Source organism: Columba livia, chromosome 2, assembly GCF_036013475.1.
Source record: "Columba livia isolate bColLiv1 breed racing homer chromosome 2, bColLiv1.pat.W.v2, whole genome shotgun sequence".
Classification (NCBI taxonomy): domain Eukaryota; kingdom Metazoa; phylum Chordata; class Aves; order Columbiformes; family Columbidae; genus Columba; species Columba livia.
Genome location: NC_088603.1, coordinates 51,223,840 through 51,368,018, shown reverse-complemented (window position 1 = coordinate 51,368,018; position 144,179 = coordinate 51,223,840). Strand labels below are relative to the sequence as shown.

The 144,179-nt window shown below is 41.4% G+C and overlaps 3 protein-coding genes across 3 annotated transcripts; 1 reads left to right on the top strand and 2 right to left on the bottom strand.

Moving 5' to 3' along the window:
• Positions 1–60,930: 60,930 nt before the first annotated feature.
• On the bottom strand, positions 60,931–93,599 carry EPDR1 (ependymin related 1). The gene is made up of 3 exons (XM_065051848.1): positions 93,231–93,599; positions 66,233–66,441; positions 60,931–63,367 (listed from the first exon to the last, which is right to left on the bottom strand). Exons 1-3 carry the CDS (start codon positions 93,524–93,526, stop codon positions 63,177–63,179), a joined length of 696 nt encoding a protein of 231 aa, XP_064907920.1. The 5' UTR covers positions 93,527–93,599; the 3' UTR covers positions 60,931–63,176.
• A 1,530-nt stretch (positions 93,600–95,129) lies between these two features.
• On the top strand, positions 95,130–105,437 carry SFRP4 (secreted frizzled related protein 4). Its single transcript, XM_065051847.1, has 6 exons — positions 95,130–95,729; positions 95,885–95,965; positions 96,053–96,118; positions 98,716–98,914; positions 101,985–102,048; positions 104,534–105,437. Exons 1-6 carry the CDS (start codon positions 95,288–95,290, stop codon positions 104,720–104,722), a joined length of 1,041 nt encoding a protein of 346 aa, XP_064907919.1. The 5' UTR covers positions 95,130–95,287; the 3' UTR covers positions 104,723–105,437.
• An 87-nt stretch (positions 105,438–105,524) lies between these two features.
• On the bottom strand, positions 105,525–139,589 carry NME8 (NME/NM23 family member 8). The gene is made up of 17 exons (XM_021284229.2): positions 139,292–139,589; positions 137,633–137,673; positions 136,468–136,504; positions 136,313–136,370; positions 135,291–135,397; positions 134,191–134,262; positions 133,071–133,187; positions 132,396–132,462; positions 129,359–129,438; positions 127,620–127,712; positions 125,013–125,158; positions 123,498–123,676; positions 122,281–122,425; positions 119,272–119,376; positions 118,211–118,362; positions 117,038–117,182; positions 105,525–116,434 (listed from the first exon to the last, which is right to left on the bottom strand). Exons 3-17 carry the CDS (start codon positions 136,498–136,500, stop codon positions 116,212–116,214), a joined length of 1,722 nt encoding a protein of 573 aa, XP_021139904.1. The 5' UTR covers positions 136,501–136,504; positions 137,633–137,673; positions 139,292–139,589; the 3' UTR covers positions 105,525–116,211.
• Between the last annotated feature and the right edge of the window lie 4,590 nt (positions 139,590–144,179).

Here is a 144,179-nt window from a genome sequence, read left to right as displayed (position 1 = left end):
TAATGCTGTAGCATTAAGCAGCCAAAGCATGTTTGAACAGCTGGTGGGTTTTTTTTGGCTCGAGGCTGATTATATATTTGCTAAAGGGCTTAGAAAAAAATCCTTTTTGCAATAGCCCTCTCATGAATTCATGACCAAATCTGGGGAAAAAAAAAAAAATTAAAAAGAGCTCATAAAACAGCTGTGACATGCTGCACATCAACCCCCTCCACCCGCCACTCCACACAACAAGAAGACCGATTTAAGGTTGGGGTGGCACATGGGGGCCACCGGGCTGTTCGCAACAGTTGTACCGGTGGCAGCTCCAGGAGGCTGCCCGGCTGGAGAAGAAGGGGCGGGGGGTGGGAAGAGTTTTTCCCTTAACTCTCTATTGTTACCCAGCCAACACGGACAACTCCTGCGACACCCATTTGTTGCGACTCCCGCTCGTTCCCGCGCTTCGCGGAACACGGGGAGGGGCCGAGGAGCGACGGCTCTGCCATCCGCTCGTCGGGGCTGCTGGGTTGGTCTCTGCGGGAGGCGGTAGCGATTGGTCGGGTCTGGGTCCAGCTCCTGCTCGGCCGGCGGGACTTTGCGGAGTGAGTGTAAAGCACGGGTTGTGACAGAGATTTTCAGCGGGATCTTTACCCCAAGTGTCCGAGTTCTTGTGAGCTGGGCTGCCCCACCACTCGGGCAATTGAGTAACTCTCTGCACCTGCTCAGCTCCGGCAGTGATCTGCTTTCAGGTGTGTCCCTGTCTGTGATTTACAGGGACTCGTGGAGCAGAGAAAAGCCTGAGAGGTGAGAATTGCAGAATGTGTCAAGAGGTCAGAACAGAGGTGATGGAGGATGACAGCAAGAGGGAAAGGAATGTGAGAAGCTAGAGCATGTAAGAAAATGAGATCCTTGAATCTCACCTAATAAGAGAAGTAATAGAACAGTTCCAAAAGAGCAGGCTGAATAAAAAGCATACCTCATACAGCTTTGTCTCCAAGTCTCTAATATGTTCCCCTTGTGGTTTAACCCCAGTAGGCAACTAAGCACCAAGCAGCTGGTCGCTCACTCTTGCCCTGTGGGATGGGGTAGAGAACCAGCAGAGTAAAACTGAGAAAAACTCATGGATTGAGATAAAGACACTTTAAAGCAAAAGCCGCACGTGCAAGCAAAGCAAAACAAGGGATTAATTCACTACTTCCCAGGCACAGGCTGGTGCTCAGCCATCCCCAGGAAAGCCAGGCTCCATCACGTGTCACCGTTACTTGGAAAGACAAACGCCGTAACTGCGAACATCCACCCCTTCCTTTCTCTTCCCTCACCTTTTATTGTGGAGCATGGAATATCCCTTTGGTCAGTTGGGGTCAGCTCTCCTGGCTATGCCTTCTCCCAGCTTCTTGTGCACCCTTAGCCTGCTTGATGGTGGGTACTGTGGGAAGCCGAAAATGCCTTGACTCTGTGTAGGCACTGCTCAGTAATGAGAACATCCCTGTATTATCAACTCTGTTTTCAGCACAAATCCAAAACACAGCCCCAAACTAGTAGCTACTGTGAAGAAAATTAATTCAGTCTCAGCCCAAACCAGCACAGGTCCCTTTTCTGTCAGCTGTGCAAAAGCCGCCAAGGAAAGCCCTTCCACGTGCAGGGAGTCTCTGCAGTGCAGAGCACACGTGAACCCCGTAGCAAAGGTAGAGGTTCTTGCAGCAGCTCCTGCCTTCTCGAACACCCTCTGATTGTCCCAAGCTCCATAACTGGGAACTGTTGAAGAGAAGGATGAGGGAAACCCATGGTTGCATGTGACCGGGCCCAATCAAATGCCAACACTGTTTTTGTTGCCACAAGTACTTCACATAGGCTATACGAAACCACCATAAAAATTGGCAGAATATCACTCATGGAAATACTTGTTTCTGTGGTGTCCTGTGGTCTACAGTGGCTCCGAGGGACTTCTCCTGGTGCACTGGAACTACCGGTGAGAAGATGGCAGCCCCTCTCCTCACCTCTTCCTCAGGGCAGAGGAGATGACCCCTTCATGAAGGGTGCGGATGCAGGGTGGGAAGACAGGCTCATCTGTGGCTTGACAGCGGCTGATCTTCCTGCCTGGCCTGCCCGAGGTTGATGCAGATGCCCAGCTCTGACTAGTGTTGGCTGTGGGGGCAGCACTGCTTGAAGGCTGCTGCTCTTTGGAGGGTTCCTGAGAGCCCCTGGCCCTCCTGTGGTGCCAGTATCCCAGTACCAGTGAGGCATCAGCGTGCAGCTTGGTGATCCCTATTGGGGTATTTATTAAAAAGCGAGAAAAGCAAAAGCCACTTCTTTGTGCTAGAACCAACACAGTAAATGTGTAAAATGTGTAGCTAAACAACAGAAGCAAGTGTCACTCGTGGCTTGGTGCTACATGGCTGGATGTGCCTGCCCTCTGATGTCGGAGCCTGCAGGAGCAGCTGTAAGGGCCACATGTGTTCTGTAAAGGGCAAGTAGTTCCTCAAGAAACTACAACATTTGTGGAATGATTTACCTATCAAATGTGCTGGCAGTAGGTATCATATACAGAATGAAGGACAGAGATGGATCATATCACACTCTGAAACTGCCTCATTTTTTCTACACCCAAGTGGAGATCAGTCACAACCGTGCATAACTTCAAACAGAGGTGCCTGCCCTGAGCATAATCCAGCCCTTATGAGACTAATATTCAGCGATTTATTTTGTTGTGGACAATTTGATGAGCACAGGCTCTATAGATAACATTTCTCTCCTTTGCCTGTTAGCTACAGTTACATAGGGAGAAAAGAGACATCAGGCAGCCCAGACTTTCTGTCCTGGAACAGGTTAAACTGCAGATTCTGGAGGCCACTATGTACATTGGGAAAAGATTATGAATGCTAACTGTTGCACATCATCCTAATGTTACTTAAGCACATTAAGTCACTACTTACATTTATACTAAGCAAACTGCAAGCAATGGTACATGGTGGCCACAAATTTCTCAACAATAAAGCCTCCTATAATGGGTGTCAGATGACTCTCACACTCCACTTTGCATGCAAGGACTTCAATAGAATCATCTAGAAGGAGGAAAACAATACCACAGTATATGTATAGTGCGCAGTGAATTGTTAAAACCTCTCCTATTAGCTACCCATTAAAATTGGGGCTTATAATGCTCTCTTGAGTCCTGCACATCTGGATCTTGCTTCTGAAAAGTGCTGAGCAGCTACAGCTCCATCTGAAGTACGTGTCAAGTACCAGTACTCAGCCCTTCTGTAAACATCTGTGCAGTCTGTACATGAAAAGCATAAAATGCAAAAAACCGAAGCAGTTATGTTCGACTGACACCTACAGGCAGTCTGCGGTGGTGCGTTTTATAGAGAGTGTTACACAGTATCTCATTTTAATTTTTGAGAACTTTGCAATTTAATTAAATTCTAGCATAAATAAGGCCCAAGTGCTGCTGAGTACAACCGTGTCACAGAGAAATACAGCAGGTAATTGCAAAATAAACCTCCAGAGATGGCTGCATTTTGTGCCTGCAATTTGGATGTTCTAAAAGAGAAAACAGACACAAATACACTGCTCACTACAGAACAACTTTCAGCCAGAAGTGTTTAAGCTCACAAGCTCACCCAGCATACAAAAGCTTGCTAGAGTGGGATATGACTACAGGTAGTCTTATCTTCAAGAAAATACATTTCAAGAAAACCTTATGTTGAAGAACTATAAGCATTTTTAGGATACATAACATTAAATAACGACACCAAACAGAAATATTTCAAAACCTTAGTTTCCCTGTTAGCCACATTTGTAGTTGAAAGTAAGTTATCTAAGCTTGTGCAGCAAGTCTCTGACTAAAGTAAAAGAGCAGCAAAGGCCTGTTCTCCTGTTTTCCTCTCTGATGGCACCTAACATGAAGAACTCTGAAGCTAACTAAACAACTGGCCAAATGAAATTACCAGACCTATCTTCTACAAGAGCAGCAGAGTCTCCAGACACAGGAGTGTTCAATTCCAGTCAGCACTGAAAGCCAGAGAGACAAGTTCCTCAGTGAAGTGGCCCCATGCAATAAGGACAGCTGGCTTCCAAACAGAACTCACTGCTCAGGGATAAATACATCTCTAGTGCAATCACCAAATGGCCATCATGAAATCATGTGGTGCTCCTACCATTCCTTCTCAGCACTGTTGCTGGAATTGTCGTTTCCTTCTGAGGAGGAAGATGAAGGATGACAGCAAATGCCCATCACAGCTGAGCATGGACACTGTCCTCTTCACAGTGGTTGGGGTTTATCCTGATGTGGACTGTGACCCACTGGAAGGAAAGCCTCCTAATTTTTGAAGATGACTTATGATACTTTTAGGGCTAATTAGAGAAACATTTTAGTATCTTGAATTACTGGTGATGTGTGAACTAGTTCATTTGCATTTTGGATTATGTTAGTTAATTCTGAAAGTCAGTAAGAACAACTCATGGCATGAACACAGTAATGCTGTTGATTTTTGAAGGGAGATTGGACTGCATGAGGCATGTGGCAACACACTTGGAAGAGGAGAACCACAGAATCATAGAATGCTTTGGACTGGAAGGGGCCTTCAAAGCTCACCTAGTCCAACCCCCTGCAATGAGCAGGGACATCTTCAACTAGATCAGGTTGCTCAGAGCCCCATCCAGCCTGGGCCTGCTAAAAGGTCTGTCTCCATCTTTCTCATAGGCCGCTTTTAATTACTGAAAGGCCACAATAAGGTCCCTCTGGAGCCTTCTCTTCTCCAGCCTGAACAACTCCAACTCTCTCAGCCTGTCCTTATAACAGAGGTGTTCCAGCCTTCTCATCATTTTTGTGGCCTTCTCTGGACCCTCTCCAACAGGGCCATGTCTTTCCTGTGCTGAGGACTCCAGAGCTGGACGCAGGACTCCAGGTGGGGTCTCACCAGAGCAGAGCAGAGGGGCAGAAACACCTCCCTCGACCTGCTGGCCATGCTCCTTTTGATGCAGCCCAAGATACGATTCGCCTTCTGAGCTACGAGTGCACATTGCTGGCTCATGTCCAATCTTTCATCCACCAGTACCCGAAAGTCCTTCTCGTCAGGCCTGCTCTCAATCCTTTCATGCCCCAGCCTGTACTGATAACGGGTTGCTCTGACCTGGGTGCAGGACCTTGCACTTGGCCTTGTTGAACCTCATGAGGTTCGCATGGGCCCACATCTTGAGCTTGTCCATTTCCCTCTGGATGGTATCCCATCACTCAGGTGTGTCAACTGCACTGCTCAGCTTGGCCTTACCGGCAAACTTGCTGAGGGTGCACTCAATTTCACTGTCTATGTAATTGATGAAGATGTTAAATTGAATGGCAACTACAGAAGTGCAGGTGAGGTACAAAGTACAGAAAACAAGATGAGCCTCCAAGAACTGCCGCTACTGCAAGACCAAGATACTAAACCAATGCCTCAAAATCAGTTCATAACTGACTTTTGACCTGAATGCAGATCTGCCAGAGATTATTGTTGGGATCATTCTGGTAACAAAAATAAAAACATTACAGCAACTTTGTTATCTGTGCCCTAAATTCACAAGGTTAACAAGTACAGCTGATGGACTGTTTAAGGATGCCAAAAGTACAGATAACAAAGAAGCAAAACAGTGGAGAAAAATTAACAGTGTGGATGAGTGGAAATGTTCAAGAAAATTTTCTATTTAATAGGTACCTTAGTAAAGAGGAATTCAGCCAAGCATGTTTCATCAGGCAGATGCCCTACAAAAAGACGATCAGGACAGGAAGCTTTAAAAGGGATGACCAACTCAGAAAAGCATGTTCTACTGATGTATGAGTTGTATCTCCTAAAACAAGGAGACAAACCTAAGCAAGCCATGTGTTACTAGAATTATGGGAGTGTTTTTATAGACTGTTTGGCTTGCAACCTGAAAAAAAAAGAGCAATAAGGACTTTAAAATATTTGTTTTTACTGATCAAGATCCTGTGTATTGGGCACTAGCACAGAGTTACCGTAAGCCTGAACTTTTTACATCTCATTCACAAGGGATGGGATGGGATGGGATAGAAAGCTGATGTTTCAGTTGTGGCTTGGTTCTACTCTATTGTATTTTATTATAATTACACTGGTTTGAGAGTGAAATTACTGATGAAGTGGCGCATGATTCCCATGTCAACATAAAACCTCTACAAACAAGGATTTGGTCTCTAAAATACACATATCACAACATACTATCCTATCATTTACATCTGACAAGACATAACCAGTGTTTTGGTTGGCCATCAAATACAAGGGAAGAGCCAAGTTTCCAATAGCTTCACTTTCCAAACTTTAAATGAGACTTCAAAAGCTGTAGAAATGCAATACAGGACTATGAAGTCCTATACGTATAGTATCAAATCTTTCGAGAAGGAAGAACTGTGGGTGCAATTATTGTTATGCTAACTGACATAGTTTCTGGAAATTGCTTGGGATTTGTTATGAAGGCTTTAGAAATCTTTTCCATCTGGTCTTCCTCTGGGTTATTTTAGGATGTAGTTATAGAAATACATCCACAGTATATCATGACCACAACACATAGATATAGCATTTGAAATATGCATTTCTACTATAAAGCTATGTTTAAAGTAATGTGAACACTGATTTCCCTAAAGAGGCATTGAAATAATGCTAGTACTTAGCATGAATGAAGACTCGGACAGATAGTTTTGGCTAAATAATTGGCTGAGGAAAGAAAATTTCACTTGGTCGTTAGTCGCAGAAGAGTGACCGTTGTCTTCGTGCTCAATGTAGATCTCAAGCGTGGGAAAGGCGTGACTTTTTCTTCACACAGTCATACTTCAGCAAAATAGGATCCAATCCACGGAAATACTCATCCTGCGAAAACTGATCATCTATCCCACAAAATCTAGGAGGCTGCACATCCTGTGGTAAGAACAGGATAGTTATTACAGGTTAATTATTAGCTAGCCAAGATGCTGACACTATGCAAAACACTCTCACTGCAGTAAGTCTTCAACTGCAAAGCAATTAAGTACGTGCTTTCCTTATGTTGCCTTGGTTGTCTAAGAAATCAGGCACATCAGACATTTTTCTTCATCTGCTTTTCAGGATAGAAGTGCTTATAATACTAACATGTAAGTGAAATGCAATGGTTCAAGTTGTGGATGAAAAAAACCCCAGAGGACCAGGCTCCACATCATAGTTTAGGCAGTAGGAGTGTGAGACAGCTGAGCTTCAACCAAATATGTCTTCTTTAAGAGGAATCAGCTATTGCATGTTAGGAACTGAATTTTGCAAGTATTGATAACTCTATTGACAAAACCTGTACAGCAGGCTGAGGACTGAGAGTCTCTGAAGTGCTAAAGCCCCACCAGCAGGAAATCAACCTTGTGAGCAATTTGTGAAGGAGTCAGAAGTAGAGACACTCAACTGACAGCCCTGGAGAAATGTTTTGTTTGTTTGGATGCTATCCATAAGCTACTGCTAATTTTCCATCACAGGAGAAGGGAAAGCAGAGGGTCTTGTACCTCTTTGGTTTTTTTTTACGATTAAGGGCATTTGCGTGCTTCTGAAGAGAGAGATGATTTTTTCCTCCTGGGTATGCCTAAAGTCTTAAAGAACCATTATGTTCCCATGCGCTGCTGAAGCTCCTGAAGAACTGTGGTGCCAAGAGACTATCTCCATGACCTCAAGAACTTTTCAGAGGAGGAGAGGCAAGTTGGCACAAATCTTCCTTAGTCTATGGAGGATGAACATTGCTCCACCTGCCTGGAGGACTTCTACAAACGAAGCAATCATAGAATATAATTACAAGCTGGCAGGTTCTTGAAAAAAAACACATTCTAGTCTATCACAGTTTGCTTTTATAAAGATGTGTATACAAGGAAAAAGTTGTATTCCCTGGCCCCTGTTTGTAGGCCCGGGACTAACATCTTCCAACTCTCGGTAGGATGTTTGCGGCTGCTCAGTTCTGTGACAATGGCTTTCTCAGACTCGGCTTCTTCTTGTCCTCTGTCATCTACAAATACAGTGTTGAAGCAAATTGTTATTTTTCTTTTTAAGACACCAGATGCAAATCTAGGCATGCGGCCAACTTCACGTATCCTTGAAGAAAAATAATAAGACAGACCTTCTGGGAAGAGCAAATAAGGAGTTCAAAAGGCTGATGTGCTTCCAGCTGCAGTTATGTTGTGCTTATACAAGCCTCAGCACCCACAGCAAAACTAAAAAAAAACCGTCAGAAAGTAAAGTTAAGCCCAACTGCAGGTAGTTAGACTATCATCACAGAGGAGGAAGCTGTTATCAGTGTATTAGTTAACAAAGAAATGTCAGCAGCCATCATCTTTTGCCAATCATGCTAATCACAGCATTAAGTGCATCATCATATAGAGTAAAGGGTGACAGGTCACCCCCAGAGAACATGGGAGGACCATCCAGGCCCAGCAAATGGCCCTTGGGCTGCTGGGTTCACTCCACCCTGTTGAACTGTGAATAAACATCATATGTGGAGGAAATGGAATGAGGAGGAGAGCTTTATTTGCTCATGCGTGGGCTGAGAAGAAAAGCAGACACCTCCTCTCTCCATTTGTAAGAGAAGCCCCATGGGACAGAAGAGGACTAGAGACTGCTGCCAGTCTGTCTGAAGAAATGAAGTGCACAGAGTGTTGCTAATAAATTGCTGGTAAATTGCTGTTGCAAATCTGGGGTTTTTTTGCTTCTTTTTTTTTTTTTTTTTAATTTTATTTTTTAGACAGATACTGAAGAGCCTCAAACCTTTCATTCACAATAATGTCATGCAGAAATTTGTGTAAACATATGATAAAGTCAGGGACTATAAATGTGGGAAACGTTGCAGTGAGAGCAACAAGTTTTTCCTTTAGGTTTTCAAATAAGATTTTGGGGTTATGTATCTAGACTATATGCTCATAACTTCCATGAAGTCTTATTAACCAGCCACTGGTAACCTTTAAAATTTTTAGATTAAATGTACTTGATCCCATCATTTGCTGTGGAGGAAACCAGAGCAAATTTTCACATTGTGGACACAGGGTGTAGTTACAATGATTAGGCATGAAATGAAATAAATGTGTTTGTTTTCCAGTATTCAAAGCGGGGTTTGAAACTTGTGACCAAAAAATATCTCTGAGAGGACTTCTGGTACTCACATGGTTGATGTGGCCTGTATATGCAATAGAGTATGTAATATAAACTTTTCCTTAGCTTATTAAAAGCTCTCATGCAAATAAATGCATTAATATTTTTTTAGTTTCATAAAATCTAAAAAAATAAATGTAACTAAGCATTATATAACCATTTTATTGTTAAATGGCATATAATGAATTTTTAAGTACCTTTTTTTTCTATGAAAATGGATGCCAGCAATGAAATACAATAATATAGATTAACATAAAAGGGTTGTTTAACATTACAAAATCAAAGAGAATCATTCTGATATTACTTTGAACCTTGTACAACAAAATTTTTTTGTATAATTAAGTGCAGAAACAACAAAGATCTCTAACAAGTTTATAGGTGATACCTGTGCAACTGACCCACTACAATATGTGCTGTGTTTGTTTGATAGACAGCAGTAGCCCAGGCCGCTTCTCCCTTAGTTAGACAAAAATCAGTACACTGAATAATTGCAGGGGAATTTTCTGAAATGACTCACTGGGACGGCAGGGTGTTGAAGGTTGAGGTGGGAAGACAGACAGCAGAGTCATCATTGCATTTTAAGGAAAACACAGATAAAATCAGTGAAATTGCTGGTCTTCAGAAATAATTGTTGACCCAGACCATAGAATAATTTGTGTTAATTAAAATAGGCATCTCCATTTTCCCTGAAGTCAGCAACATGAATTGTCAGGACAGGCTTTTAGACCAAATTTTGGCATTAACTGAAGGGAGACTTGAAACTCACTGAAGTAAAATTCTGTAGATAAGCACAGCTAAAATGAAAATCCTGAAAAACAAACAAACAAACAAACTGATTAGTTATGAGTAACTTGAAAAAAAAATCTGTAATATGGTATTCATGTGGTATGTCCATTGGACTGCCTATTGAGCTTTGCCATCCTTGACCATCTTTCAGAAAGGAAGTAATTGCTCAGATTCCATGAAATTAGACTTCAATGTTCTGACAAAACAGCTTCACTAACAAGGAATTTTACAAGGATGTTGAAGAACTTACATAGGTAGTTTTGTAATCAGTGGCATGTTATATGGTGTTTATGTCATGCAGTGAATTTGCCATCTTTAATTTGCTGCCAGAAGACACTTCATTTAAAGTGTTCTCATAATAACTAAAATCCTGTAATTTGAAAAAATAAGTACTGCCACTGCAAAGCGTCAGGGATGCCAAGTATGAGATTCTGATTTGAAACATGCTACCACTGCTAAGGAAAGGAACTGGCAACCAAGAAGGAGGAAGAATAGAAAAATTAGGAGGATTCACAGCGTGTGACCACCAGAGGCTAAAAGACCAAACAGCACAATGTATAGATGGACATGGATTTAAACTTGGGTTTCTTTCTGATGATCACAGGAACAAACCATATCAAGTTCTTGATGTAGAAAATGGAAATTATATATATTCCCCCCACCTTGCTGAGATGCATCAGCTGAGCCTGCAAGGCTTATCCAGCCTACAGGGAGGGAGATGGCTGAAGATGATGGACTGTGTCAGGCAGTGTTTCTCTGCTAGTGGTGGGGAATCAGAGGGGCTGCCACCAGGGAGGGCAGTGCTTGCTTTTCCTCGGTGCCAAGATAGAGCTGGAGGAGCAGAGGCTGCTGAGCCAAGCCCTGCCATGATGATGTGTGTTAATGGCGAGCAACATGGAAACACAAAAAGGAACATGAGAAGCAAAACACAAGGCCTTCCAAAGTGACCAGAGAAGCACCAATGAATGATCCAACAGTAATGCCTGGTTTCACGCATTTCCCCTCAATAAAGCTCTTGGTGACAACTGACCCACCCCATGACTGTCCTCCAGCAGGATACATCCTGCCCTATCTGTAATCCCACACAGTGAAGACTGGTTGTAGAGGACACATGGCTGTAAAATATTAATTTTTTAACTCTAGCGTACTGTGGTAGGGAAGAAAGCAGCCACAGGCCATGGAGACCTGCTGCTGCTAAGCTTTCCTATGGCAAGGTTCTCCACCATCTACTGCTTTTGGCCATGAATGCTCATTTTGCCTGTTGAGCACCTTTACAGCTGTCTGGCTTGCTTGCCCTGCCCTCATCGAGTCATCTCCTCTAGCCATGCTGGCTGGGTGCATTTCATAGAAGCCTGTTTCAGTAACTGATGTATTTAAAAAGGATGCAGTGGCATGCAGGATCCACACAGAGTCCTTGCCACATAAAAAATGATGTCTTCATGAAAGGAGTCTTTTCCTTTCTTAAAAAACTCTTTGCCCAACGTTTTGCTAGTCTATGGTTTTAACCTCTAATTAGAGTGGCAATTCACTCCAGGCATGCCATGCACAGTGGAATTGCCTATGGTTTTCCCCACAGGGTAGTGAACATCTGAGTTTCCACACCTTTAGCAACCCAATGGTTTTTAACTGGAATATCCCAAAATATGGTATCAAGGGACATGAATTAGGTCTACGTAGGGTTGCTCACCGGTCCCTTTGCATCAGCTGTCTGAAGGCTACCCTATGAGTCAGCCAGCAAAGCAAGGGGAGATTGCTTAAACTAGCTGTTCTGAAAATTACATTAGATGCAAAGACTTAAAAAATGTGTATTTATACATTTAATTTTGCAAAATTTACAATGATCATTATCAAACTTAATTTCAGGTAAAAAAAAAAGTAACAGCTCATGTCACTACATGTTAATTAAGCGGAAAAGCAATTTCATCTTTTTGCTATAAAAGGGAAAATTTCTGAAGAACAGCAACACACAGTGTCTAAGTCCCACTCTTTTTTCTTTTGTTGTTTTTGGGATTCAGATAAAAAACTTCTGTAAAGTCTTCCACAAGTTAAGTTTCCTTAATGAGTATCATCGTGGCACCTTTACTGGATATTTTCGCTGTCCAAACTTGCAGAGTGCTTTGCTACAACCCCCAAAACCACAGGTCTGCTTTTAAGAATATTCATAGGTTATGAAAAAATGTTCTTCTAGTTCCCTTTTCTTACATTTTGGCCCTGCCGTCCATACATAGAACCATTAGATACACATATGCAAACACATACACATGAATCAATGTATTTATGCACATCTATATGCAGACACACAAAGACACATCCATTACCTTGTTTCCCAAGAAAATAAAGCATATCCAGGATATGTTTGGTTTTATTATTCCCTACTTTTTTTTCTTGCATGATATTTTTCACCAAAAATCTCAAGGCAGAACCACTTCATGGTGAATGCAGAGGAAAGGGGAGAGCACTGCACACCTTGGGCAACTGAGCTACCAGACTCGCTCTTGTGAAGCCAAGAACAAGGTGCAGACACTGTAGAAGAATTAATATCCCAATTTACTGTGTTTGATGAAAAAAACATGGGGACAGGGAAATCAGAGGAATATGCAGTCATAGAAAATGGCCTTACAGATCATTTTATTTGGTGTAAAGAAGAGCAAAATGCTCCTTTTGCACAGCAGAATGTGAAGTAAAATCTTCAGCGTTTAATCTAAGTCATTGTTTTATGGGCTTTAGTCATAAACACAGGCACCCTAATGTTTTCTATGATTTTCCTGTTGGGAGGTGTGGGGGGGGTGCATGTATTTAGAGAATTTCAAGACTAATCATAGAAATGCTTATTGTCTTAGTGACCCGTGTGGCTGCTTTTTTTGCTGTGTTTTTTGTTTTTGTAGAAGCTAAAAATAATGTAATTGGTTTGTGTTAGCAAGAAATGCTTGGTTTTTCTTCTGTGCTGCCATGTGGCATAGTCTGGGATGTGGGTTTTTAATGGCTTAAGTAGTTTGTGCTTTGTCCCCGCAGTATCATCAACACCACATGCTCCAATGTACCCTTATGTTTGTACAAGAAAATGAAACCTCCAGGCACAGCAGCCTTTCTTTTAATAACTTTTCCACCTGCCAGACCCAAGTCAAAGTTAGACTATACAGCTTTCTAGTGCTGTATAATGCTTTGGCAGAAAGCAGGGTTTAAAAACAACGGGGGCTGCTCACAGGTGCGTTTGGTAATTGCAATACCCTTTTGTGATTCTGTTTTTTATCAATATTTCAATACTACTCATACTGGACCTCTGAGGTACCACCTTCACTTATTAAAAAAAAAAAGACAAGACATTCAGGTGGAGGACAAGGCTTTCAATGTCTCAGTTTAAGGAGATTTATGGACAGAAGAAGCTGTGTGACCCTGGTGCTGAGTTATTGTTCAAATAATGAGCCTGAGAAATTGAACAAGAGCTGCCGGCTTACACCGCCATCTGTAAATCTTTTCACTTCTTGTAGTTGCAGTTGAAATGATATACTTGATGCTACAGGTCTCTAATCAGCTAACCTCTTGGACCTGGGAGGGAAGAGAGGCAGGGACAGGGAGGAGGGAGGAAAGATCACTCACCTGGCAGTCATATATTTCCTGGCATTTTTACTCTAGCTGATATGAATCATCCTGTAGCACTATGTCAGAGTTTGGAGGATGAGGCAGGATGTGTCTTATCTTAGAACACGTGAAGACTCTTATGCTATGCCACTGGTTTGGTTTTCTCTTGATCAAGTGCTTTCATATTTTAGTCTTAAAATTCTGGCTTCCAGTCTTGTTCAAGGAGCAGATTTCAGTTCAGGAAGGAAACTGGTTGGTGTGGCAGGGCCAGTTGTGTTATTCAGCTCACTATTGTGATATTCTCTAGTATCAGGGCACTGCATGAAGCACAGCTAATGATTTATTGCAAGAAGTCCTCCTTCAGCTGTGTTATCTATAGATATTATGGACAATTTGATTCCATACAGCTTCTGTGCAGAGACTGGTTATGAAGGTGAAAGTGTAACCTTCTCCTTTCTGTTGCTATACCTTTCTTCCCTCTCCAGCTCACAGTGAAACTTCCCTTGCAGAAAAGGGTTTGCATCTGTCTGGGACTCTTAAAAGAACCTCTACCTGATGTAGTTAAAGTTTTATGTCAAGATTCCTGCTGCTTATATGTTTTCATCGTGCTCCAAATGAATCGACAACAAGGCTTTTATTATGGTCAGTCCAACCATGTGAAGTTTATTTCCTCTGATATAAAATCCTTTCATGTTTTTCGCTTACAACTGAAAGAGTTCTAGCCATGTCTTTTCAAGGGGCATTTTAAATCATGTTCAACTGATTTTATTTGCTACATGCATTTAATTTGTCTATGGGTTGGTGAATGACTTAAAATTTTTCCTTAGCATGGTATTGTCCATTGACCAAAACTTGTGTCCCCATAAAAATGTTTCAATTTATTGTTCCTTAAATGAAAATGGCAATTATGTAAAATAAGTGATGCAAAAAGTAACCCAAACTCTATCTCCTCTGAATGTAGTAACGCACAAATTTATGTGTGGATTCTCAAAAGCACAAGGAAGATTTTACCTTGCCTGTCTCCACTGAGGAGGCACAGCTATGGAACTCCACTGCTACCTCCATGACCAGACCACCTCTGCTAAGAAATAAATGTGTAGATATTCAACAAACCACCCCACTGACCTCCTGTGATTTCCCCGAAAAATGGTTATTTTGTTGTACTCTGTCCAACACCTTAAAAGCTCATCTAATAACATGCTCAATGAAAGCAGATATTTCTTTCAAATCAGTCATTTACCAGTATCCCTGCTGAGTTTTCTCTGTGTTTATCCTAAGTTTTGCTTAAGTTTTTTTTGGGTATGTATACAGTAACTGTGAGCATGCACAGACTTGGCAAAGTACAGAACAGCTAGAGGAAACATTAATCTGCCATGATAAGACATGAAATGTGGATCTGACTCAGGGACCAAATTTATGAGTGAATGTTAGAATGTGGCTAGGAACCGGGGTAAAAAAGCCACCATAACCAGCCAGTTAATGCCACTGAATGATGAAAACCATGATAATTACATGGTTTATTTGCCTTTACAGCCATAGGAAATTTGTGGCAACGCACAAACTGAAAAGCCAGCACAAAAACACTATCAGTATCTCCAAACGGGTGTGAGATTTTGACAAGAACTCTAACAACTCATTTTTCAAACCTTTTAATCTACTTTGCTGTCATAAAGAATAGGAAGGCCAAAAACTGTAGTTGGTAAGTTTGTGAGCAGCCCCTAAGATGCAATCCATTTTGTCCTTCCCTGAGAGGAGATGGGGAACTGCTGTCTGAGCTGCCAATAGGGACCAAGTAGTCCTTGAAGGTGCCATCCAGGGGCCTCAATGGGAGTCCTGCTGAGACCTGAAGCGCATCAGTGCCAGCAGGAGAAGAAGGAGAGGGCAGCAGCCACATGTCCTATAGGTAGCCCTGGAAGCAGGAGTTTGCCTGCTTGGCCTGTCAAGGCAGGGTGCTAAGGCACAGCATGATCTCTGAGTTGTCCTAAAACCTTGACTTATCCTCCAAAGTTTCTGAAGCCAGACCATTTTGCAGGTTTAGGTAGGAAGAAGAGGGGTTACGTAGTGCTTCTTGAATTCTTCATAACCTTCCAGCTATATTGTCAGCTACATCATGGTTTCTAGGGAAGAAAGGGAAGAATGATGCATAGAGATTTTGATAAATAACCTGGGCTTTGTCTACAGAGTGTTTGGAGGGTGGTCTTCGGCCATTTGCCTAAGGCTCAGTCTTTTTTAATAGATAAGCAAATGCTTGGGATGTATTTCTGACTCCTTTTTTAGGATCCTTGACTTAATGCAAGCCCTGTTGTTTCAGAAGGTGCACCTTGGGAAGAAGGTGCAGCTATAGTGGGAGGTGGCGAAGGGTGACCAGCAGTTATTCTGATCCCTGTCAGCCCTGGCTGTGTAGATTCAAATGGAGCTGTTGTAGTGAGCAGGAAAACTCCCTAAAATACCAGTGGTTTTTGCAGACAGACTGTTACCTTCACAGCAGGGTGAGATCCTTCCCATAACATATTAGGATCCTTTTATAGAACCTGTCTCCTTTCAACTGTATGAGCTGGAAGTTGATGTCTCATGAAGCTCCTCAGTGTTTTGTTTTGTTACTGGGAGTCTGAAGCTTGGGGCGTGAAGACCGTGACCAGCAGCCCAAGGGATTCCCCGGGCAGCAGCTGCAGCAGGAACCATTTGTTTTGTTTTGACAGCCTGCGGGGGCCCTGAGGGCAGCTCAAATCCACCAGTTGACTACAAGTTACAAACCACAACCCTTTTCCACTGTTTTAGAGCATGTACCTGATGGGAATATAAGCCTTGTGGGCCCTAGCTGTGCTTTCCCAACTATTCTCTTGTGTTTCATAGTTTTGATTGTTTGTTTGTTTGTTTGCTTGTTTTCTTTTTAACCCAGGATTTGCCTGAAGGAGCTTGTTTTTATTTTGGCTTCCCTAGAGGTGATGATAGCAGCTCCAGCTGCAGCTTTCCTCTCTGGGGCTACCTACAGGGAGAAGTTTTCAGAGGAGTGGGACATCTTTTGTACTCCTTTAAAGTAACTTCAGTACCAGAATATGTTGGCAGAAAATATGTCATCCCACGCTACAAGTGTCAAGAAAGAGTGTGTGAATCAGGTTAGGAAATTATAGAAAAGATGTTTCATCCCTGAAACTGTCTGTGAGATTGCTGTTTTCATGTCCGAGAGCACATCCTAAAAAGCATGGCTAGAAGGAATTGTAGCTAAATTTGAGCTGTAAGAAGAAACTTTCTTCAGCAAAAAATACTATTAATAGACCCTAATGGCCTATTCTGTCATCCTAATAGTATTGTAGAATCATTGAATCATTTAAGTTGGAAAGGACCTTTAAGTACCTCTAGTCCAATCATTAACCTAAGACTGCCAAGTCCACCTCTAAACCAAGTTCCTAAGCACCATATCTGCATATCTTTTAAAATCCTTCCAGGGATGATTACCACTTCTCTGGGCAGCCTGTTCCAATGCCTGACAAACATTTTGATTAATAATTTTTTCCTAATATCCAATCTAAACCTCCCCTGGCACAACTTGAAGCTGTTTTCTCTTGTCCTATCACTTATTACTTGGGAAAAGAGACCAACGCCATCTGTGCTACAACCTCCTTTCAGGTAGCTGTAGAGAGCGATAAGGTCTCCTCTGAACTTCCTTTTCTCCAGGCTAAACAGCCCCATTTCCCTCAGCCGCTTCTCATAAGACTTGTGCTCCAGACCCCTCACCAGCTTCATTGCCCTTCTCTGCACTCTCTCCAGCACCTCAATGTCTTTCTTGTAGGGAGGGGCCCAAAACTGAACACAGTGTTTGAGGTGGGGCTTTGTTAGTGCCAAGTACAGTGGCATGATCTCTTCCCTAGTCTTGCTGACCACACTGTTTCTGATAGAAGCCAGGATGCTGTTGGCTTTTTTGGCCACCTGGGCACACTGCTGACTCATGTTCAGCTGGCTGTCAACCAACATCCCCATGCCCTTTACCATCAGGCAGCTTTCCAGTAGGTTCAAGCAGAGCAAGGCTGAGCAGGTTGCTAGCACAGAGCCCATCACCATGCTACTGCTGAAATCTTCGTCTATCCAAAACATGCAGGAAAAGTCTTGAAGCTCCTACAAGAGGCAGATAATTATTATGGAGATGTGTTCTTGCATTGATAGTGGATAGATGCTCTAAATGAAAGACCACCTCTCCTCCACTCCCCAGTTTTGTGTAGATTCAACCTCGTTGAAGAGCACAAAGAAATAATAATAAAACCACCTCCAACCATATGCACCACATATTAAGATGGTTTGTAAAGCGTAGCAGTTATTTATGGATATGGCCAGACACCATGGATCCTGCCACATCTGATGTCTGGCCTTTCAATCTCTGTGGAAGATTGTGAGTTTTCTGTAGGCTGACTGGTAGACAGTAATCTCCAAAATCAGCAGACCAAGACTTGGGTCAGCAACTGTTTGGCTGCTCTACCAAAGGCTCTACTTAGCATACACAACCAGGCTGGAAGGATAGTTATTATTGCACTTTGGTGGCTAGTAGGATATCTTCTCAATCTGCTCCATGATAAATTTACACAGGGAATGGATGATCCCCACCTCAACTGTGGTTCATGATGCCTTCTACTCCAAAACTCTTACAAAACTACTGAAGAGATATAAACACAGCTGAACATCTCGAATGGTGGGTGTCCCACACTCAGTCTGCTGGGTGTTACAGTTAAGCCCTGCTGAGGCCAGTAGAATATATATCCTGCAAGGGGACAGAGGGGCAAAATGTGACATAGTCCTTACTGAGCCATTAAGCATGCCGATTTCAGCAGTAGAGGAGAAAGACAGTTGCTATTGCTTAGAGCTTTATCATAAACAGGTAGGTCTGAAAGCCATTTTCTAGCAGTCCACAGCTACAAACACAATATTATTTCTAGAAACCACCCATGGCCTCAGTGTTGAAAGATGCAGAGGGGCCTCAGCATGAGGAATGTCAAGTTCTCGTGTTCCAGACTGCGGTTTCCTTGCACCTTTCCATTTTGGCATAAGTTTGCAAAGCCACTCTCCATTTTTAATATTTAAAGGTTAGCTGACGCACCAAGCATATTCTTGGGAAATGGCGTAGTTGCAATTCCAATAGGCATGGCTGAAAGCGGGGAAAGTAACGCGGTTGTATATCTCACAACAAATGGGGCGACAAGCTGCATGAGCCAGGAAATCCATTTTTGCCTTGCCTAGGGAGTAAGTCTTACTTTTTGGTTCAAACTATAAAGATGCTGGTTAAAATTAGATGATTCATGTTGATTCACTACAGGTTTAAAAACAAAAAGCCTCTCTGACCAAATTCTTTAGTGGGCAGGAGAGCCTTCTTTGTAAAAAACAACAAAACCTAAAAACAAAAAGCACAACACACATACACATTCACACACGCTTAAAAGTTACTGTTTTTCCCTGGAAAATGTGGTTTCTCTAATTGAGGGTTGTAAAAAAGAAAAAAACCTTTTCAAGCATCCCACTCGATTAGTCATTCCAGGGTGGGTCAGTCTTATCATATCACGTGATGTCCAGTAATGGTGATGCAATAGAACATATGCTGTCCGAATTTCGTGCCACCAGACAGCAGCAAAACTATGTAAATCAAACCACCGTCCTTTTCCAGAAATTCCAAAACATCCCATCTCTTCCAGACCCTGTGCTTAATAGTCTCTGCCTTCCCAGAAAACCCAAATATATGATTGTTTCTTCTTCAGCAGCACATGAAAAGAATGAGGTTCGGACTACTGGGAATACAGCTGGGTTGAAATCCTCCTAGTCCACAGAGGGGTACTCCACCTTCTTGGAAGAAGAGGTGGGAAAAAATAAGATTTCCATAAATTGATTACAGTCTGGCAATCTATACTGTCTGGCAATGAGTACTGTACGTAAAATTTCCTACTGAGGCAAGATCAACCCACTTAGTCCTTCCAAGACACTATATTATCCCTGAAAGTTTTTACCCAAGGAAAGAAGGATGATGACAAAGTAGTATTAATTGTGTTTCTATTTTATGTATTTCTTATCTAACCGATATGTGGATACATACAAACGATAGGTAATGTCCTGTACCGTCTAAGTTAATATCTCATTTGTTTAAGCGTATTTCTATTAAATAGCCCTCCATGATAGAGAGTGTGACTTTGAGTGACTAGTTATAATCAGCTCTTACCCAATAAAAGTGTTGCACCCCAAGATTTTATTGCCACAAAGTGAGATAGTGTTAGCAACATATGAAAAAGTACAAGGATGCAATCAGGATGACTAGCACTGAGCACATCAGTGCCTATAAATCAGACTGTCTGAATAAGTGATAAGATATGATTTTTATGTTGAATCTGGTTTTACTTGAAAAAGTGGCAATATTTCTGCTGGCACATGAAGCCTGGGATTTATTTATGACTGAAACTTTTCTTCATTCTCCAGCAACCAACAGCAAATCTACAGCAACACTATAAGCTCCCTTTAAATACTTCCGTGAGATACATGTCCTGCCAAGTTGTGGATGAACTTTCTACCTTAAGAGTAAAGTTCTCTAAAAACTTCTGAAACTACTTGGGGTACATAAGTACACTGTTACAGGATTTTCCCAAGTGAGAAAATATGTTCCATCTCCACTTGCACTTCTAAAATTTGCAGACATGTTTTTCACAGCCAAATCAGAGAGTAATTTGATTGTGTAATTAATGCCTGAATAATGAAAAGCAAGGTTTTCAAAATATGAACTCAGCTGTAGGGAAAAGACAGGATGCAATGGCAGTGGCCACATGGCAAGCACAATTAGGAAAAGAGCCTATTTCCATCGGCTTGCTGCTGATTGGAACTGGCCAATGTACCCAGAGAAGAGACAGCCAGGGTCAACAGCTGCCTTCCTAAATAAAGCTCCAGAAAGGTAGGTCGCTATTAATACCAGAGGTTTGCTCAGCTACCACAGCATGTACACTGCAGAGAAGTCAACTGAGCTAAACACACAGCTGTGGCAGAGCTGAATCATCCCAGGACTTGCCCTCTGTGCTTGAGTAGCTTCAAAGTTGCTTTGCTGTGGGCAGCGATGGTGACTTTGTGAGTCTGAGGCGTCAGAAGCTTATTGCAAGACTGTTATGTGCCCTCCAGCATCCAATGAAGGCAGTATGTGGTTTGTGGGAAACAATTATGGAATAAAAGACAGTTTGAAGGGTCCCCAAGTGCTGGCCCGGGAGCAGGGCTTGGGACTTAGACTGGAAAAGGCCTGGGGTAAAATCCAGCAGTGACTGGTGGAGTTAACTACTTGGAGAAGTTGAGATTGGGGCAATATAGTGTTTGGCCTGAGTAAGCAAAATAGGGAAACAGGCTTCTGGCAGGTTTTCAGTGGAGGAATAGTTGGGGAAGCCTAATTTGGAGCAGACTGACAGTGAAGTGTGTTTAAGGACCAAGGGCTGGCGAAAGAAGCCATAACCAAACTACCACTCTTCACAGGACAGCACCTTTCCAAGGCGTACAAGTTTTCCCAGCATCAAGTATTCAAAAAAGCTTCAGCAAGGCTTGCAGAAGACTTACAATGCCACCGTTTGTACCCTTGGCCTGCTGCTGGGTTTCATGCTCAGTTCTTTCTCCACCAGCACAGCTTAGAGCATGTGTGAAGTCTGAGTTTGACCTAGCTACAGCCTTGAGGTGCTTTCAGAGGCATCCCCAGACTGGGTACCTGAGGAATGGCTGCCAATATTGGGCCTCCTTGGCCCACACCTCAAAACAGAAAATATCCTTCAGTGTCTACAATTGTGTGCTCCCAGATCCCCCTTAAAAGAGTCTCCATCCCCTGAGTGATGCTGTAGCATGACCATTTGGAGCAGCTGAGCAGAAAACAGCAGTTTTCTGAGCTAGGATGGAGGGGTGCAAGTGACATTTGGCAGAGGAAGAGCAGGAACTGAGACCTGTCAAATGAAGACTGAGAGAGAACGGAAATATAATTTGCCTCTGAACAAGAACTTTGAACCAAATATTTCAATATGCTTTCTACAAGAAATTGAGGTAACTTATTGCATCCAAAAATGAATGTGCAATCTTTATGCATTCGCAAGAATCTGAGAGGCTTAAAAGCTCCATCTTATTATATTCTACAGCCTATAGTGGAGACAGAAGAGAAATGTAATTGTTTTGGTTAGAATAGACCTTTAAGATTATCAAGTCCAACCCTTAACCTAATACTGTCAAGTCCACCTCTAAATTGTGTCACTAAGAACCTAATCTACACATCTTTTAAATACTTCCAGGGATGATGACTCCACCACTTCCCTGGGCAGCCTGTTCCAATGCCTGACAACTCTTTCAGTGAAGAATTTTTTCCTACTATCCAATCTAAACCTCCCCTGGTGCAACTTGCGGCCATGTCTTCTCATCCTATCAATTGCTACGTGGGAAAAGAGACTGACATCGTCCATGCTACAACCTCCTTTCAGGTAGTTGTAGAGAGGGATAAGGTCTCCCCTCAGCCTCCTTCTGTGACAAGGGAACACATTTTCTGGATCTTTTTAATTTTTTATTTGCATTTTGTTTGAGAGAAATAGTCCAGTCTCATTAAACATTTATGCCTTGTGAATTTACCCAGGTGAATGATATGAAACCAATACAAAACAAGAGATCACCCATTCTGCTTGGAAGAAGCATTAGTATGAGAGTTATGGAACAAACTGAAGGAGTGTTGCTAATGCACTGTGTTGTAGTGATGTGCATTGTTTTTTACTACTATGCTGCGTGTTTAAGCAAGGGCCTGTATACACGCACCCTATTAGGTTTAGCTTTCTGATTGCAAGACAGAGCGCAACGAAGGAATAGTTCTGGGGTAATTTATTTTAAATTATTAAATAGATTATCAGCTTAGAACTGACCACATAGCATGTGAGGTCAGCAATGGCAACGCTAGTTTTCTTTGTTTTTTTGTGATATATATTAATTTTGAGGTTTCCTGCCTGCAACATTATGAGTGCAAAGAACTTTATGGAGAAGTCCTGGAATTTAGAAGCGTTATATTGGGTAATTTGTCAGAGAACAATAGTACTGAGAGGTAAAACAATGCTTTTATTGGCTTAAAAATAGCCAGTGTTAATAGGTCTCTAATCTTGCATAGATCTGTCACTCAGGCAAGGTAGTCATAAAACTGAGTACTGAATACTTGCATGTTGATGTTTCCATTTCTTAATAATTCAAAGTGCTTGCCAAACATAAGGAGACTTAAATTCCAAAGATGCTCTGATGCTGTGTCAAAGAGGAATCAATCATTTTCCAATAGATCATGTCCAGGAACGATGCTTGCCAGAATCTCAGTGGGAGGCTCTGAAGGCATATTTTCTACAACTGAAGGCAGAGGCCAACTTATTTCACACAGCTCTTCAGCATGATTAAGTTTCTCAACACCTGGTACCTACTTTGAAGTAATCACGGTTGTTTCATCTTGCTTTCTGTATTTCCAGTGTTGGATTATTTACTTTCCTTCATCTCCAGCTCTCAGCTGCAGGGCTTATTAGTGTCTGACACTTGGCAATTCGTATGTATGAAGGATGTTAGCCAGTGAGTTGATCATGGATTAGATCACTCATCTGTGTATTCTGTGTGCATGGGCTCACGGAGTTTCTCAGGCAGGAAGTGACCTCAGGAGGTCTGTGGTCCAAGAAGGGTCAGAGTTGAGTGCAGACTATGTTGCACAATGCTACATCCACTTGGGTCTTGAGAGCCTCCAAGGTGATGACCTCTTCTTTGTAACTTCCTCCTGCACCCCAAGAGGCCGCACTGAGTTCCCATACCTGGTGACTCTGCCAGGTTAGTTTGACTTGAGAAATCAAGCTAGATGGTGGTGTGCAACTGAACTCTTGGGCAGCATTAGAGCACAAACATTCAAAGACTTCCCCTTTGGGTCATGACTTCACCTGGTCTCATATCATTGTTACTGTTCACTGCCCTGGGGAAAGGTGTCTTGTGGAGGTCTCATGGAGACTACAGATTTTCCCTGTTGACCTAAGGACTTGTATTTAAGGTATAAAAGGCATAGGAGGGTGCCAGTACACCATGGTCATGATGGTTGAACAGCACATGTGAACCGTGTGTGGGAGAAGAAAAGATTTCACAGAACCAGAAAGAAACACAACTTCTGTTATCCATCTGCTAAAAGTAACTTGTCCTGATGTTTTCCACTCTTAGAGCTGTGGACTTGGACAGGCAACGGAGGAAACCTTTGCTTCCCAGAAATTTTAACCAAGCTGGATGAATTTCTGGGAGAGAGCTTAAGTGGCTGACACTGATGGGAAAGATAATCGGTGTGAGGGTGAATTCTTTGCTTTACTGACTCAGACATTGCTCAGTTAATGTTACATCCAGTACTTGCAAGATCCCAGCACAACCCTTGTGGCTTTCCCCATTGGTTTACTTCACCGTATATCAGTTCCTGGTAGGGCAAAAGTGGAAGCAGAAGAGAGGCATGCACAGCAAAGGAGTATGAAGTAGGCATGAATAAATTAAAGCTGGAAAGTAGGAGGTTTCTAATTATTAGAGTGGGGAGATCTTGCAACACAGTATTAATAGGAGCGGCTGGAGACAAAACAACGTGATTATTTTTAAGATGGAGCAATCCTGTGCTTGTGAAAGGGAAGTGTGGTAACAGAAGGACCTGGCCTTGGTGCTCCGAGAGGTCCTAGTGCTTCCTTGATCATAGGAAGTGTGAGTTTAAGAAAGTTGCTTATATATATATATAGGGCATAAAAATTCATTTCCTGTATTCTGGAGATACATTGTAGGGGACTCCTGCAATGTGAATGAGTGAGGAAACACTCATAGCTTCAAGTGCAGAGTACTTCATAAAAAAAAAAAAATGCAGCCTCTCTATTTTTTAATTTAATTTGTGGTTAATGAAGCCCTGGGAACATTTTCCTTGCCCAATTAAGCATCAGTTATAACCAAATGTTTGAAGAGAAGTGTCATGCTTCTGGATTCTTTGTTTTTTACAAAAAATACCAACAACAAAACCTTTCAAAACCAGATGTGTTGCCCCTATCTACTATTGGGTAAACAAGTCTTGGATGTTGGGGTTTCATGACCTTTGTGCCACAACAGCTACCAGCATTTAAGGCACATCAGATGGTTTCATTTTTCCCTAATGAACATGTATAAAATCCACAAATGTTAAAAATGCGGCTGCCAGAGCACTTACCCTCTCCTCCTTGTATTTCTGTGTGAGTGTTCAACAAAACCTCCTTTACATCTGGCTGACGTCCCGCCAAAACTGGTCTTCTGCAGCCGCTGAGCTAAAAATTGGTGATACGCTGTTTACTGTCAGGGTACACTGTTGGGAATTAAATTCATTTCCAATCTGAAATACTGGTCCAAATAGTCCTTCTAGAGAAGGTCTACCTGGTTACTGTTCACCACAGCTGTTAGGTACCTTTCTCTGCTCTTATTTGTTTGTCAAGCCCACTTAATTTCCTTCTGTCATAGAATTTGTGAGCAAAGCAAAAGCATTAGGTGTCATGTATCTTAAACATGTTTCATATAACACCCATAAATAATCTAGGGAAGCGTGGTCAAAAATAAATCAATATTTGGGGGGGAAAGCGGTAAAGATTCTAGAAAACTATATCATCTGTGAAGCCAGAGGGATGCCGTGAGTAGGATTTTGCAGGTGCTTAATCCAAGTCTGACACTATGCAACATTTTCATGAACGACCTGATGGTAGAATAAAGTACTGTATTAAATTTGCAAATGACACCAAGCTGGGAAAGAGGACAAGGTTAGAACTCAAATAAACCTTGCCAGGTTGGAATTATATTATGGAAACAAAATGAAAGAAAACACTTTGCAAGAGGGACAGTTGTGGGGTGTGCAGATACTGAGGAGTAAAAACCGGCTAGGCAGCACGTCAGTAGGAAAGGGACTACAAGCTGAACATGAGTCAACAAAGTTGTAGAGCTACAAGAAAAGTAAGAACTGGGCTGCATAAACAAGAGGATGACCTAAAAGATGCATGGATGGAAAAACTCAGCCATTGTGTTACAGCATAGCCACAGGTGAATGGGACTGCACATAAAGAAGGGTATAACTACTTGGAAAGAGTCCAGAGTAGAGTAATGACAAAGAGCAGAAGCCTAGAAAACAGTCTTTGAAGAAAGATTGAATTTGCTTGTGTTTCCCCTGAGGAAGGGATGACTAAGCAAGTACATCACAGGTTTCTAAATCATGAAAGGCTGCTGCAATGGTGAAGGGAACAATAATTTTTCAATACCCATAGGGTAAGACAAATGACTGTGGGCTAAACATCAGCTAGAACACTCCTAGGAGCCTGGGAAGTAAAGCATGGGATAGATGACCAGAGGAGGCAGTGAGGTCTTTAGTTTTGGAGGCTGCTAGGAACAGAATGGTTAAACATGGATCCAGAATGAAGCAGATAGAGCTGACCAAGCCATGGGACAGCAGGAGTGGGTTAAACAGCCTGCTGAGGTACCATCCAGCCCTGCGAGCTGGAAATCACTGACCTGGTAAAACAACACTGGGAAATATGGACGGGGGCTCAGGGATATTTTTTAAAATGAGCCTGTACCACTTCAAAGAAACAACAGCTTCACAGTTCTTTTTCGTGCCCACCTGGAAACGCTGGGCAGTTGTGCTGTGGGGAGATGGGTCTCTATGATACCACTTGAAAGCAATTGCCAGAAAACAAAGGTTCAGTGCTTACCATCCAACAGCAGCAATAAAAAGTTTCTGCGCTATTGGTTTAGTCTCTGTCTTCTCACCATTGCAACATAATCAAGAAAACATTTATCGCACATGTCTTAGGTTGCAGCATTTGACCTTAAAAGAAAAACAATAAAAAAGAGATATGGAGTTTGTTTTGGGTTGCTTTATGTCTCAGAGTAAGTGCAAAATAAGGTATCTATGCCCAAATGTCCCTGAACTACCCAGAAATCCCCTCCTTCGGTAACCTCAGAGGCTGTCATCAAGCATTACCACCACATCAGATAAGTTCAATGTGCCTTTCAGGTACCATTCTGGCCTCTCCTAACAACTGCATCAGTCTGAGGGTTATGGGAAAAATAAAAGCAGGATCAAAATCAGACCTGTGGATCCTGTAATCCAGGCATTCATTGTTAGAGCTGGTCCTGGTACCACTTTCAGAACTGGAGAGCTGCTATTCCCAAAGGTTTTGTTAGATAGGGCTCTCTCATGGTGTGGAAGGACTGGAAGGGGGAGTAAGCCTCACTAATACATGTTCTGGGCCATGTTTATGTAGTACGTGATACATGACGTATTGAAACACTGTGTCCCCAAAAAAACAGGTGTGCTCAAGCACATAACAGTGCCAGTGCTTATGGTGAAACAGCTTTTGATAATGCCTTAGGGTAAAAGGCAGCATCTAAAAACTGTGGGGAATTAATGTGAAGAATAATATGTCTAATAGATTTTGATTAAAACTACTCTGGTGCTACAAATACCTGTTATTTTTATACTATTTTGATGGTTCGATACACATGAAATGTTTCACTGAGGACTGGAATTGTGCCTTTGTTTAAAATTCTATGAAGACACCACGAACATTTACTTATCAAGGTTTTACAATGAGTGGCTCTGAAGTTTAACCTCCATAATGCCTGTGAAAAGTCCCAGAATGACAGAAGCTACTCAGAGTATCATCAAAAGTTGCACAAAGATAGAGCAACATGAAGGGGTAGAGGTTAATCAGAGAATTATATTGCCTGGGGATCTTCCTCATTCATTGTACCACAGCAGGCTGCTATAACATGGATGAAAGAGATTTCCTACCCGGTACTAGTTTCAGTCTCAGCAAAAACAATTCGGCAGGAGAAGGTATTGCTGAAGTGGTCAAGACACAAAAGATCTAATAGATTTACAGAGCTGCGTAAGCAGGTTTTCACATAAGATTTCCAGGCTAAGGCAGTGTGCAAACCCCTGGAATGCTTTCATTGCAACCAGATGGTACACAAGACAGGGGAAATGTGAAGTGGGAAACCATTAAGAGAAAGAGGTCAAATATCAGCCACTGAGGTGGTAACATCTGGATGTTTAGTAAGCCCATGTAGGAAGAAATTCAGAGGTCTCTTAGAGGGAGTGATTGATTTTCAAGTTTAAGAAGTACATAGTTGGTGGAAAAAATCCACTTCTTACACTAGTAAAATCAAGCAAGTTTTTGTTGTCTGAATAACGCTTCTTGTAATGATTAGCACCTTCTGCATTTGGGTGTTGGAATTTTCCATCTGTTTGATGATTAACAGAGTGAGGCTGACAAGTCTGTCTTTCAGCTCCATAACACACTGTATCTCCTAGATCTTAGTGTGATGATCTTTTCTTTTTCCTGTTTCCTTTCAGAGGAGTGAAAGCAGAAAACAGTGTCCACGGTAGTGCCAGAATGGAATTTAATGAATTTACAACTGCAAATGGGCAGAAAATTTATTTCACAGGTTTCTGTGACCAGAAATACAAAGTGTGCAAATAATTCTGGTTGCCCATTTGCCCCAGCTTACATGACTGCTGTCAGTAATAACACCTTGACAGCACTCATTCAACTCGTGAAACTTGAGAACATTTTCAGGTATTACATGACAATTACCGTCGACTTTATTCTCATAACATCAAGGCATAATGGAAATTACTTTATCAGCTTGAAGTTTGACAGTGGTTAGTCTGAGTATCAGACCAAAAAAACTGGAAACGTGATGATCAGAAATGTGTAGTCTTCCAGGCACATCTGGCACACTTCTGTTTCATGTAACTTTTTGAACTTTCTGCAATGCAGTTCCTCTGGGGAGCTCTGTATATATGAAAGACATATATATATATATATATATATGTATTGCTTTTATCTTGAAATAAAAAAAAAACAACTTTTCAAATATTTTATTATTATTATTTTATTTTTTTTACAAATGGGATGCTAAACCAGACATCACTCACCTCATCTGTCATGGTAGATAAGGGAAGCCAAGAGGTGCTTGAGTCAGCCAGGTCTCTGAGGTCCCAAATTGTATTTAGCTTCCCAACTTTGTGCTGAGCTCAATAAGAAATTAGTTACCTAAGTAATTGTTCTTTCTTTTTTTTATTTGGGTGAAATCTCCAGATTTTTTAACAACCACATTCTAGATAATGAAAGAATTACAAAAACATCCTTTAATATTAACAAATAAAATCATCTGCAGAGAGCCTGCTACTAATTATTTGAGTAGCAGTAACACTATAAGACAGCAAATCTTTTGTTGCAAACTCAGTCAAAATAACCTCCCTCTCCCAACCAAGGTAAACGTACTGCTCAAAAGAAATAAATATATCTCTGAGGAATATTTTTAATGCTTCATTTGTATACGCTACATTCCTCAATAGGTATCTGAAGGTGAAATCCTTAATGTAATAGAAACAGATAGAAAGGGACGGAACGATGGAGACAAGTTTCTTTAAGCAACTGAGAAGAGAAGGGTCAAGGGAGGAAACATTTTGTTGTCTTGAAGTTGGTTTGAAGCAGTTTTTGAAATGTTTTATGCTTTAATAATATGGCTGGGGGAGTGGGGAGTTTTCGCCTAGAATAAAACTGGAGAATGATTCACCACTTGTCTGCAACTGTTCCTTGATCCCAGTTAAGTTTGACACCACTAACACCTATGAGTCAGCGGAGGCTCCTTGGGATGGGCTTTGCCTGTCCTGTTTTGAGCCTGTTACAGTAGGATCTTTACCCAAGGCTGGAAACTGGCTTCCAGCATTGCCTGTGTCAGTTTTTCCTACCCACTACCAAATACCACCAGCCTCTACTAAGACCAGGGATCTATCACTACATCCCATGATCTCTGTAATACAGCTGAGATAGTCTATACTTTACCGTTTATGTCCAGGACCTAGATACTGTTTATCATCTCTCTGTAGTCAAGATAACAGATGTTCCCATAGGGACTTTGTGACACTGTGTTGAAGATGAACATCTGGACTGGTCAACATAGCCTAAAAAAGGACGGCTGTCATCAACAGCAGCCAAGCCATGGGAAGGACTTACGTGTCATGCTTGAGGATCCCTCACTCTCCTTGAATTTTCATGTGCTCTGTGCCTAGGTTTAGAAAACAATTCTTCCTCTGAAAAGATATGATGTAATTCTGGGATTTGACAAAGTAGAAAACAAGGGAGCTCTTCCATATATGATGCCATGTTTCTCACATCTCACAATACATCTTTGTCTTGTTCAGTTCCAAGATTGCTCAGCCTCTGAGCTGCTTCAGCTTTCTATCTTGACTTGGCCTACAACTCCCTAGACAACTGTTACAACATTCCATCTTCTGGAGCCATTTTCCAAAAAATATGATGAGCAAATACGAATGGGAATATTGGAAACACATTTGATTAATGTTACAGTAGTTCTCATTATTTCTTTTAGTTCTATACCTAAACCTAGTTGTTTATTGTTTTGGTTTTGTGGGTTTTGGTTGGTTGGTTTTTTGGTTGTTGTATTTTTTTGGGGGGGGGGGGACGGGGGGCAGGGGTGGTTAGTGTTGTTATTGTTGGGATAGTGTTGTTGTTGAATGTCTTACTAAATAGTCTTCTCTGTACTACAGTAGGGTGTACTGCTGCGTGTTCTGCAAATGAATTAATTACCAAGAGCCATTTTTCTCGAGATTGAAGTATCAGCCACCACCTTCCATCAAAAATATTTTACATATGCAGCAAGTGGGACCCTTCTTAAAAGATAAACATTAGTAAACAGTATTAACAAGTAACTCAATAAATGTAAAAGCAAGATTGGTTTAAGCTATTTGCCAACAGTTGCAGCAAGTCAGCTACAGGTCTGGAACAGAAGACAGATTTTTTATTTGAAAGCAAGGGTGGCTGCATCTTCCAAATTTCACTTCAAAATATTTATTGCAATGTGAACTGTTGGACAGTGTTAATCGATAGTCCAGATAAGAAAAACAACAAGTTTTCAAATAAGTCTCCATGTCTGTAGTGCTTACTCTGCATGTATTGGTTGTAACAAATTGACACCTAAATTAAGACCATCTTTAGGAATACAGAATAAGGTGTTTGGAAACCATTTGGCAGATGCTTAAACAACTCTGCAATGCTCATCAGAGGGAAGATTATCTGCTAAATTTTTTGCTTTGCAAAAGGTGATGAGTAGTTTTCCATGTCAGTCAGTCTGAGGAAGCGATCTCCACAGTGATATCACCTGGAAAAGCAATGATTAAGGGGTTAGCTAACATCCATGTCAATATAAAGTCATCATTGCTGTTGGTGATCACAAGTTTCTGTTGTAGAGCAATGTTTTATTCCTCACCTGTCAGCTTTGGACTGAATTACTGCGACAAGCCTTGCTTACACCTGATGCTTTTCCCAAAGTGGAAGGCAGAGCACGATTCAGGTCGCAGCTTGGTACCAAAGGCTGTGCCTTTCCATAGTGCATCACACCCACATACTGGGAACTGAAACGCTAGTCTGTTGAATGCTGAGTAGAGTTTTGTCATATTGGGTTTTGTTCAGAAAGCCTTTAACGTGGTTGTAATTATTTATCTTGGTCTCTGTCTCTTCCTGTGCCATGCGGTTTGCAGTCATGGTCAGAGCTGGATTCCTGTTCACTGATAGACGATACAGTTTTCTTTCAGCAACAGGGAAAATATTCGCTGGCATTTGGCTTTCCGGCTTTCCTGAAGGTACAGAGTAACTCTGTTGCATCTGACTTTGGGCTACACACTAATTTTTTAGCTGCTTTTTCTTTGATTTATTATTGACTAGATGAAAACAGTGTTTCTAGAATGGTTATTTATTAAAAAAAAAAAAAAAAGCAGGAAAAAACCCCATGTTTTTTAAAAGCTTATATAAAAAATTTGTGTTTGTTGCTTCTAATTGGCTTCAAAATTAGCAATCTTGAAGCCTGACATTGAGCACATCCTGCCTGAGCTTACTCTGCCCTTGAACTTCCATCATGGACTTACAAGAAAACCTGGGGTGAAATTCAGAAAAGCAGTTCCTATACTGCAGTCTGGGATTTTCAGACTTCTTCAAATCTGGCCACCCACCTCTCTACTTCTCTGGATCTTCTAGAGGAAATGATTGGAGCACACTGAACTATTACCTTATGATAAGGTCTTTTAACCTTTAAGGTAAATTTGCCAGTGCTGTAATTACTGTTCTTTAAGGTTGCACTATATGATAATTCATTTGCAGGAAGTTTGGGATGTCTCATTGTTAAAATATTGTTTTTGTTACAACTGAAGACTTCATATGATTGTTCAATTTGCAGGAAAAAAAAGATTCAACAAACTGGTTTGTTTTCAAAGAATATGTAAAAATAAAGTTAAAATATTATCAAAGGGTTATTTGGGAGGAATTTAGAAATACTTCTGCCAATAAAAATACTTTTGGAAGCTGATGGCAAGGTCAATATTTGAAGTTTTTATTCTCTAACTTTCTTAACAAATTCTTTTCAGTAAAAACAAAGATACCCTATCATTAGCCTGGGACGGTCTTGCTGGATTTTCTCTCTCACAATTCTGAAGAATGGTCACAAGTCTTCGTGAAGGAAGGCAAAATTTTAATATGTCAAAAATTATATAAGTGAGCTGGAGGTGAAACATTTATTCCATTAGAGGGTCCTGTATTTTAAAATAAATGGCCTTTTAAATGACGCACAAGAATTTCCCTCCAGACCAGTCTTGTGAAATGTAGTGGCTTTGTCTCTGTCGTGGTTTGGATTGGAGGCATTTTGGTAAATAATAGGTTTTTTTAGTTCTCATCCAATTATTCCTTCAGATGCAGTCTAATATCTGTCTAGAGTTCCTTCTGGAGCAATGATAATTTTACAGTAAATGCTCTATCTTCAGTGCAGAAGAAACAGATTTTAGGAAAGGACATTCAGCTACACCTAATTTTTGCTGTCAGCTGACCTGCTACTATTTTTCCCTCCAGAGCAGGTCAGCAAAAGGACTTGTATTTTATCAGTCAGCAAATCTCCTTTCGATACTGTTGACAGGTACAGTCCTTGAAGGCATCTCCAGAGGGCTGAGGGCACACACGTCACTGCCAGCCCTTTGTGGCCAGGGCACAGGCCAGCAGAGGATAGGAGAAAGCAATCCTTCACAGGGTCATTAGAAAATGCATGTCATCAGGGCTGCTCAACACCTCCCTTTTCTTTCAAAATGGTGTGTTAATGAAATAGCAGCGGTACTGGTGGGGTAGGCACTTTCTGCAAGGACCAGCATCATTCTTCCCCTCCGGTGCGGATTTTCTCCATCGAGGTCTTTTAAAAGGATGCTCAAAACCCAAAGGTTTTATGGCAAATCTGTAAATATCTATCTGCTGCATAAATACTGCCATTGTACTGAAGGGTTTAAGTGCTGGTTAGAAAAAAATGCCATTTATTTTATACACAAGGACAAAGATTCAGAGAAAGTCTAAGCGGGAGCCTTAAAGTGCCGATGAGTAGCTCTTGGTTTCTTGCCTGCCTGGGGATGGCTGAGCTACCCTGGCCTGGAAGATTAGGGCTAAAATTTATTGCCTTGAATTGTACAGTATGGCAATTTGCGTCTGGAAACTTCATGGGTCGCTGGAGGAAGTGGATAAATTTGAGGAGAATGCTTGGTCTCTCTAATTATATACCCAGGTGCTTTACTTAGTTCAGAGGTGGGTGAATGCTCCACTTCAGCTAGAGCAAAATACTCCCATATTAAATTATTGGTTATGAATTCAGAATGTGAATTTACATCAGCCACTGAGGTTATGTTTAGAGAAACTGCTTAGGTTCAAAACTAAAATTTGCCTGACTTTTCCAAGTCTCTGTTCTCTATACTCCTGAGATTAACATCTCGGTCTCTCTCTTTTATTTTTTTTTTCAGTTACCCATCAATTTTGAATGTTTGAATAGTAAGCTAATAGTAACTTTTACAGCTTTGATCTGGACAATGCTCTCACTTGACTGAGAAAAATCTAGAGAGGCACTGTGAAGTAGAGCAGTTCATGACTGTGTATCAACCTAAGTATTATTTTTTCTATAACTGCTATTGTCATTAGAGAAATAAATTGCTTGCTCCAGTCCAAGCCATAAACTTTTGTGCCTCACTGCATCAGAAATTGGAGTATTTGCCACAGAAAGTTGAAATTTCAATTCCAGAGGATGTTGCTTATTCTAAATGACAGTGAAAACATGTCAAGTAAATTGAAGTTATTTTCCTCTGTGATCTGAAGGTGATCAATTCTTATGACTACGTTTGTGTTTTGTGATATTTTGAAAATGTAATTTGAATTTAGAAGACCTGGATTTTTAGCGAATTTTCTAAAATTCTATCTGGTGCTATTGAAAGTTGTTTACAGTGTAGTATTATTAATAATGATACTCTAATAGGAGACCATAAATTACTCTTCATTTTACAAAATAAGTCTGTCCACATATGTGGCTTACCATGCCATATCTTGGGATTTCATCTATTGCAGATGCCTCTTCATTCTTTTATGTGTCGAAATACGAGTTGCCTTTGGTAACAGATTAGTATTTCATTCCTAAATTCACTTGAAAATTAGAAAGCTTGATTTCAAAGGAAAAATAGAAAATGTTGTAAAATACTGCTGAAAATATAAAACAAATCTTCAACTCTGCAGTTTTTCTGGAGTTAATTTGTCATCTCCTCTGTTCTTCCTTAGGGGAAGAACAGTGAAGGGAGCTTAGGTGAAACAGTGAACGGGACCAAGGTGTAGGATTTGATCGTCCAGACTTTGTAAACCCCTGCAGATCACACAGCAAGGGTGGCAGAGACCAACATTTTGGTACCCAAATGCCCTTGGAATCACAAAGGGGAAGGTGCTTCCCAGGATCTGGAGGCCTGGGAGTTGTTGGTGTGTACCAGAACCAGAGGGCTTCCTGGGGTGCCTGAGATGGGGAGTGACCTGGGGATGCAATTGGTACCCCAGACCCACCAAAGTGGTGACATCACATCTGAGCTGGGCACACAGAGCAGGCAAAGGGGGAGGGTAGTTTCTGTCCTTCACCCCCCTGAGGTATGGCTAGAGAGTGAATGGAACCAGGTTCTCTGAGGTGCCCAGGGAAAGGCCAGGAGGCAACAGCTGAGGTTTGCAGCAAAGGAAATGCTGGTTGGACATAAGGAGAAACAAAATCTACTGGGGGAATGGTGCAGCCCTGGGAGAGGGAAAAGTCCATACTTGGAGATGCATTCTTTGGGGAAGCTCAAGACAGAGGTGGGCATGGTCCTGAGCAACCTGACTTCTCTTTGGAGATAGCCCTGCAATGAGCAAGGTTGGACTTAGGGACCACCAGCTGTCACTTCCAGACTCAGCTATCCCATGTGTCAATGACTGTCATGTGAGATATCCAGATAGGATAGATGTGTAAAGACTGAATAAAACATTTTCGTACCCTTCAGGGGGATGAGGTGAAAGAAGATAAATTAGTTTGGAAGAAAGGTTTAGAACAGAAATCTTGTTCAGATTCTCAGATTATAGAAAATACTCCATAAAGTTCTGTCATGGATGCACTTTTTGCAATATACAGTGAGAAATTAATTGTCTTCTGAAAGTATTTAGTTCAAATCCTTAAGTTAGCAGCAAGCCTGACACTAGTCAGTGCTAAGCAGCTGAAAGCTGTTGCTATCTGGACAATACGTATTTAGGAATCTAACTCTTCTTCTAGTTCCTTATGGTATTGCAGGTTTCATTTTCATTTGAGAGAAAGCTCTTACTAGAAAACATTCACCATGTCTGTAACAATGATATTATAATTAAATGAGTGCAATTTTCTAAAATCCTCAAAGATGTCCTACCATATTTTTTCTCCACAAACTTTTTCCAAAAGTACCTCTGCCTTTACTGCCTCTGCACGTTGTCTCGCCGAGAAAAAAGTAATTGTAGTGAGACAGAAGGAAATACATCCATTCATAAATCAAGTGACAAACTTCTTAAAGCTGAAAATGCTCTAAAAAGAAGTCAGGTAAATCCCTTCGTAAACTATCGTATAAACAAAATTACCACAGTCTTTAAATCTCATGTTAACATAAGGCTTTATGAACATCAGTTGAGGCTTTCTGGTCCTCTGCTAGATATGCAAACATAAATTACCATTTTTCTGAATTTGAAGTCTCACCTAGAAAGGAAGATCATGCATGGTAAAATGACGGTTTAAATACAAATTTAATACCTGACTTTAAGGAGTTCAAGAGTAATGACCTTTTATAGTGCTTAGGTTTAAAATTCCTCAGTAACAGTAGTTGAAATGTTTGAAGTTCTAAATTACAAGTTAGCTTCCCAAACTAATTCAAGTGGATGGTACAGTAGATTGCAAACTAAAGTTTGCATCTTTTCCTTGAGAGAGTGGTACAAAGCCAGATGAAGCTAAGTGGAACCTTTCCAGTGAATTCAGTTCAGACTTTGGAAGAAAAACAATGTGCAAGTGCTTATGTCTTTTTAATCCCTTTCTGTTCCCAAGAGGGATATTCAAAGAAAGGGGAAACCAACGAGTGTTTGGTCTGAGGTGCAGCAGTGACACATGCTATTAATAAATATCCCATTTCAGTGCTGTGGCAAATAGACCACAAAATCTGCAGGCAAGCATTGACAGTCACCTCTGTTACTGGGTGCACAGGCCACCATTTCAGGTCACAGATCTTGCAGGAGCATTGGGTCACCCTCCATAAGAGCAAAGTCCTTCCTTGGATCTGCCCCAAGGCTCCTGCAGCCCCTCCAACCCCCTGATTAACGCACCTGCAGGAGACATCTGCGATGCACCCAGGATTTAGCTCTAGGTGTCCATGTACTGAGTTTGAGCTCTTTGCTTGGCACAATCACACTGCTATGCCTGATCTCAATATTTCCAAGTGCATAAAATACAGTATTATGTCTTACCATGGAGCATGAGATTCTTTGCTCCATCTCATTCAGCTACCTTCCATGTACCTTGAAGTCAAAACAGTACCTGAAATAAAAGATATTTCTGATGCTCACTTGTCTCATAGGTGCTGGCATCATACGGCAATCAGTTTCTTTTGTGTTTCTATTGTCTTTGCATCAACACAAGTAGATCTTGCACAGCTAAAATCCCAAGGCTTAAAGGGAACCAGGACAGAGGCTCTGGAGAAGCCAGAGTATTCATCCTACTGCTGCTGGGAGCAGGGAGAAGAGACAGAATTGGGGTCTGTCACTATCAGGAGGCATCATCCCCATCCACAGCCCAGGCACTGTAAGCCTCGCCTCCCATTCAGTCCTTTGTACTTACACAACTTTTTACATCTGCATGGAGCACGGCTGTGTGTGCTTTAGGTGGCAGGGGCTGAACTTGGTGAAGCGAAGAATTTGCATTGTCTCTTGCCAAAACTGCTGCGTCTGCTAATCATTACAGCCCCAGTGTTTAAAAAGGCATTACATTTTAAATGGTTTTTGTGGGCTAGAGGCTACCAGATCACAAGCATTTCAGAAGAAAAAAAAAAGTCTGAAATGCTGGATGTCTGCAGCTTATAATGGCAAAAATGCAATTTTAAAGCTGTGCTCCTGTCTACTCCAGCTCCAAGTAATGATGCACAGGCCTATAACAATGGGAGTGTTTCCCAACAGATTTCTGGAGATTTAGATGAAGTTCAGTGGCAACCTTGGCAATAGATGCTCTGACATAGTTGAATAATTGATGAAAACATCTGCTGTGAAATGATTAGCTGGGCACCAAAACACACTGCCTGATCGTGCTTCTTTCATTAGGAACACTTGCACAGCCAAAGTCTGAGCCCTTCCTGCTGCCTGGTGCTGAGCAAATTAAAACAAACTATTCCCTCTTTTTTTAATGGAAAACTGCTGATTTGGCTTCTTTTCCCCACTTCATCCTTATGTTTACACCAAGAGCTGGATGCAAGCCTTTCAAGATTGCCAGTGTGCATGCTCGCTCTGATTAAGATTTTGGTGATTTGTATGCATAATCTCTAAATATTAATGAGTCCTATCTCATTCTGAGGTCTTTCATTACAGTTTCATTGTAGCAAGCCTAAGCCTAGTACTTCAGCTACAGTACCATGAATATTTATGGTAAACTTCCTTTCTCCTGTCCCCCAAATTACCCCCTCCCTAAACAGCCTAGACCTTTACAGACTAATGCTTGTGGGCAGACCTGGACAAAAACCATTTGTGAATGTAAAGCAATATATACAATGAAAAATATGTTGCTTACAGGGTGAAACAATAATTATGTTGTTTCAAATGATTCTTTTCTATCTTAACTGCTGGAGAGGTGGAGGTGCTAAAACTAGCTGCAGCCTGGTTTTGCCTAGTATAAGGGGTTAAGGTGTGCGACAGACATGAAACTGATGTGGAAAAGGGGGGCTGTAGCTTTACTGAGACTGGAAAGCTGGCCATAACCAAGATACCCTTTGGGCAAATACTTTTTATGAATTTCCTGTCCTTGGGTAAAACACCAAATCTAGTAAAAAGGCTCCTCCCTGCTTCAGGAAGCCTACTTATTTGCCTGCAGAGGTTAGGCTGGATGTCAGGACATGCTCTTGGCTGCCCACCCTGCTCGAGGGAGCCACGTGGCAAATGTCCTTCTGCTTCAGGGCAGGATCCAGACCTCACTGTGCAGAGGTTGGCCCTTCACAGTGCTTCCTTGCTTCAGTATCAGCTACCTGTCAGCCACAGTCTTTAGAGCAGGCTTTCCAGGAAGACAAAGGCATTCTATGCACCAAAGAAAAATCTACGGTCATCGGCACTGGGCACACAGACAGAGGAATGCTGTCTGGGCAAAATACAAAAGGCAGCAATAAAACATCCTGCTGCTGCAAAGCATTCCCATCCAGCCTCATGGAAACCAGCCTAGAGCCAGAGAAGCCTGTCTGCAAAGGAGGTGGAAAATTTCACAAAATGAGAAAAGCTTGAATCTATGCGAAGAATCTGGGTTTGCCCTCCCGAGCACCACAATAGATGATAGCCCTACCCACAGCACAGGGCCTCATCTTGTCCCACTGGCAGGGACCTTGGGGTTTCTTGCAGCATCTTCTCCACTCCACTGCACCAGACAAGCCTAAGAAAAAACAAGTCCCTTCAAGAAACTTTGTCGCCGTTGGCATGCTGGAGTGTCCAACCATGAGTCGCAAAGAAACAATTGCACATCTGCTGGCGAGCTCATATGTTTTAATTTTAGGGGGTTTAAGCCACTCTCATTATATCTGTGAACATTTTTCTTGACTTTTGAATGCTTGGGGCTGGCAAAACAGCCTCAGTGGATGATATTTGGCATTTCATATATTTTCCATGCAAGGTGAGCCAACAAGCGCAAGGCGGCTGGGGCTGGCCGTGTTCTCTTCCCTGTCGTGCAGACTCATGGTGTTCCAAGGAAGCCCCATGAGTGGCTGCACAAAGGTAGCGGGGGTGGAAGAAACTTTGGCTGTGTTTCACTGCCCTTCAAATGGCTCCTAACATTCAGGAGGAGAAACTACAGAGAACGCCTATCCCTGAATCCACAGCCTGGCTAACAGGAGATCTTTCTACTCCAGCACAGCACGTGGTGGTCCTTTATTTGGATGCAGCTTCTCTCCCACCCCCTCACTGTCGGTGATGAAAACCCCCAAATCTGTCCCAGAAGCAATGTACCTGACTGTGTGGAAAAGGACAACTGTCTGCTGCGGAAAGAGCAGCAGATTGGGCTGTGGTTACTGACCCTGTCTGCGGCTGAGGGCTCTGCCGATGGAGAAGCCTACGTTCAGCCCTCAGTGATGCTCTCGCCTTCCAGAGGTGGCTGGCAGATGTGTCTGATGTCTTTGGCTGCCCTGACCGTCCCCCATTCAAGGCCCTGCACAGAATTGTCTCCTCTGCCAAGAGGTTCAAATTAAAAAATAAAATAAAATAGAATAAAATAAAATAAAATAATTAAAGTTACATTTTAAAAAGCAGTTTGGAAAATATGTTGCTTAAAATCAACCCTCATTTAAAAAAATTAGTTCAAGATGTTGTCACTTCCCAAGCCAGGAGACACTGGGAGCATAATGCAGGAAGCCTGTCCAGCCCTACACTCCCCTTGGACAGAGACAAGTTATTGTAGTGTGTGTGAGATAAAAAAGGTTTTAAGAACCCAGGCAAAATTTTCCTTTGGCTCTGCGCTGTATATGTGTAAGCCAATCTGTGCCCTGCACTGACCAGAGCGATGGAAAAGAGATTCATGGTCCTTTTTGTGTTATACATCTATGAACCCACCTGTTTTGAACAATTACATACAGCAGCATATCACAAGAGACACAGAAGTAATTAAATCTCTTAAGTGAATAAGAATACTGTGTAAGTCTTTGTTAGGTTGTGATATGTGCTAAGAACACTGAGAAATAGGATGAACACCAAGACATAAAAATGCCTGTTTGTTATCTGTTATTATGTTACCATGATTTGTCTTCCAGCATGACAATGCGATCACATTCAAGATTTATTTTAGAAGAGGGAGAGGAGGAATAGCTTTTTTTTCTTTACCACTTTACATCAGGACCAGATCCAAATGTCTTTAAAGTCAATAGGCATCTTTCCAGTGCATTCGTTACATTTCAGTACATATTCTGGTTGCAGTAGAATAAACTGGCATTATTACATAGGCAGATAAGTCTTCCATCACCTTTAGTAAGCAGTAAGTTTCAGTGCAAGAGAGACATAATTCATATTTGGGAGTTGATATGTTGTTTAACAACTTTCTGGCAACACTGGGAGGTGTGTGATTTTGGATGGCTCCCTAGAACCACACATCCCAAAGAGTGAAGAAATGTAAAGTGGTATCTGCTGTGCACAAGGTGCTGCTTCCAAAAGCCCCTTCTTTTTCTTCTTTCTTTTCTTGTTCTTCATTTCCTTAGCCCGCCCATCCTCTCCTTTCTCTCTTTTATCCTAAGGTTTTTATCTCAGTAAGCCAATGCTCAGTGTGTAGAACATGGACTCCGAGGTGAATTTCTCAGTAACACAGTTTCACTAAAAAGACATATGCTGCAGAGATTAGCAAACACATGATATTTGCCCCCTCATGTTTTGGTAAAAAAGAAAATAGCTGTTTCCTCATTGAAGTAAAAGAGGTCCCATCTTCAGTTGTATGAATATTTGCTCCACATTTAAGTAAATGAAAAGCCTGGCTACAGACTAAAAAGTTTTAATTTCAGTTCAGATAGCAATGATAACAATAACCTGAGAAAGTAGTTATGTGATAAAGAAGGATGAAAAAATATCTAGGAAATTAATCACAGTGCAAGATCTGTATCACTACCCAAAGGGAAAATCATAACAACTTTTGTTAAAATATGCAATATGAGGCAATAATACTTGCACACACAAAAAAATATTCAAGGTTGGGTGTCTAAATCTGGGGTCTTTGGGCAATTTCCTTTAACAACAATGGAAAACAGAGACAAGCTGCACCAGGTCCACGGCAGGTGTCACCAAAGTTACTTGTGTTGTAGCTGGATTAAAGAGATTAATTTTTTAGCCAATGAAGGTTATAAACCAGCATTTTGAGAGACTGATTTGTCTCCTCCTAAAGCAGACTTCTCACTCAGGTAACACAGGTCACTCCATAAAGTACTTCTTTTTATTTTTTGCCTCTTTCAGAAACCAAGATTGCTCAGCCACACACAGAGCTTCCCATACTGATAACTAAGGCTGGGTAAAATGAGTCCTACCAAAAATGGTCTAGATTGCACAAGTAGCTTTGAAAGTATCAGAGTGATTTTTAACTGAGAAAACTAAATCTATGACTTTTTTTTTTTTTTCCCCCAGATGCTAAACTTAAAAATTCCTGCTGAACTTTTTATTTCATATATGAAATGACTCAGGAAGTATTTGACCTAAATGTCTAATTATTCACATAGGTTTTCTCCAGAAGTCAGAACTAAATATAATTTGGCTTTAGGTTATTTGTCAAAGTATGTGTAACTTTCCAAATTAAATGTAAAAATAATTCCTAATCCCTTAGGTATGTCTGCTACCTGTGGCTGATTTGCCCTCTCTTTCTTAAGCACAAATCTGCTGTGCATTTCTCTCATTGAAACAGAAATTACTCCTACCCAAAGTTTCTTCCTAAGTTGAAAACATAGGCAAAGAAGATCAGAAAAGAAGAGTTTAAGCATCATTTCTAACACTACAAACCCGTTCAAGCCAGAAATAGCAAGGTGATTTGGTTTCTTAATGCTTACCATGACTGTATAACTAGTAGTAAGGAGTCTCCACTGCTGGAAAGTTGAAGATTATTAAGGGTTATGACTATAAACCAGAACTTAGATGTTAGAAATGGGGGTATAAAACAGTCCGAAGCTGTGCTGGCACTGAAGAAATAAGGGTTAGGAGCAAGACTCACTGAGTTTATGCCAGAGAAATTCTTGTTTCAACAAATCATTCCATGAAATCCACTGTACCTTGTCTATGTGCCAGCAGCTTTCACAAAGACAAGGCATCACAGTGGGACGTTTTCCTGCTTGCCCCGTGCAGTCTGGTGCTGAGCACCGAGTAAGAGCAAACATGCTGCGTTTCAGACTGAGAAATTGCATGCTGAGTGCCACAACAGCAGAAAAAAATGGACAGTCCTTGCCCAGGAAAGTGAAGCTTACTCTGGAGTTAAATTGGTGGCTTTCAGTTAACCTTTGGGCTTGAGTTTGAAGGTTCCCATTCACAATCCTCTGGTTAGGACTTGATTTTTGTTTTGAGTTCAGATGCGTAGCTCAGTATCGTGATATCCTGGTGTTAGCACAGCATTAGACATTGGATTTTTCAGTAGCTTATCTCAGTTTTGTTGTTCTGGTTCAGGTCTTTCACTGGCACCCTTACAAACATTCCTGTGGGCTGAACTTGGGTCCTCTTAAGGCATTTCTTCTGAGTGGAACTGGTTATTCAGATTATTAACAGAGGGTGCCACAAACAACATTGTATGGAAACCTCAAGCAACCGGGACCTCTTGGATTCACACGCATGCACCACACCTTGGGGGGCCAAACTTTACCTTTTCTGTTTGTTGGGTTGGGACTACCTTTTGTGGTGCTCCAGGTGCACAGAGGTTAGACTTGCGGGGTCTGCGTACCAAACAGGACACCCAGGCAACATCATATAGCCTGTGAGTGATGTTGATGACCACTGAGCTGAGCATGAGTAAAGAAAATCCAATTTGTGCAAAGCAGCAGCTTGCATGGCTCCTGAGCCTTGACCTTATGAAATGTGCTCCTTGGCAGAGGGCTGCTGTTTGCTTCCACTTTCTTTTTCACTGGACCCGTGTCTTCAGTCGCAATGAATGCCACCCCTGCGTGGTCTGGCATGTGCTCATTAGGGGATGCTGAGCCTCCTGCCAGGAGTTCATTAATTACAAGAACAGAAGCTCTGCCTGTGCGCTGCGCCAGCATGTGGTTTCCAGGCCTTTGATGGCGTGTGTGTTTATGCAACTGTGGACAGCACTGGCGTCTGCTATGCCTTGCAGGGTGACAGGGAAATGTCAGTAAATTCAAGTGTGCGCTCGTCCACCGCTTACGTGAAAACGTCCTGCTTTCATCATGCCAGAGACGGGCCAATGTTATGGGGTCACTTCACCGGTGTCACGTCACTTGTCCCCTGGGGTAGTTGCATGGACACGCCAGCAAAGTTGAGGGGATTCACATACTGTCTCAGAGGCAGTTGACCAACACACCACTGTAAAGGTCAACAAAAACAGGGATAAAACTGAACAAACTGTATAAAGGGAGGTCTCTAATATGGTCCTTGGAGCTCCCCAGAATCTCCAGCCCCAAAAGGATTGTTTGTCTGGATTTCACGGTTAGCGAATGGCAGGTAAGAGTCAGCGGCTCGCTTGGTGCCAGACAATGTAGCTCCACTGGATGCTATGGACTGACACCAGTTTGCGCCGTCTGAGGATCTGGCGCATAGTCTTTTGGGCCTCCTGATTGCTGTGAGTCATCTGCATTCCAACTGAAAAATAAACCCGTTTTAAGACAGTTTAAAAATGCAAAATTAGTGCTTAGTTTCTTGACTGCTAGCATTAAACCCGGCAAAGGCAGCTATCTGTAATTTTAGAATGTCTTGAGAAGATTTATAGATCTCATGAAAACACTCTTTTCCATCTCCCTCATGATTTAACCTTCCACTTGCTTTTTAACTTCAGTCCATCTTTAGATCCTGTGGAAACAACACTAAAGCTAAACACAGAATGAGAATGAGCTCACACCATCTGTAAAGACTTCTCTCCTGGAGATGCTGTGTTTAACTTAGGAAGACCCCTACCAGGGCAGTGGGAGTTCAAATGAAAAGCTTTCTGTGATAAATGTATTTTAAGGGTATATATAGTGATACAGAGCATCACACTCACCGATATCCTTGCCAGAATTTGCTACAATGGAACATCAAAATAGAAGTGAATTTCATGATCAAATGTCAACCTTTTTAATGTTAGACTGAAACAAAGTTTTATAGGAAAAGAAAAATAGCGGAATAAGATTGCAAATACTTCATATCATGACCATAGCAGTGGTGGAAACTTCCAAACATGATGTTATAACCGTGGCATGTAAGATGAACAGTCTTAACAAAAGTTCCTATGTAAATAACCACGGTAATAATGATTAGTGCTTTCATACTTGGCAATTACATATATTATCCTTGTGTTGTACATATATGTATAACATGCACCTGTAATATCATACTCTGTTAAGAGTGAGAGGTGAGGTGTTCTCAACCACCATCAGAAAAGGGATCAAACATTTTTTTACCATAAAAGGAACGTTTACAATGCGCTTGTGAGTGCTTAACAATACTCAAAAAATTGAAGCGATGGGGTGGAGTAAGTGGAAAAACAAATTGGTATGAGAGAGCTTGAAGCACAGGCCAGCCATAGGGTGTGTAGAGAACGACTTTAGACAGGAAAGTATAAGTTTAAACTTCAACGGGTGGCAGCTGTGCTCTGCAGCTACTGCAGATAACTTGAAATAAAATACTAGAGCCAACAGGCCTGTGCCCTTCCAGGAACTGCATGAATTCAGGACACAAGTTTTTCTTCTTAAAGTTTTCTAGTCTTCCAGAAAGATATTTCACAAGGGAAAATAAAAAAAATGCAATGAACAATGAAAAAATAAGGAGCCTAGATCATTACCATATTTGACCTGGAATCAAAGATATTTGATAGATTCTTTCATGATGCTCTTTCATGCCCATCTCCAGACTACAGAGCCCTTGAGGCTCCTGCTACTGACTCTTGCATTGTCAAGCTTGAATTGTCTGCTGGGATGTCTGCTTTCTTGTCATACTTGCCAGGAAAACCTGGCTGAAAGTGTGATCTGAAGCTGTTTATTTCTGTTGTTCGATGCTATGCAATGGGTGAGACTAACTTCTGTCAATGAAATAGAAAAATGGACTCCCTGGATTTGTTTTCCAAGCAAATGAAAAAATTGACTACTTGGATTAATCTTCCAAGATATGTCTCCTATAAAGAATATCTGAAAGTCCAACTAAATTGTCCTTGGCTCTGTACTTGCTTAAACTCACAGAAAGTTTAGGCTTTTCATTTTCTAAAAAAAAAAAAAAAGAAAACAAAAAGCCATGATGCGATAGTCCAGGTGCTCTTCACAGAAGGCTATATTACAAGTATATAACCATTACAACCAATGAGCAAGAGCTATATTCTTGAAAGCATTCTGAAACTCCCTTTTTTGTAGCCCAGTTAGCCAGTTATACTCTTCCAGCAAGCAGGTTGATGGAACAAGGGGTTTTTATGCAATAGAGGTCCCCACTCACTGGAAGCTAGACGGTACTCCAGTTTACAAGAAAGGTGTGAGGAAAGACCCCAGAAACTACAGACTTGGTAGTCTAACCTCAGTACCTGGAAAAAACTATGGAGAACATCATACTGGGTGTTATTGAAAGTCATTTAAATGACAACACAATCATCAGGCACAGTCAACATGGGTTCACAAAAGGAGAATCTCTTTTAACTAGTTTGTTATCCTTCTATGGTAAGGTCCACTGCCTAGTGGGTGAAGGGAAAGCAGTGGATAGAGTTTTTCTGGATTTTAACAAGGTTTTTGATACTGTCACTCACAGAATCCTTCTGTACAAGTTGTCCAATTGTCCAGCTGTGAAGTGAGCACACACATGGTGCACTGGGTGAAGAACTGGCTGAAGGGCAGAGCTGAAAGGGTTGCAGCGTGTGAGGCTACATCTGTCTGGCAACTGGTCATCAGCAGTGTTCCTCAGGACTCAATTCTAGGGCCAGATCTGCTCAATATGTTTGTCAATGATCTGGAGGCAGGAGTTGAATGTACCATTAGCAAGTTTGCTCATGATACGAAACTGGGAGGTGCTGTTGACTCTCTGCAGGGACAAGAGGCCTTGCAAATGGATCTGAATAGATTGAAGCACTGGAAAATCATTAATGGCACAGCATTTAACAAGAACAACTGCCGGGTTATGCAGCTGAGATGGAGTAATGTCAGACACGAGTCTAAATAAGGAGAGAGGTGGCTGGAGAGCAGCCCTGCAGAAAGGGGTTCAGGGGTGCTTGTTGCCAGGAGGCTCAACAGGAGTCAGCAAAGTGTGCCCTGGCAGCCAAGAGGCCAAACACCATCGTGGGGTGCACTGAACACAGCATAAGCAGCCCGTCAAAAGAGGTGATTATCCTGTTGTATTTAGCATTGCTGCCTCCCCTTGGGTGTTGTGTGGAGTTCTGGGCTCCACAATTTAAGAAGGATATGAAAGTCCTTGAATGCATCCAGAGGAGGGCACCAAAGCTGGTAAAGGGGCGGGAAGGCATGTGTCCTCTGAGGAGCGGTTGAGGACATGGGATTTGTCTAGTTTGCAGAGTAGGAGGCTGAGGCGTGACCTCATTGTTCTGTACTGCTCACGAGGATGGGATATGGAGAGGAAGGTGCTGATGTCTTCTCCCTGGTACCATTCCATTCCCCTGCACTCATGATGAGTTGAATAACGATGAGACTGTTATGTACCTGAACTGCCAGGGCCACTTCAGCTCCAAAAAAATTTCAAGGACACAACACAAAGGATAGAAGTGGAAACAGGCTTTTATTTTCTTATTGTATCTCCGTTTCAGAGCAGCTTTTCACAAGCATTAACACAATGCACAAGTGCAACCAGAAGCAGACCTACCCAATCCTTAGTTAACTTGAAAAAATATCACTTGAGGTGTGGCAAAGAAAAGTCAGAGAGCTACTGAAACTCACAAATCCCTCACACCTTGTGGAGAGCCATGTGCCACTGGGATTGCATGGGGAATACAAATTTCTGGCTCAATCATATGTCTCTCGTGACAAAGAGTTAGTGTCAGAGTTAGTATACAGCACAGTTGCTATGAACTCTGCCTCTCCAGGCCAGTTTGCCCACAGAGTTCCTTGGAACATCATGAGTTACAGGCTGTTATCTTCCTGGTGAATGTCCTTCACCCAGGAGCTGCAGAGAATGAACATACCCGTCTGTAAACATCATTCCTTCATAGGACATAATTCATTTTGAACACATATCCTTCCTGAAGCCTGCCATAAAAAATAACCCAAACATGGGACTGCTTGGAGCCAAAAGAACGAGTGCCAGCTGAACCCAGCCTCCTTCAAACCAGGAACAGTCACTGGGTCAACCCACAAATGACACAACAGTCCTGAAAATATGTAACTGATATTGAAAAAAAACACCCCAAATTAACAATAAAATATTAAACTTTGCATGAAACAGGAAAGCAGACAACTGACTGATGCGCAAAGAAAGGTCTTTCTACAACTAACTCAAAATTTTAAGAATGTGATTCTTTTCTTTGTAATGATTTTTTTTCACATGAATCTGTATTTTGGTCTGCGAAGAAAGCAGACGTTTTGCATTCTGAAACTTGCTTTGCCACTGGGCTTCTTGGCCAGGGATGCACGACAAGCACTCTCATCCCTGCCCGGCGCTTGTGTTGCCCGCAGGGAGAGCTGACAAGTGGCAGCTGCGGATGGTGCAGTGAACCTGGGGCCCTGCCAAGCACAAACTGCTCTGCACAAGCAAGAACCCCTGAGGAAATGGAGCCCAGGGAAGAGCAGAGCTGGCTGCTGCTGCAAACTCACATGGGACAAGAGAGCCTGAGAGAGCCAGGGCACGAGTGCTGCCTTGAAGGAGCAAGAGCAGCAGGCAGGAACTGAGGGGAAAGGGCTCAGAGGAGCCCTGAAGAGGGGCTGTGCTCAATGCGACAGAGGACAAGAAGCAACCCCTGGGAGCACCCTTGGGGCTCACCTGGGGAGTCCATGATGGACCCCGGGAGCACCCTCGGGTCTCACCCTGGGAGTCCAAGAAGCTTCCTCCCACCCAGACAAGGGGCACAAGGGCCACCTTCATGGAGCAGGAGCAGCAGGCACCCAGCCACAATGGCCCAAAGAGGCCCCAGGGGCTGGAGACCTGTGCTCACTGCTGCAGGGGAAGGCAAAAGCCCTCAGAGGCACTTGGTGTCCCACATGGGGGGGAAAAAGCCTTCATCCCCCCAGCTGCAGGGCACGAGAGACCATCTTCATCTTCGTGGTGCATGAGCAGCAGGCAGTAACTGAGCCAAAAGGGCCCAGAGGAGCTCTGAAAAGTGGTCATGCTCCATGCTGCAGAGGAAGGCAAAAAAATCCCGGGGACCAATGCCAATCTGCCCCAAGGAGAAAAAATTCCTTCCTGACCCCAGTGCTGGCGATCGGCTGATCCCTGAGCATGGGAGCAAGACCTGGCTCCTTGTCCCACAGGCTGGTCACACCGTCCAGGAAATGCCTGAGCCCTATTCTCCCTTGACCTGGAGCCACCTCAAGGGCTTTGAGAGTGCACTTTGTGCAATGAATCACTGCGTTTTGACCTTCTCTTCCTTAGATACCTCTCGCCTCAGTGGATGTTTTGACACTGGTGGGTTTGGAGACTCAGTGGGTTTTCTCTCTGTGAGTGTTTAACGCTGGGACCTTCCTACCTGTGCCCTAGGACCGTGGCTTCCACAGCAAACTGTTTGCTCGGGTGCAGTTTCCAAAATCAACCCTTCCCGTGCAGCTCTTGACAGTATTTGATGGGGAGAAGGTAACAGTGCAATATTTGTCATATATACAGTCCAGTGGTGCGCTTTGTTTCCGGCCATTATAGTGGTGTTTCTGTATGCTCTCTACAGATCATGTTTTGGGGGGCTTGCTTTTGCTGGAAGCAGCTGCTAATGAATGAACAGTTGAGAAACAGTCTGCTATGAACTCACACACAGAGTTTTCTAATTGAGAAAATGTTCCTGTCTTGCTGTTTTTTCTGCAAATTGCACGTGGCATCTTGAATACAAAGGTGAAGCTTGATTGCGTTGGCTTTAGTCTGACTTGTGCAGGACTGAGGCTGATGAGAACAGGACCATGTGTGCGTGTGATCCCAGCCGTCTCTTTGCCGGCAGGTTGATCAGTCCCCCTCATGGCCACCTTTTCACTCTGTGCCTTGACAACTTTTGGTGCTCGAGAGGAGGAAACAGGCAAGAGGTCCCAAAGCTGGGGCTGTTTTCTGAGGTGAGGTGGCTGCATGTAGGAGAGAGCCCTGGCAGAGCCCCCAGCCGGGCTGGACCATTGGAGAACCCAGAGTCCCCGGCAGCTCAGCCACATCTCACAGCGCTCAGGGACCCGGCTGCTGCGGGTACGTCTGCTGCCTCCTGGCACATCTCCTTTTTCTCAGGGCAAAGAGAGAAGAGAAACCCAAGATTCCTCCAGGGACCCTGCACTTGGTATGGTGAGGAAGCACAGTAGGGTCATTGATGTAGCCAGGAGTATTGTTTACGGTCCCTAAGTGAGCACATATTTCAAAGGCACAGAAGGAAATGTTTGCAAGTCTAGTTCTGCCTGGGTCCTGGGGGTGCTCTCAGGCTTCGGTGTCTGGGACCGGCCTCCCCTGGGACCTCCACCCACCACCACCGTCTCCTGCCAGGGGCCCAGGGGACGTGTCTCAGCTCAGCCTGGGGCCTTGAGTCCCTGCCTGAGCCGTGTTGTAGGTGTGTGTGCCCGTGTTGTCTCTGCCCCTGTCCCAGGCTGGGCCTGGGCCCTGCCCTGCAGAGAGCAGCTCTCCTGGATGGAGGGAGCCGTCAGGGCTGGGTCAGAGCTCGTCATGCAGAACTCCCCGCATAGCAGAGCAGAACTTTTCTATTCCATTTGCTCACTATGAACTGAATAACGATGAGACGACTATATCCCTGAAATGCCAGGGGGGTTTTAGCTCCAAAACCACTTTCAAGGACACAAAACACAAAGAAGAAAAGTGGGATCAGGATATTGTTTCTTCTATTTAGTTTTATTTAGTTGTTTACTTTTGTCCGCTTGTTTGTTTGTTTGTAGGTAGGTTGATGGTTGCAGGTTAGCTGGTTGGTTTAGGCTGGATTGTTTAGGATGGTCAGTTGAGATCATATAGGTCGTTTGGTTTTTATGGTTTTGGTTGGTTTGAGGTTGTAGTTGGTTGTTTTGGATGTGAGAGCAATCTAGCTGTGACCTCTGTCATGCCATTGATGGCCAGGGTTGATTGGACTGATGTGTCTGGCTAGGCAGGTGTCCCCTTCCTCCCTCCCTGCTCCATGTGTGTCCTTCCCAGAGCCAGGCGGTCACTCCAAGAGGATGACCTTCCCTGTTGGAGGGGTACCATTCATGGGTATACGGTAGCTGCACTCCCCTTCTAGAAGCTGCAAAGAAGCTCAAGGTGCATTTGTAGGAGCACCTGGCTGGGGTAGTCAAGCTTTCAAGACTGCAGGCACATCCAAGGGAGGCACTGCGTGGGGTAGGGTGTTGGTTGGGCTTTGGTCATGTAGGTTTTTTCAGGTGTTTTAGCTTGCTTGTTGAAGTGTTGTTGATTTAGCCTGGTTGTTTGAGGTTGGTTTTGGTGGTTCTATTTTGGTTTAGATCATTTGCTTGAGGTGGTTTTGTTCGGGTTGTTTATGTTGTTTGGTTTCATATTTCTGAGGTTGGTTTCAGTTGGTTAGTCTAGGTCATTAGTTTAGCTTGGTAGTTTCAGGTAGGTTTATACTTTATTAAGTGGTTTTTAAGTAGTCTGAGATTGTTTAAGGGTTGGCTTAGGTTGTTTAAGATGGGTTGGTTTAGATTCATTTAGCTTGTTTGGGTTTAGGTTGCTGAAGGTTGGTTGAAGAATGCAGGTTTAGGTTGTTTTAGGTAGGATTGTTTAGGTAATTTGTTTTAGGTGGGTTTGTTTTAGGGTGTTTAGGTTGGTTTATTTTGTTTGATTTTGGTTGGTTTAGGTAATTTGTTGTAGATTGTTGAAGGTTCTTTTTAGGTTGTTTGTGGCTGATTGCTTTAAGTTTTTTAAGGCAGATTGGTTTAGGTTCTTTAAGGTTGTTGTTTCCAGTTGTTGTAGGTTGGTTTAGATGAGGTGTTCTATGCTGGTTTAGGTAGGCTGTTCTAGCTAAGTTTAGGGCCACCTCGTGGAGCAGCAGGCACCCAGCCCAAATGGCCCAAAGAAGCCGTGGCAAGCGGGCCATGCTCAATGCTGCAGAGGAAGGCAAAAAACCCCCAGAGACACTTGGTGTCCCACATGGGGGGAAAAAAAAAGCCTTCCTTCCCCCAGCTGCAGGGCACGAGAGGCCATCTTCCTGGTGCTTGAGCAGCAGGTAGGAACCGAGCCAAAAGGGCCCAGAGGAGCTCTGCAAAGTGGTCATGCTCCATGCTGCAGAGGAAGGCAAAAAAACCCCCGGGGACCAGGGCCAATCTGCCCCGGGGGAAAAAATTCCTTCCTGACCCCAGTGCTGGCGATCGGCTGTTCCCTGAGCATGTGAGCCAGACCTGGCTCCTTGTCCCACAGGCTGCTCATGCCTCCCAGGACCTGCCCAAGCCCTATCCTATCCTATCCTATCCTATCCTATCCTATCCTATCCTATCCTATCCTATCCTATCCTCCTTCAACCTGGAGCCATCTCCCGGACTTCCGAGAGTGCCCAAATGCCTCTGAGCTCATGGAGCTCCAAAGCACTGCAACCCCTTGAAATCCCTCTGTATCCTATTTCTTACGCCTCCTGAGCATGTTTGAGCGTGGGATGAAGATGGTGAATTCTGCAGTACTCTTCAAGAAGGCATCATTCCCTCGGTCTTGCCACTGCTATCCAGCTGAAAAGGCTTTCCATCCATCCATCAGTCAGATAGGTATGGAAGGTGGCCCTGTCAGTCCCTGTGCCATTCCTTCCCAACGCAGCGAGTGACATGTGCTGCTGCGCTGTCATTTATGGTGAGGTTGTCTGCTTGGGGAGAAGTCTTGACTGGTTTTGTGCTGTTGACCCTATCTTTGCTCGTGCTTGATAGCTCTTTTCCTCCTTTGGCTTTCATCCTTGCTATCTTCCTTGAAAGTCATGGCAGCCCTCTCAGGCTTTGTCTTGCTTCTTCTAGCCGTTGTCTTCTTCTGTAGGCCCTCTGTGTTCCTAACCAACTACTTAGTCTTGATTTGCTTTCATCCTGGATGGATTTTATCTTTCCTGAACCCGAGGAAGGAGCAATGTCCCTAGTGGTCCAGCTGAGCGCTGAGCAGGGCTTTGCACAGAGGCTTGCCTTTCCTATGGCAATGCCTTGCCTGACACACCAGAATGCGTTTGCCTATATCACATTTGTGGCTCACCGTCATGCTGTGACCTACTTGTGCCTCCAGGAGCATTTTCTTACTCCGATGTGTTCAACCAGTGCCAGAAACTGATGGTGCTCTGCCTGACATTGTGTTCCCTATTTCTAGGCTGTAGATCTTCACGCAGGGTTTCTTGATGTAGGGGATTTCTCTTGTGTCGGGGCTTCAGCTGGGCAGGAGTATGGGGGCTGTAGAACCACTCTGTGAGCTAGAGCTTCTTCTGGTTGATGAATGCTGAGGACCTGGGATTTGTCTAGTTTGGAGAGATGGAGGCTGAGAGGCGACCTCGTTGCTCTCTACAGCTTCCAAGGAGGGAAAATGGAGAGGGAGCTGCTGATCTCTTCTCCCTGATAGCCAAGAGCAGGAGGTGTGGGAACGGCTCAAAGATGCATCCATCAGGGGAGCTTTGGACTTGAGAAGAGGAAACAGAGGGTGGTCAAAGCCCTAGAACAGGGTTCCCGGGGAAGTGGTCGATGCCCCATGCCCGCTCAGTGTTGAAGAGGCCTTTGGACAACGCCCTTAATACTTTGTTGTAACTTTTGTTCAGCCCTGAAGTGGTCAGGCATTTGGAGTAGATGATCATTTTAGGTCCCTTCCAGCTGAAGTCTTCTCTCCACTCCTTCTGTTCCTACCTCCTCCTTTCATGCTAAAGAAATTTCTGCTGTTGTTGCTTCCCATCCCTGCACTACCAGAAGGCACTGAATACCCTTAAGCATGTTCCATCTTCGGCACTGGCTCTGTCACCTTGTGGCAAGGAGGCACGTACCTTCTGATGGGGGTGAGAGCCCTGGGCCCCCTTGTAACATCTGGGCATCCCTCTTCTTACAGCTACTGGCCCTGGTCCCATAGGGGATGAGAATGGTGAGCTCTGCAGTGCTTCTCAAGAAGGAATTCCCTTGGTCCTGCCATTGCTATCCAGCTGGAAAGGATTTCCATGCATCAGATGAGCTTGGAAGGTGGCCCTGTCAGCAGATTGCCTTGCAGCGGAGAACCTCCAGCAGCCTCATGCAAGGTCTTCCTCCCTCAGCCCCTGCCCTGTGATTCCAGCAGCTGCTCCAGTGCTTCCTCGGGGATGTATTGGGGCTGCCCCCGGGCCAGCTCTGGTGGTGGGCACGGGAGGCTGCTCCCTTTTATAGTGCCCTGGGGCATTGTGACCTCAGAGTTGCCAGGTGCTGGCATTGTGATGTGGGGGTGACAGAGCCACATGTGTGCAGCCCCAGCCCCTTCCCGCTCCGCCCAGCACCCTTGGGAGGAAGCCTTTGAGGTGCTGGCCCCGAATCAGTCCTTGTGCTTAGGAGGCCCAGAGAGTTGTCCCTGGCCTTGGTGGCCATGCACTGGCACAGCTCTTGTGCATCTCTGATGCCTCTTCTGCCTTTTGGCTTCCCAGAACAAACCTCCTGCTGTTCCTCTTCTCTTGGGCCAGAGCAGAAACCCACCCTGTAGCCCACCCTGAGACCACCCCTGGTAGCTGTTCTACCTCTCTGCACCAGCCCTGATATTCAGGGAGCCCTGCAGCAAGGAGGCCTAGGGACACAAAGCCTTTTCTGAGGGGACAGCAGGGGCTGGTTTCAGTAGCCGCAGCCTGGAGGAAAGCCAAAGAGATGTCGAGAGCATGCCTGATTTCCTCACCATTCCTTCCAAATGCAACAAGTGACAATGGCAAGGCTGTCTGCTTGGGAAGGAGTCTTGGATTGTTTTGTGCATTTAACCATATCTTTCCTTGCAATTGATAGCTCTTTTCCTCCTTTGGCCTTCATCCTTCATATCTTTCTAGAAAGTTATGGCAGCCCCCTGAGGTTTTGTCTTGCTCTTTCTAGTCATTGTTTTCTTCTGAAGGCCCTACATGCTCCTAACCAGCTACTTAGTCTTGGTTCGCTTTCATCCCAGATGGACTTTATCTTTCCTGAACACGAGGAATGTGAAATGTCCATAGTGGTCCAGGTGAGTTCTCACCAGGGCTTTGCTCAAGTTTTGCCTTTCCTATGGAAATGCCTTGCCTGACACACCAGAATGCATTTGCCTGTATCACATTTGTGGCTTGTAGTCCCCCTGTGACCTACTCTCAGCCCCTGCCAAGTGATTCCACCAGCTCCTCAAGGACTTCTTCTCATATGTCTTTGGGCTGCCCCCCAGCCAGCTCTGGCAGTGGACAAGGGAGGCTTGCAGTTTTTATCCTGTCCTGGGGCATTGTGACTCTCCAGTAGCATGAACAAAGGTTGCTGATGATTTTTTAAATGAATTCTGTAGGTGCTCATATAAGAGGAAGGTTGTTGCTGGTAATGCTGAGATGGGTAAGGAGGTGGCTGGCCAGGTGTCCATCTGACACTAAAATGCAACTGCCTCCCTTTAAGAGGCCCTATGTGCCTTTTAAGATAGTTGCAAAGAAGGACTGAAGATCTTGCTTTTTGTATGCCTGCGTGAAACCACCTGAGGATGTCGGCGTGATGACATTACTGATTATGTCATTCAGATACAAAGGAACTTAATTTTAATTACGAAAGAAACAGCAGAAAACAATCTTCTAGCATGCACTTTGGGATTAACCCGTTTGTAAAACTGGAGCAATGAGTGCAGAAACCTGCCAGGCTATTTCTGTTCATTTAAAGAATCTGAACATTTTAGCGCAAGCTCAGTGTGACAGGACAGGCCCTTGCATGTGTCCAAACACAGGTCTGATGGATCAGCAGGCAGAGTGAGGCTAGAGATTAATTCCCTTGCCATGAGTGTCCCCTGCCCAGAGGGCTTTGAGGAAAAAAGCAGTCTGTCAGTAGCAAGGATTTCAGACTACATGGAATTTTTAAGCTAAAACCTACATTTTGAGTTACACCTGATAACAAACAGGTAGCCACTGCATTTTAAGACCACACTTTGGGTTATCCAAAGGGCCCCACATGGCAAATGAATGCTGAACTAGCACATCCTGAAACAATTCACTCTAGCTGTACTAATTGCATTCCCGTACTGTGTTGTATCTAGCAACAATCCAGACTGGAAGTAACAAATTCCTCGATAATTGCACTGACTGCCACGTCAATAAAAAAAGGTCATGTCTTTCAGCCAATGTAGATGGAAATTTTTTGGAAGTGCAGGTGTTACTTGGCTTTTGCTTTCCTTAACAATTTCTTGGCTTTTCTTTTCAACCATGGCCATTGATGGCCTGATCTGGGGTTTATATCTCATTCCAAATGTTTTGCTGTGAGTGCCTGTTACACAGCAGGGCACTTCAGTGTGAGTGAGGGTTCTCAATGCAAAGCAAATGCTGTTTACAGCACTCGAGTGCAACGATTCTGCTCACACCCTCAGGTTCAGGTGGCCCAAAGTTCATTGTAGCACTTGAGACATCTGACCAAGCACATGCCACATGTTTTTCTCCTCTGAAGCCTTTTGAGAGTCGTGTTTCAGGCCAGGCAGCTGCTGTAGGAATAACAAAGGAAGCTTTAAAGATGTATTGTGCTTGGCCACCCTTGCCCGGTGCTTTTGGCTGGCTGGGACAGGACTCGCAATATCCAACATTTCCCTTTACTCTTAAAAAAAAATCTTCCAGAAAGGGAGATTTCATTAGCGAGTAATATGCTTGACATCATGCGAGTGCCACTCTAATATAGACAATATTAGCCCAAATTTACGAAGCGCAATAGCACTTTGCTTCCTCTGGCTTAGTTTTTGCGACTGCCAGTTTCGTAAGTCCAGCTGGGATGGCTGGTGTGATGGGAAAGGCAGCAGGTGCACGGGAACATGTCCTGCTTTGCTTCGTTCTCGAGTTCTCCCTCTGCTTATTGCTCCTGATGTTTCCCACAGGGACCATCTGTCCTTTACATCCACATCTGTAAAAGTGAGACTGTTGGAACAAATATTCCTAAGGACAATATCATTCTGGCAGCATGACCTAGCACAAGGTGGAAATTAAATGGAGGGGAGTTAGGTGCTTTCAATGTCCAAATTCAGCAGCTCAGTTGACTAAAAACACTTTTCTTGGAAAGGGAAGAACAGAGTCCTAAGTGCTGACTGTTGTTTTCTACTGGCTAGAGATGATTTTATGTTCAATCTATCCACTTCAGTGCGAGCTGCAAATGTTTGGTGCTTCCTTGAAGTGAGTTTGAAAGGTCAAATCCACCCAAAGCCTCCTTCCCAAGGAGAAGGTGGAGGCCCACCCAAAGCTTCCTTCCCTCCACAGGGCACGAAAAGCCCAGTGCTGGTCCCCACGGCACCATTGAATGCCGAGTGAGCAGTGTCCATGTGAACAAATCCCACGTGTGCTCTGTCAGGTCTTTCAGGGCATTGTATTGACGGAAAATAAATGTTAGTGATGTTTGGAGCTGATCCCCATGTATTTTCTAGAAACACATAAAGCAGGCTGAGAAGGGGCTAGCAAAGACAGTTGTCTTTCTCTTTTTTTTTTTTTTTTCTTTCTTTTGTCTTTGTTTCTATTTGGTTTGGTTTGGTTTTTTGTTTGTTTTAAATTTTCCTTCTTTTGTTTGAGGCATGGTTGACTCGTACTCTGATTTTGCCTCATCTAACTTATTTTTTTCCCTTCGCTTTTGCACTTCTGTTTTTCTCTCATTCTCATCTACACAGAACATGAACCTTTCAGATTCCTTGAATGGGATTTACAGTCTAGGATGTCCTAGCACACCAGAAACAGGGAAAAATGTCATGAGTTTGGGTAAGCTTTCTCCCATGATAAGTCACACTGCCTGTTGCTCATAGCCTGCTCTTTGTTCAAGCAAGAACATTAAATTAAAAAAAAATATCCCGTGCTGGCATAAGCATCATCTTTCTTTGGAAATCTGCAGAGTACCAGGTGTACACACAAGTAAAGAAATCCCATCCTTTTCATAGGGCAAGGTTTGTAGGAAGAGGCAATATCTTTCATTAGCTCAATAGGTATGGCTGGAAAAAGTATTAAACTTTAGGCAAGAACCCCTCTTTCAGCCCACAACAGAAGCAGCATCTTTCAAAGTTCAATGCCTGTAGAGAATGTTTATTCAGAGTTCAGTCCTTCTGACATTATTTATTAACAGTGATGTAGAAGTTCGAAGGCTGAAAAATAGCTTAAAGCTACAGAGTGCTTTATAGATATAGCTTTTGTTTCACTACATGTCTTTGGAACTTTCTACATTGTTGGAGCGAAATAAGGACTCAGCAAAACAAGTCGATTCAATGTGAATCACGCTAAAGCCATTTATTATAGAAACCAGCCTCCTTATATGTGCAACTATTCTAATCATGCATCCACGCTCCAAGCATGGATTCGCTAAATGAGTATCATGGGCTGTCCATGCACTGGAGTCTCACTGATGATACGTCCGATGATTCACGCCACGCCAGGACCCCGCTGATTGAGGAATGCCCCTCTTTCTCACAGCAGACTCTGATCTCAGCTTCTCGAAGTGGCCTTGAGGTTCCTTTGAGCCTGACTAATTCAGCAACAAATCTTTATCTATCAAAACACCTCCACACTACATATCATTTTTTAATTCAGAAGTCAACATTTTTCGCAGATAACTAAGTTTTACATCATTTCTGTAGAAGAATACTGGGAGAAAACATCTGGTTTTCTGTCCTATGAAGCAAATGTTCAAGAGTGATCTATGGTGACACATACAGGATTTAGTACAAGATAGTAATTTAATAAAGTGAATGCAATGTGGTCTGCCCAGCAAAGGTCCTGGTTCTCCTTTGGAGAAGTGTAGAGTATTTCTTGGGGTGAAGCTTCAATGGCCTCTCCAGAGTCCTCTCCCCAGAGAATTAACACTGTCATGGTACGTGGCAGTTACTTGGGCCACCAGTTGACAGTACGTCTGCTGTTACTCCTCATTACTTTCAGTATTTTCACCACCTGTGCTCTTACCAGTGACAGCTGCTGTCATCACCAAGAATGTCACCAAGATATTGCAGCAATATTCAAGTGTTGCTACCTGGTACCAGGAGGGTGGTAAAAAAACCCAACCTCAGCATCCCTGAGACAAATCACCCCACCAAATTAACACAAGGAGCTCTCATATAAAGAAGAAAGGAACAGCTGATGCAACCACATAAAAAATGGATTTTGAAAAGGCACAGCAGTGGGGAGAGAGAAAGGGCTTTCCCCCCACCTTTGTAAGCCCTACAGGAAAGAGGAGAAGACCTGCCAGCCTCATGTTTGGGGACAGTGAGGTCCCTGCTGGACCCTTGCTTGTCCTGTGGAGTGGGAGATGGAGAGGGGACAGTGGAGACAGGCTGAGGAGCACTGTTCAGCTGCCCAGGGCTGTCACAGGCTGCTGATGGGGACAGGTGCTGTGGGCACAAGGCTCTGACAGCCAGGTTGGGATGCCAGCAGAGGGGGTGATGGAAGCAAATATGCTTTCTCCACCAAAACAGAGTCCCTGGCCTGGCCTTAGGGATAATTTTAGTGAAGACAGTGAAACCCAGCCCTCTCCTTCAGCATGACAGTGGCAACTCAGCTGCTGCTGTTTCAGGAACGTCAGAGCTGTTTATCAGCACTGGGCAAGCATGGCAAAAACCCTGGCGGGGAGCAAGGAGAGCCCAGCAGGCTTTCCTTTCCTCTCTTTTCCTTTTGCTCACAAGCCCTCTTTGCCTGGCGTCAATGAAGCCCAAGCTGAGCCCAATTAATGGTGACAGCCAGGTGCTGAGTGCATGAGCAACAGCCCCATGTACCAAGTGAGCACACAGGGGTGCAAAGGGTAAGCCCACACATATAACATGCACACGCCTAATTTTTATCACACGTTGTAAGGCGGACGTTGGGAACCCTCTATGACACTCATGTTCCTGCAGCAACACCTCCAGGCCTCCAAGGGCCCTGCTGGCTGAGGTGATGATGTTGGCCCAGAGCTGTCACAGTTGGGACAAGAGCAGGTGAAAAGCAGAATTATTGTTCCCACTTTGCAGAGTGGGAAAGGAAGGACCCCAAAACGGGTTCCCGTGGATGGAATGATGAGAAGAGTGATGCTTTTGTCCTCCAAAGTGCTCTGCCTCCTCTGAGAGGCAGCAGGCAGCACCCCTTCTGAAAAGCACATATTTCCCTGCAGCTAAACAGACAGGTCACCAGTCATTCGCTCATGCCTGCAAAATGTGCACTGCTGGGCTATTTGTCCTTACTTCGAACACAATATCGTACTGTAATTATGTGCATAATTTCATTCAGTACGCACTTACAGGTTCTATGCTGAAACAGCCATATCCAACTACATGGATCATTACCCTGGAGCATGTTAAATCAGTATCCTCTCAAAGTGATGTTTGCAAATTTATCCTAACAGCTTCATAGCAGCATCTCATCATTCTTATCCTATATATCAGTCACTGTTTTCTGAGACTACTCATTGGATTATAAGATTTTCTCCCCCTCCCATTACAAAGCAGTAAAGAAGTGCTTAAAGAGCGCTCCAAGCTTGCTTAATTTGTTCCTATGCCCAAGTGTAGATGTGAAGATTAAATCTGTATGTGCCTGAGTCCATACCTTACATGCAACCTCCTGGAAAGGTAGCTGAGAGAGACTTCAAGATCTTTACAGACACAGACCTCTGTCTTTTTGTGAGGGTGTTCTTTTGAAATCTTCATTCTTTGTGGCTAGAGAGCAGGCAACTAGCTGATGGTTTCCTGACATGTCTGTCATGTGGAAACATGCTGCACTTGCCTCCAGGACGTTTGTGGCTGAGGATGCAGGAGATGCAGGATGGGATGCAGGAGATGCAGAATGTGATGCAGGAGATACAACAAGACCTCTCATTAGCTGGGCTTTTGGGGAACACGTAGTTGCACCTGAGCCAACACTGACCTCACCATTGGTCACCTATGTGTAGTTTAGTACATGTTCACATTTGGTTATGGCTCACACTGGTCTTGCACTTGAGATAAGATGGCTGGCAAAATTAAAGAGGTTTGGTCCAGATCAGATCCATCATATATTTAAGTGCTGAATTCCTACTGAAATAAATACAAGTGAGGGTTGTAAACACCTTTTGGAAGTGGACACCACCAACATTAGGAAGTAAAGGGTGGTGGGAAAAGACATGCAAGGTTGCAAGGAGTAAATGTGAGCACTAGAGTGAAATGAACTTTAAGATGGAAAACACACTGATTTCATTAGTGTCTCAAAATACAAATATTGTATTGTTTAGATGTTTCTTGACTGGAACTTACTTTGACTATGGATTATTGTATTTCTTCCTACGTTCCTCATGAAAGTTGGCATGCCCTGGTAGATGGCAGCACTTCCATGGAGTGGAGCATGGTTTGAGGCAGCAAAATCTGGCCCTAATACTAGAGTTAAGCAAACTGTTAAAACAGGAATCGAACCAAATGCCCAATCTCCTCCTCAAGCTCAAACTAAACCTGTTTTGAGGTTCAGGAATGTTTGGTTAACTTGAAATAAAACAATGTTGTGTTTCTACACATCCTGCTTTCAGCGAAGCCTCCAAGCAGAAATACAAAAATATGGCAGGCAGATCTATGTTTGCACTATTTCTGGCCCAGCTTAAACCAGGAAGCACTGGAAATCTCACAAAACCAGCTTTGTCTCACAGGATATCCAGTTCCCAGATTCTGTCACCCAACAGAATACAATGTAACTCACGTACATACCAAATTATTATTAATTTTCCACCCAGATAATTGTAATAAACAAATTCCCCAGACTATCAGACATATGAAAGCCCTATTTTTACTTTACCGTGGCAGCATACTATACAGCTACTTTAAAGTCCTTTGTGCTCATTCATATTGTCATTGGCATAGTCACATAAAGACAAAAATGTGTCTTGTGATACATGGTAACAAACCCCAGTGCATAATAACAAAGATAACAAAGCAGGCAGATGCCATTTTTTGCTTCATATTTGTTTAGTGGCTAATTTAAAACACGTAATTCAAAAGTGTGTTTTTCAACATCTCTTTGACAACTCTCTTTATTGAATTTGCAGAGCATAAATATGAAGACAACAGCATTGTTTTAGAGGTACATATTCAGCCATATAAAACTGCCCTGTATGCCATGGCAGCATTTTGAAAACACTCCTGTGTACGAGACTTTTGCAAATTCATATTTAAAGGAACATTTAATGTTATTGCTAGAAATAATATCACTGTCAGCAAAACATAATATAAACACCCTGATTACTCAGCTACGTGCTCCACCACAACAAAATCATCCCAAATGATACAGTACCACAGCTTCATGTTTGCTAGCCAGATTTATTATATCTTCCAGATTCTAATAAGACACATATTAAGAAAGGCATGTTAATCATTGCCCTAATGAGAACAATATGCAGTTAGCATTCAGGTTGTCACAAAAAATACAGAAGGTGAGTGCAGACTAAATGCACTCTAAGTGAAAGGAAACCAAATCCTTCTTTCCACTAGCATGTTTCAGTGAAATAGTCATGCCTGTGAGAATTTTTTTAATGAGCTACCTAAATTTTAGCAGGTATTGTGTATATGCTTTCATCAGGCACAAGGCAAAGTAAAATAGCCTTCCAACCACAACTGTAAAAGCAAAATAATCACTGTACGACTTGCTTACATACAAAAGGCTATGAGCATATAAAGCTCCAAAAGCCTGCCCAGCATCTCTCTTCTAAACTTCCCAGTGTTGCACTGTTTTCAGCCAGACAGCTTCTGGAGCAAACAACTACCCAACACATGTAAGAGGACAAGAATCTGGCTTTAAACTTATTTGCAAATAATAAACAAAATGTATACCTAGACTTACAGAATAAGCCAATTCATTTCATTTGGTAAAAGCACAAAGCCCATCACCACTCCACATTTCTGAGGGCCTGAAGGTGCATGAAGATTTGGTTTGATCTTTTCCAAGCAAAACACGTGCACTTCCCATGCTTGTTTGGGTTAGTTATTTATCTCCCTTAAGGAAACTTTCACACAGCCCATCAGAAAAAGGACGTGGAGACGATAAGGTTTGAAATGCTGGCTGAACAGCAAATGTGGTAGGCATCAGTGGAGTGGGTATCAAAGAAAGCACTTCTGCTTAGATTGCAGTGCCTTGCAGTCCCTTCAGACAGAAAACACCTAAAACCTCTAACGCTCCTTCTGATCCCACCTCCCCACACCACTCACACAGCTCTGTCACACCATTTAGATTGCCAGGCACTGTGTAAATGCTGATTTAGCCTTTAATAATTCTGCACTAAGAACAGCTCTTTTTTTTTTTTAACTTCTACGTGGAATTGCAAAGGTGTTTTCATACCTCTCTAGTGGGAAAACACCTTTGAAAATAGTTACAAAATATTAAAACTGTTCAGAGTGCAGTACCTCTTAATCTCTTTGCATAGGTTAAAACTAGTATTGCCTTGAAAAGTCGGTGCTAAAGTAAAATATGATTGAAAAATGTCTCATCACACCCTACTGGAACACTTCAAAGTGTAGTAAATGAAAGAAAACTTTGGCTTGCTTTTATTGGGGATGTCCCTCTCCTTCTTTCCCTTCCTTTCACATAATTTTCTTGAGAAACAGAAAAGGATTTTTTGCATGCCAACTAGTATTACATGAATAGAGCTACTCCAGTTTCTTTTCAGAAGGAAAAAAATCAGCTCAAACATTGGACTACTATCTTCCTGAAGGGCAGAAAGGAAACAAAACAAACCACACAAAGAAAAACAAAACTAAGAGAATGAATTTCCATACTTTCGATGTACATTGTTTAAAATGGGGTGTATTTTGGTGAGAGATGAGGTCTTACCAAGGACGTATTTCCCCTTCCCTGAAGTCCCCAGAAGTAGCAATGACAAAATCTAGCTTTTCCTTCTTGCCGTTGCCATTATTGCAGCCTGCTTACGCTCTGTCTTCTTGAAAAAATAAATAAGGAAACCTTTACAAAAGGAAAATCAGCCACAGTTCAAATAAATAGTATCTATAAATATTATCTTAGTGGTAACTATATAATACTGCAAGTGCATCACCAAACAGATTAACGTGATGAAAGAGATCTTTTGTGTTACACATTTTCCCCATTTAAATGTTTATGTTCTCTTCCAAGTGAAAACTTAAAATTCCCAAAAGAGCAACAATAAGCTTGAAAAATCAGGTTAGACGTCAGCAGCTGACTATTAATAACCATTCTCTTGGCTAATATTTGTTTGCCCGGGGCAGCCAGTGTCCACAATCAGCATTCATCCTTCATCATCCTCAGCTGGGCTGTCTGGCAGGTGCTGGGTGGGGTGAACACCGAGGGGTCAGCAATACCCAGCTGTAGATCAAAAAAGCGAGTGGAAGTTGTCACGCTGTAGTTCTTCGTATAGGTTTCCTGTACTGGGTAACAGTCTTTAACTGTGTAAACACCGACCCAGGATTCCACTGTAACCAAGCAGAAATACGACTGCTTTAGAAGACAAGAATGAATGAATGTGTCACAATGATGTCAGTCAAACAAATTGCCCATTCCTCAAGCAAAGACTAGAGGTTGGACCTGCCCTTAGTTCTGTCCATATGCATGGCAACACCCCAAGAAATGTCACAAAAATAGTATAAATTGGACACTGAAATGATCTTAAAGCTGAACATATTGGTGTCAAGCCCATTTCAAATCATAATACCATCATGGCATCAGTATGTCACCTTTCAATTATACTTCTACGGAGGGACTGTCACTTCTGCTTAGTCCCAAATTAGCTGTGTTCTGCACAAGTCTGATTTCCCTCATCTCTCATACCATTTTCATGTCAGCACTTACTTCACCTGCAAAGCAATGAAATGTCCTCTTTTCCCAGAAGGTAAATTTTGGTGCCATCAGCTTGGGTAGCATAGAGACACTTCACCTTATGCTGTGTTCTTGACAAGTTGAAAGGTGTGATTACTGAAAGCCTGTGGTCCATCTCACAATGTTGGCCCTCAACACAGCCTTCGACACTCTAAAACACAATCCCCCAACTACGTGGGACATCTGACTCCTGCCTGTGCCCTGAAAGTTCTGCACTCACCTACTCAAGCAAGCATTTGTCCTCTGCTGTGCTGGGGACTCCTCTGCACCAGAACCAACAGCTATAGCATCTTGCTTCCACAGCTCTTGCTCCTTTATAATCTTAACCGTCATTCTTACACTTATGATACTTACCACATCTTTAATCCAAATAAACATGACCTTGCTTCATCTTTTTTTTACTGTCTCAAGCATAGAGGTTTCATCTTGTTTGAAGAGGAACATTCCCAAATACAACTCCTGTACCTCCATCTCCTCTTTTAAATTGTTCCTTCTGTTTATCACCATCGATTCCTATGATCATTATCATGTCCATTTTCCCATTCCTTTCAGACATTTCTACCGGTGCATTCATTATTTCAAGACTATACTCAATGCTGATCTCCATGTATATGACGTAGCAAGTCTGTCCCTTTTTTAAACTTTAGTTTAATTCCACTGTGCGGTTATCTCAGAGGTGTTCTCTCACTCTCTTCCCCCCTTGTCCTCTGCCATCACCTCTACTTTCACCATGAAACATTTCTGGAGTCAATATAATCGAGCTGGTTCCCTTTGAACACTCTTCACTTTTAAAGCCTCACTTATAAATCTCTTTCTTTATCTCATGCATCTCTTCTGTGATCTTTCTTTACCCCTTCCATCATACATCACTTCATCCAGTTGGTTCACGTATTTCAGCTCTCTTGACAGTATAAACTCGTGAGGTTAAAATACGAAATCACCTAATGTGGTCATAAATCAGTTCCTTTGAGTGATGCCCATACAAATTTTTCCCAGTCCCAGGGAGGCTTATTTTCTTTCACTCGGCAGCTATCAAACATACTTTCTGTCCTTCCTGTATTGCGTGATACGCTGCACCACAATCATATTATTTGAAATAGATAAGCTGTGACTTAAACACACATACAGTATCTAAAAAAAAGGGCGGCAAGCTGAGCAATATCTGAAAATACCTCTCCAGGGCATCCTAATACGCCAAAACCAAACCGATCTTAATGAGTTTGGTTTTGAGCATCCAGAAATGAAGGCCTCTTTTCCTCAACAAGACTTTAGTTATAATTTTTGAATTAAAAAACTGAAGTAAAATATAATGCTACCAAGGTAGCCTCTATCTCCACTGAAAGCTTAATAATTTTAACAGAAATATAATTTCTAGAATTCAAGCCAATATTAGCTGAAAGGTGGATGGGTAGATAACTTTAGGACATTAATTTTCTGAATGATCACACAGAAAAGCACTGGTGATACAAAATCCTACAGGATAAAAATCACACATCATTAACTGAACATATCTGGATATTAAGTTCCATAAAAGTTCCAAAAATAATGGATGTGAAAAACAAAACTCTTGGAGTTAAATGATAATTTTTCTCTTGTAGAATACCAGAGGATATACCGACCTACTTACAGAGGTCTAATGAACTTATCTTTCTTTTTCTACTTCATTCTTTCTACTTTTATCTGAGAAAAAAAGAATTTCTCCTGGCTAAATGCTTAGGTTCATAACCAGTCTATATATTAGGTGTCTATAACCGTAAGTATTGCATTAGCTAAATAATGCCATAAATTTCATGGGGGTTTTAAAATTATTTTTATAGTTGTCCAGGTCATCAGTAAACCATAGATGAAATTGAAGCCAACATGATAATAAACTGCTATGCATCCAAAACTTAACATACTGTACCTTGGAAAATTCATCTTTTATGATGCAGGTGTTCAGCTGCCAAACGCAGAGCTAAGCCTCGAGAGCAGATGTTTCTTACTAGTTCAGTGGATAACAAAACTTGGGTGCATATTAACATGTCTATTGCTGCAGCATCATGTATTGGATGTTTTCTATGACATTATTCAATACTTGTGTATAGACACACACTGACACCTGCTTTGTTTCTATCATTCACACTCTAGTTTGAGTGTGCGCCTAATTTTATCACCAATTCTTCTCTAAACCAATTTTGGATACATGCTGCTGGATTCAGATGCAAAATGATGCTGTTCCATGCCAAAATCTGTATGATATGACCTAAAATACAATCAAGTCCCTTGAACATATTTAATCCTGCTGAGATATGAAACATTTTCTTAATAAAATGCATTGTTAATACAATTATGTACTGTGCTTATTTCTTCCAGCAAAATTTACAGAAATATGGAAAGCTGGGGTGAAACATGAATAATTTTATTTTTCCCTGGGTAGCAGAGACAATGATTATTATTAAGATTAAACAAAAGCATGCACATACATTTCCTGGCTGGTTTTCTGTCAGACCATTCCTGTACCATAATTTCATCTCCAGGTCCCCCGATGTAATACTGATCTTCATAAGTTGAATTGGCAGGAATATCATATGGATCCCATGGCTCCGTCAAAGCAATCTTCGAGCAAAGCTTTGTAACTTGCTCAATCTGAAACATCACTGCATCTTTGTAGAGCAATATATACTCAAAGAATCTGAAACATTAAAAAAGCCAGTTAATATATATAGTCTTTTTCTGTAATAAACAAGGAGCATTGCTGATAAGTAAGCTTGCCTTTGACTTCTCAGTATAAGACCTTTTTCACTAGCATTAAACTTTGCCAAACCTTGAGAAAGGCTAACCAGTTGGGCTGAAATTTCCCATGCTGAAAGTTTGTCTCAGCTTACTCCAAAATAAATAAATCAGGCTGAATTGGTTCAGCCATTTCTGAGAACAACAGAACAACTTTTCTGAGAACAACTGAGAGAAAAACATGTTATTATTTCTAGTTTTGATCTGTTTTTTAATAACTGTTTCATTAAAAAGCTCTAGTGCCTCCACGTTTTGGAGGAAGGATTTGAAATTTGGCAGGGCAAAAGTTTTTATTAGAAGATGCCCAGGTTTGGCTAAGTTATAAGCCTTTGAAAAAAATCTGCTTGCATAGGCTGCATAGATCCAATTCCCCATGAATGTGGTAGAGACTTTCCCTATACTGGTTAGATGTGGTATCTGCCATCCTCACAGATGCTCCTCCACAGCAACCCATGTAGCTTACTGGGACATGCTGGTGAAAGGGGAGTACGTGGTCCCAAGGGCAGAACTGAGAGGCTCTCTCTCCTAATGGAAGTTCCTCTCTGGAAGCCACCAGACTCAAGAAGTAGTGGAAGGAGAGAACAGAGAAGCAAAAGAGTAAGTCAGAGATAGGGAGAGGCATGATCAATGAGCATGAGAGGCCAGAAGTCAACAAAATGGATAATTAACAAGAATTCATAGAATCACAGAATGTCAGGGATTGGAAGGGACTTCAAAAGACCATCTAGTGCAATCCCCCTCCCGGAGGAGGAACACTTAGATAAGGCTACACAGGAAGGTGTCCAGGCAGGTTTTGAATGTCTCCAGAGAAGGAGACTCCACAACCCCCGTGGGCAGCCTGTTCCAGTGCTCTGATACCCTCACTGAGAAGAAGTTTTTTCTCAAATTTAAGTGGAACCTCTTTTGTTCCAGTTTGAACCCATTTCCTCTTGTCCTATATCATTGGTTGTCACCGAGAAGAGCCTGGCTCCATCCTCATGACACTCATCCTTAATATACTTGTAAACATTAATAAGGTCATCCCTCAGTCTCCTCTTCTCCAAGCTATTAGAGGCTTCCTGTGAATATCTTGTCTCAAGTGTTTGGCTACAGTCTACTGTTACGCAGTGACTCTAGTGAAAATGAAGAGGTGGTATTAATTCCCTTGAACAGCTTCATCTTGCCTATCTGTAATAGTGTCTCTTTCCAGCTGTAATTCCTTGCTTAATTCATGATGCTGCCTCCATTTCCTGAAGAAAAAAAAAAGGCTTGGGTGTCCTTATGGCCAGTGGCATCTTCCACTTTACAACCCTGATGCTAGCCCCTAACAGTATTCATCCTGTGCCCTCAGCAAGACAGGTAGCTGATGGAAAACAGCGCATAATCCACGTGATTGAAAAGATGAAGCACAAAAGCAAGAGAGGACCTTCTCTGTGGTATTTCCCAACTCCGGTATGTTTCTCTTTGCAGTCTTCACATTCTTTTCGGGAGGATGTAAAGTTTACATAAAATAGGGCTGACAACAAAACAATTTACAGTTTTAATTGTTGCACTATACAATTGCATCAGACAGGAATCACTTCACCCACCACTGACACAGAGGCATTCAAAGGTTGCACGATGAGTAGTGCCTAAGCGTGGTTAAAAGCATCCGAGCAATTTTCCCATTGCTTCTTGAGAAGATCGTTTATCTGGCATGTGGGGAAACACAGGCAGACTAAATAGCATTATCCAAACTGAAGAGTGAAAAAGAATGTAACAGTGGACAAGAAGGCAGGTTGGGGCGTACCTCTCACATACAACCTTGCACAACACATACGTGGCTTGTCCTGCTTTCCGTGAGGGAGTCAGTCACTGGGAACTTCCCACACATCGACAAGACTCACACAGAGAGACTGACAAGCTGCAAGACTTAGCTTTCCAGTGGTAAATAATTCTCCTGCCCATACCTTAAAATATTCCTGCTTCTGTGATAACTTGTACCAACCTAAACTCACTTGCCATAAAAGTCAATGTCTCCACAGTTGTGATACGCCACTGAAGAATTCAGTTCATATAAACTGGTTCCTTACATAAACCCAAGCCTGTGACCACGTAAAGTTATACGTAATTTTCATATCATGTTCAGTCCAGAGAACATACTCACAAGAACACTAAAATACATTTATTTACATGCTTGCAACCAGGCTTTAGTGACTCAACTACTGTTCAGCTGGCTGCCCAGCAGCTACCATAAAAATGGCGTGAGGAATACCATATAGATGAGTCTATCGATGTGTTTGAAATATTTGAGTGATAAAACAGCCATTTTGTGAAAGAACAAAAAAGGAATATATTAGCAAAGCATTACAAACTACTGGGATAAAATCTAAGCAATTACATATCTTTTTGATTTTCAATCCTTTCTTAAAACTTGTTTCATGCAGAAATTTCATTTGCATTTTTAATAATAACTTTTTCACATTTTCTTTTTCCTTATGCCTTCCATTACAAATTATTTAATGGGATAAATATATTTTGTTCTAAATTTTGTAACCTGTGAATTAATGTCATTGGATGAGGGACAAGTGCCATGTACTCAAGTGAAACAGTGGTTCAAACTTAAACCTGATAAATGCATGTATTTGACTTCCAGCATACGGATAGCCGCTGTGACTTCAACAGATGGCCTGAATACTTGCAGAAGGAGGGCCACAACCCAAAAAAGCTTACTTTCTTGACTTTGCCGTCTTCCATGCAGACAGCAAAATGTGTTTTGAAACAATAATGAAAAGAAGAATTAGAAAAATCCAAACAAACCCAACTCATCACCAAGCATCTCTCTAGCACCCATTCTGCAGAGCAAGAGGCTCCACCACCTACTTTTTTGGTTCTGGGAGAGGCAGAGCAAACATATGTGGAACAGACACCAGTCATATGCCTTGATGAGCTGCTGCAATGAACTCAGCAGCTTTTACACTGCCATTATTCAACCCAGGTATACCTCACATCCAAGTTTTAAAGATAATTGCTCCTGTGCGCACCCTGGAAATAACAAGCAGAAAACCCTAAGACTACACAGGATCTGAGTTTAACTGCACATGAAAGGTGAATGGTTAAGTTGTTTTATAAAGAGAACTATTTACCAGCCAAAATTAATAACAAAATGTGCACGAATATAAAAATTACAGTCTGGCATATTTTAAAGCAATTTTTTTTTTTTTTCTGGTCAAGTCTTAAATGTACTGCCTCTATTTGTTTTAGGTGCCTGAGATTTCATTGGCTGCTTGAGGGGAAGCACAGACCCCTGAAAATAGGTCTTGGCAAAGAAACAGAAGAGGAAATTATTTTTAATTTGCTTGCTTTTTTCAGAAAAAGTGACATATTTGCAGCCTGTGCCCACCTCTCATAATATTTTTAAAATAATTTCACTCCTTAAACTGTAACTTCAAGAAAGCCCCAACCTGTTCACTGAGCACCTTCAAACATATTTGGAGAAGTTCCTTGGACAAGTTACCCTATTTGCCTTACTGAGATTATTTCCCTTCCTTTCCTAGCCTATTCCATCCTACCCTGTGCTATGCCTCACACTCTTTGTACACTACACCCTTGATGGGACTCTCTCATGGCCCTTAATACTCCCTTTGTCTGTGCCTGAAAATTGAGACATTCCAGCATATAAAGACATGCACATGTTTTTCTTTCTATGCTTTAAAGAATTTCTTAACACTGGACCATATCCTGGGCAAATAATTCTATTGACTTTGCTGGAATTAATCATGTCAGATAGGTGGGATACATGCTGAGTTCAGTATACTCTCTTCTCCTGACCTAAGGGAAGTATTTTTACTGAATAAGAGACCAACTGAATTCAATGCAAGGGCAGAATACCATGCCCACACAATCATGAGGCAAAGCACTTGCATTGAGGACATACTGTGAAGAGTGGGTGTGTATTCAAATGCCATCCTACCTCTGAGATTCCTCCTGAAATTTGGGGGCATAGTTAGAGATGCCTACCAGGAGACAGGCCAGACAACTTAGAGACACACTCTCAGACCCTCATAAATGACTGAAACCGGTAAACTTATCTAATGACTTTTCTTTTGAATGGGTTATTGTTCTGCATGTTATTAATGCAATTCAAAACAATTAATTATTTTTAAATATTTGTCAGAAAAAAAAAAAGTCATTAGACTGGAGACCGTGCTACCAGCTCTGTTTCAGGCACTCAGTCTGCACTGATTCCTGCTGAAAAGTGACTTACACTGAGGTCCTTCCCAGCTGTCAGTGCTAAAGTGTGCTAGCCTGCCCATCACCTAACACATCTGTGTGACTCCCAAGGTTTACTTCTGCACTTCCAAAGGTTTCCTTGTGAGTGGCAAACCTAGAAGGAAGGAGACATTTGCTGTCCAGTTGCCTCCATAGTGACTCAGAGGAGCAGGGGTGCTGCCAGTAGCAAGCCAAGACCCAAGTGATGTACCAAAGCATATTAGACAAGGTCATTTTGCTAGAGTGAAGCAAAATAATGGTGGGAGGCTGAGACCAGGTAAAAGAAATTCCTTATGTGAGAAATCTGGCTCTGCATAATTTCATTCTGTGGCTTTGGACAAGTAACTTAAAATAGTAGAATCTTAAAATTCTATTATCTTTATTTATTTTTTGATTGCTGTAGCATTAAAGACACTCTAACCAGAGATCAAGAACCAATTGTGTTGGGCATTGTATTAACAAAGAACAAAACCACAATTCCTGCCCCAAACAACAATCGAACAATGGTTCTTGTAAAATGGACTTTCCTTTCCTGAAAAGACATAAGGGATTTCAGGTATCCAGGACTTTAACCTGTTGATTCAGCTTTCTCAGGTGCAGCTATTGTATCTTTAAAACTTACACTCATGTTAACCAGGACTTATATTACTTAGTAATTATTATACAGAAATTGAAAAATGAAAGCAAAATTTTATGTATAATTTGTATCAGAGTTATTGTGTGGCTCAGCAGGGAATAGTATTTGATATTTAAGATATAAAGTCGAGGTTGCTGCAATTGTTCCAAAAGTTAACTTTGCTTTCTCTTTTGAGACTAATGAAAGCTTGAAGCACCTGTCTGCCTTTGTGGCATTATATAACTTTTTACTGGCTCTGTTTCTAAAAAGGCATTTTTAACACTGTGAAAGAAGTTAGAAACACTTCCAACTAGACGAACTTTCACAAAAAATATTCCAAATGAATTCTCTGTTCTTGTGTGCACTGACAGGTACATGCAAATATGTAATTCTTTGGTTAACTTGTATCCTCTTGATAACATATCCCACAAAATTTTCATAACAATAACACTATTTTTCACACATTTTTTATTCAAGTAAGATGTACTGTGAGAATGGGAACCTTTACTAGATGGATGACTACAAAACCTCATCTTCTCAGCTCTTTATATTAAGAACATTTTCAAGGGAGCAAAGCTGCCGAGCAGACAGGCAGACAGCTGATAAACACCCATCAGGTCAAGAACATTCATGTGCTTTTGGAAAGCTCATTTCAAAACTCAGAAGCATTAGTTTTTCAGTATATTTCTGGGAACTCCTCTCCTCTTTCCCATGAAGTTTTCGGTAATTTCAGACTTGTGTTTTTCTTCTGGTGTATCAGACCTCAACAACAACAGTAATTTACCATATTTGATCTCACATGTTTGGCAGTAGTGCTGGATGATGGTATATTGTACAAATACAGTATTGTGCAAATACACATGACAGCAAATGTAATCTGATCTGTGTAAAAGAAGTATTTTTCAGTCTGACTTAAATCACTCGCAGATTGTAAAGGCCTTACATTATTTTCAAGGTCACCAAGCCCTCTGTATCAGGTATCTAATTAGCAATGTACATGAGGAACCTTGTTAGCACTACTAGTTTCCAAAGCAAAGTGAATTAGGCAGTTTGAATACTGTTAATTATGAAGTTCATGTAGAAAGAAAACCTTAAATATAGGAATCATAAGATGGAAAGTCAAAGCAACATCAACTAAAGGATGACATATTTTTGTGACTTTATTTACAAAACTCAATAAAAAATGATGCAATGTCTTATTCCTTTATTTGTTTTGTCATAAATTAGAGAAGTTACTTTGGCAAATGCTAAGGCAAATTAAGTTCTTCATCAAAAATGCTGTCCCCCTGCTGTCCCGTTTTGGCTATTTGACGCTCCATAATAAACAGCCTGGTCCACCAAGTTGTAGCCCTGAGGACAATGCATTCCAATTGAAGTTGAAATTCAAGAAAACAATAAAGTATTGTGTTTAAGGGAGTCCTGTTTTGCAAGGGGCCAAAAGATGCATTATCCTTAATAGAGAGCATCTGTGTGTTTCCCCAAGTAATGGTATATTTGTGAATCGGAGCCCTCAGTGGACAAAAAGGAAAGGAATTGAAGATATAGCCAGAATGCCATAATGCTTTCCAATGAATCCATGGACTCACCTCTTAGGGACTACAGTATACACTAGTGGAGCCACATCGTATCAGAATAGACTTGAGGTCAGAGATTATTTTCCTGTTCTGGGTTTGTAAAAAAGCCTAGTACAGTGAGGTCTTGTTGCCCTGAGTAGGTTAATAATAATAAAGGTAACTGGAAAATCACAGCAGGGCTTAGCAGAGACCAAAAAGAATGAGGAAGGCCAGGATTTGCTTTTCAATGTATACTAAAGACCTAAGGAAAGACAGAACAATATGGAGGAAAATGACAGCGGTACATTATCATTTATTTATTACATTTCTCATCCTCTTTGTGTTACATAGAGAAGGAAAGTAAATAACAAATTGAAAGAGTGGATGCTCAAAACTAAGACATGGAAATGCTCTTCTGAGCACAGAGTTATACTAGGGCACTCTACGAACTTCGAAAAATGTAAGAAAAAGGAAGTGAAAATTTAACATGTGGAGATAGCTAGGAAAATCATGGTTACAATGATTGAGAGTATCTCCAGAAGGAAAACAACAAAAACAAAACCCAATCAATCAATGAACCAACCAAAAAAACCCAAAATAAACCAGCAGAAAAACCACAAACCAAAAAAAAAAAAAAAACAAAACAGAACAAAACAAATAAAAGTCATACCTGTGTTCCCATTTTAAATTTTACTTGTAATTGTCAGATTTCTCTGGAGTTTTCAGACATTTCGGTGAATCAGACTCAGAGACAGGATATTAAATTGGACCTTAGCTCTGTTCCAATATCATAATACCTATTTTACACATCAGAAAGGCACAGCAGAATGAGATTCCCTAGTAACAGATAACTAAACTTAAACAATCTCCTTTTTCCAGACACTTCAGAATAAAATAATAATAAAAAATAAACACCAATTTTTCAGCTAGCATTGGGCACTGCAATTTCTTACACACCTTAATGTGTATGTATAAACAGAGATGGATCTTCAGGAGCCATGAAATTGAGGAAATCTATATTGCTCTTGATTGAAACTGCAAATCTACTTGGCCAGTTAGTTGCTTTCCAGTATGCATTTGGGTATAAAAAGCAATCATGAAGAAGTCTGTGGAACAGATTGCCCTTTGGAACAGATGGGGAGTAGATCTCTGTTCTGACAGAGTAAATTATTCTTTCACAGTGGAATATTCCCTGGAAAAATTTGTGAGGATATGCACTTGTGTCAGATTACTGCCCCAAGATGTAATGATTTCCACCTTCCATCTGCAATGATTTCCTTAAGAGGGATGATTCAGGTCTTTCAGATATCTGTCCAATGTAAAAAACCACGAGGTCTGTTTTTAAGGGAGTTTAGAAGTCAGGCCAGCTAGGATGATCAGACAACACAGTTTGAAAGCTAAGTACACTTATCCAAAGACATGAGTATAGCTTGTTTTTAAATAAAAGTTGTGAAAGATGGAGATTCACTTCACTGGAAATAAATACAACCTGAAGTCCTGGCACTGTACTTCATTCTCCCTCCCCACCTCCAATGCAAAAATAACTTCTTCATTTCATCCAGAGGGCTTTGTGTAGGTCTTTTTCTTCTTCCTTCAGCAGCTATCAGTCCAAAGTAATATTGCTTGCTGATTGCATAAGACAGTGACTGGATACAAATACAAAGAGTTGGTGTGTAAAAAGTCCAGGTGGACCTGACTGAAAGCATACAAAATAAAATAATTACGTGAAAGAACAGAATGTCTGTGTGAGTGATAATGTACCATTATGGACAAATGTTAATTTTTCCATGGTTATAAAGCAAATGGCATTTTGAACACATTGATATGTGGTACGGTATACAGGAATGATTTAGAAAGGCAGCTTTACAGTTCTGGGTCAGTTAGGGAGGTCATTTATTCTGTTCTGCATAGCCCTGGTGAGGTCAGAGTGGTAATGCTGTTCCTGGTTTTGGATGCCACCCTTAAGGGATCAAATAAACAGAGTGGATACAGTCCAGAGAACAGCAAGAATACTGTGATGTTTAAGAAGAAGGATCTATGAAGAAACTGGGCATGTTTATTCTACAAGAGGAAGACTGAGGTAGGAAGCATCACTTCCTCCAAGCCCAAGAACAATGCATACCTATGAGGAAGAAATCAAGTAAAGGGAGTAAGAGACCAGCATGGATAAGTAAGGAACTCCAGTCAAAACTCAGGTGGAAGAAGGATGTTTGTGTAACATGGAAAAAGGGACAGACCACCTGCGAGGAATACAAGGAGGCTGTTAGAGTATGTAGGGATGAGGTGATGAAGGCCAAGCTCCCCTTGGAAGCAAATCTGGCCAGGGATGTCAAAGACAGGAAGAAGGGCTTCTTCAAGTATATCAGCAGCAAAAGGAAGGTTAGGGAAAATGTAGATCCACTGCTGAATGAGGAGGGTGCCCTGGTGACGCATGATACAGAGAAAGCAGAGTTACTGAATGCCTTCTTCGCTTTCATCTTTACTGCTAAAACTGGCCCTCAGGTATCCCAGGCCCTGAAGATAGAAGAGAAAGTCTGGCAAAAGGAAGACTTTCCCTTGGTTGAGGAAGATCAGGTTAGAGATTCCTTACTCAAACTGGACACCCACAAATCCATGGGCCCCAATGGGATGCACTCATGAGTGCTGAGGGAGTTGGCAGATGTTATTGCTAAGCCACTCTCCATCATCTTGGAAAGGTCTTGGAGAACACGAGAGGTGCCTGAGGACTGCAGGAAAGCCAATGTCAATCCAGTCTTCAAAAAGGGCAAGAAGGACCACTCAGGAAACTACAGGCCAGTCAGCCTCACCTCCATCCCTGGAAAGGTGATGGAACAGCTCACTCTGGACATCATCTCCAAGCATGTGGAGGAAAAGAATGCTATCAGCATGGGTTCACCAAAAGGAAATCATGTTTGACCGACCTGATGGCCTTCTACCCAGCTGGGTAGATGAGGGAAGAGCAGTGGATGTTGTCTAGCTTGACTTCATCGAGGCTTTTGACACCGCCCCTCACAATCTCCTCATAGGCAAGCTCAGGAAAGGCAGGCTGGATGAATGCATAGTGAGATGGATCATGAACTGGTTGGATGACAGAGCTCAGAGGGTTGTGATCAGTGGTGTAGAGTCTGTTTGGAGGCCTGTAGTTAGTGGGGTTCCCCAGGGGTCAGTATTAGGTCCAGTCCTGTTCAACCTGTTCATCAGTGACCTGTATGAAGTGACTGAGTGCACCCTCAGCAAGTTTGCTGATCACACCAAACTGGGAGGAAGGGCCGACACACCAGAAAGCTGTGCTGCCATTCAGTGAGACCTGGACAGACTGGAGGACTGGGCAGAGGAGAAGCTAGTCAAGTTCAACAAGGGCAAGTCTAGGGTCCTGCACCTGGGGAGGAATCAGTACAGGTTAGGGGCAGACCTGCTGAAAAAGAGCACTGCAGAGAAGGACTTCGGAGTTCTGGTTGACAACAGGTTGACCATTAGTCAACAATGTGCCCTTGTGGCCAAAAAGTCCAATGGTATCCTGGGTGCACAAGAAGAGTGTGTCCATCAGGTTGAGGGAGGTTGTCCTCCCCCTCTACTCTATCCTGGTGAGGCTGCATCTGGAGTAGTGTGTCCAGTTCTGGGCTCCCCAGTTTAAGAAGCATAAGGAATTACTGGAGAGAGTCCAGCAGTGGGCTAAGAAGATGATAAGGGTCTGGAGCCTCTTTCTTATGAGGAGAGACTGAGAGTGGGGTCTGTTCAGCCTGGAGAAGAGAAGGCTGAGGGGGGATCTTATTTATGCTTATAAATTTCTCAAGGATGGATGTCAAGAGAAAAGGACCACACTCCTTTCAGTGGTGCCCAATTATAAGATGAGGGGCAACAGGCACAGACTGAAGCATAGGAGGTTCCATATGAAGATGAGGAAAAACTTCTTTACTTAGAGGGTGCCAGAGTACTGGAACAGGCTGCCCAGAGAGGTTGTGGAGTCTTCTCTGGAGACATTCAAGACCTGCCTGGACACATTCCTGTGCAATCTACTGCAGGTGTACCTGCTTTAGCAGGTGGGTTGGACTGGATGATCTCCAGAGGTCCCTTCCAACCCCAACCATTCTGTGATTCTGTAATAAGCCATCCAGTATATAAAAAGCTAAGAAATAATAACAATTGTTCTCTATGTTAGCTGAAGGTAGCATTGGAAGAAAACAGCATCACTTTCAGCAAGGAGAGTTTAAATGATATCCTCTGAAAATGTCTGTGTAAGTGCTACAGGTTTCCATGGAATCTTGTTAAGCTCCAGTTTTTACAAGAACGGGTAAGAAAACTAAGGGTCAGAGACATCCCAAATACAGCTTTGCTTTTCTGGGATGGAGGAACGAGTTATACGGCAGCTCAGAGACCTTCCCAGTCTTACACACAGGTGATTAGAGAATATTGATGGCTGCTCACCTCTTCTGCTAACCGAAAGCTTAACCAACTAGTCCTGACATTATCAGTTCTATAACTTGGATCCTTGACACCTCTACCTGCCTGAAGGTGCTGAACAAGCTTTGGGGATCACTTCTGAGACCCCCCAAAAGCAATGGTGGCAACTGTGCATCCTCTCCAAGGAGTATCAGCATAAGGCTGAACCTCCATCTTATTTCACTCAGGGAGCCTCGGGATTTGAGGGACAGTGCCATCTCCTGCACACTGATGATCCTCAGCTCTGCTCACTTTTACAGCTTAGCCTAATTACACCATCTCATTGTGTCCAGTGCCTGAACATGTTAAAAGACAAATACCATGTAAAATCAGGACTGGGGAGATAGAATTCAAATGACACAGGCTTGGCATTTAAATGGAATAATTAAAAGGTTAAACCATCTGTTAAAACTGTTCTTCACAAAACTGGTGTGTGTGTGTGTGTGTGTGTGTGTGTGATCTATTGAGTTATTGTGACTTTCATTATTACAACTGACAGGAACCTTCAACTTCTTTGGCTTTTGTGGTGGACTTTCAGCAGGCACCACACACAGATACTGCTTGTAGGACCCCTTCATAAGCAGTATCCAGGATGCATCACAAGAAACTGTCAGACCTCAGTGTGTTTGTAACACTCAGCTAGAATGCAAATACATAAGTAATTAAAAGATTAACATGAATTTCAAACCCTTTCTTTTCAAACTACTGAGTACTTACTTCGGGTACAAATTGGTGTTATTTGATGCAGAACCATTTCACAGATTATCTGTTGGTCCATCACTGAAATAACAGTTGCTGAAGACATAGCAATCAGCTAAAGTAAGCATGGCTAAGAATACATTTCTATTTTTAATAACATTTATAGCCATTTTAATTGTATTAAAAACCTGACACATTTATTTTTAATTCAAGGACAGTTCTAACAAGCAGTAGCAAGGAGGGCAAGACCTGTAAATAATATTGATATAAATATACTGCACTGGCACAGTTGAAAGTTTTCCATTACTCAGGAAAAGGTCACTAGACATATTGAACATGTTTAGACTACCCATGCTGCTTAAAACATGACCGAAATAGCTTTACCATTTAGCATCTGACACAAATACAAAATGAAGTCTTTGGCAAACAGGTATGCCTACCTAATTTGGGGGTGTTTTCCTGACAAAGAGCCCAGTGTCACACATACACTGTCAGGGAGCCACAGTTTTCTTTGAGCTTTTCTTAATTAATCTGAGCTCAGAACTTTTGTACATGCCAAAATTATTTTTCTTCACCACTCCTATAACCATAACAAAGATGAAAATAATTTGGTTTTAAAGTATAAATTACTTTATAATTACTTAAAATTTATACAGTGTCTCATATTTGCATATTGACATTTTCTATTGTTTCTAATTGTGTTATTTTATACATTTAATGGGCAAGATTTTCAAAACTGACCTGTGGTTTTGAACAGCGTCCTATTTTAGATGTTCAACGTGAACACACTTGAAAAGCACAAATTTTCAGAGGGCCAGTATCCAATCTTTTCTAAAATTTGGTGTGCGAGTGTAACATTGCAAACTTGAGGTGCCCAACATTACTAGACTTTTTTTCTATTCAAAGACTGCACAAGAAACTCCTGAATTCTCTCCCCAGAGAAGTGTATCAGCAGAAATCACTTTTCTGCCCATCAGATTTTTCCTCCCATTTCTCATGTGTCCCTTGGCTGTCAAGAGACAATTGTTCTTCCCGCAGCGTAACAGCAGATCCTCATGTAACTGCTGCTGTTTACAATTTCCACCTACCAGCTGTGTAATTAGAGATAAATCTGGCTGTATAACTCCTTCTCCAAAATTATACATTAACCTGACCCAAAGCCCTGTGAAAGCAGCCTGAGGAGTTGCACTGATTTTTACAGACGCTGGATCAGGCATTTATTGGCTGTTCCATTTAGAAGAAAAAAGAAGCTGAAAAATGTTTAAAACCAAACACAACCATCAACTTATCTCAAATTGGCAATTTAAGGAGATGCTGGAAGGCAAATATAACATGTTTTATGCACTCTCAACTGCCCAAAATGTATTTCAACGAGACGACTTATAATATTTTGACTTTTGTGATATTTCTTGTTCTTTTCCTTATAGTGTTCTGGGCTTTGTTTTTAGGCAAAGTAATTATTAATAATATTTTTCTATCCTTAACTACAAACACATAACGTATTTGAAGCATCTTTTTTCATAAAAAACCCTCTTTGGGGCATTTTTGTGTAGTAATTTGCTATAGTTAACTTCTCAAAAATCCTACAACTCTGAGAGTATGGAAATTCAGAAAAATGAATTCACTCATGGGAAACCTTTGCAGTATTTTGATGTATCCATTTGTTTTCTAATGTGCTGTGTCTCTTGGGGTACTTGCTCTTCCAGGTTCTCCACATTGTGTTAACTCTGTAGTTGGACTCATTCAGGGAACAGGAAAATTATTTCTGAGGGAGGGAGCTGGTAAGGAGCAACAATCATAGAGGAAACTCACTCTGGCCAAGATGGTGATTTGGTCGCTACTCACCTCTTCTTACAAAAAGCATCTGGGTAGAGGTTTGCACAAATCCTAAGAGGAGACCAAGCACCCATATTGTCACCACCTGCCCCAGCTCTCTACACAGCAGGTGTATTTCAAGGGCATTGTAGCTGGAGGCTGCTATGGTCAGCTCTCACAAAGCTTCATTTCTACATACGCTACCTCAGTATAAACTTTTTGGGCTAATGGTTTCAGCAGATTTTTGGTTTTATATTTGATTATTGTACATACACTATATAAGTTTCTAGCAAACATCATACTCATGGTGTAATGATGAGATGTTCTCCCTCTTTTCATAATATTTTAAGTGACATTTTAAAAAATACAAAAACGATCTCTGCTTTTTTTTACATCCTGAAACTGCATTCAAATATTTGATGGAGGTGAGTTATGAAGACCAGAATGATTACAAATGGAGCTGAAATTGCAAACAGCAGATAATTCATTAGGCCAACAGGGAAGACAATACTGGATGTTTAAAGAACACTTCCATGGTTAAAAAAAATCATCCAAAGGACATTTTACACATTGAACAATGTTTATAGTTACTATTGCTACAGTATTTAAGCATCCCATTTACAATACATATCCTGTAGAGACATGATACAAACTTTGTAAGTGAGTTTTTTCATTCCTTCAGAGGAAGGAAATCCAGAGAACCAAACTGTGTTTCAGACATGTGCTAGACTTCCAAAACACAGTAAGAGAGGAGAACCCACCTGACCCACCATGGATCCCTTTACTGGGCCCCAACTAAGCAGTTGTGATACCTACATCTGGTGGTGCCTCAAACATCAGCTCGTACCTCCATGTCAGACTGTACATCACTTTGACCTGGCTTGACTATAACAGCACAACCGATATGACAGACTGGGTAGCCTGAATGTATCTAAATTATACTCAATTCTGCCTCCATCTCCGATGGCGAACTGTTTCATACTTCAGAAGACTAGATTAATTACATTAAGGATTTAGGAAATTAAAATAACCTGCCTAAGAGGTACGTACGTTGTGAAATCACTGACTCCTAAAGTCAATGTAACTAACAAAAAATTATGATAAATATGCCGCTAATCAAAGAGTACATATAAATGTACCAAGAATCAATATCCACGTGCTTACATTTAGTTTTGGAGACAAGCAAACCAGAACATAAAATAAAAAAACAGCAAGTCTTTCATCAGTCTGACTTTGCAAATCCATGTGTGGTCTTGTGCACAGGTATTTAGAGTGACACAGGGAGGCATCCAAGTCCCCAGATGTCACCACAGATAAGAAAAAAGAGATTTATTTATTGGGCAAAAGATGTAGGCAAACAAATCTGGATCTAATTAAGCAGTGATACATTAATTTGGGAACTAATTGTAGTAAGAATTCCTCATCCCGTATGGAATTATGCTTTCCAAATAGTAAACACCCTCTGAGAATTACCATAACTGCATAGCATGAGTAAATTTTCCAGTGCTGGCTGCCTAAAGTATGGCAGAATCATAAGTTTCCTGGCACAAGGAGTATCTGAACATGATAAAATCACAGTTGCAAATGGTATTAGGAGATACTGAAAGAATGAAAAATGAGATCTTTCTTTGCTGTGTTCACTGCGTTGAGTCTGTGCTCCATATTTGTGTTTAAAAGCCTTCAGCACTGCCATGTACAAAACTGCCCTTGGAAAACTCTGCAGAAAATCTGGCGGTTCCCCCTCAGAGACATTAATTTCTGAAACAACAGGTATCCATAAAAACAGCAGGTTTCAATCCAGACAGACTTCTTAAGGGGAAATTCCTAGGTGTTTAGGGGCTGAACAAGTCTCACACCAGCTTCCTTGTGTAGGGTTTCACCAAAATAACTGTCAAATGCCAAGAACACCACATTTTAAGGAACCCTCTTATCTACTGAGCCATCTGATTTTCAGATGAAGCAGCAACCTCACCATGAATTCCCACAGAGAACTGACAGGAGGACAGCAGGTAAGGTACCAAAACTAACAGAGAAACAGATGGACAACATCAGAGACTGAAACCTCACTGCAAACTCTTATAAGCTGTTGTCTTCATTGCTACCTTACAATATTTTTCTCTCTTCAACTGGTCCCAAGCTCAGAGTAAGAACAGAGCAGAAAAAAGACAGAGACTTTTGTTCTTTATCCTAGTGGTAAGTGGTACCATTCTGTGGAAGTATTTCGGGGGGCTTTTTTTTTTTTTTCTCATCCCATTAAAACCATAAGAAAAATTAAGTCAGTTCTTAAAAAAAAAAAAAAAAAGAGAGAGAGAGAGAAAACAGTTTGCTCCCAAGAGACAACCTGGGATATTAGTTACAGATGTCATAAAACTTTTCCTGCATTGCTGCTAACTCCAGTAAAGCAGTTGGCAATGTCTTTTGAACACACACTTGAAAATATGAAATAATATTTACCAATAGCTATTAAGGAACAGATTCTGAAGAGCACGTTACTGCACAAGAAGTCAATCAACAAGGATCAGTGAAGCCATTTTTGGAAGGAATTACTTGTGACTATTCAACTGACCGAAAGGTAAATATGAAGGGCGCTATTACAATGTTATTTTTTAAATGGAGTAAAGAAGCAAGGTTCATCGTAAGTAACATTAATATGGGATGTTGCAATACTTGTGGTAATTTTGGTCTTCTACATTGTTTTGCTATCAGTCACAATATCACATTTCATTATGAACTGTCCTCAGGATAAACAATACATTTTGAAAATAAGACATCCAGTAAGCATGCAATATTACCTTCCATTTGAAAAAGGCAAATGAGTTAAATGAACTTAAGGATAAGCCCCTGCTTGAATATTTCATTGTAAAAGACATTTTCAACTGCAACGAAGAGATTGCTTTTGTTTACAATTTAGGGAAGAGCTAGAGCAAAGCAGTTTAAGCCTTCTAAGATCCAAAAGAAGACAGCAATCAAGATTTTTACTACTTTTCCAGAATTCTAGGAACCTTATGTGCCTGTAGATTTCAGACAGCTCTCTGGGGGCATTTGTGTTGAATTAGACACTTATACAGTTCTACACATACTTCCATTTATTTCTATTAAGTTTCGAAATTTTTTTTTTAATGCAGACAGAGCTCCAGATTTAGAATAATTTGGTATCTATCAATGATACCTGATAATCCAAATCTTCTTAACTGCCCAAATCTTACAGTTTTGGTTTGTTTTATTTTGGTCAGACAAGAAATTAATAATGTCCCAAGATCACTCAACCCTGAGTTGTTTTATATGCAAAATAAATTAGTAATACACACACAAAATGTGGCATCCGCACATATTACCAGTGACTTTTCCATTACTCTTCCAGTATGGCACTGCACACCACTGACCCTCACCCACTGGGGTAATTTCCAACCTACGCATCCAGCCCTTTCTGCTTCGCCAACATGGACACAGGGGGACCCAATGGCCAGACAATTATTAAAGCAACAAGGAGCTTATTCAGCAGTGAAAGGCAGAAGCCTGGATGGAAGTTTCCTCCAGGCTGAATTTGGCCAACAAAATATAGTCTGAATGATGCCAGAATGAAAGAGTAAATTTCATAAGGAACGAAAGGGATAAAAAATAGGTTTTCATGGAATGAATAGCTATGTAGCTCCTGAGACATATGAAATCTTAGTAGCCAAAGACTGAAAAATTGTAATAACTACAGTGTGAGCACTGCACAAGAAAATGCCTGCCAAATTCATGTTCTGATGCCAGAAATTCTGAAAATCGTGAAAACCTGAAAACAAAATCTGAAAAGGCAAAAATATGGTCATTGCTAAGTTTTGGGAACAGCACTACTGACTGTAGGAAATGTTGCTAATAAAATTATCAGATCAAAAGAAAGAACTGCAAAAATTACTCTTACCTTACTCACTTTTTGTGGCACAAGGGAAGTATATTTCAATAATCAAGTGGGACATAAAGCCAAATGTGTGCACATAACCTTCAAAATATTGATTATACTGATTCTCAAATAAATGTTTGTCAAGGATCTATAGTTACAAAATAGGACAAAAAAAAGTACATGTTCAGATGAAAACAAATTATTCTTTCTTTTTTACTGCCACCTGTCATAAGTTAGGTTTTGGACAAGGACAGTTATGCTGCTGTTGGAAACCACTAATTTACTCCCGGCTGTCAAAGTTTAAAAGGTATCAGATCCAGAAATTAGCACACTACTGAAAATAAGGACTGTCTCACATGTTGAGCCTTCTGTACTTTCACGCATGGGAACAAACTCTTGGCAGAAAATCCTGTCCTTGACCTGTGACTCTCAGGTATCAGAGACTGATAGAGGCAACCAGTTGTCCTCTGGAGCCTTGGGAGCAGACACAGTTTCCCTGTGGAATCTAAGATCTCTTGTCAACATACATGCATTTCCCCAAGGGCTATAAAAGTGAGGCAGTAAACAAAAACAGCTGAAAGAAACAGGTCTGCTTGGCAGAGATGAGAAGTTTCACTGGCTGGTGCTACCTTCAAGTTATGCAATGCCATGCTGAGCATAATGCTCCTTATTTTTGGAGAGCCAAAATATTGCACAAGGTGGCCCTGTTCTACCCAGACATCACTCCCTCCCGAGCACACCAGACACTATACCATGCCTTACAAACACTTTGGAGGAGAAAATAATTTCCTCTTTGAATTAAGAAGAGCAACAGGTAAAAATACTTTGAGAGAGAGAACTCAGCAAGTTGCTGAACATGCAATTCCTGGCAAATCTACAAGGAAGGCCACACTGAAGGTCACCTGAAGATAGCAATGAAGCTGACCAACATGAAGGTCAGGAGTTGGATTGCTGCGGCTGCAGCTACACAGATCTATAGCTCAAACATCACTGGCCTCATGGCCACGTGACCACTTCTCCAGGAAGCAGCCCCAGCATGACAGGTAGGGGAAAATACATCCTCCTCCAGTTCTTGCACAGATCCAATGCCTAAAAAACAAGCTTGAGAAGAAAACCCGGTCATATTTTCTACTATGTTCATCCCTGAGTTGTCAGAAGTCCACTTCTAAAACTGCATCAGTTTCTAATCTTGCAATTTAGTTGCATTCCTCTTATTCCCATTCTTATCTCTTCATGACACCTGGCCACTCTGGCAAGCATTCTTCTTCCCAAAGCTCCTTTACATTTAACCTTCTCCTGTGTTATATGACAGATTAGTGTATTTATTCTTTTTCTGAATAACTCAGTATTATTTGCAATGCCACTGTCCTTTCCTGAATTGAAGCATCTGATCATGTGAAATTTAGCCATCAGCTCACAGCAAAATGAAGAGGATGGAAGAATATTTGAACCCTACCTTTCAATTTTGCAGCAGCTAATGACCTGGCACACAGATAAAAGGCATAAATGACTACCACTTCGCTGCCTTCCCTTGTCTATGAAAATACCATCCAATTGAAAACCTGTCCCATGCAGTTATGAAATGGACAAGCCTGTTGATATGTGAAACAAATCAATTGTCTACCTGGAGAAGAAAACCTTCAGAGTAGGATGACCTCTGACAGGAAAAAGCACACAAAGATCTACAAAATAATAAACTTCTAACATCCACAAATTCTCTTGTCACATAAACAAATCAATAGCAGTACTAATAAACAACAATTAGGTCCACTAGTGAACAAATGGACTGCCAAACGAAATGCAGGGAAGGCTAAAAAAAATATAGTCTTCTGTTCTTAAAATTTAAACATCCTGCCTCCTTCCCTGAACACTTCCCTTCCTCTAACTGGCAACTGCCTACCAAAATTCATCCCTGGAAATGCTGGCAGAGGCAGGGTGTGGACCGGATTCAGAGGCACAGGTTTTATCACCACCTCTTCCAATTCCACTCAGATGACACAATATTGAAAGCTGCCCACCACAGTTATATCGTTGCTGTCATCAATAAGGCTAAAGATTGAAAGACGGTTTCAGTTTTGGCAGCGTGAACCAACCTCAGAATTGAGGCCGAGTTTGAATTGGAAACAGAGAAATGTATTTCTTGTACATACCTCCCACATACGTTACAAATGTGCATCTAACATTAAGTCCTGTGATGAGATTCTTGTGCCAAAGAAAAAATTCTCATTGACTTCAGTAAGTTTTCAGCCCTGAGTTACAAAAGTAAGCAAAAAGTAATAAAAAAATCTTTTGCTTCTTAACCCAAACTCTTCAGCTTTTCAGTATGCTCTCAGCTGTAACATATGCAGCTGTCGCATCCAAAACCCTTCTCTTTCTGGCATATCAAGGAAAATACAGTTCAACTGCATATGAAAAATAAACAGTGGGACTGAATAAATCAGTGTGTCCCCTGGTCTTAGCTCTCTCCAAATTGCAGGATGCAGTACTACCTCCTAAATGCTGCTCCTGGGAACAGGCCACAGCTGCTGCCAGCCGGTGGGACAATACAGGAGGACATCCCCTCACCCTGCAACAAAAGGAGCCCCAGCACAAACCCACCACTCAGCCCAGGGATGGCTACAGCCACAATGGGAAACTGATGGAGACACATCACAGGGAAGAGCCTGCGCCCTAAACCACCCTGTTGTGCCATGCACTGGAATTGAATGAACCAGGCTGGAGTGTGAAGAAATGGAAAGCATACAGAAAGATTATAGAGAGCTATAGTGCACAAATGGACAAATTTCTGGAGGCATTTCAGTAAATGCTCTCTTGAATACCTGAAACTGTTTAACTTACTGGCCCTTTTATATTAAGGACACATGGATCCTTAAACAGATTACAGTTGAAGGAGTAACACAGCAGTTGGTAAAGTGTCCTTTGGATGCTTTTATCCCTCGGATTTCTCTGAAAGCAATGTACAGTTAGTTTTTTCCTCAGCTCACGGCAGTGCAAGATCAGACCTAAATTAGAAGATTATGGTTCATCCTTCAGAGGGGATACTTTTTCAGACAAATAGCATTTGATCCTGTGAGAATAGGTATGATGTTGCCAGTTGTGCTGCCTAAATTACATCAGGCCTCAAGCTGAATAGAGCCCAAATTGCGATCACGAATATAAAGATTTCTTTCATCATGTTTGTTTAGCTGTGCAGTCACGTCACCACTGACTGTCTGTGTGCTGTCTGCAAGCACAGAACAAATTATGAACTTGAATCTCTCTCTCTCCATTCATCTCCACTCTAAATCTCTATCAAAGAATATTTTTTAAAAATCCCTGGTTAAAAATAGCAGTGACTTATCTTGAGAAAACACTGGTCCTCTGGTCTGAGTTATAGGTATGTAGGCGTACTATATCTTCAGTGCAGTCCTGGTGTTGCTCTAAGTTTTCACTGCAATGTCTAATAGTATAAAACGAGCCGTAAGTTTCAATGCACACACATGTTATGCCAAAGAGTTCAAACAGACAAGGAAGAGAGAATAAGAGGAAGTATTTCCCCAGCTTTAAAGGGTTCAGAAAGATAAAAGGCTTAAGCCAGCATCCAACAGTATCAATAGCAACATGGCACCAATGGCTATTCTTTAACAGTGTTTTTTAGAAAAACAAAACTTCTTGATTAGAATGTCTATTGTTTTAAGAACATCCAGTCAGCAGTATTTATAACTGATGTGATAATAATGACCCCACTGAAGTCTGACAGCAGTTTTTAAGCATATCAACCAGTGCTCCAGCAATTTATCAATTTAGGGTCACTGGACATTGTTTATCTACATTTTCTCTACACTTTTAAAGGGTTCTGTGGACCTTGCTCTTTCAGACTTAAGAACCAGTTTACTTTTTGCAGTTTGGGTGGGTGCTGTATTTTGGTAGCATATGAAATGTCTCCAGGGTACTTAGCATAAACAAGGCTTTTGAGAACACTACACTAAATAGAAAACGGCATCTCAAAGCAATGGATCTGCTTTATTCATGCGCAGTTATCTTTTTTCTTTTTTCTTTTTTTTTTTCTCTCCCACAGTACTGACAAAGATGCTGCTGTCAAAGGAAGTTATCAACAACATAAAATGTAAGACAGCAAAAGCCTGGCTAAGCCAACAGTTCCCAGCTTCCTCTGATAGAGTCCACTTGCTTGTTAGTGCTGCGGCTTGATGGCTGAAGCCTTTCAGCTACCTTCCCGAGTGATGTTTTCATCTCTTTCCCCCCAGCCCACCTGCAACAACAAAGGCAATTAGCTTCACTACCTCCCTGATCTGTACAGCCTGACCAACCTCCAACAAGAGCAAGAACTTGGAAACGGCTGATGCCTCTTGTAGGCAGAAATAAACAGAATGAACAGTCCGACTGAGATGCTCCTCCACGCAGCCCTCATGAACCACAGCTCCCTCCTTGTACAGCGCACTTCTCCAAGGAACTGGTCGCCTCACTGGGGAGCATCACTAAGGGACTCAGTAAACCAACTCATGAATTGGCTTATGTTGGAAATGCAAAAGTTGAGGCTTGTAGAGCCAGCCCTCCGTATCCCAACAGCACACAGCTCTCACTAGGAGAACCGCTGCATGCTTCAGGCTATTGCCTAGCATCTGCCTGCCAGCCCGCGTCCATCACAGCAGCTTTCCAGGGTTGCCTTCTCCAAACTCAGAGTCTTTACCAGCAGTCAGCAACGGAAAGAACTTGGCACCTACGGGAGGAAAATAAATGCAGGAGGTTTAAGTACCTTCCCTTAGTTCTTGTTCTCAAAAGTGACTTATATGGACAGCATCTTATGAAACAATTGAGATCCCAAGAATTTGCATTAGATTTAGAGAAACTGCTGAAAATTCAATTCTATGTTTCACTGCAAATTAAGGGTCTCAGAAGTCTGCACACTTTACAAAATCTTAAAAAATGGGGCTTGGGTTCCCAAGTAACTTGGCCAATTCTGAACATTTTACCCGTGACCATCGTTCATTCCCCTAAACATTAAGCTGCACAAACCACTCCCAAAACCAAGTCTGGGAAACAAATTTGCAGTCGCTCAGGGTAGCTCAATACTTAGCCTGCTGAGTCACCATAATGACCACAGAACGGATGGATTATATGATTTTAATAGGTTGGGCACCACTGTTTTTTCCTTTACAATCACACATCCTAAAACAACTAAGAAGTAGTTGAGATAAGTCAGTCAGACACGTGTGACCACACTTTGTTTATTTTGAAAAGTCATCACCGTTTCTCCAGATGCATGCTGTTATATCTGCACCTGACCATACACTGCTTCTCTTCAGTCAGGGACAGGGATTTACACATGCCTGCAAAAAGCCTTCTGGAATAACAGATGTATTTTTCTAAACACGGCTTTGTTGCTCCCTTTATTGTACTAGCAGTTTTTCTTGTCAAGGGAAGGAGTTAATCCTGCCCATAACTGCGCATGTCTTTTGCAAATACAGCTGAAACTAAGGAAATCACCAACATGCAATTCTGTTTTTAAATAAACATTGAAATGGTATCTCTAGGTTGTTTTTCTGCTCTGCAGTTATAGTTGTTAAAACAATAACCCTAGCACTCTCAAACACATAAGCACCCCAATGTACTGCACACTTTACAACGGCCCATGGAAGTTACTTTTTAAATACAGTCATAGAAGAGAGAAATTAATTTTCTTCCTCCTACTGACTTTCCTGACCATGTGGAAATTTTTTTGTCCCCACCATCACATTTCTCATAGGAGAAACTGTTACTGGGCCTGCTCTTAAAATCACTCTGTGAAAAAAGAGTATGGAAAATAAGGGTGAAACTGTATGAACACGGCATGTGTTAAGTAACACCCAGGCCCTCAAACACCACCTGTGTGATTTCTGCTCTGCTTCCCACTTCTTGCTTTTCTTAATGAATTCTTAACTGATCCCTAATGCCTTTTGAGTGGCTTGAGCAGTGCCAGGCTGTACACTTCTTGCCCTGTTTCTCCAAGAAAATGAAAGACGATGCAGGACACATGAAGTTCTGGCCACAATATTATTCAATAGGATTTTTGGTTTAGATCTTTGTAATGCCAGGATTTCTCACCAGCTTAAAGTGATGTAATATTCAAATCCGAACCAGTAGGTGTTAACTTAAAATGAAACACTTTTGCCCCAACAGCAAAACCATGCTGATGACTGTTACCTCTTGTACGAAGGGTCCTGAGAAGGTGGCCAACAGAGGGTTGAACAAGACCAAAGAAGGGTTAATATACAGAGAGTACGAAAGGAAGCAACACCATGTAGTAGGCAATAAAGGATTAAAAAACATGTCCAGTGTTTAACAGGTAATGTGACACAGCTCTGCCTCAAGAGCTCTAGGGAACTGTTCACTTCATATAATAACCTTACTGGCATGACCTCTTCCAAACTGGAAATGGTACAATCTACTCAATAAAAATCTCTGTTTGTTTTATTTCCTCATCTCTGGTATCAGCTGAGCATTACACAGAACCAAAAGAGAAAATTATCCCTGCCCTCCTTGTCTATCCCCAAAATTTTGATCCCAAGGGGAAAAAAAGCAGTGTGGCAAGGCACACCGGAGCAAATGTAAGATGCAGAGTGTAGCTAAAGCTGGGGCTGTAAAAGAAGTGAAAAATAAAGTTTAGTAATTAATCCAACTGGAATAGGTTCTCCACTGAAAAGTTCAGTCTAGGATCACCATTGGTAGTTTTTATACTCTAAGCAGAACAGGCAGTCAACAGCATGAGCCACAGAAACACACACCCAACAAGCCAGCTGAAACAACCGTCAACAACTGCTTGAACCCATCAGCTTCACTTGGTTGTACAGTGAGTGAGGGGGGTGCTCAGGTGGCAGGTGACAATGATGGGGACCAGGCAGTCTTCCCCATCACAGGGTGCTCCTGCAATGACTGACAAGCAAAGGAGCGACATTAACAAAGCAGCTATGAGACAGTTACTTAATGGTTACTTTTCAGGAGCTTACTTAAACACTGGGTCGATGTAGATATGAAAATGCCACATAGCAAATTACATTAATTTGAAACATGTATCTATAATAAAAACTGAAAGTTTCAGGTTTTCCTGTGGTTATGAGCCTGCAAGCTATTCCACACAGGCAGATCTTTGTGTCCCTGATTAACCTCAGTCAACTAACTTAAACAGGGCTGTCTCTGATTAAGGTCCACATTTGCAAGCTTCAGAAAACACTTAGTATAAATACTTGGTTGTTGGCCAACCCTGATTGCTGTATGTACATCACATCTGATAGGAGCAAAATATGTCAATTTGTGAGAATTTAGACTGAAATTTCCTTAGAGACCAGGACAGCACTGTTTTTCTTGTTGCTCTTCTAGTCACGGCCTCAGCATAATTATCCTTTTCTTGCCAACATCAAAGTGGAGTGGGGGAGAAGTTATTGTTCAAAAGTAAGGATAAATCCCCTTGCCTCTAACTTCTGAAGGATTCAGCTTATGACTCACTGTGTCCACAGTGAAATGAAGTTGTGATCACAACTCCTGATCTGATCCAACACACATTTAAATCAATGGGAGTCTTTCCGTTGACTTCAATGGAAGTTGGGTCACGCCCTTAGCAGACACTAGCTGTGCACATAACAAAAATCACCCTCCAGTTTTGGATGGCAGAAAACATGGCCAGCCTGGAAACAGCAGGGATCCCTGAGTTCAGAGATTGTCTACAACAAAAAAAAACTAAAACAGGAAGAACCAACAGAGAGATGCTTCAAGTGCACCTGCCTGCCTCTCTCTAGCATTATCGGCCTAGACGAAGCTGCATCCAGAGCAAATATTTATTAAAAATGTGAAAAGAGTAGATCTTGGCAAAAGCCAAAATCTGGCCCAGAGTGGAAAATGTAGAATAATTATTCAATATTAAAACAAAGGTTTCAAATGAAATAAACATAAGCTTGAAGAAATGAGGTCAGTGCAACGTAGAAACTAGAAAAGGCTTGCACCAGACTTAGTAGCACAGTTTTATGCTTGTCAAACATGTAGGTCAACCTAGGACTTCTAAGAGAAGGGGACTGTGGGCACGATCAGTGTCAGACTCTATGATGCATGTTAGCAGATCACCAACAAATAGCTGTGTGTCGCTTTTAACATTCTTCATATGGCTCTTATATTAAAACAGTAATATAAGAAAAAAATCTCACAATGAGGGAAAGCTAAGCTTTTAAATGACACATATAAACCAGTTTTAAGAGTGTTTTGGGACTGTCACAGAAAGACAGAGGAGAGTATGGACTTTGGAAAGATTAAAAAATGACTATGTCATGTTGGTAAGAAATCGATCGTTTTCACAAAAAAAAAAAAAAAAAAGCCAGGAATATTAATATTTCAAATCAGGGACCGTTTAGTCTGGATGATACAGCATTTGTAGCCTGGTCTTCACCTTGGCTTACATGTCCCCAGGACTGATGCAGTACTATTTGCACAATTTTTAGGTGGGAGAGGTGGAGGTATGAACAGACTGGCTACCCTCAAGTAGCAGGTATGTCTTGACAGGGTATAAGAAAATTATTGACACTTGGTAACCAGAAACATCTAACTCAGGAAGGCCTCTCTGGGCTGATAATTTATACCATCTAGTCTGTCAGGGCCTGAGCTTGGCAGGATGAGGAGAAAAAAACAGGCCCTTCTTCAGACAGCTTTTATCTGCACTTATTTTTCAGCAAATCAAGAAATGCACAATGACGCAGGATTTTGTTGGGTTAGTGATGGGCTTAACAGACACATGCTGTATAAATTAAGAACAGAAAGGTCCTCTGGGGCTGGGCAGCCTGTGCAATGTAAGTACGCTGTACCACAGGTAGCAGGTGCAACCTGACACCCTGCACTGACTTAGCACTTGCAGGAACCGAGAATGAGCAGAGAGCTTGCAAAACATGACACAAACTTGTCAGCAAATTACTGGCCTAGAACCCCCTCTCCTGTGACATTACTCCCATGTTTGAGCGCAATATCTTAATTATACCTCATTTTACCTGTTATAGCTCACAATTTGGGCTGCATTTTCGGTCTTGCTTCTCATTTCATTAAAAAACAGAAACAAAACCCAAAACCCACCAACAGCTGGGAGAGAGCAATATCTCTGAAGGCAAAAAGCTAGCACTGTTGATCATAAATTTCTTGATATATATATATATAGGGAGCATGGATATAAATCATGTCTGCGACAGATTTTCTACCGCCTGTTACTCCCAGCAGCTGCCTGCCCGCAGCCATGCCCAGCCACTCCGCCGCTGCCGCCCCCCGCGCTCCCACGTCTCCCGCAGGGGAGGTGGCGCCCCGCAACCCAGGGGGCCGAGGGAGACCCCCCCCTCCCCGCTCCGCATCGCCCCACACCTCCCCGGGAAGCCACTCCGGGCTCTGTGCCGACCATCGCCGCCCCGCCCGGCCCGTCCTCGCCGCGGGGTCCCGCCGCGGACACCTACTTCTTGCAGGGGATGAGCGCTTTCCTCTCCTCCAGGATACGGAGGCGCTGGTTGGGACCGTCGTAGGAGACGGCGGCCCGTGTGTTGCGGCCCGTGCCGTGTTCGTAGGTCACGGTGCGCCCTTCCCACTGCCGCGGCGCCTGGCACGGCTCGGCCCCCCGCGCCGCCGCCCCGCCGACCCGCAGGAGGAGGCCGCTCAGCAGCAGCAGCCGCAGCAGCAGCAGCAGCAGCCTCGGCCCCGGATCCAGCTGCGGCTGCGGCCGCCGCAGCCGCATCCCGCCCGCCGCCTGCGCCATGCTCCGCACCCCGCTCCGCGCACGGCCGCCCCGCACGGCGCGCAGGCGGGCGGGCAGGCCTGCGCCAAGGCAGGGCGGGGGCGGCCCGCCTCCAAACCCGCATCACCTCAGCGGGAAGAGAGAGGCGGTTTCTGCTCCAGCTGTTCCGTAGGAGCGAGATGGGAGAGCAGGAGGCAGCGGGAGAACGGGGACCCTCGTGCCCCCGTGCAGCCGGAGTGCCCGTGAGGGTTTGCTTGCCCTGGCTGTGCCCGCGAAGGGTGATGCCAGAAGGGCACCTGCAAGATCCGAGTGTTGGGGTACTTCTGAGCACTCTGTGTGGGCTTTGGGAGGAAGGGGATACATGAACAAGAGGGGGACCGCCTGGGTGAAGCTGCTGTAGAGGGAGGAATTAACTATTTCCTTGCCGGTGGCTCCCAACAGACAATGTCATCGAGCACATGAATACGTTAATCTCCCACTGATCTCTTTTTCAGCCCTTGTTTACTGAGCTCTGGTTGAGCTTTCCTTTCACACAGAGGGAGGGAGGAACCTTCTGCCCCCACAGATACTCTGCTGCACGCAGGCCAGAGCCCTGCTGGATCCACGAGGGGAAACACCGGTGGCACCAGGGAACCTGGCCAGGGCAGGCCCAGGAGCTGCTAACTCTGAGCCATGCCGGAGCTTTCCCAGGCCACTGCAATAATCTGACATTGAGTTAATACTGTTTTCTCATCGAGTCTCTCAAAAGACCGGTAGGCAGCATTTCTTCCCAGTGACGGAACGGCCCATAGGTCTTTTCCGTGCACAGGGACTGGTGTTGGAGGGAGCTGGGAGGGAGTCGCTTCGTCCTGATATAGGAGAAAACTTGAAATCCCCTATCGCACCCATTTGCAGATGCGACTGTGGGAGGACAAGGGTGGGGGAAGCGCAGTGGTGGACTGACTGCCCGCAGAGCAGCCCCGCACCGGCCCCGGTCCCACACCGGCCTCACGCTGCCCCGGTCGCGCCTCAGGTCGGCTGCCGCCGCTTCCCTCGTCCCGAGCAAACTGGGCAAAAAGCAACTTCCCCGCCCGTCTGCCGGTCCGCCTTGTGGGTGTCCCTGGTCGTGCTGAGCTCAAGGAGGTAACTGTGCAACCATCCGGGAGGCGACGGGAACAACCGCCGGAGCTCCCCTAAATCCGCAAAAAGTTTCTGCTCCGTTTCCCTCAATACAATGCAGCGTAAAGTTCAGCCCCGCAGGAGGGGGGCTCCTGTCGCAGCTCCCGCGTTCCTCCCGCCTCCTCCTCCCCTCTCCCCGCGTCGGAGCGCGCAGCCCCGCGGCAGGCGCGTGTAGTTTGGGTTTGTTCCCCGCCACCCCCCCTCCGGCCACCTGAAGGAATTTATGACACAGTTGAAAACTGAAACGGAACTGGAGCCGCGGACGAGAGACGCAGTGGTGTCGCCGGGGGATTAAACGGGGTGGAGGTGATGTCACCGTGCCTGCACAGCAAAACACACACACGCGCGCATACACACACACACGCACACCCCCCCGCTCCTGACCCCCCCTGGAGGAGCGGTGCTGCCAAGGGAGCGCGATCGGCCCCACGTCACTCGTGCCACCGGTATAAATGCGGTCCCGCGATGTCCATGGCTGTCGGCGCGGCGGCTCCCACCACTTGACTGCAGCAGGACGCCGGGAGGCAGCGCCGCTCCGCGCCCTTCGGCCGCCGCGACCCGCGGGGCGGCAGCGGGTGGCGGCGGAGAAGGAGGAGGAGGAGGAGGAAGAAGAGGAGGAGGAGGATGCTGCGCGCCTTGGTGGCGGTGTCCCTGTGGCTGCGGGTGAGCCCGCGAGCGCAGGGCGCGCCGTGCGAGGCGGTGCGCATCCCCATGTGCCGCCCCATGCCATGGAACATCACCCGCATGCCCAACCACCTACACCACAGCACCCAGGAAAACGCCATCCTCGCCATCGAGCAGTACGAGGAGCTGGTGGCCACCGGCTGCAGCCCGGTCCTCTCCTTCTTCCTTTGTGCCATGTACGCCCCTATCTGCACCCTGGAGTTCCTCTACGACCCCATCAAGCCGTGCCGCTCCGTCTGCCAGCGCGCCCGCGACGGCTGCGAGCCCATCATGCGCCGCTACAACCACAGCTGGCCCGAGAGCCTCGCCTGCGACGACCTCCCCGTCTACGATCGCGGCGTCTGCATCTCCCCCGAGGCCATCGTCACCGACCTGCCGGAGGGTGAGCGCCCCGGGGGTGGCGGGGCGGGAAGGGGAGGCAGTAGGGCGGACCCCCTCCACACCCACGGGTCGTCCTGGGTGAGGGACCCTCCCCCGCCCTTTTCCCGGGAACCTCTTCCTGATAGCTTTCCTTCCCTGCCGCGCCTCTGCTTGCAGATGTGAAGTGGACGGACTTCACGCAGGGTGTGATGGTGCCGGAGAGACCCCCGGACCCCGACTGCAGGAGCCGCGGCCAAGGTGAGCCTCGTGCGCCCCCCCGCTTCCCTCCCCCTGCCAGGCCCCCTCTGACACCCCTCAACCGTTTTCTCTTTCCTTTCTTTGAAGAGCGATGCAGGTGCAAAAAGACAAAGCCTACGCTGTCGACATACCTGGCCAAGAACTACAGCTATAGTAAGTGCATGAGGGAAAACGCTTCACTTTGCCCATCCCACACCCCCTCTGGGTCCCCTGCAAGTTAGGCAGCTCCATGTGCGTGCTGCACCCACACCAGAGCCTGTCCAGCAAGTGTGATGTGAGGACGTGGCTCCACCACAGCCTTTCCAAGTGGGTTTTTGCCCGAGGGCACCCAGTTGTCTTCTTCTGAAATCCTCCACTTCCAGGCAGTGTGTGCAGGCAGTAGTAGCCATTGGGCAGGTGTGATAAAACCAGTGAAATGTCAGTAACATGCACTGGGATCAACAGGTTGCTGTGCAGAAATGCTGCTTTGCTTCTGTAAAGGTCACTCTAGTTAAAGTGCAATAACATCTTATGTGAGCATGACCATGTGCTGCTCTGCCAGCTCCTGTTTTCATCCAGGACGTGGACTATACAAAGGTTTATCATCTAAATAAAACTTCTAAATGTGAATTAAGCTAAAGCAAGGTTAAAGCTTCACAGAAATTCACATATTCTTTTACACACTAGCCAGAGTTTCATCTGGTACAGAACTGTCAGAGATTAATTGAATTTGTTGAAAGTTTGCACCAGCCGAGGGAGGAGTCATCTATAGTTTTCTGATATGTTACGTGACATGTTGGTAATATAAGTAAGTATTCATCTCTCTCCCCCTGCATCCCCCTTGCTCTGGTTTTCTGGTGCTGGGAGTCAGGAAAAACTGTAAATAATGTTAGATAAATACCAGGTTGAATGTCTGTAATGTCAATAGAACCCCCCTATTAACTAGGAATTTAACATGCAGTATCATGATTTTTTGCACTTTATAGGCTTTTTCTCAGATGAAAGTTGTGTCTTCAAGAAGTGTATTCAGTTTTTATGCAATGGAGTTATTATATCCTGTCTATTCCTCTTTGTTTAATATAAAATGAAAGTAAGTGTGTAGTGATTTGCTTCTTTGTTAGTATAGGGAAAAAAAATCCAAATCCCAGTTTGGTGGGAATAATCAAGCTGAACATCTAATTTGTGTAATTTAATACTTTTTCTTTCTTGTCATGGCATTTTGATGCATTTATATAGTATCTTCTTTTTATATAATTACTTCATCTATCTCAGTACAACATAGTGTTATGTTCAGATGGGACAATGAGTTTCCACAGTTGTCAAAAATATATGAAAAAGCAGTGATATAAAATGACTATTTGGAAATGAAGTACAGATGTTAGTCATTCAAATTCTGATTCCAGTGACTTCAGTGGAAGTTTGAGTAAAAAGTGTAGGTTGGGTTTCAAAATTTAATTCCATTGAATTTTTAATATTAGGATTTTCTTTTTTTTGAGAGGTAGATTTTTATTCGTCATCCTTTAAAAACAATAGAAATGTTCATATGGAAAATGAATTAAGAGACAAGACAGGGCAGAACAAGTTACAAATAAAATCAAAATTTTTCTAAAATCCTTCAAAATAATATATACAGACAAATTGTTGTTCCACTTGGTTAGAACTTGGTTTCAATCAAACTGTAAAACGGATTGTGAATCTCCAAAACTGAAATCCCTCATGTGTTTTGTGGCTGTTACATGTGTCCTGATAAAGTTAGCACAGAAAACTCAGACTACATTAAAATTGCTGATTTCATGTTTTCTACAAGTAAAGTTTATCCCAGACATTTGGAGGTCCTTTTGAGGGCTTTTGACTTGCTGACTACCAGGGGCAGTGTCGATGCAGGCTGATCACGCTGTGCTACACATACTGCTCATGCTTCTTTTACGGAAGAATTTTTTTAACAGTTTGATAATTGAACCTTTCCTATTTTGCCATTTCCTAGAGACAAAGCACTTCATGTAGAAATCATGCCTCTTTTCTCTGATTTGGTACTCTCGCAAGAGAGAGTGGATAAAGCGCTGCAGTGGTTTGCAAGTACAAAGCCAGGGATCATCCCCAGAGCAATCTACACAGTTTCACCTTCTTGCAAAAAAAGGTGTATTCAGAGCCTGTGTATTCAGAGTCAGAACACTTTTCAGAGTCTGTTTTATATGAGAATCTGATCACTGATGCATAATCAAAGGCAAAAGTGAAAAAAGTATAAACCAGGTAAATAATGAAGATCCTAAACCTCTTAGTTTTTGACCTGTTTCAAACCTTTTTTCTTATATTTAAGACAAGACTTTAGTTCTTGGATGCAACCCACAGGGAAATGGCTTTATTATTGAAAAGACTGGATTCATGGTGTCTGTGAGGTAAATTATTCATTACTTAATTGTATATAGCCAGATGTGTCTACAAGAACGGGTCTGACTTATGCAAGGGGTTGTTCAAGTCTGAGTCAAAGGAGCTGTTTGTGTGTATGATTCCAGGAGAGATCTCTCAGCCTGATCTGGCAAAGATTTAGGCACATGTTTAATTTCACAGTTGTCAACAGTCCTACTGAAAACCAAGCTGGGATGGGGCCCCTGTTATTCTAAGCCACTGTATGTGCCCACACATGAAGAAATAGTTCTAGTTTCACAGCCAAAACAACAGTTTTCAATTTAATATGTTTTATTACATTTTTAGATGTGTTTAAGTTTCTAATACTGTTTGTTATTCTCACACCTCTCTTTTCCTAATTGCAGTCATTCATGCTAAAGTAAAAAGCGTAGAAAGAGGGAACTGCAATGAGATAACGACCGTGGTTGAAGTCAAAGACATACTGAAGTCTTCAATGCCAATTCCTCTGTCTCAAGTGCCTCTTCTTACAAACTCCTCCTGCCAGTGTCCACCTCTTCAGCCGAAGCAGGATGTTCTCATCATGTGCTATGAATGGCGTTCAAGGTGAGCCCCGGCGATGTGGTGCAGAAGGGTGTCCTAGGTAGCTGTGACAGGTGGGAAGGAGGACCAGCAAAGCTCTCTTTCTGGTCATGAGCATGTTTTGTGAGTTACAGTTAATATTACACCGCTGATAGTTTTTCTTAAGATAACTCACCCGTACACCTTAATGTTTCAATTACCTTCGCAATTAACTTTTTCCACTTAAGCAGCCTCAGGTCTGTGCCAAGATGCAGTGTTTACAAAACCTGGCTCACACATGGAGCATAAACTTTTGGTGGCATTAGGTGCTGACAGCATATTGCTTAATGCATCATGCAGCAGTTCAGGCATCTCCAGCTGTTCATGAGTGTTTTTCTAGGACCACTTTCTGTAGGTACGAGCTACTTAATGTGCTACATTAGGTGGTGGTCCATGTTGGCAGGGCCAGGTGGAAGCATAATTCTAACTCACCGAGCCCAGGAGAGGCAACGGGAGACACATGTCCTGTCTGCAGAGCTGTTGGAAACAGAGAGCCAGGCCTTCCCCACTGGCCTATCCATACTTTGGAACGATGCCATCAGTGAGATGTTTCTGATCCCACAGCTGTACCAGGACTAGCCAAAGCTGCAGCCATCGGAGCTCCAGCTCCCGGATGACGGATGAAAAGTAAATACTCTCAGAGCAGCTTGCCAGTCCTGCTGTATGATTAAAAGACAAAACAAAACAAACTTTACCAGACCTTCCATCTGGCAGTCAGCCTAGCCCCAGGCATAGAAGGAAACCCAGCGTGCTGGTCAGGAGGAGAGGGGGCGATGAATCACAGCTCTCTTTTCTGTCTGAGTCCTTGAGGCAGATGTGGACATCCCATCCCACTTAGCACCCCAAGTGTACCGGTAGCAAGAGATGCCAACAGGACAGGTTTTGTTGTGGTGGGTATGTGTGGCTCTGAGCTGTGGGTCAGAGGTGAGGCTGTTCGCAAAATGTGCGGGCTGGTTTTGCATACAGTGATGTGACTGTTAATTGAACATGCGCACTTTGTAAGGACCGTAGAACTTCTACGTGTGGAACTTGATGGGACATACCCATGTTTCCAATGAATTTTACATTGGTAAACTAGGTCTGTTCTATAGGTTTTTCTAAAATTTGGCATCTGATACCTTATTAACTTATTTTTGTGAGCTACCAGGCACAGTATTTTACTATTATACAGCATGTTGCCCCTTCAGGTCTGGAAGTATTTCACAAAGATTAATTTAGGGCCCTCTAGTTACCCATTTTAGGGGTACGTACTCTGAGTCATGCAACCAAGATTGTGATCAAGGAGCTCTGAGCTGCAGGCTTTGTTGGAGAGGACCCTCAGGAGGCTGTCAGGGAGAGGAGATTTCAAAAGGGAAAGATCACAATCTGCTTCTCTGTTACTGTAGAAAAACACACCATTCACTAAATATTTTGCGATGGTTTTTAAAGGTCACTGAGGTTTTTAATTTCATATAGTGTACTAAAACAGATTTGAAAAAGAAACATAAACTATTATATGTGTTTCCTGTTGAATTCTGTGGCATGCAAACAGAAGGTTTTGAGTTACAGTAGCTTTTAAAAATGCCAGAAGCAAAATGGGTGGAAGCTGTACCTTCGCTGAAGACAATGGCAAAACACCCATTGCCTGTCAACAGGGTTAGAGTCTCACTCAGTATTTTCATCTAAACAGAAGCTGTGTCACATGTACACCACTTTATGATTTCATTCATCACAATGTGGCTTTAGCATCAATCTTGTATGTTAATTCTCTGATCTCTCCTTGGAAAGAAAATTATATGTTTATCATGTTGGTCTTGATTTTCCAGGGCTTGCACTCGCTGTAATACTTTCATGTTTAGGCAAAGTGGATGCACAGTGGCTAACACCTGCGAGTGGCAGCATTTTGTACTCTTTTGAACTGGTATGAGTAGCAACACTGTTCATGGAAACTGGATAGTCAGGCCCTACTATGCTGTGTAAACCTCACCTCCCAGCGAAGTGCTGTATGAAATTACGTGCATTTCTAGTGACTTTTGATGTCTTCAGACAATACTGATGTTTAAATAAAGCCTTCCAGAAATAGGGAAATTATATTAGGGCATGTAAAGTCACAGTATCTCAAAAAGAAGAAAAAAAAAAAAAGACGTTAAATGGTTAGCAGTAGAGGAGATACAGAAATTCCAGTGTCCTTGTGCTGTGAAACAGTTGTTTCTAGGGTGGGACTTAGAAGGCGTGACATAAGACTGCTTTAGAGTAAACTATTTTAGAAGCTGCTTAAGGCCTATATGTTAAATACTTACAGTCTTGTTTTGTTCAATTCATAAAAGCTAGACTCACTATTTTCCTACAGGAGCCAGCCATATTTCACTGGTAGGCAAATATCACTGCCAATAGATATTCTGAATGTACTTTAAAGCAGTCATTTAGTAGCTACATGTAGGAAATACATAATGCCGTCCTAATGTGTATAGGTAGCAAGGGAGACAATTTTAAGTGGTCAAATAAAGTTACCATTCATCCACTGAGCTTTATTAACTGGTGCATGTAAAACCCTAGCTTTTCTTCTCAATTCAGGAGTAAAATACATTAATTTAAATTGCTCTTCTGTGCACACACACACAAACATATGGTGGACATAAGTAAAATATATGTGATTAAGACATTTGAACAGTTTCATGGGATGTTACCCAACCCACCACTTTTTGTTAACAGTGATCAAGACAGGACAATTTTCCCCTGCAGAACAGCTGCAGGTGAGAACAAAGAGCTCTAAATGTTTTCTCCATACTGGCCATGTGCTGCTGTAAAATCTGATTTCTTTTGAAAAATATTTTCTGTTTTTACAGAGTTTATAATAGAATTTCAGAAGGATCTGTATAAGCATTTAGAAATCCATTAGAAAGCATTTAGGGACAGAGAAAAATGTTTTTCTGCTTATTGCCCCATGTACAGAAACTGTCAGTATCAGTACCTGCTGGTTCATTTCAACCTCAGCCTGTGTTAAACCATCTGGAATGACATCTCAAGAATCAAAATCAGAAATTTTTATAACTTGTGTTTATTTTTTATTTTTCAGGTTAATGCTTCTTGATGGATGTCTAGTTGAAAAGTGGAAGGATCAACTAAACAAAAGATTTAAGGTAAATACAACTTAAAGAATGCTGACGTTCTTGATAAAAAGTAATACGCCTTTGCACTTCTTCAGCATTGAATAACTTGCTTGACTTTCAGATTTTCATAATACCTCTGGGTATTATTCTTTTCACACATCATAATCCCATGTAAATGAACATATGAAAATTTTAGTCTTATATTTTAGAGTCTCTAAGATTGTATTTCTATTTTATCTGCAAACTGTCCCTAAATAGGATGGATGGATGGATGGATGGATGGATGGATGGATGGCCTCTGTGTGAACTCTGTCTTATTACAATAGTGACTCTAGGAATTTCTTTCATATCACTGCTAAGGCAAGTAACTGTCAGGTGATATGCAGATCAGTATATAGTACACATTAGGTAAGAAAGGAAGTTAAAATCCACTGTACTGGATTAATGGACTGCTGCATGAAAGATTGCAGGCTGGAGGCACAGACTTCTCACCAGCTACTTCCCACTAAAGACCCATTGAAAATATTGGGCATCCCCTCACTGGTTTCAGGGAGCACTGGGAAGAAAAGTATATCGAATAGAGACCTGTGATGCAGGAGCAGCAGATGCCTCTGCTTTTTGGGGCTTCACAATAACACTTGCTATCACTCCCTTCTTGTAAACTCCTTTTTATAATGGAAAGACAGATTGGATCAAGACAGTGTCTGACTTTTTCTCACACTTGTAGAGGTGGAAGAAAGTTATTTCTAGAATTCATAAAACTTTTCAGAGCATTAAAGACATACATGTATATTTATTTTAATTACGAGCTGATTGGCAATTGATGGAGTAGAGCAATAAAGATGCATGTATCTATCAGTAGAAGCTTTTGGATTACAGATCAATTTATTGCAGGAAAATCCTATTTGATACTTCAGTCATTCCCTTTTCTCCTCACTTGCTCCTGTAAAACCTATGTGTGAAAAAGAAAACATGCTTTACATTTTTAAAAAATAAATACACTGCAACTGCAGCTCATACCATGTAGGATTTAGGACAATATTGGCATATGACTTGGACTCTTGAAATCCCCTAGCTGTCAACTTAATGGCCTGTTACTGGCACACGGTGTGTTTTAGTGACCTCCTCACACTGTTTTGCCATTTCTAATTGTGTCTTGAAGCCTGTTTGGACATTCACTTCCAGACTGACAAATAGATGCATGACTGCCAAACAAAATATTTCTCAAAGAATGTGTCTTCCCTCTGATATTAGTAGTTTCATAAATTAAATACTCAGTTAAACATGTTTGAGTGGGACACACCTAAATGCCTGTTAATTGTTTTTGTTTTATGAAGATGCATAAAATGATCCTGACTACACCAGAATAGCCAGTATGGAACTAGGTATCACAGTGGCTTCATTTTAATGCCCATAATTCATCACTGGAGACTTGCATCCAACTTTCATCTTGAGTTACCACTTAAAATGAATGTTTTGAGCTGTCTGTGCACCACAGAAGACAGCTGTTAACATAACCACAGCATTGCTGGTCTCTTCTCCAGCCAGGACAAGAGCCTGTGTTGCAACAGGGTCAGGGCAGAGACAGAAAACTGGAGAGTACTTCTCTTGCTTTAATCACTGGCAAAGCTCCTGCCTTTTGGAGTTTCAGAAGTTCATTAATAGAGGGGAGAGGTGAGGTACTTTCCAGGTTCTACTATTTACTTCACTTTTCTTAAAGTAAGTGTTTCTGTTCCTAGAGTTGAAAGACTGCAGTCTCTGCTGCAGTGTTGTGTATCTCTCCATATTTTGGACCACCTAACCACTTGAGCTCACTGTAAAAACCTGTTTTCTGACCACTACACTTTCGGGTTTGGAAATCTAACAGCTATTCTATTTGGTGGGCTCTTTGATCTGACTGCTTTTCAAAATTGCTCAGGGATGCTGCTGAATAAATCTGTAGGTGCATTATTCATAACCATCCCATTTCAGTGGTCATCTCTGCTGTCTGTCTGTGAGATCAGGACTTTCATACCCCGTCTTCTCTACTCAGGGGAAAAACAGAACCAGAAAGTAAACATCACCTTCTCTTGTAATTGAGTGTTTAAATATATACTGTCTGCTTTCTGTAGAGTTTTCTGAGGAAAAATTCCAGTAGCATGTTCAGCAAGACAGCAAAGGAGTTTGCAAAGGAGTCCCAGTGTGCAGATCCTATCTTTTTGATGGAGTAGTGCCAGCTTCCCTGGATTTCTGAAAAGACATGAGATGTGCACTCACATGCAGCATGCACACAAGGTGTGCAAACATCATTTTCATCAACTGGTCTAGCACAAATTTCCCCACCCCAAAACCTGTGGCAGATTCCCCCCCGCAGACACCCATAACATACTGACATCTACAGCCCTGCAGGGCATTGAACAAAACTGTTAAAAGCAACACTAGTATCAGTACTTCAGGATAGCTTTGATTAAGACAAAATTATTTAAGATTATACCCTTCTCTAACTCAGCCTCTCGGTTTTCTGCGTTTTCCACAGAGGTGGGAACAGAGACTGCAAGAACAAAAGCTGCGAACGGCCCGCAGTAAAAGCCAGAATGCAGACCGCAGTGGTCGGACTGGAGCCCCAAAACCACCAACCAAGAACACCAACCCGCTAGTCAGCGGCCCCAAAAAGGCCATTAAAATAAGAAATGGCCAGAAAGAAACCAACCCTAAAAAGGCATGAATGTGAAATTTCCAAAGGGAAAGACTTATCCTGCACGATGAGGGGGCACGATCTGGCTTGGTTGGCACATTTTATTAATCCAGAACTCATTGACTTAAAAACTCGTGGCAGTTTTTACATAGCCATTTTTGCTGCACTTTACTTTTAAAAGGTTTGCTTTTCCTTTCAAGCCACTGCAAGCCATAGAGTGTAGGTTTGCACTAATATGTGGTAGACGTACCCAAGTCGACTGAATTTGCTCAGAGCATTGAGAAGCATAGTTTACCAATAAGCATCTGGATATGCATTATGTGATTACTTTTATGTGTGTGCCAGAAATATGCTTACAGTGTTAGTATTTGATCTTGTGGGTTTGTGTAGCAAAAATGTGTTGAAAGCACACGTTTAATTTTTTATTGTACTTCAGGCTGGCTTCTGTTGTTATAATTTCAAATATATTTAAGCATCTAATTGAAAAATCAGTATTTTTTAAAAGGACAGATTAAAGTGAAGCAGATCTGTAGAATTCTTAAAAATAACACCAATGTTTGCTGTAATATAGCTTTGTTATGAAAACTGGAATAGAAGCATTATTCTAAACATAACGGACAGCTATTGTACAGTATTAAAGATAGGGCTTCACGTGGCTCAGTGTTCATTTGGATAATTTTTTTATCATTTGACACCGTATTTCTAAACCTTTCTCTGATACCAAATAAATAAATGAATAAATAAACATGGCTTGTCCGAATTCCTGAACTTCTCAAAACAACTGGGTACCTGCAGTTTTGCTGGTCAGAAGGTAACATTTACCCTGCAAAGGTTCACAGACAAAACAGATGTTTTTATTTATTAAAAAATAAAAAAAAAAAAGCAAAGGTGACATAATCTAATTAACATAACTTTAAGATGACATAAATGATGGCCAGCGTAGTATGATTTCTGTTAAAATGTAAAAAGATCACCTGCATTAGCATTCTAAGAGCTCATGAGAGACATTTTAAAGCTCTTCAAGAATTCCTACAGCAAAACTAATGACTAGACTTAGCAGTTCTGGTATCTATAAAACAAAATGAGCATTTCAAAAATAGACAGAGTTTACATCAGAAAAAGAAAAGTTCTGTGTAGGTCAACGTAAAACATTACAACTGGTCATATCAGTATATTGATCTATGTTATTGCAAGAATTCAAATGAAATTTGCATGCATGAAATTTAAGGCAGAATACGCTAGAGTGATTTTGGTAGAAGCTGTAATATAGCTGGTGATATGCTAACACAAGCTGAAGACATAGATGCCAAGTTAGAATGCTTAAAACAGAGGTATTACAGAAAACCTAAATAGCATATAGGGTAGTTCCAAGAAAAAAAGGAAAAAAAAAAAAGCACAAAACAACAAAAAAACAACCCTACATGATCATTGGTTGAGTTTTGAGCAGTTGGTTAAAATATGCAAAAGTCAGCATTTGAATGTAGCTATTCCTGCTAATTCTGGGTAGCTGCAGAACTTTATCTCCATGGAACATCTGCAAATTAGATCTAAAATTCAATCCAGGTGCCAAGAATGCTGAGCATATATATGGTATCTATTGAGTTTAGTGGAAATTATATGTGTTCAACATGTGCAAAAAAAAATGAAAAACCACCACACATTTAAGATGCCTAAATACAGACTAAAGGTGAAATCTTAATCCTGTACAAGGAAATGGAAAAACTGAAACCAAAATCAAAGGAGACAGAATTTTACTGCTGGTGACTAAACTAGGTGAATTTGAAAAAGTTGACTTAAGTAAGCGTGACCTAAAACACTGATGATTGGAAAGCTCCTAAAACAGTTACTCTTTCTGTGTAACAGTTCTTAAGCTTTCATTACCTATTGATCCCATGTCATAGAGACACCCCTGAAATCAATTTAGGCAGACAATAAGCTCCCAATAAAATTTATTCCGAACCAGAACTATTTAGTGAAGAAACAACTAAATACAGGGTTTATCCAAAAACAGTCAGCACTCAGAAACATTTATTAAACTGCAGGCAGGTTCGATATACTAATTCAGGTTATTATTTCCATACGACCACTCAAAAATAATGATCCACAGTGTGCAGACACTCACTCACAGAAAGAAGAGGCCTCTTTCACTCAGGGGTACCCAGAAGAAATAACTGCTTGCCCAGAGTGGGCAAGGGTTCATTTGAGAATATCTCCAGAAGAAACTCACCAATGAGAAGGTGAGCATTTAATCCCACCAAGTCTTCTTAGATGGGGTCCCTGATCTGAGGGAGGGCTCTGTTCACAGACCCGCTGCTCCGAGAAGACCACTCAAAGGGGGTCTTCGGCGGGGGCCCTGTTTTATAACCAGGTTGGATCTGGCTGTGGTTGTTATGAGCATGGTCCAGAAGCTTCTCTGGGCCTGAGCACCTCCATGTCTGAGAATCTTGCTTGTTGGCCAAGGATGACTGAAGGTCCTGCCCTACCTGTTCCCCCAGCTGAGGGGAGGTGAACATTCACCATGCCCCGGGGTTGGGGGGACATGGCTGTGCGTAGGTGAGCACAGGCACAGTGAGGCATCAACTGCCCTATTGAAAGCCCCGGATCTCGTCAGGGGATGTGCACCTGCCACACATTCCACCCTGTGACCACAGTCATGATCCTACCGGTTCCTTTGGAGTGGTGGTGCAGTCACCTCTTGCCTCCAAAGTTAAAAGGGGGCACAGTGTCATGAGTTTTAATGCCCACTGTGGATCATCATACTTCAAATGTATTTTAGGTGTTATACGTTATAATTAATCAACCTGTCAATAATGAAACAATAGAACAATGCAAGTTTCAATAATTACGGTAGACATCCTGATAAGGAAAACCAAATGTGTAGACAATTTTTTTACCAATTAGCCCCCAGTACGGCAACAATTGCCCAGAGTCCTTTGTTGATTTGTTCTCGTAGTAGAACTGAGATGTTCAGAACTAGACACGGCAATTGTTTACTGATAAATTCAGCTTCCAGCATATGCCTTCCTCCTTCAATAGGTTTAAGTCCAATTTTGTTTTGTTTTGGATAGTCATTTTGTTGTTTTTGTGTAAGTGATGATTTAGGAAGCCTCTGTGCTGTCATGTGTGCAGTACATTAGTGTTGCCAGTTGCAGGATCACCTCCAGAATGGCCTGTCAGCTTTGCACTGGTGTGACTCGCTTTCCAAAGATTGAGTCTAACCACAACCCAATCCCAGCTGCAGTCTTTTGCCATCCTGTCTGTAGATACCTCAGTCCATCAGTAGGAGGAGCAGGATAGTCCATCTTTCCATTATCCTGCAAGAGAACACAGACATGGGCCTCGGTCCCTTGGAGCCGGGCTTTTGTGTTAGAAATCCGGGATCATCCACTGGATGCTAATGTGGCAGGGTTTCCTGTTTTAATACGGTGTATGAAATACCCCCTTAACACCTTCCCCTCCAGCCCGACCTTAAAACCACTGCGGTGGTAAAGTGTGATCCGTTATTACCATGAATATTTTCAGGGAATGGGTAAAACACAAAACACTCACAACCAACTCACAAAACCCACAACACTCATACTGTTTGGCTTCCTTGAATGAGGTGGATTAGAATAACAAAGGCGGTCAATAGCTTCTGCAATGCCTGGTCCTGCTGCGCCTGGCAGAGGGCACCGCGGAATACAAATCTCTTTAAACTGCGGCAGCCCGGGAGCAAACTATGAGCAGCTTCTACCCCGTGACATTTCGGAAAATAAATATTCAGTGGGTTGGGACGGCCCGAGGTCCCAGCCCGCGGCTTTTAGTTTTTTAATTCGTTTTGTTCCCCTAGCAGAAACACGAAAGGGTCAAGTTTCCCATCTTCAAGAACGATGTGCAGTTGCCAAACCAGTTTTTCCCCCGAGCAATTTGATCCCTCCTGGATCGTAAACTTGCTCTTGCAAAGGTTCAGGGTCCCGAGCGGGGGCGCTTGCCGGTGCTCCCTCTGTGTGCCCGGGCGCGGGGGGGCCACCTGGGACGAGGTTTGCGCCTGGCTGGCCCGACCCTCCTGCTTTTGTCTGTGCTGCCACCGCCTGGGCCAGGCCACCCCATTTCGCGTCTATAGGTGACTATACTGTGTAGCATTTCAGACCAGGTTAATACATGCGCCACTGGATTTTGGGGATTTTGCTGGTTAAGTTCTATAGCCAACTGAATTTTTTCCCTGAGGGACTGGACATATATTTTTAAAGTGTTCGGCAGCCCTCTGATAAGCGGCCGAAGGTGGGTGGGATTTACCGGCGCAGCCACGGGGACGTCTTGCTGCCCTTTCTCATACATTGCCTGTATACAAGCAGCTTTTTGAACGCCCTCAGACAACTCCGACAACCTTCTTGTTCTAATGGTGACGGGCTCATCTCGTTCCCTGGGATCCACGCCGCCAGCCCAATAAGCCACCCGAGATGTTAGGGACCGATCACCATCCGGACCACCACTTAAAAACACCCCAGGTCCCCAAAATCCCCCAGCTTCATCATTACTCAGTAATATCCGATCACCCCCCGTAAGTGAAACACGCCAAAGATATTCAGTTTCCGTTTCGCCCGGCTTGCGAGAGAATTTATCTTGCAAACAGCTGAGCTCATGTTCTGTCCACCGGATGGTATGAACGGCAGTTCGGGGTTTTCGGCCATGCTGACCTGTATATTTCTCCGTTTTAAGAGGAAGGCTTACATCTTTTGCCTCCTCCACTTCATCAACACTGTTTTCATTAGAATCTCTCCGGATATCCCCGTTCTCGGGGTCCATGCCCGCAATCAATTTTCGAGATTGGGCAACGCTAGCGGGGGTTTTCGCTCGGGTTAACACGAGCTCATTCTTTTGTTGTAATAGACGCACCCGCTCTCTCTCTCGCCGTAACTCCGCTTTCAAACAACTTGTTTCCAGTTGTTTCTCGGAGTCACTCCTCTCCGACTGTTTGTAGCATTTGTGCTGGTCTTGCGATTGCTTTAGGCAGGCGCACAAGGCTATACACAGCACAGCACAAACAACAACAGCACAAACAACAACAGCACAAACAACAAGAGCACACACGGCCACGGCCACTCCGGGACTGAACCCTCTCTCTCCCGCCCAATGTGTGCAGGATGGGGCAGCAGGATTACAACCATACCCCGGTAGTAACTCCTCCATTTCTGATATCCTACTTACTACACCAATTAAAATGTCACAGAGGTTATCAGTTTAGGCAGGCGACAAGCTTGCAACAGACTTTATTCCAAACCAGAACTGTTTAGCGGGGAAGCAACTAAATATGGGGTTTGTCCAAAATCAGTCAGCACTCCAACAACATTTAATATGCTACAGGCAGGTTCAATATACTAGTTCAGGATATTATTTCCGTACGACAGCTCAAAAATGATAATCCACAGCGTGCAGACACTCACTCACAGAAAGAAGAGGCCTCTTTCACTCAGGGGTACCCAGAAGAAAAAATCGCTTGCCCGGAGTGGGCAAAGGCTCACTGAAGAATATCTCCAGAAGAAACTCACTTACCGAAGAGAAGATGAGGGCTCTCAGTCCCGGGAAGTGTCCGAAAACGGGGTCCCTGATCTGAGGGGAGGGCTCTGTTCACAGACCCACTGCTCAGAGAAGACCACTCCAAGGTTGTCCCGTTTTACAGCCAGGTCCGATCTGGTTGTGATAATTAAGAGCATGGTCCAGAAGCTTCTCCCTTGGCTGAGTACCCTGTCTGTTGATCGAAGGTCCTGCCGCTCCTGATCCCCCAAGCGGGGGGCGGGGGGGAGCGGGGGGCGTTGAGCATGAGGAGTCACAGTGCCCCGGGAAGGGGGACGTGACTGTTGGCACTGGCCAAGGAGGTTCTGTGAGCACAGGCACAGCGGACACAAAAGGTGTTAAAGAGCCATCAGCTATCCTATTGAAAACTCGGGATCTCATCGGGAGGAAAGGGAGAGGGGAGAAGAGGGTGGTACAACTGCCGCAGCCCAGTTTAAAATACCCCAATGAATACGTGTAAGGTTAGCTATTAAAAATTAGTCATTGTGATGTTGAAGTAAAAATTACCGAAGTTGTGATATGTCACTTTAACAAGTTTTATTGTCAACATCATCAAGTGTGGTGTTTGTTGAATGAAACCTTTGGAACAGCTAGCTAGACTTTGTAGCAACGTTAAGTATTATTTTACAACTGTTAAAATATTTCTTTTCATTGTTTGATATCAGAGAAATGTAAAATGTAAAAATTATATTCTACAAAGAATCGTCACCATTTCTTCTGTAAGTTACCGTTATTGGACTGAGGATTTCAGTATCTTGCAGTAACCTTCAGTGCACCAAGCCCAGTGTTTCCAAACTAATTGACATTTTAATGTATGCTTTATGTTCACCAACTTTTATTCTAATATGGTAAAAATACGGAAGAAGGAAAGGCAATATAGCAAAAAGCAGGGGTTATCATAATACAAAAAGCAGATGTGCAGACAAGGAGAACTAATTAGTAAAGTTTCCCTTACTGTTCCCTTTTGTTTTCCCAAATATTATTTTTTCTATATTTTACGAAGCCATGGGCCAACACAATTCAAGACTAACATAACTCACTCAGTTTTAAAAATGGCTTACAATTATTAACCCACTGCAAAATCAAATACCAGCTGAATGCAGACTTGGAACATTCCCACACTTCAGCTTGCTGCCCTTCCCTTGCGAAGTCGCGAAACAGGTGTTGGCACAGCAAGGGCTGTTTGAGCAGGGAGGTGTATCATCCTGTGTCCCTACATGGCCTCACTCCCCAGTTCTGCTCCCTGACATCTGGCAAAAAGTCAGAGTCACGTCTCCTCATGCACATCCACGGACAGATGTAGTCATTGCCATGCTAGTGCACCCCAGCACCACAGTCATGAAACCTTTGTTTAGCAGAGTGGGCAAATGGTGGATGAAAGTAATTACTGTACCTATTCACAGCTGAAAAAAATAACAGGCCAAAACGTGAGGTGTCCATTTTTTTTCTCAGTGCTACAGCTGAGGGCCTTGACATTTTTTTCATATAAAATAAAAGTTGCCTGGAACACTGAACAGATGTTTTTAGTGTGTTTCTTACTACCTCCCACACAGAGGTACTCAGTTTAGTAAGAGCTGCCACTGAAAATTTTGACTGAATGTTCTAACCTCAATTTCAAAAAAATTAAACCTGAAAAAATATTTACTCTAATTGTGAATAATTGGCACTGTTTTAGAAGCTCACTGTAAATGCAAATCAAAACTTCTTTATGAACCACATTTTAAAAAAGCCATAACCTCCCCTCCAACAGGACCTGAATGACCCGGTCACATTAATTCAGCTCAGTGTTGTAGCTTTGTTATTTTTGTCCAGTCATTGCATATAACTAAGAAATACTTCCTGTACAAATAAAAAGAAGATTTTCCAGTCCAAAATACTCAAACAGCTCTTAAATTATTTGATCCAGCATTGCAACCTAGATTCCAAATGAATTAAACCTGAAAAAATATTTACTCCAATTATGCACAACCGACACACACTTTTTGGTTGTGCTTAGAAGCTGGATGTAAGTGAACTTAGGAAAACTTTTCCTCAACCAGATTTTTCTGGTAGACCACATCAGCTCCAATTAATTTTGTAAATAAATATAAATCTGTCAATATCGGTCAACAAAGATTCAAAATTATGTTTCCATTTATGGTAGAAAGCAGTAACTTGCAAGGACCTACAAATAAGTATTTAATTTCTATAGAGGTACATTACTTCTAATTAGACCTAGTAAAGACTCTACATTTAATTTCAACTGCTGACACTATGTTTCTTGTAACATCTCCAAAACTGAACAACAGCTTTATTGGAAGGTGAAACAGATTTCAAGCTTGCTTCCTAGAGATGCAGTAAATTCAGGGCATTCCAGATAATCTGTTAATATGAGACTGGCTCCTGTTGTTGTTGCCAAGAGGCTTGTGGATAAACCAGTATGGCAATAAGCATAAAGGAAAGTGGCTGGAAGGGAGGACACAGTTCTTTTCTCTAGATGAGAATACTAAGATCAAAAGCCAAATGTACCTTAAATATGTCAGACAATGCATGTTACAAGTAGAAGGTTAATGGATGCATCAGAGTGATCAAGAGATGCCCCAAGCAGAACAACACCCTAAACATTTTTGTTACAGTATGATGAAACTTTAGTTGGTAGATACTCAGAGCACATCAGCATTTATCATCTGATGGAGGTAATCACAAAGCTAATCCGTTGCCCACAAAGAACAGCAGATAAAGTGAACAGATCCTTGCAAGGTGTGACCTGTCAGTGTAGCAGTCAGAGCAAAGGAAAAACAGCAGCAGTACATAACCACAAGCTGATCGGCTCCTTCTCCTTGGTGGGGAAAAAAGCTTCTCTTATTTGATTGTGCAGTAATTCAGTACAAATACTTGCTACAATGAGACATACTAATTCTTCTTAAACAGTATTTTGAGATTTAGAACCAGCTTGTTTATCATTCTAAACTGAAACAGAGCTTTAATATAGTCTTAGTGTCAGATTATTATTTCATTAAAGTTCCTAAACAAGGAACTATGTGGTCTGTTTTACAAATAAACATGTCTTGTGGTTCCCTTTCTCTCCTGCTGGGACAAAACTCAGAAGAATAACTATGTTATCTTTTGTTAGTGTTGGAAGAATTTTCATCACATCTCTGCACTACCTAATTCTATGTTGAACCACAAGATATTTTCTAAATAAATGATCATGAAGGTCACATCCTCTTTTGGTCTGGCATTTAGATATGAGATGAAAGGACAGAGTCAGACTTTCTGTAAGATTTGTAGGTAAAGGAGCTGTGTAAACTTAATTGCAGGAAGATTTTCATCTGTGAGACTCAATTGAATTTATGTTGGAACACGTTTCTCCTGACTCTATAAATGCAAATGTTTGCTGATCTCATCAAAAGTGCTCAAACTCTTAAACATTACATCCATGTCCATGTCACAGTAATTTAAATTTGAAGAAGAGTGGATGGCAGTCTAAATTTTGTGTATAATACCTATGTATTGAGTTAAACCTTTAAAGAGACAAGGTGATTTGTTAAAATAGTGACTGTATTTCAATTGCCATGCTTTTACACACGTGATATTTTGATAATTCTACAAGTCTGTAACTCAAAGATACACAGCCTTTGTGAATCTGAATCTCTCCAACAGCTGACTGAAACATTTTTGTAATTTTAAATGTATCTCTTGAATTCCTTCTTTCAAAAGCTGCTAAAACACATTAAGATCAAGACCATGTTTAGGAGAAGCAAATAAGCATTGATAAATTAAATGTTTCCACATTTCAGTTTAGCTTTGCATACTTATGCAATGGGAAGAAAAACTGTCATAGATCTATGTGTCATATTGCAATGGAATCTACTGAATCATTTTAACCAAGCACTTGTGTTACCCCTAGGTCATAAGTGACACACATTAATATATGAACCCAAATATATGCAGTCCTTTGACAGCTAACAGTTGAACTAAGGAGAAAAAGCATGTTATATTACTTGAAAATGATGTAATGGAGGACGAAGAATGGTTATTAAACAAGCAATAACTCAGTATATAAAATTATATTATACTTAACCAGGCAGAGCTTCTGTACCATGACAACTAACCAAGATTTAAGATCAGATAATCCACAGTATTCAAAACCTGTGTGTGATACCTATCAAACATTCCCTATTTGGTTGTGAACTACCATCAGAAAATTAACGACCTCTTAAGACATAAACATATTTTGCTGTTTTACATTTCTATTCCCATAAAAAAATAATCCCATCTAAAACTTCAAAACTGTATTTGTGCCGTTGGTAGGAAAGCCATTAACTCTAGCAAGGATCTTGGGAAATGAACTGAATTTGTGTCTCTGAAATTGCCCTGCTCAGGCTTTTTCTGAGACTGCTTTTTGGTTTAAAGTACAACATGCCAGCACCCAAAAGACACAAAGTGCTGAAATAATGTCCGAAAGAACAGTTTTAATGGTTTTTTGAAGGAAAAATAAGCCAAAAACCATACAGTAATTCTGAAGTACATTTCTCAGAACTCACCTCATGAGTTGACATATAAATTCTGCACTAATTGTAGCTTCCTACAGGCTAGCTAGCCTCAACTCGAATTTATGGCAATAAAGCAGCTGTAGGTGAAAATGGGCCACCAGGAGAACACTCAGTCCAACTTCTACTGGAGGAATGTCTATAATAACAAATGCCCCATCACAACAGAAATATTTGTCAGGAAGTTCTTTAAAACAGCTAGTTTTATTAAATACAATAGGAACAATAAAGGAAGTGTGGGAAAGATTCTTTCTGGACTTTGCACTTCTAATCAATGCTGTAAGTAAGTTGCTTTAGTTGAATGCCATTCTTCAGTACCTCAACCTTCAACAGACTCAGACAGCAAAAGTGACAATATATCAGCTACAAAGGATATTTGTGTTCTTCATGAAGGCCAGCCAAGCTAGACTGGGACAGGATACAATTTGAGTAGTTTGGCAAGGAGTGATATGTCAAGAATAGCTGTTATGTGAGAGCTGACTTTATATTTTACTTCATCTGATACATTTGAATTGAGTAAATGGACCGGAATAGACCTTCTAGTTTATCGTCTTACCTGTGACAGTAATTGTTGGAAGATGTTTAGGGAAAGGATAAATAAACAGTGCAAAGGTTTTTTTTCAGGGGCCCGAGGGAACCAATAGGCCTTAATAGCCCTGAACAGACTCACCTGGGATGTGCACTCATAGCTTGACCAACAGGCTCAGGAGCCCAATTTAAACCTCACACTTGGCCTTAATCCTTGCCTGAGCTGTGTTGCTGGAGTGCTTGTCTCTGAATCTCTTGCCTATTGTTCCTGGCTGGACCCTTGAATGGGTCCTGGACATGGTTGGTTACTTCTTTTGTCTGGAATTGTTGATGGACTTGGCTCCCTAGTTCTGCTTGGGTGTGGTGAGGCCTCGCACTTGGTTCCTGGCTCCTTCTCCCTTGGAGAGCATTCCCACACTTGCTGCTGGTCTCTGTCCATATTGTAGCAATGTCTCCACTACCTTCAAGCATTTCTCCTTTGTAGGTGTCTGAACTGTAGGACTCAATCTGCATCACAGTGGACGTGTCGTTAACAGCGTTTACAATGTTTCAACGACCTTCTTTAACCCTGTGGTGGTGTTTTGTTTTGTTTTGTTTTGTTTTGAAAGGCAGTTATATACAAAGCACCTTAGAACTGTTGGAAAGACATAAACCTGTCAAAGTGCTAAAAGAAAAACTTTCTAGTAAGCATATATAAAGAAATCACTACTAACATCTAAGTTCTGGAAGGTGTTGCTTGTTACATTGTTATGTTTTGCAAAGGTCACAACAAAAAACTGGCTAATGAAAAAGTGGATGGAGCATGAAGGAAAATGTGTGTGTATATACTCTCAAGTATAGGTGGTTGGGTAAACAAAGCCATCTAATTACATTAATATCAATTTTCAGAGATTGCATCTTAATTGTTCAATCTATATCAATCTCTCCAAATATGTACTGAATGTTTTCCAGTGCTTGTTGTTTCGTAGATGATCCATGAACAGCATTAGACAAAATATCTTGTGCAAACTGGGCTCGAATTGATTCAGGAGAGATATTTTTTGCCTCTTCTGGATCAGTTGGACCCATTAGTTGCCTCCACTCTTCCACAGCGTTTTCCTTTGATAACACCATTATCACTGATGGGCCCCTGTAAAATCAATATAAGGAAACTCTTACACCTTTCTGAGATACAGATCTAGCTTTGACTTCAAAGGTACCATGAAGGATTATGGTAAGCATTGCACTATCTGAATTTTGAGAAATTGTTTAAATGTTAGCCTTTTTTTTTTTTTTCCCTGAGTGTTTCGTTTAAGACAATATCCTGTTTTTGACAGTCAAAAAGATTATGATGGTCATCTATTTGAATTTGGACTTTTTGTCCCAAAAATATTCTCACCCAATAATTTCTGAAGCAAAACAATACATACTGTTTTATCAACAGCTAGACTAACAATATTATGAGGAAGACATTTGTGTCCTCCACAGGAAGAACAAGGATTCCATCAGAAATGTGTTGTTTTTTTGAGAAATAAATAAAAAAGAACAGTCACTGTCCATAAGTTTGTAAAGAATTTAAAATCTTCCTTTTAAAGAAAGAGCAGTCAATGCTAGAAGCCACTAAACTTGCTAGAAAGTGTGACAGAACGCAAAATTCTTTGCCCACTTTAGTTGTAGCATGTTTTGTTGGTACTGTAAATTCAAAGTTTGATGTACACTGACATACCTCAGTATTGCATAATGAGACACTTACTCAGTCATAGAAGACAATAAGTCACCAAAAAATGATTTTCCTTCATGATCCTTATAAAAATGTGCAACCATATCACGAGTTAAAGCTGCTTCTTTAATCTTTGAGATGGTAAACCCAGCATCTTTAACTTTTTGCATAATGTCATCTAGGAGAATAACAACAAAACTCATTCTTGATTGAAATAATAAAATAATAAAAAAATAATAAAATAAATAAAAGTTTAGATGCTAACACACAAACTTTAAAAATTTCATAAAATATCAGATGCTTTAAAAAAATCACCAATACCTATTAAAATTCTTCTTACAGTATCAAATAATCATGGACAATGTGACAAACTTAATCAGTCCTCTAAAATGTACAGAAAACATTGTCATTGCACTAATCCAACTCTATGCAGGTGACAAACCCGTACTGTTACAAACTATACCAGTACCATTCACTACTATTTCTCACATTGGGCAGAACGTGGACTGTAGTTGTAGTGCTACATCATACACCAGCTGACCTGCTAAAATCAATCTGGATTGTTACAAGACGGGAAGAAAAACTCACAAAAGCCGATGATAATTTAACATTAGAAAGAATACTAAAATTTGTTAGGACAGAAAAGAAGAATGTCAAGAAGAGGTTCTGGACAGATGGTTTTAAAAAAATGGCAACAAAAATCTTTAAGGTGATATTCCAAATTGTACATAGTGTACTTTTTAGTTTGACCTTTCCCCCTCATTCCGTTTGCCTAATAGCAAGGTAACCAAGGATGGGAGTGCATCTAATTGAGCAGTAACCTCTTTTGAGTCAGTAGAGATACTTGTATGAAATAAGTAATATGAATTTGGAAAGCCTCCCTCTCCTTTGACTTAGAAGGATGCCGGATGGATAGTTTACACAAGTACCTGGCTTTTAAACTGTTTAAGCTAGCTAAAAACTCTCTCACTTAAATTCACCACCATTCTTGTGAAGAAAGAGCTATAGGCAGCTTAAGCAAAGAAATTGTGACACTTGAGACCTCAATATGAATTGTGCAAGCTCTGTAAAAGAATTTCTCTGCACGGAAAAAACATTTCAGAGAATAAAAAGAGTGCATGTGACATGATTTACTGCAGTGTGCATTGCTAATATTTTGTAGAAATTACATCTGTAGCCATAGCCCATATTTTCTAGTTCACTTACCTTTGTGCTCCTTAGCAGCAGCAGGTTTGATTACTGCCAGTGTGTGCTCCTGAGGGAAGAAGAACTCCAATTCCTTCTGAGCATCATCGGTTGTGGAACTACCATGCAGCTGATTAATAGGACTGCTGTCCACTGCATACAGTGCACGTAAACTAAGAGTCATTAAAAGAGTAAGTTACTTAAAAGAATAGCCATTTTGAGCTTCAACAATGATTAGCCTTAACCCAGTGAATATAAATTAATGTTGATCTGGTGACTTAAGTGCTTGATGATCTCTCTGCAGGAGTAAGAAGCCTTTGTTGTCTAAGGAAAGAAAATCAACTTTTAATTGACTACTTGAAACATGAACATCTTCCCTCCTGTCATCTTGTTATATTTCCAAGATAATAACAATTCTTGCTTAGTGCAATACAAAGGTGAGATGATACCACAGCAGTTTCTCAGAACAACAAAATGAGCAGTAAAAACGAAGGTGTTGATTTATAAAATGTGCAGAAGAAACTTAGTCACAAATAAAACATGCTACTGATGGAGAGTTTTCATTAAGCTGAGAAAATAAGCATCTGTTCTAAGTAAGAAAAACCCAATAAACATGAGATATTACCAGATTTTTTTAAACGTAGAGAATTAATAGCAATAGTTCTGTAGACCCTGAAGCCTAAAAATTGCCATTTAAGGTCACAAAGATTCAACTGAAGAGCCAAGTAATCTTTTCATATGACCATCAGAGCAGGATTACAAAAAAGATTATTACAGGTGGATTCTTCCTGTGGTATGTGCATCTAACAGTCAAGGGTTTTTCTCTGACTTATTTTGCCTGAATATCCTTTTTTAAACTCAGCTTTTGATTATATTTAGTCACCATTATTTCACAAAAAGTACTATAGTCACTGTGTATAATACACTTCTTCCAAGACAAGCTTAACAAACTGCAGAAATATATATTAGTTTCCAGATGATGGCACTGTAGTTATGCCAGTTGGAATGTGGTATTCACTGAGATGAGGAATGTGAAAGTAAGTTGGAAGCTGTGAATAATATTTTAGTATTCCAAGCATTACCTGTTTGGATCTTCCTTAGCCTCTTCAAGAGTCTTTGGGCCTAATAAACCTCTCCAGTGTGCTACAGCGTTTTCTCGTGTTAAAGCAAGTATAAGAGTTGGACCACTGTAAAAAGGGAAAACTGGCGTTAAAAACATCAAATATTAAGCATGGTAATTTGTAAAGGGAACTTGATTATACATAGTCTAGGCCAGAAAATGAGCCCTAATAATACTGGAGGATTCAAAAACCTATCACTATTTAAACAGTTGCAGCCTGATAAAATCTTACGGGCCTTAAGCGCAAATTTCAAAGTTTCAGTTCGTTCAGTAATGTCAACATGACAACAAGAATGTTGTAGAATTGGGCTATATCTTTATTGAACAACATCCAAACCTTGTCCTAACAAACCAAGAAGAATCGGTTGGAGACATCATGGTTGGGGCAGCCTCGGCTGCCGCAACCATGATACGGTGAAGTTAGGGATCCTGGATGGAGGAAGAAGGACAATGAGTAGTACTAAAACCACAGACTTCAGCAGGACAAACTTTGACCTCTTCCAGGTCCTGCTTGGAAGAATTTCATGGAATAGGGCTCTACAAGATAGGGGGTTCCAAGAGAGCTGGCTAATATTCAGTCATCACTTCCTCCAAGCCCACGACTGATGCATCCCTATGAGGAAGAAATCAAGTAAAGGGAGTAAGAGGCCAGCATGGATGAGTAAGGAACTCCAGTCAAACCTCAGGTGGAAGAAGGATGTTTATCTAATGTGGAAAAAAGGATGGACCACCTGGGAGGAATACAAGGATGAGGTGATGAAGGCCAAGCTCCCCTTGGAAGCAAATCTGGCCAGGGATATCAAAGACAGGAAGAAGGGCTTCTTCATGTATATCAGCAGCAAAATGAAGGTTAGGGAAAATGTAGATCCACTGCTGAATGAGGAGGGTGCTCTGGTGACGCATGATACAGAGAAAGCAGAGTTACCGAATGCCTTCTTCATTTTTGTCTTTACTGCTAAAACTGGCCCTCAGGTATCCCAGACCCTAAAGACAGAAGAGAAAGTCTGGCAAAAGGAAGACTTTCCCTTGGTTGAGGCCGATCAGGTTAGAGATTGTTTACACAAACTGGACATCCACGAATCCATGGGCTCCAATGGGATGCACTCATGAGTGCTGAGAGAGTTGGCAGATGTTATTGCTAAGCCACTCTCCATCATCTTGGAAAGGTCTTGGAGAACACGAGAGGTGCCTGAGGACTGCAGGAAAGCCAATGTCAATCCAGTCTTCAAAAAGGCAAGAAGGATAACCCAGGAAACTACAGGCCAGTCAGCCTCACCTCCATCCCTGGAAAGATGATGGAACAGCTCATTCTGGATGTCATCTCCAAGCATGTGGAGGAAAAGAAGGCTATCAGCATGGGTTCACCAAAGGAAAATCATGTTTGACCAACCTGATGGCCTTCTATCATGGTATAACCGGCTGGGTAGATGTGGGAAGAGCAGTGGATGTTGTCTACCTTGACTTCAGCAAGGCTTTTGACACTGGCCCTCACAACCTCCTCATAGGCAAGCTCAGGAAGTGCAGGCTGGATGAATGCACAGTGAGATGGATTATGAATTGGTTGGATGGCAGAGCTCAGAGAGTTGCGATCAATGGTGCAGAGTCTGTTTGGAGGCCTGTAGTTAGTGGGGTTCCCCAAGGGTTGGAGTTGGGTATAGTCCTGTTCAACCTGTTCATCAATGACCTGTAAGAAGCGACTGAGTGCACCCTCAGCAAGTTTGCTGTTCATACCAAACTGGGAGGAAGGACTGACACACCAGAAGACTGTGCTGCCATTCAGTGAGACCTGGACAGGCTGGAGGACTGGGCAGAGAAGAACCTAGTGAAGTTTAAAAAGGGCAAGTGCAGGATCCTGCACCTGGGGAGGAATAACCCCAGGCACCAGTACAAGTTAGGGGTGGACCTGCTGGAAAGCAGCACTGCAGAGAAGAACGTGGGAGTTCTGGTTGACAACAGGTTGACCATGAGTCAGTAATGTGCCGTTGTGGACAAGAAGCCCAGTGGTATCCTGGGGTGCATTAGAGTGTGACTGGCAGGTCGAGGGAAGTTGTCCTCCCCCTCTACTCTGCCCTGGTGAGACCACATCTGGAGTACTCCGTCTAGTTCTGGGATACCCAGTTTAAGAAGGACAAGGAACTACTGGAAGGAGTCCAGTTATGGGCTACAAAGATGATTAGTGTCCTAGAGCATCTTTCTTATGTGAAGAGATGGAGAGAGCTGGGTTTGTTCAGCCTGGAGAAGAGAAGGCTGAGAGGGGATCTCATCAATATTTAGAAATATCTCAAGGGTGGATGTCAAGAGAATGGGACCAGACTCCTTCCAGTGGTGCCCAACAACAGGATGAGGTGCAACAGATACAGACTGAAGCACAGGAGGTTCCATCTAAACATGAGGAAATACTTCTTTTATTTGAGAGTGCCAGAGCACTGGAACAGGCTGCCCAGGGAGGTTGTGGAGTCTCCTTCTCTGGAGACATTCAAAACCCACCTGGACATGTTCCTGTTCAATCTGCTCTGAGTGAACCTACTTTAGCAAGTGGGTTGGACTAGATGATCTCCACAGGTCCCTTACAATCCTAACTGTTCTGTGATACTGTTATTTTGTTATTTATGTTTTCTCTCCAAGGAATCCAGCACACAGCCTGGATGAAGATTCTGAACTCTTCTACAGACAACCTAAATGCAGCCTTCCAGAGCAGAGCTCAACTGTTTTCACCCAGATCAATGGAACTGACCACTGACTTCAACAACTGCCATACAGACATATGAAGTAATTTTTCAAATACTGATTTATTTATCTACCATATTTGGGAATTATCTTGTTATCTGCAGTTATCTGGTTCTGGTTTTGAGTTTTACTAAACTCTCAGAAACATGGGTATCTTGTAGACATGTATTATTCATGATAATTATTAATTGTGAAAGTTTCAGTCTTATTTATAAATCCACATACTAACTTTTTTTCAACATACCTGGTCATTTGCTCTAGAAGGACTGGGAAGTAGTCTTCATTTTCATGCTCTTTGTAAAATTCACGTACTTGTTTTTCAGATAGGATTATTTCTTTCTGCATTACTATTTCAAAGCCATCATCCCTTATTCTTTGCATGACAGAATCTGTTTGAAATATTGAAATAATGCTAAATTGCCATCCATTCACTAATTTGGACAATTGTGAAGAAATGACATGGACTTTCCAATCATACTGTTATTTTTTCACAGGTGAATTGGTTTCTCAACTGAAGAATGGAAAACTAATTTAAAGCAACTGCTAGAGGGCTTCAGTAGTTGCCTGGATGCTTAGAAAGCTGATGCTCACCTTCTTAAGGTTTTCTCTCGCTTCAGAAACCTCAATAGGAATCCTGACTGAGAAACATGATATGTGTTCCTGTCACCAAAAGAAGGCCTAAGGATTTTGAATAGGTGAATATTCATTTGACTAAGTCTTACAAGACCACATGCATAAGTAAGCATGTTTAATGCAAGTCAAAATTACTATACTTGCCTGTATATAGACTGCAAAACTAGTGCTCTGAGCAACATACTTGATAACAATCAAGAAAATAAAAATACAAGGAGAGGTCAAAATTGCAGTCCTTCAGATCTTTGTGTATAGGTTATTTTCACTAGAGATTTTCAAGAAAAAATTGAAATATATGCCTGAGAAGAAAAGCCAACTTGTTCAAATGGGGAGTTTCATGCTACTGGGGTAGATTTTCTGATTTAATCTATAAAAGCATTGTCTGTCTGTCTTTGTGCAGCACTGCCTTATGCAGCACAGAACAGAACCTGGGTCAGATCATTTCACCTTGCCATTGAGCTACCTTTGACCTGTCATTTAAAGATATCATCTGCTTTGTTACTGCAGGAAGAATGATTCCCTACACTACACTTTGAAATTGCTAGTTTCTCTGAGAGGTATTCTAGAAACATTTCATCCAAGCATACAATCTAAAGACATTCTTGAAAAATCAGGCAAATTAACAAAATAGTGTTGACATTTACATTCTCAATATAGCAAAAAAGTTAAGCATGTAGCTTTTATTTCCTGACAAAGATTACTGCCAGCTTGATGCTGGGGAGACAATATAACATAAGAACCTTTCATTAATAGAGTTAGAATTTTTAAAGTTCAAAATATAAGACTTTTTATATACCCTAGATAGAAAACGTAGTTATTAACACTTACCTCGTCTTTCCTTTAAGAGAGAAGGTCTAATTAAAGCCAAAGTCCTTTCAGCTTTTTGGTCTGTCTTATTTTTATCAAAATTTGGGAAAAAGAAGGCAAGTTGCCTGCTGGCCTCTTCTACACTGTCTTGCACATCACATAGGTTTAATAAACTCTCGGTTTCCATGGTTCCTTCCAAGCTAAGGAGGCACAAAGTAATAGATGTATGTTTAAGTCACTGCATGCACTGTGTTAACAGTTGACTTCCTGAAAATGAACTTTCTTAAAATTTAGTAAAGCATAAAAATGGAATGCCAAACTAAGTTTTTATTAAATTCAGATTCCTGACCAAAGTAATGTTTCTGAGAAGAGAGTTATTAATCTTCTCGAAAAGTGCCTTGTCATATGCTATGAAAGAGAATTCTCAGCCATGCAGCTTTTCTAATGCCCCTCTAGCTTATTCAAAGTAGTGTCTCTGTTTCACTTGACAGAATTATCACTGACAAGTGTACAGTGTATAATGAATTGTCAATAAAAGGATTCTGCTAATTAATGTAGAGCATCATCATAAAAAGACAGCACTACAGAGTTGTCTTTAAGAGAGGTACATCTCATTGTTACTTGCCTTTATTTCTAATGTTGATTTAGCTATATAAACCCAGTAACTTTTGGCCACTTACAGAAAGTGCAATATTCCCCAGTTGTACCAAACTAATGCAGAGAAGGATACAACAGGCATCAACAAAAATATCAGTTATTATGACAAGTTCTCTTTTGGAACAATGTATTTAATATCATGTTGCTTCGAGTAAATCTCGTGTCCAAATCTGAAACTCGATTCAATATTTCAGTTTTTGAGAACACTCTCTTTATTGTCTGATGCTTTGTATAAAACTATTTTCCTCTTTAAAATTCTCTACAAATATTTGTCGTAGGAGAAAACCAGACATTTCAAAATACCACGGTTGTGAACAGCTAATCCTTACAATGTCTTTATGCATCTTGGAGTCAGGGGAGAACAAAACCCAAAAGTCTTCCAGTTGTTTTCTGGCTTTTTTAGAGTGGTTCCAGGGAGCATGGCATGCCTTGGGTGCCCCCTAGTCTCCCTTGGGCCACATAAACAGTTTCCCATAATATATAGGAGTAAACATATGCAAGAGTGCAACCCTCAATGGCCGATGCTGGTAGTCACTTTGGGTGAACTATTGCGTGGAATGGCATGGAGTACATCAGCTTTGAAGTACAGCACTGTCCCCATCTCACTGACAACCCATTCAAGGCTAGTTCAGCAGTGGCAAGAGACCAGTGCACTTTGGTTATTGTCCTTACTTAGGAAGCAAGAAGCTTCTATGTTCCCACAGGAACTGTGATTGCATCCCTAGGGATGGTCTGGTGACAGGCCAGCTGAAGAACTTTGTCTGTTCCCTGGACCCTCTGCACACAGGCACATGAGTAACTGCAACAATATCCTTTAGTTTATGGTGTTCTGCAAATACTGTAACTGAATCACATATCCACATTTTCACTGTTAGTTACCTGCCTGACTCCTCAGTGCCATCATCCCCACTCAATTTACGTAGCTCTTTCCAGTGAGGAATATCGGCAGGTGCTCCTTTTTTAGTGATTACCAAAACGTGGCACGGTCCACTCATCATGTATTGAACAAATTCTTCAAAATCGGGCTAAAAAACATAATTTTTCCCCTATGAATTGTAGGAACTCTGAGTTTATAATCAGAAATGAGGATATAATTTCCAAAATAACTCATAATTCCTGTTCTAAAATGACATTCACACATGTTACTCAAAATCCTGTCGACTTGTCTGGGAAGTTTTTGATCAATCATTTGAGACAACACTATAAAATGTCTAAAACATTATTAATCAAGGTAAATAACGTAATAAAATTCCATTAAGCAAGTACCACATGTTCTTCCAGGCTAAAATGCAAATGACAGGAGTGGAGAAAATCTAGAAGCTCAATGTGATCAAAAGCTACGCTTGCAGTAACACATATAGTGTGACATAACAAACTGCAATACAGTTCCAGGTGTAATTTTTGAAACTAAAAATCATGTAGCTGACTGCAAGTACAGATCACTGAGATATTTTCAAGACATTTGTAGTCTTTTCCTTCATTCTCTTTGTTATGTTCTTTTCACTCCTTCAGTTTCAACCTTCAATCCAGTAAATTTACATTTTATTCAGAAAATATATTTTGAAGCTGCTGTGAGGTTCTAATCCTGTTTCCTTGTATGTCACCTTTTTTCAGTTATGTGAATTTCCTCAAGTATTTTTTCTCATTTAAAATATTTGACTAAATCTTTTATTTACCAGCCACCCTCATCTGATTGTGTATGATATGTTTTTCCTTTAATAATATGGGAATGAAATATTCATGTGTCCTTTCAATTAATTAAAATTCTCTTTTGATTATCTTCATATCCATGCATAAACTTAACCCACTTCACAAGATGAACTAATTCAATAGAGATAGAATAAATGCAAATGGTAAAATGTTTGGTACAAAGCATAAAGGGTGTATCTCTGCTGTTGTGGCTTCAAAAGTACGCTTGTTCACATTAAAATAAATAGATGTGGCTATTAGATAAGGGTCTTTTGGCTCACTCAGTATCACTAAAAAGAAACTGTCTCTGCTTTCAGTTGTATCTGGAGGTCTATTATCTTGAGTCTTCATCCTGTTATAATAGGCAGCCTCTGGAACTTCAGCAAGCTTGCAGAGTATTAAATCAGGAATAATTTTGCCCACTGAGCACAAAGCAATCTATATTCCATATTGTCACTTTAACATAATTATTTTTCAGCTTAGAATTAAATTTTATGAGTGGCAAATAATTGACTTCTGAATATAGATAGGGTCCTCTGAATCATTTCTCATAGTTTCTCATAGTTATTTCCCCTCTCCTAACACTGGCTAGGATCTGCTTCGGTGTAGTAGTGCTGCCATATATTAAACACTACATGGTTTTTCTCTGTCTTTTTCCTCCCACATCTCCCTCTACACCTAACTTAACTTAAATTTGGCTGCCATTCCTATGACGATAACTTATTTTTACTTCTATTTCAAAACCATCTTTGTCTAAGCTAGAATCCCAGCTTTGACAACACTGAGCTCTTCAGGATTCCTTATAAGCTCTCTCTTACTTCCTTTCTAAACCATAGTGCAGCCATTTGGTGATTACTATCAGATTTCTTTTTCCCTCCGGCTTCAGTAGGAACAATCTTGTCTCACTCTTATTAATTTGGAATGCCACTGCAATACTTTCCCAGCTTCCTCTTTTGGTTATGCCAACACTTTCATTGACCTCTTCTATTGGCCTCTCTAATAATATCAAACTAGTTCTCTGCATATAATTGCAGCCTCTTTTTATCTTGTGCAGATCTTAAATAGGAGAAGGTAATAATATTTGCTAAGCAGCTTCATATTTGTGATCCAGATCTTTCTGTAGATTTAACTTTAGCTATCATATTGCTAAAGCACCTGACAATATCCAAGTGTTAGTTTGCTAGACCACTGGCATTTAATGGTGATCAGCATAATTTAATTGTTTTCTTGAACTGTCTGTACTTAGCTATTTGTTGTCCCTCAATACACGATAAGGCCAGAAAAATAAACTTCAATGTAGATGCTTTCTCTTTCTGCTTATGTGTGTGCTTGTTCTCAGTACTACCCTGTGATGAAACCTGCAAAGAAGAAAAAAATGTAATATATACTATAACTTATTTTCTGACTGGAAGTGTATGTGTTGAAGAGAAGTGTGACGTCATGTAGATGACACTGGATTTTGGGTTTGTGCTACGCTGCAGCACCTAACAGCCTATGTTTAGGGCCATGACTAAGGGTCATATATATTCTGCTAAAAGAAAGAACTACAAAATCTTTTGGTATTTAACTGGAGTTTGATTTAACTTAGTCAGAATGTTAGAGGGTTACCAAGACATATTTGTATGAGTCAGGAAGAAAAAAAGAGAGATAATATCTCCTTTTTTCTATGTACTATATCTACATAAAATCAGTTCTTCAACATACTAAAAATGTACAAGACAGAGATTTGCAAACACGTATAGCTACAATGCTAAGTTTTACCTGTTCCTTCTATTTAGGTTTTCCATTTGGTTTTACCTGTTCTTTATTGTGGCCATAGAATGCTCTGATTTGCTCTTCAGTTAGCATTTTTTCCTCTGCCACTTCAATGGTAAATCCTGCTCTTTTAATCTGAAATTATTCAGTTATTACTCAGTGGCCTTTGAAAATGGTTACATACAAGATCATATGTTACTGTAAATCTAAAGATTGATTGATTTTTGGAAACTATCTTAAATTTAAAATTTTCTAAAATATTCCAAATATAACTGCTGAGTTTACATAAACTAAAGTTCCAGCTTTTCAAAACACTGCACTAAATTCAGGACTACAATTCCCACTAAATTAAGGTTTGTGAAAAATATAAGGCAGTTCAATGTATGTGTTCATCCAGTAGTTAATAATAACTTTTGTTTAACATTGAACAAACTAATTTTAACCGTTGTGGGTGGTTAACATGCAACCACTTCTAAAAATTACGAACTATGTTATAATCTTAGTAGTCATAGAAATGTGTATTTGTCAACAATTGTTGTACCCAGCTAAACTACTTGTCTTTAGAAACAGCAAGTAAACAAAAATAAAATCTATTTTATGATTATTTTAAGTTAGATTACTGCATTAAATTTAAATATGCATAAGAGATGCACACTTACATGACCTGTGTCAAATTTCATAACCCACTGGTATGAGGCTTATGCCATATACTAATATTCAAACAACAAAGGCACTATCCAGCCCAAATACTGATGTATGTCAATATTAGTCTGCTTACCAGCACTTCAAAAGCCCATATGATGCTGCTGAGTGTTTCCAGACTGTCTTGACAAGGCTGAATGTGGAAACATTATGGGTGCACACCTCATAAGGCAGTGCTAACTAGCAGCTGCTCAGCTCCAGCTAAATTGCTTTCAAGAACTGCCTGCTTTTTTTTGCCTTTGCTGAATTTTCTTCCTTTCTGGCCAAGGCAGAGTAACTGCAGGAACAACCTATACAACACTCTGATTTTCCTTCCTGCAAAGGTCACTGGCCCTGTCATAACACTTTTTAAAATTAGCATGGTTTTATCTTGATACACAGTGTTATGAGGCATTTTTTGTAACAGAAACAGTAAGAAATTCCTATAATTTAAATGTGCATTACAATAGTATCATATTCTGGAAGGCAAAATAACTTTTCTTTTACTGCGTGATGGCTTAAACAAACATTGAATCCTTGAATGCACCCTTGTGTACTTACTGGAATCTCATTCTCTAGTGCAGGAACAAATACTGGGCTACTGACAAGGATTAGTATACTTACTAGTGCATATGAATTAGCCTCACCATCTACATGCATATATTGTCATATATGTCTCCGTAGAGACTCTCTTCGATAAGGAACTGGTTAGTTGATTCATGTGTGCCCACAATTCTTAAAGGTGCTCTGAGAAGAATTAGCTTTACTAGCACAATTTCTAGTTCTTGTTTCTATTGCAATATGGGGGGCGGGGGGAAAGATACTTTTCTGACTTCACATATTGCTGATTAACACAATTTGAATCAATGTCATACCTCGTCAACATACCTCATCTAGTGATGTCAAATGTTAAAGCAATAGTGTCAAATTGAATACCAAATTATTTCAGGTGAAAATTATCTTGCCTTTATCATCCTTATCAGAGAAGCATTAACAGGTCTTATTCTAAAGCCTAGGCATAAATTAGGATCTACTTTATCTTACATCTTGCTACCATACCTACGCTAAAGAAGATGAATAAATCTTCAAATTTTGTCTACCTTTTTTTTAATTTCTTTTACGCGTCCCTCTAAGACATCATCAGGTTTTATAATTCCAACAGAGTATTTGACCTCTTCTTCTGGGAAAGGAGAAAAAACACGTGCTAGTGAATACATTTATTGAAACAAATACACAACTGAACTTTCCATTACTTACAACAGAGTTTCTCTATATAATTATCCATTTTAATATTGAGATGGCCAAACAACCGTTCCAAAAATGTATGTGACTTGAACATGTAAATTATGTCTTGGAGTGTGGGACTGTCTTGGGCCAGCCCTGGAATCCACATTCCTTATGAGCCACTAGTGTTTTGGGTCATATAGTGGATAAATGACTCACATACAACTAGGTGTGGTGGAAAAACTACTGTTTAAGGGTGCTTTGTCTAGGGAGCTAGCTCTCTATGTACTAGAATAGAAATATGAAACAAATGAATATTACTGAGGAAAATTCACTAAGTGAAAATCTGGATGAATATTGGAGATTTCAAGATTTCAAATGGTTCTATGATTCTATGATTCTAAATTAAAAGCATGCAGAAGAAAAGCAGTTGGAATTTACAAAAGTCTGTGGCTTTGATAATGCTTTTCCTCAGTCACTAGCGGGCTTCCCAGTCACTAGCAGGGTTCCGCAGGGATCCGTCTTAGGGCCAGAACTCTTCAATGTCTTCATAAATGATCTAGACTCAGAATTTGAGGGATTACTTAGTAAGTCCGCTGATGACACAAAATTGGGAGGAGCTGGTGACGCTCTCAAGGGCAGAGAGGCCCTGCAGAGGGATCTGGACAAATTGGAGAACTGGGCAATCATGAACCACACGAAGTTCAACAAGGGCAAGTGCCGATTTTGCACCTGGGACGAGGCAAACCTAGCTGTACATACAGGCTGGGGGATGAGATGCTGGAAAGCAGCTCTGTGGAGAGGGGTCTGGGGGTTCTGGTCTATGGCAAGTTGAACATGAGCCAGCAGTGTGCCTTGGCAGCCAAGAGGGCCACCTGTGTCATGGGTGCACCAAGCACAGCATTGCCAGCTGGGCAGGAAGGTGATTGTCCCACTCTGCTCTGCACTGGTGCTGCCTCACCTGGAGCTCTGTGTGCAATTCTGGGAGCCAGAGTAAAGATATAAAACTACTGGAAAGTGTACAGAAGAGGACCATGAAGTTGGTGAAGGGTTTGGAGGGGAAGACTGGCTAAAGTCACTGGGTTTGTTCAGCCTGGTGGAGACTGAGGGGAGACCTCATCACAGTCTACAGCTTCCTCACAAGGGTAGGAGGAGGGACAGGCACTGAACTCTTCTCTTTAGCAGCCAATGACAGAGCCCAAGGGAATAGCAGGAAGATGTGCCAGGAGAGATTTATGTTGGACATTAGGAAAAGGTTCTTCACCCAGAGGGTGGTGCAGCACTGTAACAGGCTCCCCACAGAGATGTCACAGCCCCAAGCCTGACAGTGTTCAAAAAGAGACTGAACAATGCCCTCAGACACATGGTGTGAACTGTGGGTTTGTTCTGTGCAGGGACAGGAGTTGGACTCAATGGTCATTGTAGGTCCCTTCCAACTCAGGTCATTCTATGATTCTATGAAGTCAAATATACATTTCTGGTCATAATAGATGTTAGTTTCCTTAGTATTTGTGGATGCTAAAGTAATTTACTAGTTATTTATTATAACTGTTGAAGTAATGCATGCTTGCTAACATAATCTGATGTTTAAAACAAGACATCTTCCTGGTTGTAGACATACAGTTACAACATCCATAGCATACAGATCCTTCCAAATTGACAAAAAGTGGTTCAGAATATAAACTACATATCTCTTTGCAGAATCTGAGGTTTACAGTTAAGCATGAGCACATAATTCACTCAGATCCCAAAGACTGTAGAAGAACTTAGTACCTCTAACAGAAACACCAGGCTACTACTTGTTTCAAATACCAGAAAACACTCATAGGCACCTGCACATGGTAAGGAAAGTATTACCGCAAAGCATTAGTGTATTATGGCTTCTGAGGGATCCTTTAACCTGGAGCTGAACCCAAGCTGAAAGCTCTGTTGCCTGATTTTGTCACACTTTAAGGTTCTGTGGATTAGTGTAAAGTCTGTATATAATCCTAGAGAATTTACAATACTGTACTACTAGGTCTCAGAGGGTTAAAACTGAGGTCAGGAACATGTCACTTGAATCACACAATAAAGAAGACATGAATGGGAAGGAAAATGGACACAACTTAATCTGTGACAGTGATTGAATGCCTTATCACAGGAAAAAAAAAAGGCAAGAAGAAGAAGAGAGGATGAAGTAGCTTATTCCGTCTGAACATTGCCAAATGACATTCTGTGCATATATGAAGCAGTTGGAAGCTTCAATAGCCACAGATAACAATAAAAATAGAAAATATGTAGGTCCTAGATCATGACAAGCCTGAAATAAATCATAGACATGAGACTTAGAAACAGGATGGTGCATATTTTAAAATCTTTTTGAAACCATATCCTACTATTGTTGGTTTATGCTCTGATGTAAGTCTGGTTTTTAGTGCTTAAATCTAGTCTGGTGAAAGAGTTAATTAAGAATAATCTGAAATACAAGGCATGCCATTCCATCTGAGATTAGTTCTTCCAGTCTTCACAGGTTGCCCTCGTTTTGGTGTTCCTGTAGAACATCCAAGGGTCAAGAAGCACCATCTCAACAAAAGTACATAGCTAAGGCAAGGACTGTGTAGAAGTGACTTCCAGACACTAGTTTTACACAAGAAAATTCCTGCCATGTAGTGCTGCTGCTAGGTGCCAGCGATGTGTATTTTGAAAGTTCCCAAAGGGAAGTGAAAACACTAATGTCGACAGTCCAATATCTTAATTGTTGACAGCAGAAAGCTTCCCCTTATTTTGATATCCTCTATCATAACTTGTTATGTTATTAATTCAAAGGAAGGTCTATTGATGCTGAACATACATAATTCTTAATCAAATATCTTAAAAAATTTTTTTTTCTTTTTCTTTCCATTAACATTTCTAAAATAAAACAAATACATTTACCCTTGGGTGCATTGCCCTCAATACTCTCTTCTGATGATTTCTCTTCTGGGAAAACAAGTTCATCTACCTAAGGTAATAGTAAATACAGCACATTGCCAGTGTGAAGCTGAAGTCACCAAACACACCTGTCATATCTTTACAACATTTTAATCTTAATATAATAGCATATTTGCTAACCAGGAAAGCAAGTAATTCTAGGAAAGACCTTGTGCTAGCTTTATTTTCCTTAATTGAGCTACAGTTTGTTAAAAGTTTCCTTTGACTGTAAGCAGAGTTCTTTGATCTCCATTTTCATTCAAAATAAGGAATGAGACATGACTATTTCCCATCTCTTTTTTTTTTTTTTTTTTTGTATAAGGCATTCTTACTAAGTTATATACGAAAAATAGTCCTGAAAGAAAAAGAAAGATGACTAAAACCTTTATGTGCTAGTGACATTTAATCCATTTCTCCATTTCTTCCACTAATAGGTTAATCCATACACTTCTTAAGTTTTTATAAAGTATAATTTAATGGAAATTTCTAAAAACCCATGTCATATATGTCACTATACTGTCAAGAAAAAAATACCAAAAATAAAACATGACATTGCAGAAAACACTATCACAGACATTGAGAGAAACTATGTAAGTGTAAAAAATATTACTCCTATTTAAATATCTGTTTTGTGTGTACCTCGATGCGTTCCTTCTGTCCAGCTGCAATTTGCCTCTCTTCTTCCACTAGCTCTATTGTTTTCTTAGTTAGAAGAGGAGCATTTGCACCTCTCACCATGGCAATAATTTTGCCATTCTGTAAAAGAGAAAATAACACTCTTGGTGAGTTTTCATTGCTTAGTTTACATATTAACTTGATTTTTGGAACATGCTCTATCTTGCTATTTCTTTTTTTTTGGGCAACAAGACTACTTCCTATGCCCTCTGGAGTGAATACCCAATCTACTACTACCTCTATTAGTTCAGGATGAACCATTCTTACTTTTACTTCCCCCCTTTTCTGTCTCATTTTCTACAGTTATTTCTGGGTTCACCGTTAATAGTACAGTCAGAAATAAATGCAAATATGGAATTTACTAACTCTTAATTTCTATAACATGGAGTTTTCTATCTTTGCATTATGTTTCAGTGTGTGCTCTACTACACTTAAGAGCACCGTAGTTAAGTTAACTACCGATGATCAAAGATACTGCCAACTTCACTCAGCAGCATTCAGATTAAAACCTGAAAGTATATTGAAAGTATTGTTGTTCTTGGCCCTCAGTCGTAGGAACTCAAAGCTTCATAGTGAGCAGTGATCTATGTTGGAGTCATAGGAGGATAAACTTTCTGTGTCCATCAAGGAGAGGTAATAAATATATTATTATTGTTACAATTGTTCTGGTGAAAAAAATGCATATAGTTGTTTATTTTAACAAACTTTAAGTGGCAGGAAGTGTAAACTCTTTTTCTCTGACAGAAGGTGTGTATAAAATAATCATTTCACTGTAGCCATATGTGGACACTTAATGTGAGGCAACCCTGAAAAATTTATACTAATTTCTGACTAAGTAACTACCAAAACTATGGCTACCACAAATCTTCTGTAGCTGTATGTGCAGCAGCCACAAAAATCACGTGCTTGAGAACCACAGATTTAGGCATGGGAAAGAGCCTCAAGTAAACATCTGGTGATATGATCCTACATACTGTACAATGTAAATATCTGATTTATACAGCTTCACATTTCTTCTTAATCTGCTGAAAAATTAATGCAAAAGTAGACAGCACATTAAAAGAAACTGATGTGATGTACTTACAACACAAAAAAGGAACACAGGCTCACATGTTTTCCTAAATGGTTCCAGAGTTGGAATGTTGTCAGCCTCTGCCTGAAGTTAGATGAAAAAAGATTGTTTACTTATGTAAGTGTTTATATGTATGCATGTATATATATTTAAACCTTTTTGCCTGAAAGAAAACTGCAGTCTTATGTACTTTGGTGTTACATACTCAAACTGCAATCTTAAATGCAGAAGTGCAATCTTTATGGCACTTGCTGGTGATGAAGAATGAACGAATTTGGTAACATGGGATTGGCCTCCGTTTGAATTATAGCAGCTAATCATGGAAGAATACATTATCCTAATACTGTTTTCCTATGCAGGTTGTAATAACATACGTAAATGAGGAAGTAGCCCATACAGTCTTGACAGAGAGATTATTCACTGTATTAAGTTCTTTGTCACATGTGGTCAACTCTATGAACACGCTTGAGATAATCTCTGAACACCTTTTTGTGTATAAAAAATAGAAGTATTTTCTGCAGAAATGCTTTCATCAGGCAATTGAAAGTTCTCAGTAATACAAAAAAGGATGAACTTGATCAACATCTGGGAGGAATTGAATCTGTGAAACAAATTTATATGTTTTGAATATGATATATACCTCCTATTTTATGTCGCTAACGCAGAGGAAAATTTTTATACTATCATTTTAGTGATAATTTATTTTTTCAATTCCTCCTTTTTGTTACCTTAAAAATAAAACAAAAGGGAATATTTGGGAAAAAGGCTCAACAGCCTTTTTCAGGGATGTAAGAATTTTAAATGTGATAATCTATAATGTCCAGGCTTAAAACTAAAAATCATATAGTCCAGCTTTTGAGTTTTTCTGCAATCCCATCAAGAAAAACAAAAGTTGTGGGATATCAGGTCCCTTTCCATTATAGCTCCTTCCATATCTATCGCAGTTTCTAATATGCCTCTAAACAAAGTCTTAAGAGGAAATATGCAGAAGAAGAGGAAATTAGGCCAAAATCAATGCCACACATTAAATATGAAAGCTCTGTATATACAGATATAAAGATATATTTAATATAAAATGTTAATAAAGTTCCATACAGAATTGACATCCTTACCACTGCAAAATGCAACACATCATCATCATCAAACTCAGTCTTCAGCTTTCTGAACAAATTCAACACAGCTTTGCAAGGACCACACCAAGCTTGATACACATCTATTACTAAAATGAGATAGTTTGGAATTACAAGCAGCTGACTTGTGGAACTTACAAAATGAGACACATTTATGAACAGTACTGGGAAGGTGTTCATATATATCTTTCAGTCCTCTCCTAGTCAGTGAAAGTATCATGAATACACCAATGTATTCAGTGGATACACTACAGTTTCCTCTTTTATTTCAGTTACTTCTGACATCAACAGCCTACTTCGTAATACTATTTGAGATTATTAATCCAAACCACTATGTTTCTCTCATATTCCTTTCTCTTTTAGTTGTTCTTTTTCTTTTACCACTGTTGGTTTTCATTCTTATCTAACCTTTATTCTACAGGATTTTACCTCCATAAGCCCACATAGATAATTTATTTCTCATTATTGCTCCTCTGTCAATAAGATCCTATCACAAATTTGTTCCTTCTATCTAAATACACTTTATAGGAGACTTTGGAGACACTGTCATTGAACTGAGTGAACCGAAAATATGGGATAATACGCATCATTGAACATGTGCTCTCCAGGATGCTGACCGATTAACTGCTCAGTATAACTGTGCAGTATTAATTTAGTCTGTACAAGATTTTAGGGAAAAAATTCGACAGAAGTGTCTTACCTCCTACCATACATAATATCATGTTGGAAAGATATTTTCTAAACATCAGACTATAGCAGTGCACAAAATAATGGATAATATGATTTGTGACAAGTATTTATTTATCAGAGAAGACCATATGTATCCATAAACACAATATATAGTTTTATAAAGATATTAATATAAACTTTCTTTAAAATATAATATGACACCAGTCTTCCAGATTTATGACAAGTATCTATTAAAGAATATATAATATATATATATATCTGTGAAAAACTGTAAATGTTTTCATGGGAGATTAAACAGAAAATACTAACAGTACCTACTACACCTTTCTTTAGCAACACTTCATCCCACTGGTCTTGATTGGTTATTATGGTCTGAAATAAAATGAGTTGACATTTTAACATCTTACGAAGATGGACAAAATCTATATCCATTAAGCTCTGGAATTGTTCAAGTAATTAGGATTTATACCTGGAACTGGGTTTCTTTCTTCTTGCTTGCCATTTCTCTGTGATTATAGGAAACATATCAAAATACAAAGTTCATTAAACAATTTTTTAGAAGAACATGTGACAAGCAGAACTGATTTACATGTTTTTCAACACAACACTGCCTTCTGATTCCCTTAAAAAAATAACTCAACTGAAGTCCCTACAACAATGACAGTTAACACCCTGTGTCAGAATTCCGTGGTGCAATATAAAACTTATATGCAAACCCCACATAGCACAGGAAACAGGATAAAATTTAGTTTCTTAATCTGTTAAGGTTTTCGGAATTTTTTGGTCTCGACAATTTTCAAGCTTATAATTTTTCTGTTCAGAACGGCCACAAGGACCTTGGATGGGGTGACACCTGCTGTAAGAGTGGACAATTTAAAAAGAGTATTGATTAAAGAGCTTCAACTCTGATGACATAAAATCAGGCTTCCTGTTTTCTGGAATACATGAAAAACAATGGCTTACCAAACGACCAAATGACCAATGACTCCCAAATTGAATCCTGGTGCATTCATCATTCTGCCATTAATAAAACATGGTTTGAACATTTTTTTGCTCCCCCCCGCCCCTTTTTTTTTCTCAGTAGGTAATTAACTTTGAACTAGGCAGGAAAATTGATTCTGTGATTCTGTGATTATTTTACTTAATGGATCTTGACTGAATAATGAATGTTATCACTAGATCAGCAGCTTGAGTGGAGGTTTATAAAGCTCTTGATAGTCTTTGTTTTGAGGAAAATGAAAGTGCTGTCATGAAAGTCACCTCCACTGTCACCAATATCTGACAAGTCAACCAGCAAATACATCTGGAGTTTCAACTATCCTGGCATTCCCACTGGAGATGCTTCCTTTAGATCATAGACTGAGGCGTAGTGGTCAACATGAGAAATCTTGCCCCGATGCTTGTTTCACATTTCATCTAAAAATTTTATTCATCAACAAAATTTTAAATACAGGCTTTCTTCAAGTAATTTAAAACAGGTAGCAAGACAGAGTCATTAGCATGGTATTAGGTTCAGTCCTTAAAAGACTCTGAGGAGACATACTAACAATTCAAACTATAGTAAACTGACATTGAAATATCCCATATTAGCAAGAAATCTTCAGCTAAAGAACTTGTATTTCATTGTTACTTACCATCTCTGAGCAATAGGGATCAATATACTGCAAGATCAGATCTACAAAACACATACCACGTATATCACAATGGGCTATACTTCCCAATCAACCTACACATCCTCCCCAATCAAAAATGTGCAGTTATGCATTCTCAGATGGCAAATGAAAGCACTGCAGAACAGACACATATGTATGCAAATACACAAATATTAATCTGGCATAGTAGCTGTGTGAGACAGATGTGAAGATACATGTGACATCTATACTTTTAAATAACATTTTCTCATAACACATTCTGTCAGTAATACAGTATTACACTGATAAAACATGGACAAGCACATTTTCTCCATTATCTATGATAGAGGCAACATGCTTCTCTAACCTTGATACAATGCCTTTTGCTGTGTACGTGCTACACCTCTTACCACAACCAAAACTGCTTTCTTGGACTATTCACGTATAAAAATAGATCTGGGTGCGCACTCAGATACACTGTCAAACTGACATTCAAATATGCATGTTCTTTGCAGACAGATGTGGAATATCTAAGGACAAACCTTCATAAACATATATATGTGAATATACCCAGGCGTTTGTGAGATTTTGACAAGCACTTGTGTATAGGTACATACACATAGTTGCCTGTACATAAGCACTTGTGTATGACAAGGGTCCCTGCATTCTCACAGGTAGCACTCTGGTGGACCATCTGCTCTCTACCCTTGAGTTCTATGAAACTGGATAAAATATGAAAAACCATGGATGGAAAACACTCGTTGAGGTACACCATACTTCAGCTCACATGCACATGCACACCTGCATGCTTCCACAAATATGTGCAAGGACTCACATCCTTCTGCAGGCACCCAAGCCTGCAAGTATGCACCTCTGTTATACAGGTGTGTGCTCATCTGCACAGGCCCTGTCCATGAGCATGCCCAGGTGTGCACGCATGCACAGACTTTTGTACATAAGTCCGCCACCTGCATGCACACACAAACACACAGAAACATGGGTAAGCAGACTAATGGAAAGACAAGGACCTGTTGGAGAGGGGACAGAGGACACCACAAAAATGATGAGAGGGCTGGGACATGTCTACTGTGAGGACAGGCTGAGAGAGTTGGGGTTGTTTAGCCTGGAGAAGGGAAGGTTCCAGGGAGACCTTATTGCAGCCTTTCAGTACTTAAAAGGGGCCCACAAGAAAGATGGGAACAGGCTATTTAGCAGGGCCTGTTGTGATAGGACAAGGGGCGATAGTTTTAAACTGAAGGAGGGGAGATTCAGGATAGACATGAGGAAGAAACTTTTTACAATGAGGGTGGTAAAATATTGGAGCAGGTTTCACAGAGAGGTGGTAGATGCCCCATCCCTGGAGACATTCAAGGCCAGGCTGGACGGGGCTCTGAGCAACCTGATCTAGTTGAAGGTGTTCCTGCTCATGGCAGGGGGTTGAACTAGGTGACCTTTGAAAGTCCCTTCCAACCCAAACTGTTCTATGATTCTATGAAATGCACAGACACATAGCAGGTCAGTGACAGCTTCCCACACAGGTTCCCATAACCAGGACACTCAGGTGCTCATGCACCCAGTGGTTTGGCACTCACACCCCATGACAAGCAAACTGTCATGGCACAACAGCTTGGGTGCCTGCTCACCCCTGAGATTGGAACCCACCCGGGAGTAGGTGGGCAGTCCCATACCCACATCCACACCTTGTCCCTGTCCTGGACCAGCTGCTTGCCTGGAGACACCCTCCAACTGCCCTTGTGCCACCCCCAACGGCTCTAACCGCCTCCCTGAACTGTTACCTCTCAGTTACTGCTCAGTCTCCAAAGGTGGTTTTTCCCTCCCCACCTTCTTTCACCAGTCTGGGGATGACATGGCACAAGGAGCCAAACTATGGGCATGCAGAGAGGGGAACATGGAGTGAGCTGGGGGACCAGGAGTCGGGGGAAGTGTCGCCATTTTCTGCACTGTTTCCCCTCTGTTTCTCTCTCAGCAGAATCTAACCTTACCCTTTAAAATGTGAGAATATTAGGTATGGAACACAATTAGCAATCCACCTGCACTCTGTGTTACTTTCAAATTGTGAGATGATGGTGATGAAAAGAGGAAATTTTTTGTGGAAGTCACGGTGGCCAAAGGAAGATCTTGAAAGCCAAATGACGGTGACTGCTCATTCTCACCTGCTATCAATGCAGTCTGGGACTGCACCAGTTCATACCAGAGTATTGTTTTTTCAGATGCGAGCTTACACCTCAGCAGCTCCCAAAATTCGCAGTTCTGTGTGCCAAAAGGCAAAGTTCATTTATACAGGTAGAAAACATGATTGGCCCAGAGCATGGTGTGGCTTTTTTCATATATAGATCAAATCTTAAAGGCACCCCAGCTGGTGAGAATTTCTTTGTGGAGGCAAAAGTTTAAGAATGAGCACAAATTAAATGTAGGTGTCTCTAATGTTCACATTTCACATATGTGAGTTTTTCCTGATTTATAAATCATTTGGGCTTCCAATCTACTTCTGAAGCACTGCCCAGGCACTAAATGCTGTTATGTGTATCTGCCTCATGTTAAGAAAATCTAGTTTCAGTGACATTCTTGTTACTTTAACTTTCTGGGACTGTTCACCTTGCAAAGCCCCTACTGAAGAGTTAATTTTATTTCCAGAAACTGATATGAAGAAAAAAAGTAGGGTAATAGTACTTAAAGGATCTAGAATAGATGTTCTTTCTCACTGTTAAATCATCCCAAGTTGACAGATGTTAATTCCGCAGCAGTGTGAAGGAGGCAGCGTTTCCACAGAGCTGCAGAAATTTTCAATGCTGAGATTGTGCTATGCCCTAGCAGCTTGGATTAGACTGATTAGGTGACAAGACAGACTGTGCACTCGAATCAGAAATAATGCATTTATACAACCAACACGAAAGCACATCCTTTTTTTTTTTTTTTTTAAATTTTTAATGAAAACTCTAGCTTGGAACTAATATAAATTCTGCATTGGCCTGCTTGGAAGTGGGGGAGTGGCCTTGAATAATCTTTCTTGTGTGAAGAAGGAAGACAACTTTCGAAACCTTAGAGGCTTACAAAACTTGAAAGAACTACAAAAAATGAGATATTTAACACAATCACCAAGTGGAAGTTAAAGCCCCAAAGCATAAGCTATGTTTTTAGGTTTTCTTTTGCAAACTGCTAACTTCTTTATTTAGACCATTTTCTTCATGAATACCCACTTTTTTATATATTAGGAAAAACATGTCTGAAGAGAAACACTGGAACGAATTAATGCTCATTTATTAAATGTTAAAAGGCTGACAGCCTGTTATTTAACTATTCTGCTAGAGTGGATTATATGTATGCTTCAGATATCACAAAATATTTATTGTAAAGGGATCTTATTCATAAATTTGGTATTTTAAAACATTGGACTGAAGAGATTGATTTTCATTGCACCCATCCTCATCAACACATTTGCGAAATTTAGAAGCAAGTGGTAAATGAAGATTGGAGTTATGTCATCTCTTTGTTATCAGCAGCTGAAGCTCTTCTTTTTGGGTTTCATACTGTGCCTACCTCATTTTTTGTTCTAGTAGTCATAATTTCAGTAAGGAATTAAATGTTACTGTCTAGTAATTGTTGTGTAAAGGTACATACCTGATTGAATGGGGAGTAGGAAGGGGAGTTAAATAGTAAGCGCCTTGAATGAGGAAAAATATTTTCTCCAGCTTTTTATCTTTAATCTCCTCCTTTCTATATACTTCACGATATTGTACTAGTGTGAGTTTATTTGAGGAATAACAGTCAACAATGATTATTTCTTCTCTTGGTCCCTGGGATTTCTCCACAGAGAAAGGAAAGCAAGACCTTGACTAGAGGATGTACCTGATTTCCATGTCACTTCGCTCCTCGCCCCCCAAACAAAGGATTTTCTTCTGTCAGAGTCTTTTAGCTGCCAACTTAGAGCACTTCAGTGTAGCTTGTTGATTTTATATGTTGTTCTTTGACAATAAACACTATCGAAAAACTCTGCAAGTCTGCACTTTTAGTGGAACAAGTATAACACGAATATGCTTCTTTAGGTTAGAGTACATAGTTCTGCAAAATTCTTAATGAATTTAATGATGACCTACTTAGCTTATCCAGACCAGAACTTTCTGTGGTCATTATAAAAGACGTCAGAAAAAAAAGGGTTAGGAGTTTACTGTCTTCCTTCCTGAATCAAAATGATTCTGTAAGTATACTGAAAAAATGCAATGGATAAACCAAAATGGGTTTATGATGAATGACTACAAAATTTTTCTGAGTAACTTTAAAACTATTTCACTCAATTTTGTGCATAACTGGATTTCAGGTCTGTTCTTTGTCATAAGTTGTTAATGTCCCAAGTGACTTAACTTTAAATGACTAACATTCTTCTACAAAGTAATGAAAACCAGTTGTAGACATTTCTGAGACTTGTAACCTTTGAGAAAAAAACTAGAGCCGGGTTTTCCCTGCAAGTCAGTCTTTTTATTTGCCCTAGTACATGCTCTGGTGCCAGTGCCTATGCAGCTGTGATGAGTACCTGCTAGTAAACACACTGGAGACCTTAATCACTTTAATTTATAATGTCTTGTGATCTCCTCTGCAGCTGTATAGTCCACAGATAAGCCAGTGCTGCAGTTTATTTGATCAGTGCTTTTTGCTTGCTAAATTTCCTGGATGTGTCCAGGTGTTCCTCCTGCCTCTGCCTGGATTCACTCTAGGATTGCTCACGATCAGAGAACATCTGACCTTCCCAGCTCCTCTGTAGAACTGTTCTTAGCCTGGCAGCATAGCAGTCTGTGTAACTTGAAAGGTCTCTGTGTGTGTACTGGCTTACTCTGCATCAGACCATGGATCTGACAGCACCAGAAGAGCTTTCTTGCATTGTTGAGAAAAGCAGAAAGAAGTATGTGAAATGGTGGGCATTTTAATTTATTGAAAAGAAAAATAGATGTTATGGTTCAGAAAGTTGCAAAACTGAAGAATGTGATGCTTGTGGCTGCAAGTGCAGACCTCCACTGCACAGACTTGCAGATGAAATAGTTCTGTGTGGTAAAACCATATTGTTAAACCAGCATAAAATAAATTAACAATCTAAGAAATGTGCTAAGGACTTACTGTGACACAACAGCATGCATGTTCTCAAGGTGAGAAAACAAATGACCCCAAAGGCAGGCAGCTAGCTTCCAGGTGGCAGTCCAAGCCTAGTACAGGTTACAGTTGTATAGGTTTGAGGGGCAATTAATTAGTTTTGCCTGTAAAAGGTAGCTCACATAATGGAATTGACAGATTGCTTTCAGAGAATTATCTGACTGTGTCAGTGATAGGCACATTCCCCTAATTTGCCCTGAAGGCTACATGAATGATATGGATGTTACTAATACATAGACTGTTGCACACTTTGTACCACAAGAGGTTCATGAATGCTACTGTGGAACACACAGAAAATATGCAGATGAAAAGAAACCGAAACAATACAATGTTCTAGAAGTCCTGATAAATATGGGCATTAATCCTTCTAAGTAATGTGGTTATCACCTCTGAGACTTGGTGCCCTAGAGCAAGAAAGTGATGTTTTATTCCACCTCACCCTAGAATCTCAAAATTATGTGAATAACAGCATGGTTAATAGTTGTAGATGTAGTACACATGACAATATATTTTTTTAAATTTCTGCCTTTGTGAAAGATTTATTTGCGTTTGGCAATTTGTGTATAAATGTTTCTATGTATTTGTCCTTCCTTGTCTGTAAAATGGTTTGTCTTTTGGGTATATTAAACATATTCAATATCATACATAGTAATTTATGGAATACTAGAGTGTAACATTTGATTTGTCCTTTGTAGCTGTGACATGTGTGCACCCATGAACACAAGAGGGCCACAAAAAATAATGAGTGATTTTCAAGAGCTCAAGTAGTCCTCATCAGAAAAGCTGGTAATTCTGATCTGGATCACATCTAGGCCAGCTGAAACAGACTAATAGTTTCTTCTCTGGCAGTCTCAAATACACTGATTCACCAGATCCATGTACAGTTTTCCATTACTTGTGTCCTGGCTAGGGCTCTACTACAGGAGACAGAGAGAAAGCTGGTCTTTGCAACAGGATCTATAAATCGTAGGAAAGATACATTGACTTGAAGCAGCTTTCTATATGTTGAAAAACAAAACCTGTGATATGAGTTAACAAAAACAGATTGTAACTGAGGTTCACGTAGGTGTTTAAAATCAAAGTTAACTAGTAAAGATACAGAGTGGTTTCTAGTTTATCAAATCTAAAGAACTTCAGAGCCTAGTCTAAGTTAACAAAGCTGGACTGAACTCAGACCTTTCTATATTTTATGGAACTCCAGCTAGTCAACCTTGATGTGTATTCCAGTTTTGACTGGAAGAAATTCATCTGCAGAGACAATATGAACAGATATATGTGAAAAGCTTTAGCATATTCATGGTAGTAAATCCCATCAGGGCAAAAATATAGGGGATCAGACAATCATGTTATTTTGATACATTAAGGCAAGCATCGAAGTATGGTTGAGGAA

What these genes read in the sequence shown, in the direction of transcription:
- NME8 (XM_021284229.2), bottom strand. Translation starts at nt 136,500, where the DNA reads ATGGCAAGCAAGAAGAAAGAAACCCAGTTCCAG. An exon ending in GACAGAAGGAACGCATCGAG is followed by an intron (nt 132,463 to 133,070) that starts GTACACACAAAA and finishes CTATTACCTTAG; the next exon opens with GTAGATGAACTTGTTTTCCC. An exon ending in CTTCTAGAGCAAATGACCAG is followed by an intron (nt 119,377 to 122,280) that starts GTATGTTGAAAA and finishes CCCTTTTTACAG; the next exon opens with TGGTCCAACTCTTATACTTG.
- SFRP4 (XM_065051847.1), top strand. Translation starts at nt 95,288, where the DNA reads ATGCTGCGCGCCTTGGTGGCGGTGTCCCTGTGGCTGCGGGTGAGCCCG. An exon ending in GGCCAAGAACTACAGCTATA is followed by an intron (nt 96,119 to 98,715) that starts GTAAGTGCATGA and finishes TCCTAATTGCAG; the next exon opens with TCATTCATGCTAAAGTAAAA. An exon ending in AACTAAACAAAAGATTTAAG is followed by an intron (nt 102,049 to 104,533) that starts GTAAATACAACT and finishes CGTTTTCCACAG; the next exon opens with AGGTGGGAACAGAGACTGCA.
- EPDR1 (XM_065051848.1), bottom strand. Translation starts at nt 93,526, where the DNA reads ATGGCGCAGGCGGCGGGCGGGATGCGGCTGCGGCGGCCGCAGCCGCAG. An exon ending in GCGCTCATCCCCTGCAAGAA is followed by an intron (nt 66,442 to 93,230) that starts GTAGGTGTCCGC and finishes TTAATGTTTCAG; the next exon opens with ATTCTTTGAGTATATATTGC. An exon ending in CAGAAAACCAGCCAGGAAAT is followed by an intron (nt 63,368 to 66,232) that starts GTATGTGCATGC and finishes GCTTGGTTACAG; the next exon opens with TGGAATCCTGGGTCGGTGTT.